General features: G+C 41.7%; 12 protein-coding genes across 19 annotated transcripts; 7 read left to right on the top strand and 5 right to left on the bottom strand.

The window, feature by feature from the left end:
* Window positions 1-2,853: 2,853 nt before the first annotated feature.
* sgip1b (SH3GL interacting endocytic adaptor 1b) lies at window positions 2,854-22,563 on the top strand. Its single transcript, XM_062992903.1, has 24 exons — window positions 2,854-2,921; window positions 4,645-4,875; window positions 6,406-6,469; window positions 7,503-7,527; window positions 8,126-8,182; window positions 8,343-8,400; window positions 9,360-9,532; window positions 9,633-9,644; window positions 10,081-10,092; window positions 10,903-10,927; window positions 12,921-12,996; window positions 13,101-13,177; window positions 13,300-13,380; window positions 13,459-13,533; window positions 16,008-16,616; window positions 17,649-17,791; window positions 18,038-18,176; window positions 18,270-18,381; window positions 18,950-19,105; window positions 19,373-19,505; window positions 19,812-20,014; window positions 21,390-21,454; window positions 21,544-21,708; window positions 22,476-22,563. The coding sequence occupies exons 2-24, from the start codon at window positions 4,866-4,868 to the stop codon at window positions 22,496-22,498; spliced, it is 2,493 nt and encodes an 830-aa protein (XP_062848973.1). The 5' UTR covers window positions 2,854-2,921; window positions 4,645-4,865; the 3' UTR covers window positions 22,499-22,563.
* Window positions 22,564-25,606: 3,043 nt separating this feature from the next.
* dynlt5 (dynein light chain Tctex-type family member 5) lies at window positions 25,607-30,312 on the top strand. Its single transcript, XM_062993780.1, has 5 exons — window positions 25,607-25,680; window positions 26,482-26,616; window positions 26,707-26,798; window positions 29,302-29,426; window positions 29,909-30,312. Exons 2-5 carry the CDS (start codon window positions 26,504-26,506, stop codon window positions 30,110-30,112), a joined length of 534 nt encoding a protein of 177 aa, XP_062849850.1. The 5' UTR covers window positions 25,607-25,680; window positions 26,482-26,503; the 3' UTR covers window positions 30,113-30,312.
* A 9,245-nt stretch (window positions 30,313-39,557) lies between these two features.
* bcl6ab (BCL6A transcription repressor b) lies at window positions 39,558-50,048 on the top strand. Its single transcript, XM_062993778.1, has 7 exons — window positions 39,558-39,595; window positions 43,050-43,221; window positions 44,290-44,511; window positions 44,927-45,493; window positions 46,146-46,252; window positions 46,377-46,645; window positions 47,164-50,048. Exons 2-7 carry the CDS (start codon window positions 43,061-43,063, stop codon window positions 47,263-47,265), a joined length of 1,428 nt encoding a protein of 475 aa, XP_062849848.1. The 5' UTR covers window positions 39,558-39,595; window positions 43,050-43,060; the 3' UTR covers window positions 47,266-50,048.
* Window positions 49,987-54,796, bottom strand: LOC134312098 (UMP-CMP kinase-like). The gene is made up of 6 exons (XM_062993779.1): window positions 54,560-54,796; window positions 53,981-54,127; window positions 53,195-53,347; window positions 51,864-51,940; window positions 51,647-51,743; window positions 49,987-50,611 (listed from the first exon to the last, which is right to left on the bottom strand). The coding sequence occupies exons 1-6, from the start codon at window positions 54,632-54,634 to the stop codon at window positions 50,570-50,572; spliced, it is 591 nt and encodes a 196-aa protein (XP_062849849.1). The 5' UTR covers window positions 54,635-54,796; the 3' UTR covers window positions 49,987-50,569.
* A 3,357-nt stretch (window positions 54,797-58,153) lies between these two features.
* cmpk (cytidylate kinase) lies at window positions 58,154-66,672 on the bottom strand. The gene is made up of 6 exons (XM_062993777.1): window positions 66,421-66,672; window positions 63,109-63,255; window positions 62,086-62,238; window positions 61,147-61,223; window positions 60,427-60,523; window positions 58,154-59,578 (listed from the first exon to the last, which is right to left on the bottom strand). The coding sequence occupies exons 1-6, from the start codon at window positions 66,550-66,552 to the stop codon at window positions 59,537-59,539; spliced, it is 648 nt and encodes a 215-aa protein (XP_062849847.1). The 5' UTR covers window positions 66,553-66,672; the 3' UTR covers window positions 58,154-59,536.
* Window positions 66,673-68,827: 2,155 nt separating this feature from the next.
* fam78ba (family with sequence similarity 78 member Ba) lies at window positions 68,828-73,463 on the top strand. The gene is made up of 3 exons (XM_062992902.1): window positions 68,828-69,149; window positions 71,341-71,755; window positions 72,644-73,463. Exons 2-3 carry the CDS (start codon window positions 71,421-71,423, stop codon window positions 73,164-73,166), a joined length of 858 nt encoding a protein of 285 aa, XP_062848972.1. The 5' UTR covers window positions 68,828-69,149; window positions 71,341-71,420; the 3' UTR covers window positions 73,167-73,463.
* Window positions 73,464-77,776: 4,313 nt separating this feature from the next.
* slc35a3b (solute carrier family 35 member A3b) lies at window positions 77,777-90,249 on the bottom strand. Its single transcript, XM_062992901.1, has 9 exons — window positions 90,129-90,249; window positions 87,039-87,152; window positions 86,688-86,946; window positions 85,299-85,453; window positions 84,680-84,802; window positions 81,850-82,024; window positions 80,350-80,468; window positions 80,105-80,238; window positions 77,777-78,184 (listed from the first exon to the last, which is right to left on the bottom strand). The coding sequence occupies exons 2-9, from the start codon at window positions 87,057-87,059 to the stop codon at window positions 78,082-78,084; spliced, it is 1,089 nt and encodes a 362-aa protein (XP_062848971.1). The 5' UTR covers window positions 87,060-87,152; window positions 90,129-90,249; the 3' UTR covers window positions 77,777-78,081.
* A 2,155-nt stretch (window positions 90,250-92,404) lies between these two features.
* Window positions 92,405-97,274, top strand: imp3 (IMP U3 small nucleolar ribonucleoprotein 3). Of its 3 annotated transcripts, none has more exons than XR_010011497.1 (7): window positions 92,405-92,611; window positions 94,166-94,273; window positions 94,463-94,537; window positions 95,404-95,483; window positions 96,030-96,081; window positions 96,361-96,717; window positions 97,036-97,274. XR_010011497.1 is itself a non-coding variant. In XM_062993775.1 (7 exons), exons 1-7 carry the CDS (start codon window positions 92,475-92,477, stop codon window positions 97,060-97,062), a joined length of 552 nt encoding a protein of 183 aa, XP_062849845.1. In that variant the 5' UTR covers window positions 92,405-92,474; the 3' UTR covers window positions 97,063-97,274. The 3 variants fall into 3 exon arrangements, 1 of the variants encoding a protein (XP_062849845.1); XR_010011496.1 differs by having other exon boundaries at window positions 96,361-96,751; XM_062993775.1 differs by having other exon boundaries at window positions 96,361-96,433.
* A 1,795-nt stretch (window positions 97,275-99,069) lies between these two features.
* zgc:55943 (uncharacterized protein LOC406337 homolog) lies at window positions 99,070-106,603 on the top strand. Of its 3 annotated transcripts, none has more exons than XM_062993774.1 (6): window positions 99,070-99,287; window positions 101,674-101,814; window positions 102,829-102,914; window positions 105,022-105,046; window positions 105,183-105,243; window positions 106,033-106,603. In XM_062993774.1, exons 2-6 carry the CDS (start codon window positions 101,721-101,723, stop codon window positions 106,064-106,066), a joined length of 300 nt encoding a protein of 99 aa, XP_062849844.1. In that variant the 5' UTR covers window positions 99,070-99,287; window positions 101,674-101,720; the 3' UTR covers window positions 106,067-106,603. The 3 variants fall into 3 exon arrangements, with proteins under 3 accessions (XP_062849844.1, XP_062849842.1, XP_062849843.1); XM_062993773.1 differs by having other exon boundaries at window positions 99,075-99,287; window positions 105,022-105,089; XM_062993772.1 differs by lacking the exon at window positions 105,183-105,243 and having other exon boundaries at window positions 99,071-99,287; window positions 106,352-106,603.
* A 1,621-nt stretch (window positions 106,604-108,224) lies between these two features.
* tsen15 (TSEN15 tRNA splicing endonuclease subunit) lies at window positions 108,225-113,058 on the bottom strand. The gene is made up of 4 exons (XM_062992900.1): window positions 112,933-113,058; window positions 110,774-110,855; window positions 110,139-110,274; window positions 108,225-109,721 (listed from the first exon to the last, which is right to left on the bottom strand). The coding sequence occupies exons 1-4, from the start codon at window positions 112,984-112,986 to the stop codon at window positions 109,553-109,555; spliced, it is 441 nt and encodes a 146-aa protein (XP_062848970.1). The 5' UTR covers window positions 112,987-113,058; the 3' UTR covers window positions 108,225-109,552.
* A 193-nt stretch (window positions 113,059-113,251) lies between these two features.
* On the bottom strand, window positions 113,252-119,971 carry acbd5b (acyl-CoA binding domain containing 5b). 4 transcript variants are annotated; one of them, XM_062992895.1, is made up of 12 exons: window positions 119,896-119,969; window positions 119,370-119,442; window positions 119,040-119,160; window positions 118,523-118,595; window positions 118,242-118,371; window positions 117,637-117,750; window positions 116,903-116,997; window positions 115,965-116,160; window positions 114,932-115,116; window positions 114,660-114,710; window positions 114,033-114,139; window positions 113,252-113,900 (listed from the first exon to the last, which is right to left on the bottom strand). In XM_062992895.1, the coding sequence occupies exons 1-12, from the start codon at window positions 119,896-119,898 to the stop codon at window positions 113,888-113,890; spliced, it is 1,161 nt and encodes a 386-aa protein (XP_062848965.1). In that variant the 5' UTR covers window positions 119,899-119,969; the 3' UTR covers window positions 113,252-113,887. The 4 variants fall into 4 exon arrangements, with proteins under 4 accessions (XP_062848965.1, XP_062848967.1, XP_062848968.1 ...); XM_062992897.1 differs by having other exon boundaries at window positions 114,033-114,136; XM_062992898.1 differs by lacking the exon at window positions 119,896-119,969 and adding an exon at window positions 119,540-119,595.
* Window positions 119,972-123,963: 3,992 nt separating this feature from the next.
* abi1b (abl-interactor 1b) lies at window positions 123,964-137,737 on the top strand. Its single transcript, XM_062993771.1, has 10 exons — window positions 123,964-124,095; window positions 126,059-126,226; window positions 126,488-126,664; window positions 128,617-128,723; window positions 128,909-129,049; window positions 132,416-132,513; window positions 134,227-134,439; window positions 134,668-134,754; window positions 136,067-136,252; window positions 137,313-137,737. The coding sequence occupies exons 1-10, from the start codon at window positions 123,979-123,981 to the stop codon at window positions 137,486-137,488; spliced, it is 1,470 nt and encodes a 489-aa protein (XP_062849841.1). The 5' UTR covers window positions 123,964-123,978; the 3' UTR covers window positions 137,489-137,737.
* The last annotated feature ends 3,723 nt before the right edge of the window (window positions 137,738-141,460 follow it).

Raw genomic sequence — 141,460 nt, 5'->3', positions numbered from 1 at the left:
GCAAGAGTTTAGGGAGGGTCCTTTTCAGCATAAACCTCCAGTGTCCTGCATAGAGCCCTGACCTCAGCACCACTCAACAACTTTGGAATGAACAGGAACGTCAACATCAAGGCCCAGCCGTACAAGCAAATGCTGTCATCTTTTGACCAAACGGGCACAAATTCCCACAGACATTCCAAAGTCCTGTGAGAAGCTTCTCAGAGGAGCGGCTGTTCCTCTAGCTAAATAGATCACATAGAAGTCAGGTGTCCATAAACTTTTGACCATATATCTAATTGTATCTAATTCTGCAAAGCCGCCGTCACCTCTTTTTACCGGTAAGTATCAGATTAATTGCTCCACCACTCGACAGGACAGTAAGTGTGTCTGTAAGATGCCCATCTACGCTACCAAAGAGCACGGCATTTATAACTGTACACCATATACAGAGAACCCGTACACGAGGATTGTGGGAAACATATTTCTGGTCAAACGCTCCGACTGCTGATTACCAGAGCGAGGTTTGTTGTTGTGTGTGTCACATACCTTCCATGGTAATCACTTCATCTCGCTCTGCCCGGGCGCCGCCCTCCACATCCACCAGTTTCCAAAATAAACCGCTCTGGTTCTGTAAGATACACAAAACTGATTCATTTGTGAGAGGGCACGGCAGGTAGCGTGGGTGATGCCCGGCACTGGGTTCCTGGGAATCTGGGTTTGATCACCGACTGTGAAAGGAGACCGGCTGTTCCCACGTTCCCAATCTACGTTAAACATTATTATAGAGTTCTTTAAGATTCTCTATGACCGTGTTGCCCAAACCCAACACACCAGGCGACGCACCAGGTGACACACCAAGCAATGGTTTGACATTCAGGCCCTTTTTAGCTTTCTAACACAAGCACAGATCATCAGTTGGATGGCCCACGTATAATTCATCTTCCTCTCAACAGAACTGTTTGATTAATCAGTGCTGTGTTATTCCTCCTGGTATCAGATCCCTTCAGTCATGGTGTGATTCTTGACTTCTGTCGATTAGAAATCCCTCCCCTAATTCCCCCACTGCAGACTATCACGCACCCCTTCCGACAGGCGCGCAGATGCTGGCCACTTCTTTTTACCGGCCAGTGTATCATATACTCCTGCATATAACTCCTGCAGCAATAAAATCCCGTTCAACCCTCCCTCCGTCAGGCATGAGCGACTGTACCAGCCGGATGCCCAGCCAGGCCGATAGCACCACTAAGATTCAGATTTAAAAGCTCAGGCTCTCCAGTATTCTGAAACATTACAACACTCGAGGCCATCGCATGTTGGGCTTTAATGGTGCTTCTATTTTATTTCCTGATTAGGAAACGTTAAGATTTGTTTATACAGTTTCAGAATATAAATCTTTAATGGGTTAAAAATATCAGTCAGATTAATATGAAGATCAGAGCAGATCAGTGAAGGTTAGTGGTCGGTTTAGAAGAGAAACAGCGCAACCTAGTGGCTGCAAAACATACACACACACACACACACACACACACTCGTGCACACTATAGTACTTACATTTACATTTTTGGCATTTAGCAGACGTCTTTTATCCAAAGCGACTTACATTACTGTGACAGGATACAGTCTGAGCAATTGAGGGCCCAACAGCAGCAACCTGGCAGTGGTGGGGCATGAACAAGCGACCTTCTGGTTACTAGTCCAGTACCTTAACAGCTAGGCTACAACTGCCTGGGTTTTCACAGGCCTCATCACATCCATTCTGATTTAAAGTGTTAGTTTAGACATTAGTGTCGTCATATTCTTTTTCACAAAGCCCATCATCCTGATCAGGGTCCCACTGGATCCGGTGCTACTCACAAAGACTGAGCACAAGACTGTTATACTATTTCTAGACAGTGTGACAATTCATCACAGGAAACCTTAGAAGACCGATGATCACCTTTCTTAAGTGCAAGTGGATAAAGTGTCTGCAGAAGACCTGAAATTTAATTGAAAATGTAAAATATTGCCTTCAGATTTCATTGACTAGCTGGGAGGGAAATAAAATAACTTAAAACTATTTTAATATAAGTAATTCCAGATTCAAGAGTTTTATTGTCATGTGCACAGAGGAAACAGCAGTTACACTGCACAATGAAATTCTTACTTTGCTCGTCCTCCAAACGTCAATTTTAAGTATCTATTATACATATGTCATATTATAGTAATTTAATCATGTATGATCATAGAGTATATTTATTCAGCGTCATTACCATTTACATCAGTATGGCAGTACTTTACAAAAAAAAAAGAAATGTACACATTATTTATATGTATTTAAAGTGCATCTTGTACTAGCTGTTGACTAGCTCTAGCAAATCCATGGCCTATCTAGTTTTTTTCTTTAAAAAGTAATTACCGCAACACGTCATTACCAACACATAATGACATTTTGCTGCCACTTCGCAAATAAATATGAAATATTAAAATTCTATATAAACTCAATTGTAGCCATCATTAAGTCTTTGCTCTAGCATTATCTTGACCTAATTAAAACCAAATTATTCCTAATTTTATTTTTCAAAAGTTAATATGCTCAAAAGAGCCCGCAATTGAAGAATCACCCATAAACAATATGAATGTACACATGTTAAAAAAAACCGAAATAAAGATTCTAACTAACTAACTCCCTAGTGCTTCTTAGCCGTAGCCATGGCAACCAACGGGCTTCCACCCCTTGCTAGTCAAACCCAGGTGTTGTTTTCAATACAACAGTGTTTCGTTTCGGGTGTAACTACAACAGAACCTGACAATCAAAACGTTCTTTTTAAATGTCAACCCGAAACCTTCAACCAGATAACAAACAAACGCCTCTTTAAAAAAAAACCCCGACAGATTTAAGCTAACCGTCAGCACCGGGTCGAGTCCCAAAAAAGTATTTTTTTTAATACGTAGTGCACTAAATAGTGAGTATGATTCCGCTGTTTTACATTTAATTGATTGCGCCTATATAGGGATCGTGTGGAATTTGGGATTCAGCCCAAGTGACCGAGTGGAGTGTATAGAGTGGCTGACGTCATCATGAGATTAACCAGATTTAGAAATATGAACACAGTTTTTAGTTCAGGTTATTAAACGTTTATTAATAATATTATATAATTATTAACTTCAATTACTAGCCTAAACGCTTTAATAGCACCACAACTGTTAAACACACACACACACACACACACTTGTTTGTTTATTAGGATTTTAACGTCATGTTTTACACTTTGGTTACATTCATGACAGGAAACAGTAGTTACTCTTCACACAAGATTCATCAGTTCACAAGTTTAAAGTCAAACACACTCATGGACAATTTAGTATCTTCAATTCACCTCACTTGCACGTTTTTGGACTGTGGGAGGAAACCGGAGCTTCCGGAGGAAACCCACACAGACATGGGGAGAACATGCAAACTCCACACAGAAAGGACCCGGACCGCTCCACCTGGGGATCGAACCCAGGACCTTCTTGCTGTGAGGCGACAGTGCTACCCACCGTGCTACCGTGCCGCTCTAAGCAGTGGAACTAATGTAAATATGTAATGTAAAATGTAAATATATACACAAATAAAACACACACACACACACACACACACACACACACACACACACACATTATATATAATAATAGTCCTGCAGCATTGAAAAACCCTTTTCGTTGCCTGGTTGTCACTGTCATATCAAAATTTGAAAATAAAATAATATAATATGGCATTATTATTATAATACGTATTATTATTATTATTATTATTATTATTATTATTATTATTATTATTATTATTATTGTCATTATTGTTATTATAATTAACATTAACAAAAATACACACATTGTTACACTTAACAAACAAACTTGAAACAAAATAATACATAAATATTGATAATAATGTTTTTACTTTATTATTATTGTCGTTATTATTATTATAATTATATTGGAGCTCCCGGAGGAAACCCACGCGGACACGGGGAGAACATGCAAACTCCAAACAGAAAGGACCCAGACCGCCTCAGCTGGGGATCCAACCCAGGACCTTTTTGCTGTGAGATGACAGTGCTACCCACCGAGCCACTGTGCTGCCCTGTTGTTTGTTTTTATTATCGCTATTGTTAATATGTATTATGTTTTTATCTATAATTTTTATTAATGCTGTTATATTATTGTTAATTTTTATTAGTTTCTTTGTATGTTGTTCTTTGTTTGTTTTTATAATTGTTATTGCTCTTAAGATTTATTATTTTTATTTTTATTCAGTTATTTATTATTGTTGTTATTATTACTATTATTATTTTTATTGTTGGTTTTATTATTGTTAATATGTATTATTGTTACTATTACTGTTTTTTGTCATCTATCATTTACTATTATTTATCACATTATATTGTTATAATTATTGTTTTAGTTTTTATTATTATTATTATTATTATTATTATTATACACTAGGAGGCGCTAGTGAAGAAACCGGGTGTGATTTTCGACACAAACACGGGTTGCGTTCTAAACAGCTCCTTCCTCCCTGTATAAACGCCCTACAGAGTGTAGGAATGAATATCATGTGCACCCTCTGTAGTGCACTATCTGTTCCAGACTAATCGGTTTGGGATCAGGTCTGTGTGTCACGTCCTGGCCTCTGTGTTCTCTCAGCAGCATCCCGTCATCATGAGCATCAGCAGCAGCGGTTCTGAGCTCCGAGACATGATGATGGTGATGATGGTGATGAAGGCTCCCGTGTGTGAGTGTGTCCTGATGAACTGATTTATCCAGCACTGCAGGAGGATTAAAGAGAAGAAAGAACCCGGATCCGGTCCCTGTTTTCGGTCTCAGTGCGTCTCGGTGTCGCTCCGGTGGAATGAGAAGCTGCTGCAACCATGATGGAAGGTGAAGCTCTGCCACCTTAACCTTCATACCATCTTCCAGAAGCTCATCCTTCATTAAAATGCTCATTTCTGTCTATAATCTGTTCAGCTGATCTGCAGGCATCAGGTTCTGCACTAATGAGCCCATGAGCTGATGGGTTGGTGCTGGTGTAAACACACTGGTGTGATGCAGGATTAATAAAACCTCATTCATTACCCGGTACCATGCAGTGCAGGACACATTTAAGGTGAAGTTTGGGGATAAAATAGGTTTGCATTATTTACCAGGACATGTTTGGACCACAAGTTGAGCTGGGAGGTAACTGAGAGGTAGTTAACACATACCTGCACCTGATAGCACCTAAAATCGTTTTGGTAAATACATCAGAAGTCAGATGTTTACAGGCACTTCTAAGGGACATAAATATCATACCAAGTTTGGGATAAATTTAGGGAATAGCCTTTTAATTACAAGAGTAATTATGATTACCGGTAACTTCCCCATGCCCATATACATAGGGCTAGTTTAAAAGTAGTGAGCCACAAGCATTGCAATGGAAGATGAACCTGAGATATACCGCTTTGTAATGTTACCGTTCCTTTTCACCACACTTACGAGACGTTTTGGCACCGAGGAGACCAAGTGATTTAGTGTTTCAGCTGTTATTTTGTCTCGTTCTTCTTGCAAACACGTCTTAAGATGTGTTAAGGTTAGGACTGCAGGCAGGCCAGTCCAGTACCCGTACCCTCTTCCTCCGCAGCCACGCCTTTGTAATGTGTGCAGCAGTGAATACGTCCGTCATGATGTTTACTGTCCATAAATCTAGCGATCTTTAAATCTCCATGGATTAGGGCAATTGTAGCCTGTAGCCTAGAGGTTAAGGTGCTGAAGTATTAAGCAGAAAGTCGCTGGTTCAAGCCCTATCGCTGCCAGATTGCCACTGTTGGGCCCTTAAGCCTCAGTTGCTGGATAAAAGCATCTGCTAAATGCAGAAAATGTGAATGGATTTGGAAGCTGCCATACGAATAAAATCCTCTGCATTAAAAGCTGCTTAATAAACCGTAACTGCTTGTTGTTATGGTTTACTGAAAGACATGGATAAAAAACACTACGACTTCCTTTCTGAGGTCCCATACAGACCCTTGTAGACTTACTTCCACTGAACTGCTTTTGTTTATTAGCCCTATTTATATGGGCATGGGGAAGTTACCAATAATCATAATTACTCTAGTAATTAAAAGGCTGTTCTATAAATGTATCCCAAGTTTGGTATGATATTTATGTCCCTTATTAAGAACGTGACTGTAAACATCTGACTTCTGATGTATTCTGTGTTGTGGATCACATGGACAAAATAAAAGCCCCCTGGAGGGGAGTTGTGGTCATATGAAGCAACGGTCGAGTTATCTGGCTACGATGAGCAAAAGTTTTGTATTTTTGCAGTTACAGTGTTAAAAAAGGTGGCTGGGAGCACTGAGAAGCAGTGTGTTGTATGTGTTATATATGATCTGACTGTCTGACTCCTGTTGTTTCTGGATTTTTCCTCTTCAGGACTGAAGAAGCGAACCCGGAAGGCGTTCGGGTTACGCAGGAGAGAGAAGGACACTGATTCCACGTGAGTGACATGATTGTTGGTGCTATAGTTGACTTAATGGGTTTGTTCGAAAACCTAGTGACCCGCCCTGCTCCCTACTGCCTTCCTGATCAGCTGCCTCAGTAGAGAGGATTCTAATAACACATGGAGCTCATTAGGCAGATTATTTAGACGCTCTACTTAGACTACCGCAGTTTTAGCTTACTAAGCTAACACAGTTAGCCTCACAGGACGACCCGCTGGCACGCCGGCTAACGTCTCCCTCCGTGTACCGAAAACGGTTAAACCGTCCCTGACGAGCCTGAATTTACAAATAAACTCCACTTGTATAACTACACCTTTATACAGATTAAACATCAATGAGAGTTTATTTACATGTGATAAGAACTCCGTTGGTTGCTCCGCATTGTATTCCTCCGCCATGTTTGTTGTTCTTTGAGAGAAAAGTCGTGCCGCACTGAATGCTGGGATTGCCCTCAGCGCTGAGGAGGCGTCGGACGCTCCCTCGTCATTCAGTCAGATCATCACTCAGAATTAAGGCGCCTCAGTAGGAGCATTTTAAGGGATCTAAGAATTTAGACACGCCCTCGTCTCGGGAGTGTAGGATGACGTGAGATGCGTCTGTGTAGAGAGAGCGCTCGGTTTTCGGACAGACCCGCCGTCACTGATTTCAGATCTTTAGGAAAAGTTAAACAACACCTATATCACCCTGTGAAAAAGTAATTGTTTTATGTTATATAGCATTATGTTATACACACACACATAGATCTGTGTAAGGTGCACCTATATGGTCTGTACATTCACCGACTGAACTTTGTGGGTATACAGTTACTAACTAGACGACTAGAGGAAAATTAACACTACTAAATAAACCACATTAGGCACAAAGGAGGTACAAATACCCACAGACACACTCCACAAATATTATGAATAGTATTTCCAGCATGCTCATGGTCGCTACAGATTTGGTTATTTTATGTACACGTCCATTTCAAGTGCATGTAAATATTAATTCTACATAAATAATGAAATCAAATGTTATATTTCATTCCAGGGGATCTCCAGATAAAGAGAAATCCGTAAGTACAGTTTGTTTTTCTTAGTATATCGGAAGGAACAGTGGTGGTTTCCCCAGACCGGACAGAAAGACGTTTGCATGTTCTCCCCGTGTCTGTGTGGGTTTCCTCTGGGTGCTCTGTTTTCCTCTTAACTGGAAATACTAGAAAATGCCCTGTAATGGACTGGTAACCTGTATGAGGTGTTTTTTGCCTCTAGCCCAATAAATCAGACCCACCGCGACCCTGACTAGGATAAAGCGGTGGTTAAACAGACAATGAATGAATGTCTAGAGGTCCCTATGTTCCGAGGGTAGTGTGTTCCGAGGCTCCTATGTTCCGATGGCCTTATGTTTTTAGGGTCCTATGTTCCCAGGGACTTGTGTTCCCAGGGTCCTATGTTCAGAGGGTCCTGTGTTCTCAGGGTCCTATGTTCCTAGAGATCCTAGAGTTCTGTGTTCTGAGGGTCCAGTGGACTGTTAACCTTTATAGGGGTGTTTTTTGCCTCTGCCCCAATAAATCAGACCCACCGTGACCCTGACCAGGATAAAGCGGTGGTTAAACAGACAGAAAATGAATGAATGTTTTGCTTTTGCTCATAAGCACTTCGTTTCTTTAACAGAAAAAGGCAAACGGGGCTCCGAACGGCTTCTACGGTGAAATAGACTGGGATCGATATGTAAGTGAATGTCTGTTATTAGACCACCAGTAAGGAAACCAGTGTTGTGCTCAGAACGAAGCGCCTGGTTCTACTACCCTGAAACAGACTTTTGTATATAACGGATGGTTGCATGGGTGAGTGCAGTGTACCGACCTTTTGTTCCTGTTCTGTTTCCCAGAATTCCCCTGATGTGGATGACGAGGGGTACAGCATCAGACCTGGAGAGCAGGCAGGAAATATCCTTTTAACTCTGTTTTTGAAATGGGACGCCGACAAGCTCATGGTCAGGTGTCCAGATACTTTTGGCTATATAGTGTATGTTTCCAGAGCTGTTTGTTCCCAAGATCCTGAAGTTGTACGCTCCTACAGCTCTATGTTCTCATCACTGTATGTTTGGTGCTCTCAGGATCACATGTTCTTAGATTCTTCTTCTACCAGAATCCTGTGTTCCCAAAGCTTTATGTTCCAAGGGTCCTGTGTTCACGGGGTCCTATTTTCCCAGGGTCCTATGTTTCGAGGGTCCTGTGTTCCAAAGGTCCTGTGTTCTGAGGCACCTATGTTCCGAGGGTCCTGTGTTCCCAGGGTCCTATATTCCGAGGGCCTTATGTTCCCAGGGTCCTATGTTTCTATGGTCCTATGTTCCCTGGGTCCTATGTTCCCAGGGTCCTGTGTTCTGAGGGTCCTGTGTTCCCAGGGTCCTGTGTTCTGGGGGTCCTTTGTTCTGAGGGTCCTGTGTTCCCAGGGTCCTGTGTTCTGAGGGTCCTGTGTTCTGAGGGTCCTGTGTTCCCAGGGTCCTTTGTTCTGAGGGTCCTGTGTTCCCAGGGTCCTGTGTTCTGAGGGTCCTGTGTTCCCAGGGTTCTGTGTTCCAAGGGTCCTATGTTCTCCGGGTCCTGTGTTCCAAGGGTCCTATGTTCTGAGGCACCTATGTTCTGAGGGTCCTGTGTTCCCAGGGTCCTGTGTTTCGTGGGCCCTATGTTCCCAGGGCCCTGTGTTCCCAGGGTCCTGTCTTCCGAAAATTTTATGTTCCGAGGGTCCTGTGTTCCAAGGGTCCTATGTTCCCCTGTGTTTTGTGTTCCAAGGGTCCTGAGTTCCCAGGGTCCTGTGTACCCAGGGTCCTGTAAAGCTGAAGGAACACTTGGATTATAAGATACAGTATACGTGCACAGATTTCTGATTTTCCTTAATGGAGCTTCACTTCCAGCCAAAGCCAAAACCTTTTTCTCCTCCAGCGAGTCGGAGGGCGAGGATGAGCCCGGCAAGAAGTTCAAGATTAAAATCAAGCCCCTGGCACCAGATAACGGTACCGTGCCCACCATGGATGAGCTCAAGGCCTCTGTGGGCACGCTGGCCATCTGCACCTCACCTCTGGTAGGAGCGACACATCCAGCTGTGAACATACAGAAACTTTACTGTTAAAATCATCTCACATCTGTTTTTTTCTTTTCCTCCTGATTTTGTCCTGCAACAGATGAAAAGTCCGGTGAGTTTGGTTATAAATCTGCTGTATATTCTACACTACATGGACAAAAGTATTGGGACACCTTCCAGCTTTGCAGCAACAGTTTAGAGAAAGGCCTCTGTGCACAAAGCAAGCTCTATAAAGACCAGCACCACTGAACAGCTTTGGGATGAATCTTTTGTCTGAATGGGCACAAATTCCCACAGACATACTTCTAAGTCCTGTGAGAAGCCTTTTCAGAAGAATGGCTGTTCTTATAGAAGAAAAGATCACACACGCATTTATCTGACAGGCTCATGCTCAAGTGTCCAGATTCTTTTGTCCAGGAGTTCTATAAACTGTGAACAAACTATAAATTCTCACCCAGATCAACAACATAACAGTAATCAATCTAATCCAACCAAGATATTATTCACTTTCTGATCACGTTTTCTTTTGTCCCTTCATGCCATCACAGAGGCGCAGCCCGGTAAGTTACCAGGCTGAGATTTACAAATCTGTTTTCAATATTATTATTATTATTATTTTGTATTATTATGTTATAATATTTTTATTATAAATATTATTATTATTATTATTGTTAACAAAATTTCTATTTTTTATTATTATTTTTATTGTTTTTATTATGTTATAATTTTTTTTTATTATTCTTGTTATTGTTATATTATTGTTTCTTATTATGTTATAATATTTTTACTATTAATATTATTGCTAACACTATTTTTTACTTTCATTATTATTATTATAATTAATATTATTAACATGATTAATACTGTTATTATAATTAATATTATTATGTTCTTATATATGTTATTAATATTATTGTTGTTATTATTGTTATTATTATTATTATTATTTTATCATTATTGTTATTATTATTGTTATTATATTATTACTGTTATTATTATTATTGTTATTATTATTATTGTTATTATTATAATTTTTTTTGTTATTATTATTATTTTTGTTGTTATTGTTAGTATTATTATAATTTTTATTATTATTATTAACTATTATTGTTAACATAATTTTATTATAATTAAAATTATTATCATTAGTTGTATTCCTATTATTATTATGTTCTTATTACACTTTTATTTTAATTATTGGCATTATTATTGTAATTATTATTATATGTTATTATTATTATTGTGATATGTTGCTATTATAATTATTATATATTATAATTAAATTCATTATTATCATTATTATTATTTCTTTCTTTCTTTTTGGTGTGTGTGCATTTGTCTTTACTTTTTGTCCTCTGTTCTGTTAACAGTGCCAGCTGAAACGAACCATCTCGAGTGAGTAAACAGTTTGTCATTGACTAACATGAGTAAATAAGTAAAACAAAGTTTGTAATTCAGCCAACAAGCCAGAATTTAACGGATCAGAAACCAAACGAGTCAAAGACGAGGCGCTGCTTCAGCCGACGAGCTGGAGGGCTGCGTCTCAAACCACATACTACTGACCTAACATTTTAACAGTGGGATCAAAACAGGAAGCTCTCTACTGGTGGAGAGTTCATTTCGAGCACCATGTGGTACATACTATGGTTTTTGGGACACAGCAGCTCCCGTTAGCTCTGTGTGCACGTGCTCAGACTTTCTGTCCTGAGCTGTGAAATCGGCCTGTTATTTTTGTACCATGTACAGTCCTGCTCACCATTATTGGCACCCATGAAGTTTAAGTACATAATGTGGAATATCTCCTGGAAAAAAATGAATCAAGTGTAACAGCTTTTTTCTATAGAGAACTTGTGTTTGATACAAAAGAGCAAATGATAAACAACATTTAAAACTAAAAACAATGGGAGAGAAAAAAATAGAAAAACCTAAAGCTTGCTGTGGCACTGGTATTGGCACCCTTTACAGTAAATCAGTATGGAAACACATTTTGACTCACCTGTGCTAAATCACAAATGAGAATCACCTGTGATAAGTTGTCAGTGCCCATGTGACATTAATTACCCAATGAATGATGACTTCAGTGTTTTAAAAAGCCACATGTTATTCCCTGTTCCTTTGTCACAATGGTGAAGACTAAGGAGCTGTCTGAGGACATCAGAAGTGCTATTATTAGCAAACACAAGACCTCCAAAGGGTATAAGTCCATCTCCAAAGACCTTGGTATCTCTGTTTCAACAGTGTGCAATGTTATTAAGAAGTTTGCCAAGCATGGAACAGTCAAGAACCTCCCTGGATGTGGAGGGAAGAGGAAAATTGATGAGAGATGTCTTCGAAGTTTGGTGCGAATGGTGGAAAAAATACCATGTCAAACATCCAAAGACCTGAAGGCCAACCTGGAACAGTCTGGGGTCATGGTTATAATAAGTACCATACGGCGCACACTAAACCAAGCAGAGCTTTATCGGCGAAGGCCAAGAAAGAAACCATTGCTAAAGAAAAGACATAAAAAGGAATGACTCAACTTTGCCAAAGAGTACCTGGACAAACCACAATCCTTCTGGGAAAATGTTCTGTGGACCGATGAAACAAAAATAGAGCTTTTTGGCAATGCACACCAACAGTTTGTTTACAGACGGCGCAATGAAGCGTATAAGGAAAATAACACCCTACCTACAGTTTAGCATGGTGGATGATCCATAATGCTGTGGGGCTGTTTTGCTGCGTCTGGTACTGGGGGCCTTGACCGTATCACAGGAATCATGAAATTGGAGAATTATCAAGAGATTTTAGAGCGAAATGTCCTACCCAGTGTAAGAAAACTTGGTTTGAGTCGAAGATCATGGGTCCTCCAGCAAGACAAAGACCCAAAGCACACATCCAAAAGCACGCAGGAATGGTTGAACAGGAAGAAATGGACTGTTTTAAAATGGCCAGCAATGAGTCCTGATCTCAATCCCATTGAAAATCTGTGGGGTGAGCTGAAATCTGTCATTGGGGAAAAAGAACACTGCAAACATTCAAGAGCTCGAACAAACTGCAAAGGAAGAGTGGGAGAAAATACCAGCTGAGAAGTGCAAGAAGCTTATAGATGGCTACAAGAAACGTTTGGAGGCTGTCATCACTGCCAAAGGGTGTGCAACCAAATATTAAGGAGGGGTGCCTTTATTACTGCACATGCTGTTTTTTTCTGTTTCTTCTTTAAAATGACAACATGTAAGCTGAAAAACAATGTTCTTCATTATATTACTTTGGACCTCCAATTAAAAAATCCTGATAATATAAAATTGGTACATTTCCATTTATTTCTGAAGATATTGTACAGGTTATGCAAAAAATGAAGGGGGGCCAATAATGGTGAGCAGGACTGTATTTGTGTCTTATTCCACAGGTGAGGAGATCGCCAGGCCGAGACGTTCCACACCCACCCCGACCCTGACCCCAGTGCCCGGGCCTGAAACACCGAGGTTAGCTTCTACCCAGCATTCACACAGTACCATAGCATTAGCATTGTTCTAGCTAGTAGTCCTAGCTAATCGTTCTGTATTGCTCTTCTTTTTTTTTGTTTCAGCAAAAGGTCGTCGGATAACGCCGCCGCTTTCTTCATTCCTCCATTTGAGGTGAACTTCGAGGTGCACAACTCAGAAGGTAATTAAAGTTGTGATGGTTTCCCTTTAACTTTAGAGAATAGCACATTAGCCCAGATTGCTAATTCACAAAAAATGAATAAACTGTTCTGATTGGACGACGTTTTCCCTCTCTGCGTTCAGTCTTCGTAGCGGAGCCGGCGCTGTGGTGTGGGTCAGTTCCCCGGAACACGTCCCCGTCAACCAGATGCTTCCCGACAGGAGGTGTGTGATCCCTCGTCCAGCACCCACGCTCAGATCTTTAATAAATACACATTTTTAATGACGTCTCTGTTCCTACAGACCCACCCCCTCTTCCTCCCAAAAACATCTCTGCTACTCCACCCACGTACAGATCCAGCTCGCTGGAATCCTCGGGTAGGAACCGATACGGAAGCCAAACGAGCTTCAGGGTGCATTCACATGAGAAGCGTCAGATCCAGGGTTACAGCTCCACATGTATCTGTGTTCATCTGGATTTTCCTCCCTGTTTCACTTTTAAACTTGTGTTACAGCTCCAGCTTCTGAGGAATCATGAGAATCAGAATCAGCTTCTCCCAGAGTCTAAAACGCTTCTGGTTCCAAATAAAGCTTAACGTGGTTTAATGTAGTAAAAGAAGGAGACAGGAGCACTAAACTTCTCTTCATTATTACTGCTCATAAGTTCCTCCACTAATCACATTCCTCACTCGCTGTTTTACTACAGTAAGTCACGTTAAACGTCGTTCGTACGACCTGAGTCGATTTTACCGCCTCATATTAAACAGTTCGTCTCATTGGAGGAGCTTTAAAAAGGTCACCGCTGCTTCTCATGTGAATGCACTCTTACAATCTATAATGCTTAAACAATGCACGGTCAGAAGTATGTGGACACCTAACCATGAGCTTGTCGGAGATCCCATTCCAAATCCGTTGGTGTTAATATGGAATTGGCCCCTCTTTTGCGCCTTTGACAGTCTCCACTCTTGTGGGTCTGTTGGAAATTGTGGGCATTCGGTCAGAGGAGCGTTTGCGAAGTAGGGCTGGAGTTGGATGAGAAGTGCTTGCTTAGGATTGACGTTTGGATTTGGGTTCCTCATACGAGAACCTGATCTAGGAGCAGCAACAGCTCAGCATCACCCACAAAGCCGAGTGCTGCATTAAATGCATAAAATTTTTACTCAGGGCGGCACGATGGCTCGGTGGGTAGCACTGTCGCCTCACAGCAAGAAGGTCCTGGGTTCGAATCCCAGGTGGAGCCATCTGGGTTCTTTCTGTGTGGAGTTTGCATGTTCTCCACTGTGTGTGCGCTCCGTTTTTTTCCCACAGTCCAAAGACGTTCAGTCAGGTTAATTGGAGGTACAAAATTGCCCAATAAAGGTGTGTGTATGTGTGTTTGTGTTTGTGTGTGTGTATGTTAGTGTGTTTGTGTGGGTTTTTTTTGTGTGTGTGTATGTTAGTGTGTTTGTGTGGTTTTTTTTTGTGTGTGTGTGTGTGTGGGGGGGGGGGGGTGTTTGTGTGGGTGTGTTTTTGTGCGTGTGTGGTTGTGTTTGTGTGTGGCTGTGTTTGTGGGTGTGTATGTGTGTATGTTTGTGTGTGTTTGTGGGTGTGTATGTGTGTATGTTTGTGTGTGTTTGTGGTTGTGTTTGTGGGTGTGTATGTTTGTGGTTGTGGGTGTGTGTGTGTGTTTGTGCTTGTGCTTGTGTTTGTGTATATTGTGTGTGTGTTTTGTGCGTGTGTGTGTGTGTGTTTGTGTGTGTGTGTGTGTGTTTTGTGTTTGTGTGTGTGTGTGTGTTTGTGGGTATGTGTTTATGGGTTTGTGTGTGTGTGTGTGTTTGTGTGTGTGGGTGTGTGTGTGTGTTTTGTGTTTGTGTGTGGTTGTGTTTGTGTGTGTGTGTTTGTGTGTGGTTGTGTTTGTGTGTGTGTGTGTTTGTGGGTATGTGTTTATGGGTATGTGTGTGTGTTTTGTGTTTGTGTGTGTGTGTGTTTGTGTGTGTAAGTGTGTTTGTGGATATGTGTTCATGGGTTTGTGTGTGTGTGTGTGTTTGTGTGTGTGGGTATGTGTGTGTGTTTGTGTGTGTGTGTGTTTGTGTGTGTGTTTGTGGGTATGTGTTTATGGGTTTGTGTTTGTGTGTGTGTGTGTGTGTTTGTGTGTGTGTGTGTGTGTGTGTGTGTGTTTGTGGGTATGTGTTTATGGGTTTGTGTGTGTGTGTGTGTGTTTGTGTGTGTGGGTATGTGTGTGTGTTTTGTGTTTGTGTGTGGTTGTGTTTGTGTGTGTGTGTGTGTTTGTGTTTGTGTGTGTGTGTTTGTGGGTGTGGGTGTGTGTTTTGTGTTTGTGTGTGGTTGTGTTTGTGTGTGTGTGTGTGTGTGTGTGTGTGTTTGTGGGTATGTGTTTATGGGTTTGTGTGTGTGTGTGTGTGTGTTTGTGTGTGTGGGTATGTGTGTGTGTTTTGTGTTTGTGTGTGTGTGTGTTTGTGTGTGTGTGTGTGTTTGTGTGTGTGTGTTTGTGGGTGTGGGTGTGTTTGCCCTATGATGGAGTGGCGACCTGTCCAGGGTGTTTCCTACCTTTCGTCCAGTGAATTGCACCCACTGTGACCCTGACCGGGATAAAGCAGTCATAATACAGAAAATGAATGAATGTTTTTGCTCACAGAGACCTATCAGACACGTGTGGGATGAATCGGAATGCAGACTGCGAGCCAGGCCTTGTCGTCCAACACTCCAGCCCAAGCTCAGCACTTTTCCTTATTTCTAAAACCTCTGGACAGGAATCCCGACAGTCGTGTTACAGATTTGTGTTCAGGTGTCCGTATACTTTTGGCCGTGCAGCGTGTCGTGCAGGTCTGTGATCTGACTGGCGTGTTTTCGGGCAGGTTATTACAGCGTCGTCCCCAGCGTGAGAGACGACGTCTCGTCCTCCGTCCCTCGGGGCGTCCTGCTGTCGGACCCCACGGCCGGACCCGCTCCCCCGGACCTGGACAACGTCTTCGCCCCTGCGGACACGCCCAAACCAGTATCGGAGGTCGCACAGTCCAGCTGGGTCTGCTTCGGCGATGGATCGCCGGCCAGGCCGCCGCCCCCCGATGAGCCCGCCCCTTCCCCGCCCCTGTCATCCTCGTTCGAGGACGCGTCCCCTACCTCCCTGCCTACCTTATCCCCTCCTCCCTTACATCCTATACCTCCACCCGACTCCCCTCCTCCGCCTCCGCCCCCGGACTCGCCCGCAGACGCCCCGTCTTGTTCCTCTGGGTCCTCCCCCGACATCCCTTTCGCCCCTGCCAGCCCCGGCATGCCCCCTCTGCCCAGCGTTCCACCGCGAGACGAAGCCAGGAGGACGCCGGACTCCGTCGGGCTGAGAGAGGAAATCCAAATGCTCTCCACCTCGCCCAGGGACTTTGGGACGCCGGGTTTGCGTGGCACTCCGCCGCCCCTGCCCCCTCTCACCTACAGGAGCATGGTGGCATCGCCGGGGCCGGGTAGCAGTAAGTGTTTCCATAAATGTTTTACAGTCAGTTCCAAAATGATTGGCACCCTAGATAGAGACACAGTTTTGTTTTGCTTTCATGCACGGTGAGGAGGACGGTTAGAGAGGCAAACATTGTTCCAAATTTGCAAAAGATGAATAAATAAATAAATCTCCAAATCTTCTAACCACAAAGGAAAAATCACTCCGTCTGTGCCACAGTTTTGGTAGCGCTTTGCCAGTTCTGCCAACTAGAGGGGGTCAAAGATCAAAGCAGAGCTGAACCAAGGCGGATGATGAGGGTCAACAGTGAGAGGAGAAGAAAAGCTTCTGATCATTCAGTCACAGAAAACGAACAGATGTAAAAAATACCTTTAAAAAAATTTTAAACTGTTTTTTTTTGTAATTTTATCTTTTTATATATATTTATATTTATACTTTTTATACTTTATTTTATTTATACTTTTTTTATTTCTATTTTTTTATTTTTATTTTTTTATATTTCTTTTATTTTTTATATTTCTTTTACTTTTTATATTTCTATTTTTTTATATATATTTTTTTATATAAAAAAAATTTTTTTTATATATATTTCTATTTTTTTATATTTATATTTTTATTTTTTATATTTCTATTTTTGTTTTTTATATTAGATTTTTATTTGTATATTTTTTATTTTTATATTTCTTTTTAAAATTTTTTCTGTTTCAATTTTTTTTTTTCTATTTGTATTTTTCTATTTTTATTTTTATGTTTCTATTTTTTTTTTTTTTATATTAATATTAAGTCCCACCAACTTTTTAATGCAGTCAGCAAAACATGTTTTTGGTTGAGCTCGTAGCCACTGATGTGCCGCCGCTCTCACATCATCACAACATGAAAAATATGTGCGGAAGTGCGGAAACTTTTTGAAGATCCCTCGTACTTGTATAAACATTTTATATCTTTATACTCTTGAAGCTGCTGTAACGGTGCAAATTTTCCTCCTGTGGGGTAATTAAAGACTCTTATCTTCTGTTATCTTAGTTTATCTTTTTTTGACTCCCCTCAGGACCTTCGTCGCCTGCACGTCCTGCCACGCCCCTGTCATCGGGAAGCCCCGTCCCACCGCTGCCACCCCGGCCATCGTCGCTGCCACCCCGGCCATCGTCACGGCCCAAACTTCCGCCCGGCAAACCCAGCGTGGCGGACCTGGTACGAACCAGTTGTTCACTTTCATTCAGCTCGTTCAAGGCTACGATGGCCAATAGTATCTGGACACCGCTCTTTACCGATTTTTGAACCCTGACTGCAAGCCAGATCTTCTCGCCCAACAGCACTGACGAGCTTATGGTCAGGTGTCCATATACTTTTGGCCACCTAACGTACCTGTAACCCATGGTGGTTTAGTATCATTTCTTTGACACAGAGATGTTAAGCCGGTTGTACTTGTTCTCTCAGGCGTGGTCCTTCAGCCCCCCTGTGCACTCGTGGAGTCCTCCTCCTTTTGCCCCTCTGGCCCGCGCCGAGAGCAGCTCGTCTATTTCCTCCGCCGCGTCCACGCCGACGCTGGCCCGCGAGTTCAACCTCACCGTCTCGGGTACGTTTCCAGACGTCTGGAATAGGACCGTTTGTGCCTAGAAGAGAACGATTTCCTCTGACCTCTTTCTGACCGGCGCTGTGTGTGTTCTAGCCTGTTCGCGAGGGCCCAGTCCCCTCACCATGGGTCCACAGGACACGCTGCCCGTGGCCGCCGCCTTCACCGAGACCATCAACGCGTACTTCAAAGGAGCCGACCCCAGCAGGTACGCACTGCACCGCAGAACATGCCAAACAACAACAAAAAGGTGCTAATATTCGAGCTTACTCGTGCCTCAGCCTCAGCACACGGACAGATGACTTCACATTCTTCTCAAGACGTTTACATTTGTAGCATTTCGCGGACGCTTTTTATCCAAAGTGACTTACAGTACTGTGACAGTATACAGTCTAAGCAATTGAGGGTTAAGGGCCTTGCTCAAGGGCCCAACGGTGGCAATCTGGCTGTAGTGGGGCTTGAACCAGTGACCTTTCGATTACAAGTCCAGTACCTTAACTGCCTTATAAGAAGTTCCTTTTATAACTACAAGTTGTTTAGGTCATGAAGCAGCAAATATTTTAGGACTTTGAGGTTCCTCCTCTCAATAAAACTCTCACTGGGGTTCGGTGGAGTCCTACAGCCTGGAAAATCCAAACTCTTCACAGACTAGGATGTACATGCTTACTTTCAGCTGACTTGTGGGTAACGTTGCATTCTGACCCTCTGGTCCTCGCAGGATTAGGTTCACGACTAGGTTCGTGAGCCAGACTGACCCCCGCCGTGTCTCCCTTTAGGTGTGTGGTGAGGATAACGGGCGAGATGGTTCTGTCCTTCCCAGCTGGCATCACCAGACACTTCTCCAACCAGCCCAGCGCTCCGGTTCTGACCTTCACCATCAGTCACTACGGCCGGCTGGAGCAGGTCCTTCCCAACCCTCAGCTCCTCTGCTGGTAGGATCTCTCACACACACTGCTGCTGTATCACTGTACGGCCAAAAGTATGTGGACGCCGCTTCTAATTATCAGGTTCAATGCGTCTGTGTAAAGAGATGCACTTGTTTTAGGTGTCCACTTATTTCTGGCTGTATAGTGGTGTACACTTTTGTACCCTTGAATGTAAACGTGGATGGACATGTGGACATGTGACCTCCGCCCACCACCGGGCGTCTCCTCAGCGACTCTCAACAGCGAAGGTTCTGTATCTCTGTCTGTGTGCAGCGACACCACGCCCGCCGTCTCCGACTCCAAAGAGTTCTGGGTGAACATGCCAAACCTCATGGCTCATTTGAAGAAAGTGGCGGATCAGCGGCCACAGGCCACCTACTACAACGTGGACATGCTGAAGTACCAGGTACCAAAATTTCTACCACTTGCATGATGGCTGAAAGTATGTGGACACTCAAATATAAGCTGGTTGAGCTTCATGTTCCATCATATTGCATTAATACGCAGCTCTAACAGTCTCCACTCATCAGATTGTGGGGTGTGTCTGTGTCGAAGAATGTTTGAGATGTTTGAGCAATCTAATTCACCCCAGAGGTGTTCAGTACAGGCTACTAGAGCTCTGTTGCCACCCAAAGTCAATAAATAATCAGGGTGTCCACATACTTTTGCCTGAACTGTGTGAACTACGTTCTACATGTGTTTCATCGCTCAGGTTTCCACAAAAGGCATCCAGTCGACTCCGCTGAACCTGGCGCTGAGCTGGCGCGGCGATGCCAGCAGCACCGACCTCAGGATAGATTACAAGTACAACGCCGAGGCCATGAACAACCCGGCGCCTCTCACCAACATCCACTTCCTGGTGCCCGTGGACGGTGGCGTGACCAAACTGCAGGCGATGCTGCCACCCGCAACCTGGTGAGAATCTGAGGTTATAAAGATGTGCACTCTGACTGGTAATAAATTATAGTGGTGGACACCAGGGGGCGCCAGGGTGCCACCCCACCCGCTTTTAAACCCAGAAAAACATGTTATAATACACACCGATCAGCCATAACATTAAAACCACCTCCGTGTTTCTACACTCACTGTCCATGTTATCAGCTCCACTTACCATATAGAAGCACTTTGTAGTTCTACAATCACTGACTGTAGTCCATCTGTTTCTCTGCATGCTTTGTTATCCCCCTTTCATGCTGTTCTTCAATGGTCAGGACCCCCACAGAGCAGGTATTATTTAGGTGGTGGACTGCAGTGACACTGACATGGTGGTGGTGTGTTAGTGTGTGTTGTGCTGGTATGAATGGATCGGACACAGCAGCGCTGCTGGAGTTTTTAAATACCGTGTCCACTCACCGTCCACTCTACCACCTAAATAATACCTGCTCTGTGGGGGTCCTGACCATTGAAGAACAGGGTGAAAGGGGGTAACAAAGTATGTAGAGAAACAGATGGACTACAGTCAGTAATTGTAGAACTACAAAGTGCTTCTATATGGTAAGTGGAGCTGATAAAATGGACAGTGAGTGTAGAAACAAGGAGGTGGTTTTAATGTTATGGCTTCTAGTCAGGCAGCCTAGAAGAGGCGGGTCTTTCTGTAACCTGAGCCAATCACGATTCAGTTATCGTTTTACATCAGCCAATCCGCGCTAAAGTTTTTAAGATTCTGTTTTATCTTTATATTTTATTTATTAGAATTTTAACGTCGTGTTTTACACATTTTAGTTACATTTATGACAGGACAGATAATTACTGCTTACACAAGATTCATCAGTTTAGGTTTTTACTATCAAACTCAGTGGACATGGGGAGAACATGCAAACCTCACACTGAAAGGACACGGACCTTGAAGCCATTGAAATGTTTCTACAGTGTTTTGGAGCGTGTCTGTGGGAATTTGCCTGTTTAGTCAAAAGCATCGATGCGGTCAGGCACTAATGTAGACGGCATGGCTCACAATCAGTGTTCCAATTCATCCTGACCCAAGGTGTTCAGTGGGTTCAAGTCAAGGCTCTGAGCAGGCTGAAACCTCTCTGTGCTGACCACTTCTTTACACCAGGCAGTAGCCACACCCCACAAGCCCCCCTCACTGATAACGTACTTCAGTAGTGATTATTTATGCCCTTTTTTAAATCTGAACTGCAGTGTGTATACATTTTTTGGGCATTAGCCTAATGGAGGGGGTCAGTATTTACCGATGGTGTCCACAAATCATAAAAAACATTTACCATAATGTGTACATTCCATCTCGGAGCACCTTCTCCATGAACCTGTTGCTGTTTCTTTCCTTCAGGAACCCCGAGACGCAGAAGATACTCTGGAAGATCTCCGAACTCTCACAGAAATCAGAGAACGGAGGTAAACCAGCGTTTGAACCTGCTCTGAAACGGGCCGAGCTACTCGTCTGTTCTGATTTATCTGAGCGCGGCGTACTGTGTGTATTTCAGGAGTGGGGGCGCTGCTGGGTCGTTTCCAGCTGGCTGACAGACCCAGTAAACCGTCCCAGTTAGCGGTACAGTTCACCAGTGAGGGGACCACGCTGTCCGGCTGCGACTTCCAGCTCCTGGGGACCGGATACAGACTCTCACTGGTCAAGAAGAGGTTCTCCACAGGTTTGTTTCTCCAGAAATAATACATAATGATGTCAAAAGTATTTGGACGCCTCAATATGAGCTTGTCGGACGTCATATTTGAAAAACAAATGCTATTAAAACAAAGTGACTTCTGTGTGATCATTTCAGCTAGAACAACAGCCTTCTCAGAAGACTTTGAAGTATGTCTGTGGGAACTTGTGTCCATTCAATAGCACAAAAGAGCATTTGTACAGCTGGACGCTTCAGTGTTCCAAAGCTGTTAAGTATGGCACCCGACCGTAAGCATGTCGGACATCATATTTCATCCTATTGCATTAATAGGCAGCTATAACAGTCTCCATTCCTCTGGAAAGTCTTTTGGAGTGCGTCTGTGTCAAAAGATGTTTGAGAGGTCAGGCACTGATGTTGGACGAGAAGCCTTGACTCACAGTCAGCATTCTAATTCACCCCAGATGTGTTCAGTGCAGGCTACCAGGCTTCCAGCAGTGATGCTTCCCCATACTTGGTGTCCACATACCTTTGCCAGAACCTACACAGGTTTCAGCTAAGGGTGAACTGAGGTCGGCCCAGTAGAGCACAGTCATGCTGGATCAGGAAAGGACCTTCCCTAAACTGTTCAGCCTTTATATGACTGATTTATTACACCTGTGAGCAACTGCTGTGTTGAAAACACATGAATTCCGTGTTTAGAACCAGCGTCCCAATACTTTTGCCCATATAATCCATATACAGACTGATCGGAGATGCTTTGTCTGCTCTTATAGACGTTTTTCTTTGCTCTACAGGTAAATATTTGGCGGATAACTGACGCTGCGCCTCTGAACGAGAGCCGCGACGACCCCCGGCACAGTGCGGACGTGTTCTGATTAAACACTAAAAAAAGACGTTTTTAATTCCTAACACAGCTAGCGTCTCTCCAGCGGAGAATATCGTCATCAGTGTGTGTGTGTGTGTGTGTGTGTGTGTAGACAAGCAGATAATTTCAGGACAAATGCAATACAGCGTCTAATTTATGCAAGGAGGCAATTTTACAAATCATGTGACTGACTACACCGATCAGCCATAACATTAAAACCACCTCCTTGTTTCTACAGCTCTACTTACTAAATAGAAGCACTTTGTAGTTCTACAATTACTGACTGTAGTCCATCTGTTCCTCTACATGCTTTGTTAGCTCCCTTTCATGCTGTTCTTCAATGGTCAGGACCCCCACAGGACCACCACAGAGCAGGTATTATTTAGGTGGTGGATCATTCTCAGCACTGCAGTGACACTGACATGGTGGTGGTGTGTTAGTGTGTGTTGTGCGGGTATGAGTGGATCAGACACAGCAGCGCTGCTGGAGTTTTTAAACACCTCACTGTCACTGCTGGACTGAGAATCGTCCACCAACCAAAAACATCCAGCCCACAGCGCCCCGTGGGCATCGTCCTGTGACCACTGATGAAGGTCTAGAAGATGACCGGCTCAAACAGCAGCAATAGATGAGCGATCGTCTCTGACTTTACATCTACAAGGTGGACCGACTAGGTAGGAGTGTCTAATAGAGTGGACAGTGAGTGGACACGGTGTTTAAAAACTCCAGCAGCGCTGCTGTGTCTGATCCACTCATACCAGCACAACACACACTAACACACCAGCACCATGTCAGTGTCACTGCAGTGCTGAGAATCATCCACCACCTAAATAATACCTGCTCTGTGGGGGTCCTGACCATTGAAGAACAGGATGAAACAGATGGACTACAGTCAGTAATTGTAGAACTACAAAGTGATTCTATATGGTAAGTGGAGCTGATTAAATGGACAGTGAGTGTAGCAACAAGGAGGTGGTTTTAATGTTATGGCTGATCGGTGTATCTGGACTCGATGGCGCTCTTGAGCTCCATATGATATTATGGAAAGATTGTGCAGCGATGCGAATCAACGAAGCTCCTTGTCCGTGATTGGTCCAAGCAGGTGTCAATCAAACAAGGACCGTTCTTGTTCTCCTGATTGCAAGCAGCGTTCTAAATAACATCAATAAATACTTTCATGAGGGTGTAGAAACAGAACCCGACAGTAAAGGATTCATTATTTGAACCGATGAACTTTGATGTTGTTGTTTTGTCTGAGGTGAATTTGTTTCGTCTGTGAGAATTAAAAGCAGACGTGATGTTACTGACACTCCGGTACATCTCAAGAAATTTCATTTCTCGTGTAAAGAAAAAAAGCGATGCTGAACGTTTCCTGATTTAAACTGTTATTGATTAATAAGAGACGCGGCGTTCGTGTCCAGGATGCAGCGTTCTGTAGTTTCAACTGTTTACCGTTTCATTTTCCACAGTGTGGAGTTTGAATGTTTTTTCTTTCCTGTAGCAATATTACTGATCGTGTATAAATGTAAGATAAGATCGCTTTATGTAAATCTGATTGATATACGGCGTCTGGGTATTCACAGTAAACACTTTTTAATGCTTAATTAGCATCAAGTTTTTCAAATTCATCTCAGCACTTTATTTATTTATTTATTTATTGATACTTGATTGACTGTTGTTTAACGTCACATTATTATTATTATTATTATTTATAGAAATAATCATTTTGAATATCTGGTCAAAAACAGCGTTTAAATTCTTCTGTACGGGGTGTGTAGGGTACTTTAGCTTTCCGTTAAATGCTAATGGAAGTTTGACTTGCAGCTAAATTTCTTCTCCAGTCAGCAACAAGCAGTATTATAGTAAAGAAAAGTCAAATACATTTTCCTTGGATGGTGGTCACTGTTACAGTGGGTCAGGTGCTACCCAAAAAACCCAGTTCAGGACGTCAATCTGTTACATTTATAAGCTCACGGTGGTGCGAACCAAAGGTTTTGAACCATTCAGGTTTGAACCAGCGTGGAACAACGGCTGCCGATAAGCAGACTTGAGTCTTTTTGCATTGCATTGTTATTAAGCCTTACCAGATTTTGCCATGTATGTACCATTTAATTCACCCCATAGACCTTTAAGAATACTAGTGAACACCATCCGTATTTATCAGTTGCATCTTGTTCATGTCAGAGAAAACAGATTATGCAAAACACTCTGTGTGTAGGATACGACCCTCCCAGGTTACCAGAATATACAGACTGCAAACGATAGGTATATCAAATGTGTAAAATAATGTATTAATATTGAACAAATAAACAATGATCAAAAAATAACATCTGTTTACGTTTTCATTTGTCATTATTACCAAGCTGTAACTTTACAAATCATTTTATTCAGGAAAACGCTGGAGTACGCTCTTGATGGAAGAACAATCTATCGTAGGGCAACACAGAATAGTACACACGTGGCGCAGCGGGATATTCCGCTAGCACACCAGTGCAGAGATTCAGCGCGAACTACTCGGTTCGAAACTCGGCGTTGCCACCAATCAGCTGGGCGCCATCTAGCGGGCTTAACTAACAGTGCCTGCACAAGACACGGTTCTATACCCACCTTGACTGCAATCAGGGATCCTCCAGCAGCGGAAGACAAGAAAATGGGAGGAAATGCGTAAATAAAATAGAAAAAAAAAAGAATGATACACACACATTCACAACCAGAGGCATTTTAGAGCAATAATCTGGCATGTATTTTTCTGGCCGAAGAAAAGTGTAATAGCCACAGTAAGTGACCAGAACTAAGAATTGAACCCACGAGAAATTAAACATATTATAGTAGAACTTTCTCCTAGGTGTGGTGTTTTTAGAAATTGTTCTTGAACCCATCCAGTCCAAAACAGCTTGTAACAGTTTTGTAAACGCACCTAAAATTGAGATTATTTGTTAATATACGGTAAATTGAGGGCAAGTGAACAAGGGCTTTTGGTAAAGTGAATTAGAACAGACCCTAAGTCCCGCCCTCTAGTCTAGTTCCTCCAATGAAAAGCGATATCAGGTTTCCATGACAACAAGCCGCCACAACACGAGTGGAGTTTCTGCATTGCTTCAGATTTTCAGTGACCTGAATTCAATTCATTTAAGGTAAATGCATTTAATTATAATTTTATTCTCTATTTTAATTCATTTGACTTTATTTCACCAGTTTATAAATCTTTATTTATGAGAAAGGCTATTTGGTTTTAGTGGTGGAGAAAGTAACTCAACTCAACATGAATGAAATGAATGTATTTATTTATTAGGATTTTAACGTCATGTTTTACACTCTTGGTTACATTCATGACAGGACAGATAATTACTGGTTACACAAGATTCATCAGTTCACAAGTTTCGTGTCAAATACAGTCATTGACAATTCTGTATCTCCAATGTATCTGACTGCACGTCTTTGGACTGTGGGAGGAAACCGGAGCTCCCGGAGGAAACCCACACAGACACGGGGAGAACATGCAAACTCCACACAGAAAGGAGCCGGACCGCTCCACCTAGGAATTAAACCCAGGACCTTAATTTTTCTTGCTGTGAGGCGACAGTGCTACCCACTGAGTCACTCAACCTTTTCATATTCACATAATCTTAAGCAGTCTCTGCATACATGACAATCTAATCCCTAATTATTGCATAAATTGTTTATATTTTTGATGTAGTGTATCATTTACCATATGATGACAGTCCCTAATGTTTTCTTCAGTTTACTAAAAGCAATGATTGTTATTATAAGGGTCACATTCACATCTTCAATGGTAAGGCAGGGCTATTTCAATAATAATAACTTCATTTGCAGTTAACTTTCAAATTCCAAGACCCAACAGTGTAGTAATTGGACAGAATGACAATTTCTGCAAATATTGCTGTTATTCTAAAGGGTTTTTTTTGTTATTACAGAGTGTTCAGGTGTGTGAGGACCATGTCAGATCTGGCTAAAGAAAAAGCTGCTCGGCTGCTGAAGAAGAGAGAGAGTGTCTCATCGATGAGCAGTCAGGATGTCCGAGCCAAAGACCTGACCGGCAAAACCAAAGAGTAAGTGCCACAATCCATCAAATTCAATTAATAACTAGATTTATTTTCTTTTACCTACAATTTGTGAGTGATACTGTTTTCTTTTCATAGCTCCATCAGCACTGTGTCATATATCGATGAACCAGGTCACCATGATGATAACACTCGACCTGCAGTGCAGATGAAGAACACATACCAGCTTGGTAAGACCCATCTTTAGTTACTTCAACATCAACAAAGTACCTATCTATCTATCTATCTATCTATCTATCTATCTATCTATCTATCTATCTATCTATCTATCTATCTATCTATCTATCTATCTATCTATCTATCTATCTATCTATCTATCTATCTATCTATCTATCTATCCGTCCGTCCATCCGTCCATCCATCAATTCCATCCATCCATCCATCTATAATGAAGCAGGACAAGGGATGTTGTAAAATAATCCACAGTGGGTGGTGTGAAGTGCACCAGACATAGGAGAAATGCAGTTACCCATTTGAAGTCCACTACTTTACTATAAGAACAAACTTGCAGTGATGTTAAACTGAAGTCATGTTTATGTTGGAAGCATTTTACTAATTGCTTTAATAGTGATGGTGAAGATACAAGAGCAGGGGGCGCACAGAATCATAAAATATATAAGGAACGTGAAAAAATGCCACGCTACTATTGTACCAATAGGGAGAAAATGAGTCATGAAACGCAAGAATGACTCAGGGATTCGACTCCGTTCGCTCCGACTCACCGAAACTGGTAAACTGAAGAAGAAAAGCGCTAGGTGGAACTGCGACCCAGGCCAGTGCACTGGCTGATCGGTCCACTAATGCACTGACACTCGATCACAGTCCCAAGGTGTTCCCTCTACCCAAACTAAGAATGAAAACAAGATGAGTCGAATTACTGATCCGAACTCTGAGAGTCGTTTGACCAAAACAGAAAAAGTTCAGATTTAAGTTCAGGTTTATATTAGAGCAACACAAAAAATATATATGATTTTTTTTCCACATAAGTAAATTATAATTATTTATGATTGTAGCACCAAATTCAGCTGTAGCACTGATGAGCACTGAGGCTATCACTGGCTATCAGGGCTCAGTGGTTAAGCTACTGGACTAGTAAACAGAAGGTTGCCGGTTCAAGCCCCGACACCACCAATTGTGTAAGTCGCTTTGGATAAAAGCGTCTGCTAAATGCTGCAAATGTAAATGGTTTCTGGGATTTGAAAGTCCGTTGTGGGCTACAGTGGAGCTATTTGCACTTCCTGCTGCGGGAGGATGTGGACGATGCAACCGCCCCGTTGAAGATTAAAGTCCTCCTGATGGTCAATACACTTGCTAAATGACAAGCAGAACCTTAAAAGCTCTGCAGTAAAGCTACAAAACCTAATTAAACAGCACAAAAGTGTGAGCACAGATGAACTGTTTTAGTGAGGTCAACACAAGGAAGCAAAGACCATTGTGAATATGTCCAAACAGTAAAGTTCTGGAAGAATTTGGTATGTTTTTGCTTGGCACCAGTTTTCAGCTGGTAGCATATAGCATCACTTACCAAAGGACCCCCTTGCGGAACTATTCTGAGACACGGATTTGCGTAGATGGTGCTCCATTGAAACATCCACCAATGTGTAAAATTAAATAGAGTCTCTTATAAAACACATCTAGAAAAAGTATAATGACTGACACTTTGAGGTACGTCAAATCTAGGTCCAACAAATCTGTTCTAGACGGGACATCACTGAACACTGAGCCACTATCAGGATAGACTTATGGAGCATGATTTGGCTCCCTGTTTACGGAGCCTACACTACACTCCTGTTAATATCTACTGCAAAGAACCCCTTACAACAGTTTAGTATATTACATATTACATATCTCATCTGAAATATTTACTGCAATGATCTATCTATCCATCCATTCATCTATTTATATATCCATCCATCCATCCATCCATCCATCTATCTGTTTATCTATCTATCCGTCCGTCCGTCCGTCCGTCCGTCCGTCCGTCCGTCCATCCATCCATCCATCCATCCATCCATCCATCCATCTATCTATCTATCTATCTATCTATCTATCTATCTATCTATCTATCTATCTATCTATCTACCTACCTACCTACCCATTTATCCATCCATCCATCTATCTAATCATCCATCCATCCATTCATTCATCTATCTATCTATGTCATTCGTCCATCTCTCTTTCTCTCTTGGCCAAGCAGCTCACAGAGCTCCAGTCACTGTCTGTGGGATATCTGGCATCTTTTGGCATCTATATCTGGATGTCCTCCCCACTACCCAAAGCGGTGCCGATTAGCTACTCTATATGGATACTAAGTTAAGTGAATGTGTCTTGCACTATGATGGATTGGTGGCCTGTCCAAGCGGCCATCTGTTTTCCTGTTCAGATTGAAGTGGTAGATGTAAATAAATAAATGATTGGCCTGTATAAATAAGACACATTTTGTAACACGTAAGATCTCACTCTTCAAAATTAGAAGCCCATGTGTGATACCAACACATTAGAGAACAGAAAGGGAATTAGCAATGATTAAATCTACAGCATGTTCAGGGGAGAGGTGAAGCTAAATTTGCTTAATGGATTCATGTTGAATTTAGGGATCCACCCTCAAACACCAGACAAATCTCATCAGTTGACCAAAAATTGTGAGTTAAGCTTATCTTATTTATTGTGAAGGCCCCAGAAAACGATTCCCCGTGCACACAGTGAAGGAGATCCTGAAGGACGTGCTGTCCAGCTACCTGCAGGAGGAGAAGTACGAGGCCGAACTGTGCAGACAGATGACCAAAACCATATCGGAGGTCAGTTACACACAGTCCAGCCCTTTTCTATGAGATTTCATCAATCCCAGCTGCAAGACTCCAACACTATATGTGGTCAGAAGTATGTGGACACCCCATCCATAATCCAGAGTTCAAAATCAAGTGAAGTCCATAAATTTCAGACCCTGATCTTAATCCTCATGAACCTTTGGGGTGAACTGGAACTTCACTACCTGACCTTTGAAATGCTTTATTAACTGTATGGGCACAAATTCATACAGACACATTCCAATATTTTGTGAAAAGCCTTCCCAGAAATGTGGGGGCTGTTAAAGTAGCAAATTATGCCCACAGGTTAGAAATGAAAAGTCCAAAGAGCTCAAAGTCAGGTGTCCACATACTTTTGGCTATACCGTGTATGTACAGTAGATGTACATGTATATTCCGTCTGTTGTTTGAATGTTTTAACCAGTCAGTTATCAGGATTTGTGATTTTCTTTCTGCTGTGTACGTGCGTGTAGGTGGTGAAGGCTCGTGTGAAGGACATGATGATTCCTCGCTATAAGATCATCGTGATGATCACCATCGGCCAGCTGGCCGAGCAGAACATGCGCATGGGGAGCCGCTGCCTGTGGGACGCCACCAGTGACACGTTTTCATCTCACACGTTCAAGAACAGCTCACTGTTCGCCGTCGCTAACGTCTACGGCGTCTACTTTGAATAAGGCAGGATGATGATGCAAAGTCAGCAGTTCTCACGTTCTTATGGGAATAACGTCATCAGACTGGACGCAGCAGCTTGTGGCCACTACGTTTTGTGCCTAACAAGCTGTGCACTTTATTTTAACTTACAAATGTTGAGTGAAAAGACGTTTTCTAAGGATAATTTTGGAGAAATGGAACATTAAAAATGGATAGAATTGTTTTTCAGGACTTTTTACTATGAACTGTGGGATATAGGTCAGTATAAATGGATTGATGGAGGGTTGAATGGATGGATGGATGATAGCCAATAGCTTTTTTGTTTACAAGTCTGTTTTACATGTGACTGTTTTGCATCTGATTGGTGTAGATACATGACTGACATGTTATAGGGAGGTTTAGACAATAAGTTTATCAATTATTCTGTTCCATATTATAATCATTATTAAATCTCATTTTAAATGTGTTTATAAATAACATTAAAATGACACTTTATTCAAAAATATTAATTATATTTATTAAAGAGAAACATAAATACACATGTTGCATTCCAGTCAGAATTATTATAGCCGTGTAAAATCAGCATACAGACATTACAAGACATCACAATGTGATGGACAGAGACAGAACGATAATTGAATAATTGGTGTAATGGTTAGGGGGAATGGTGGAATGGATGATGGGCTGGCTGGTGGAACTGTTGTAGGACAGGTTGGCGGGATGGCTAATGGGGTGGATGAGGAACAGGTTGGTGAGACAACTAGTGGACAAATTGGTGAAACGGTTGTGGACAGGTTAATGGGGCAGTTGGTGGACAGATTGATTGACAAGATGCTGGAGAGATTGGTAGGATAGTTGGTGGACAGGTTGGTGGGATGGTTGGAGGACAGGTTAAATAGTGGTTAGAAAATAGGCTGGTGGGAGACTTCATGGACCTACTGATGGGATGGCTGATGGGACAGTTGGTGGACAGCTTGGTGGGACGGTTGTGGACCGGCTGGTAGGACAGTCAGTGGACAGGTTGGTGGGATGGTCGGAGAATAGGTTTGTTGGATGGTTTGAGGACAGGTAGGTGGGACAGTTGGTGGACAATTTGATGGACAAGATGCTGGAGAGATTGGTGGGATAGTAGGTGGACAGCTTGGTGCGATGGTTGGAGGACAGGTTAAATAGTGGTTAGAAAATAGGCTGGTGGGATGCTTCATGGACTGACTGATAGGATGGCTGATTGGACAGTTGGTGGACAGCTTGGTGGGACGGTTGTGGACTGGCTAATAGGACAGTTCGTGGACAGGTTAATGGAAAAGATGTTGGACGTGGACAGGTTGGTGGAATGGTCAGAGAATAGGTTTGTTGGATGGTTTGAGGACAGGTAGGTGGGACAGTTGGTGGACAGATTGGTGAGTGGTTAGGAAATGGGCTGGTGGTATGCTTCATGAAGCTTCATGGCTGGTTGGTGGGATAGTTGGTGGATAAGTTGGTGGGATGATTGGAGACCAGGTTTGTTGGATGGTTTGAGGACAGGTTGGTGGGACAGTTGGTGGACAGGTTGATGAGATGAACGATTATGACGGCTGGTTGACTCTTAGAGTGTCAGCACATAGAACTGAGGTCGTTCCTTCGGCAGCCCACCATGCAGCATAGAGTCGGCAGCACCGTGTCCAAACTCTTTCTGACTATCTGTGTGTCTTCTAGTTCAGCATCTGTGTAAAAACAGCTCAGTTAATCCCTCAATGCTCGAGAAGAACCTTTATTTTAGTAAAGCAAAATAAACTCTGCAGTTAAATCATACTTGGGTGAAAATAAATGTGCTCAGGACTGTATAACCACAAAATAGTGTTAAAACTTTTATTATTACTTGCAAATTGTTTATAATAAATATTGATTTCAACAGTCTTTATGTCAGTAAATTCAAACCAATCTTTCCACAAAGTAGAGAGTCAAAATAATGGATAATGTGGAAATTTATCAAAATAAAAAAATGCATTAATGTAAAAATATAAGTTGAGTGCTGAGTTTGAACCTCAGCTCTGCTACCAGCCAGCCGGGCGCCTACACAGACACACGATTGGCTGAAACAGGGTTCCTTGCTCCTTCCTGCTGACCGGAAGCATGGGGGGAGGATGATCACAGATAGCAGTGCATGGCTCTCCACATACAACACTGCGCTCTGTCAGACCCCACCCCTGGCAGGTGAAAAGAAGTGATCCTTTCATCAGCTCATCATTAGCTACATCGACTCTCCCTGATCGAGGGTGAAGATGGTGAGATAAACAACTGGCCACTTTGTACCTATATAAACAGGGCTATTTGACTGCATGTCAGAATGATATCGGATGCAATACACCAAAACCCAAAAGCTGAGGTCCATGAATTAGATGCTATTGGGACATGTGACTGTCCACAATCAAGTGAGCTTTACATCACCATGGGCTGCTCCTGTTTTTTCTTTTTTTGTCACACTTCATTTGTGTACTTTGTGATGGTTGCAGTCAAACCAGTCCTGTATATATACAAAGGCCATGCGACGAGGGATCTTCAAAAAGTTTCCTCACTTTTATATTGTGGTTATAAGCGGTGAGGGTGCAGTAAGAGGAGGAGTAATCAGTCATGTCTGAGAGACGCTTATACTCCGGATTTAGCTCCATCTGATCTCCACCTGTTTGGACGCTCAGAGAAGCTTTAAGGGGAAGAAGATTTTCATGTGATGATGATGTGAAAGCAGTGCTGCATCAGTGGCTACGAGCTCATTAGCTCATTTGCTGACGGCATTAAAAAGTCAGCACCACTCAGGTGGCGCAGCGGGGTAAAAAAGTACGCTAGCTCACCAGAGTTGGGGTTTCGAATACGTCGTATCGAATCTCAGCTCTGCCTTCCGACTGGGCTGGGCGGCAGTATGAACAACGATTGGCTGTTGTTAAGGGTTAGGGGTAAGAAAGTCGGATCATAGGTCCTCATAACCGGTGTGACTGCGGCCCCTGCTGGCTGACTGATGGCGCCTGCACAGGGCTGAGGTGTAATGCTGATAGGGGTGTGGCCCTACTTAATTCAGGGGAATTAAACATGACTTGATTAAGGGGAGAAAATTAGGGGAAAAAAGTGGGAAAAATTATAAATATAAAAAAAAGTCGGTACAACACTGGAAAAACGCATCGGAAGGCGACTGTGTAGAAAAGTGATGGAGTTTGTTTTTGAAATTCTTAATAAATAGAGTTTTAAAAACTTTCTACACCTCCAAATAAATCATCTTAGTTACTGCATGTGTGAAAATCTTATTACTGACCATGTGTGGAGATCTCGTTCAGGTTCCTCCTCCATCTGGACCCACCGCACGTGTAGATGACGGCCCGCAGGAACTCGCGTCCACACAGTCTGAGAGGAGTCTGTGATGGAGTCATCTCCGCCCGTATCGAGCATGCCAGCAGGGTTGCCAGCAAACAAGCCAAAAACAAAACCCTCATACCTAAAAAGAATGGTCGAACCAGCCGATTCCTGCAAGTGTCCTGCTGCTGCGAGGGTCCAGATGAAATCCCTCTGAATTTGCTTTTATACGGGATGCGTTATGATCCCCACTGTTGACTCACTGGTTGGTTTTCCATGACTCCCTAAATGATCGGTATAAAACGTGCGCTTCCGCTGGAAGAGCCTCCTCCACGCCGTCATTCCGTCTTTTAATTCAGCGTGAAACATATCGCTGAGATGAATTTCTGAAGGATCTGTTTCACTAACGTAATAGTAGCGTGTATGTAATGAGGCCGGTTTATGGTTACGCCGACGGAAAGTGGGTCGTAATGGCCCTTTAAAGATGCCAACCCATAAAACTTCGCGTGCGCTGAAAGCCGTTTAGCGTCGTCCTACCGTAATGGTGCCACTTACGTCAACTGGACCTTGTCAACACCTAAAACGATGATGGCCTCTCAAAATGATTTCATATTTAGACGAGACAATTGGACGCCCACTGTGTCATGAGCCAACGTCCCAACCGTGATGAATCTGAAATGATCCTTTGTGTGGATTTGTGTTGGATGCTATGCTGCTAGCCTGGAACTTTATTTGAAACATTTGCCGTGCAAATGTCAAAGCTGTACAAGATGCTTCAACATCAACAAAAACATCTCTGTATCTGGTAAAGCTATTTAATGTCAAAGCTTTGGAGAAATGCACCATTAACTCCCAAAATCACAGGTTCTCCGCTTAACCGCTAAAACTTGTAGCCCACAATCCATCCAAAAAGCTTCTCCAGAAAACCCTTTTAAGTGTAAATAAACCTCCACTGTGTTTTTACTTTCTTCTTGTCCTTCTTTGCTCATTCGATTACCACCTGTTGAAATCTCAGGGTCCTTCTTTATCTTGCTTGGGATGATGGCCTTCAGGAACCCACGTCCACACAGGAGAGGAGGGGAGTTTGTGATGGACCTGCCAGCACAAAGATCAACAACACACGTACCACACAACCAACCCACTCAATCCAGCACAGTGGTCTGTATTTAAAAGCGGAACAAGGACGCTCAGGTGCGCATCGGTAAAACACGCTAACAAACACAACTAGTGAGTTTGAATCTCAGCTCTGCTACCGGCAGCTCAGGCGCCTATACGGACGATGATTGGCTCTTCCGTTGTGTCAGATGCTGGAGGGGATTTTTCATAACTGATTCAATTACGGCCTCCGCTGGCTGATCGATGGCGCCTGCATCAGAGACGAGGGATAATGGAGATTAGTGTGTGGCTCTATGTGCGCAAGACCATATGAACCATGAGCACCGTATGAACTACTGTTGGAAGGGATTGGGAAGAAACGTATGGAAAATGCAAAAAATGACAAATGTCGTGGAACACATAGGGTGCAGTGTGACTCTCTGAACTGCTCTGTGAGGATCCACTGCTGGCTGGTGTAAAGAAACAGCCGGAGATTGCATACAAATCAGAGAGGGCGGATACTAGCCTGTGGCCCTCGACTGAACTGGGAGATAAAAAAACAAAAAACATGCAAGAAGAAAAGCTGTTTAAAGCTGCATAATGTAAAATCTGTCAGCATATACATTATTTACCCTTTAAACCAGGGCTTCACAATCTCGCAGCTCATAAAACCAATCAAAACGTTTCCACGGCCACAGGATTAAACTCTTCTGATTATTTCTTAATGCTTTTATAAATTTGGCTGACATAATATCCATAATGTGCACATATTCACTCATCAGCCAGTGTTTAAAGATTACCGTATTTACTCTAATATACACTAACCACTTTCTTGAATAGCAACCCGACACAGTAATGAACCATCGCCTCTTATAGACGCTCTCAGACCTCCTCAGGGGTAAAAGGGGATTATAAGGTTGTTTAACGTACCGAATATTCTACGAGTTAGTCTCGTTTTTCTGCGTGTTCTGTCGTCACTTCACCTTTTCTCCACACTGTCGCTGGTAAAATAATTACAGGGTTTACGTGATGTGAAAAGCAGTCATGGTCCATGGCGACTCTCGACCTAAAACCATGCCCTCGTCGCCCTTTTGCATCGACACTATTTGGCCAAAAGTATGTGGACACCTGTCGTTAATACTGATGTGTTTAAAATAAATCATATAACTGAAATTATAGCCTTTTAATAAGAAAAATAGGGCTTTTATTTTACATATTGTGGCAACAGCTTAATCTGATTAAGCAACATGAATACAAACATGGTTTGCTATGAAGGAGCTATGGTGGCCTGCACAGACCCCATGAAACACCTCCAGGATTGGGTACAAATTCCCACAGACACAGCTCATGGACAGGTGTTCGCATACTGTAAGTCCTTTATTGTATTTTCCCATTGTTAACATCTAATATCATCTAAAGGACAGTTTCATTACATCTGTGATCGAATGCTTTGCTCAGGGGTCCAATAGTGGCAACTTGTCAACCATGGGGCGTGAACCACTGATCTTCTGATCAACCGTGCAATCCCTCGACTGCTGTGCTCCATGGCACTATAGTTTTACACTTGTGTTTTTTCCTGGAGAGGTTGGGTGACCCTTTGTTTATTTTTCAGTCGTGTTGTAAATGGGGTGAAGGGTCGGGTAGGGGGCGTGCAGTCACACAACCCGTCACGCCCTGGTTCTAGACTTGTAGACTCCAGACTTGATCATGGCATTGGAATGTGGCACATACCAAGGGTTAGCAAGAGCTGAAAGGTTCGCAGCTAGCCTAGCCCGGACGACTGTATCGCGAGGGCAGTGGATGTGTACAAACCCGCTGAGTAAATGTGTAACATGTTTGACCTTGGCTCAGTGAACTGAAGCTCGAGTTCTCGGGTTGCGTCGCTGCGTGTCACCGAGGTCGGACGTACCGCATGAACCGGGCGAACTGGAAATCCTACATTATCCCGAGGTGAAAATGTTGGCAGCAACAAGCTTTTTAAAAACGGTTCAACACCAGACGTCACCTATAAACATCTGATACGAAAACAGACGGAGCTGAGCAGTCATTCACAAGAGCTTGTGTTCATGATCTAGTTATATTTGGATGTAGATAATTCAGCGTTAGGGTATTTAGATTGTGGACACATTTCTTAAATACTTCAACGTGTGTCCAAAAGATCCAGCCACCCCCCGTCAAACACACACAGGTACACTATAGATAGATAGGTAGACAGACAGACAGACAGTTAGATAGATAGGCAGACAGGCAGGCAGATAGATAGATAGATAGATAGATAGATAGATAGATAGATAGATAGATAGATAGATAGATAGATAGATAGATAGATAGATAGATAGACAGACAGACAGACAGACAGACAGACAGACAGACAGACAGGCAGGCAGGCAGGCAGACAGACAGACAGACAGACAGACAGATAGATAAGTAGACAGACAGACAGACAGACAGACAGACAGATAGATAAGTAGGTAGACAGTTAGGCAGACAGACAGACAGACAGACAGACAGACAGGCAGGTAGGTAGGTAGGTATGTAGACAGACAGACAGATAGATAGACAGATAATTTTTAAATAGATGTGTCATGTTTCAGCTGCAACAGTCACTAACAGGTGTAATAGCTTCTAAATTTGCAGCAACAATTTAGGGAAGGTCCCTGTTTTGTTCCAGCATGACTGTGCCCCTGTGCACAAAGCTGGTACAAAGCTCAGCTCTGGAATGAACTTGAACAGTAATTGTGGCTTTCTTGATGAACATCAGCACCCAGCCATACAAATACTGTCACCTTTTGACTAAATGGGCACAAATTCCAACAGACGTTTCAAAGTCTTCTCAGAAGTGTGGTTGTTGTTCTAGAGAAAAAATCACACAGAGGTTTTTAAATTGGGAATTCCAAGGCCAAGTGCCTGACCTTAAAATTGTTCTTCTGATGAATAGGTACAAATACCCACAGATACATTATAAAACCTTGTGTATCAAGGCTGTTATGGCTGCAAGGAGTCCATGTTTACATCCCTCCTACTAATCACAAAGCAGACACGCCCCCGAGAGGCCTTCCATCTCGTAACCATCAGAGCCATAATTCTGCTCTTTAAGTCCGAGCGTCTGGTCATCAGTCAGACACCATTTGGATTGAGATTTGATGGTGTACATGTTTCAGATCAGCAGAAGGCTCTGGACCTGTGAGATCTTATGTTATTTCCACCAGAATTACAAGACGAGACTGAAAATAGTTCAAGCAAAACTTCTGCTTCCTAGGAATGAGGAAGTGTGACTGCGTCACTCCGTCTGGGACGTCCGAGTTACGCAACCCAGAGAAAGAGAAATCGAATTAGAAAGAAATCATTTAGAAAGTTGTGTCATGAGGCTGCGAGTGAGCTGCACAGTTCCTCAAAACGCTCGCTCGCTTTCTGAACCCCAGTTCCAAAAAGGTTCGAGTTCAGACCTGAGAGCTGCTGGTAGCGGCAAACCCATTCATCATCCGGCTTCTGTCGGAGCAGCTTCATGTCCCTGGTAATAACAGCATTCCAATCGTTCAGAAGATTCCTGAACCTGCGTAATGATGCAACATGCCCAGACAGCGCTGCCAAGGTGGATACGACAGGCACGAGGCAAAAGCAAACACTGAGCAGGGCACGAATCCCTCCTGGTGCACCGCACACTTATTTATTTACCTACAACTAGGGAAACTTTATAGCAGACAGGGAGGGGGAACATGCCAAACGTCTTATAGAGAGTGACCCGAGGCAAGGTTGGAACCTAGTTCCCCCCTCACTAACTTAATGCATGTGTGCTAACTTAATGAATAGAGCACAATCTACTACAAACTAGGTTTTACCTACAACTAGGGTCACTTTATAGCAGACAGGCATGGAGAACATACCAAACGTCTTATATAGAGTGACCGAAAGAAAGGTTTGAGCCCAGTTTTACCCTAACTAATTGCTAACTTAATAGATAGAGCGCAAATGTAATGCAAATTAGGTTTTACCTACAAATAGGGCTATTGCCCTACCTAAGTAGACATAGAGAGAACATGCCAAACTTCTTGCATAGATTAATCAAAGGGAAAGTTTAGAACCTAATTTTTCAGATCTTCCCCACTACCTGCCCCAACACCACACTTTTACCTCGTCAAGTGCAACAAAGGGCAAGTTAAAGTTATAAAAACTCATGTGGACACAGGGAGAACATACTAAACTGCATACAGACAGTGATTGAAGGCAAGGTTTGAGCCTAGTTCTCCCCTCACTAACTTCTAATTTAATGAATAGAGCACAATCTACTACAAACTAGGTTTCACCTACAACTAGGGGTGTTGCCCTAAAAACAGCAAACCTACGTAGACGTAAAGAGAACATGCCAAACTTCTTGCATAGATTAATCAAAGGGAAAGTTTAGAACCTAATTCTCCAGATCTTCCACACTACCTGCCCCAACACCACACTTTTACCTCGTGAAATGCAACAAAGGGCAAGTTAAAGTTATAAAAACCTATGTGGACACAGGGAGAACATGCTAAACTGCTTGAACCCAGCTCTCCAGATCTCCCACTATACCTGCCGGGACACCACGCCGCCCCACTGACAGACACTTGTACTGAAACTTAATAGCGGTGTCGTAATTCGCATACTACCGTACTACGTAGTGTGCAGCGCTATCGACCGTGCGCTGGGCTGCGTACTAATCTTGCATACTAGGTAGAACAGTAGTATACTTCAGCACCAACCGTCAACCCAGCGAGCTCACAAAATGGTTACGCGATGCCTTCGTAGCAGCCGGTCTGAAGAAGCTCAGTACAGAGGGGGAATCGGATCATAACATCCGCAAGACATTTTAATAATCACTAACAAAATTTTTAAATGTATTTTGTTTTGCTCAGATTTGTACAGTTTTACACTAATAGACGATCATGTGTTGTTAAATAAACTAAAAATGATAGTATAGTGAAATGCTCAATATCGGTAACCCCCACTTTGTGAAAGTGGTACAGTCTGATAGAGAAATTCCGAGAAGTGAGAGCTGAAGGTTCAGAGAACTTCTGATTCCAGGAACCGGAGCAGCGCTGCTTTCCAGGAAAAACAATCAGGTGAATTTCTAACAATTCATAATTATTTTATTAATTATTATTTAATATCAAATTCGTGTTTTATCCAAGTCTGTAATTCTGTATTTTAGTCTGATTCCACTGTGTTTAAATCACTTTATAACAAACCCAATTTCAAAGCCAAGTTGGGACTGTGGGTAAAGTGTAAATAATAATCATAATAATCATAATAATCATAATAACAATAATAATAAAGCAGTGATTTGTAAACTGTATTCGTGTTTATTTAAAAACAAACACAAAAAAGAGATATTTAATGTTTTAAAAGTTGATGTCAGACTAAAATGTTTGTGTAATGATCAAAAACCCTTATAACACTTATATAAACACAAAAACAAAGATTCAATCACAGATAAACATGTTAATGTTTATTATGATTGTAATTAAGTACAAAAGAAGCTCTAACAAAATGTTATAAGCAAGCGTATAAACATAAGCATAGCTGAAGAAGTACATATAACGTTCCTGATTTCACCTTCTACAGTCCAAAACATTATTAAAAGATTCAATTCATTTTTTATAGAGCAAGGTCGATGATCCCTCAGACGGCACAAACAACCCAGCATGGTTGTGTAATAAATATAACCCCACGAGCTCTGGAATACTTCAGAAATCTCTCAGAAATCTCATGAGTAAACACAGTTCATCGCGGCTTCAACAAATGTCAGACTAAAATGTTTATGTACTGATCAAAAACACTTTTATAAATACAAAAAAATTTGGTCGCAGGTAAACATGTGAACGTTATTATGATTGTAATTATGTACAAAAGAAGCTTTTACAAAATTCTCTATTGTTTATAAGTATAACGTTCCTGATTTCACCTTCTACAGTCCAAAACATTATTAAAAGATTTAATTCATTTCTTATAGAGCAAGGACAAAAAAACAATATTAAATACCCGTGATCTTTGATCCCTTAGACGGCACAAACAACCCAGCATGGTTGTCAAATAAATATAACCCCGCAAGCTCTGGAATACTTCAGAAATCTGTCGTCAGTTAACACGGTTCATCCCGGCTTCAACAAATGTCAGACTGAAATGTTTGTGTACTGATCAAAAACACTTTTATAAATACAAAAAAAATTCGGTCGCAGGTAAACATGTGAATGTTTATTATGATTGTAATTATGTACAAAAAAAGCTCTAACAAAATGCTCTATCGTGTATGAGCAAGAATAGCTGAAAATGTATAACATTTCTGATTTCACCTTCTACAGTCCATAACATTATTAAAAGATTCAATTCATTTTTTTTAGAGCAGGGCTGAAAAACAATATTAAATGCGTGTTATCTCTGATCCCTCAGACTACTCAAACAACCCAGCATGGTTGTGTAATAAATATAACCCCACAAGCTCTGGACTACTTCAGAAATCTCTCAGAAATCTGTTGTCAGTAAACACAGTTAAAACTGTAAACATCAACAACATCCAGGAATGCCCAAAACTCAAATCACGTCTCGTCTACTCTGATCAACAAGTTGTTTTTGCCCTGGAATTGTTGCTTAATGGATGTTTTTACGTGTTGCACAATTCTGTGTGTAAGCTCTATAGATTTTCGTACATAAAAATCCCAGGAAATGACCCCCGCTGTCACGCTGTTCTGATTACTGATGTGAACCTTATTTGAAGGAGTTGTGCTGCTTTTCCTGTGAGAAGTGAAGTGAGAGTGTTTATTGTGTAAACCCTGAGTACTAAATCTGGACTGATACGACCTTCTGAACTTCAGGTTGGCTTACAAAGGGTTGCATTTCCCACGCGAGCATTTATTTAAATTAGCTACGTGTAACTTAAGATGTTTGGCCAGTGAAAGCTCGGTCCCCAGACAGACGGGCCTGTAGGAGTATTATTATTATAGGAAAACAATTAATGTATAAACAGAATCCTCAGGTTGAAATAATTGCTCTCATTTGCTCACAGCTAGAAAATGTCACAGTGAGGGAACAATGTGCAAATCTCACATCGATCATGATTTTGAAAGGTCTGTTTTTCTGTTTTTAAATGTGTGAGCTATCTAAGCTAATCTGTAGGTTATAAAATGTCAAAATAAGTAAAATTCTTCACTTCTCAACAGAAATGGATTAAAATAATGTAAAACCGGCTGAGACAAAAATAAACCGCCGCTCTAGTCAATGACACATATGGAAAACTCCACTTCTGTGTCGAAATCCCCACTTAGGACTTTGAAGCGCTCGCTTACAATTACAGAACAGCCGCTTCTACTCTGAAACAGTTTCCTACGAAGCGAAAATGCCCATTTGCAAAGATTTTCGTCCTAAAACAGCCACTTTTGTGTCGAAAAGCCAAGTTTTGTTTTAAAATGTTTACTTACAATGTTGAAACACTTAAAAATGACCACATGCAATATTGAAATGCCCGCTTTGTGCTAAAACACCACTTATAATAATGAAACAGAGCAAGAACATGACAAACAATGATAAAATAGCCAATTATGATGACGCAAAAAAGCTTTAGTGGGTCAGTTCATCACTATACACACCTTGTTTCTACACTCACTGTCCATTTTATCAGCTCCAATTACCATATAGAAGCACTTTGTAGTTCTACAATTACTGACTGTAGTTCATCTGTTTCTCTGCATGCTTTGTTACCCCCTTTCACCCTGTTCTTCAATGGTCAGGACCACCACAGGACCACCACAGAGCAGGTATTATTTAGGTGATGGATCGTTCTCAGCACTGCAGTGACACTGACATGGTGGTGGTGTGTTAGTGTGTGTTGTGCTGGTATGAGTGGATCAGACACAGCAGTGCTGCTGGAGTTTTTAAATACCGTGTCCACTCACTGTCCACTCTATTAGACGCTCCTACCTAGTCGGTCCACCTTGTAGATGTAAAGTCAGAGACGATCGCTCATCTATTGCTGCTGTTTGAGTCGCTCATCTTCTAGACCTTCATCAGTGGTCACAGGACGCTGCCCACGGGGCGCTGTTGGCTGGTTATTTTTGGCTGGTGGACTATTCTCAGTCCAGCAGTGACAGTGAGGTGTTTAAAAACTCCAGCAGCGCTGCTGTCTGATCCACTCATACCCGCACAACACACACTAACACACCACCACCATGTCAGTGTCACTGCAGTGGCTAACAAAGCATGCAGAGAAAGAGATGGACTACAGTCAGTAATTGTAGAACTACAAAGTGACAAAGTGCTTCTATATGGTAAGTGGGGCTGATAAAATGGACAGTGAGTGTAGAAACAAGGAGGTGGTTATAATGTTATGGCTGATCGGTGTATATCACTATAAGATCGTCAAGGGCTGCTTTTATAGCATTAGTGAACAGCGCCCTTCGGTGGCCCCGAACTGAACAACAGCAAATGTAAAGCAAAACTCTTATAGCTCTTAGCAGTGCTGGTCAGAGGGCATCGTGTAGCTGAACGCCGTGTTGACTTTGCTGGGTTTTCTTCTCTCTACAGAGTTTGTAAGCATGAGCAGCGCAGTGGACGACTGCATCCAGTTCACTCGCCACGCGGGCGACGTGCTGTTCAACTTCAACCGTCTGCGCAGCCGGAACATCCTCACCGACGTCACCGTGCTGGTCGGTGGCCGAGAGTTTCACGCCCACAAGGCCGTGCTCATGGCCTGCAGGTACGAGTGTTCCTATTCAAAATTCAGTAAAATGAAGAAACAAATTGACTCACTTAGGGAAAGTACATGAACCTGCATTCGTTAGTCTATTTCGCTTCATTCAAAGTGTTTAGTCGTGTAGGGACATTTTATTTTATATTATACACTGATGAACCAAAACATTATGATCACCCCTTAAAAATGGAATAATAAAAGCAACGCACAGAACGTGAAGGACCTGCTGATAACGTTCACAGTTTTTGTTAAGTCCATTCCTCAGGTGGGTCAGAGGAATTAAGTGGGTGGCTCAGGTGGCTCTATCTGAATCACTATCATCCAGTCAACCGTCTACACAGACATGTTTGTCCAAGTTCTGGGGCTGCGATTGGTATTCCTGCCTTGCGTCCAGTGTTTCCAGGTAAATCGCAGTAAAAGCAGTTTAGTTCAAATCTCAGTGTCTGAGGAAGGGAAGGTCGGTTAAGGTTCCTTTTAAGGGCGCTCAGGTGGCGCAGCGGGATATTCCGCTGATGCACCAGCACCGAGTTTCTGAACTCCCGGGTTCGAGGCTCGGTGTTGCCCCCGGTCGGCTTGGCGGCATCTGGCGGGCATGATTGGCAGTGCCTGCAGCAGATACAAATTGGCCACCGTATCTGCAGGGTGGGGACCGGACTATATGGGTCTTCATACACTGTGTAAGGACCCAGATTGGCAGAAGAGACGCCCGTGCAGGAAGCGGAGGAGGGCTGTGCACGTGTAAAGAAGGCGTGGGCAGCGGCGTGCTCCTGTTGGATGCAAAATCTGGTGTCTGTCAGCAGCGAAAGACAAATTGGATGTGCTAAATGAGGAGGAAAAATGGGGAGAAAAATGCATAAAAAATAAAAAAGTTTCCTTTTATTGCTGGAACACATTGGGCACAGCGTGAGAATCCACTGCTGGCTGGTGTAAAGAAGTACCCAGCAATTTTACAGGTGTCTGAGGGGTGGGTGCAAGTCTGTAGCTCTCCTCAGCCAGTGAAGGTCATTAAAAGTGATTCATCTGGTCATTGGTCCATGTTTAAGTCGTAACTCTTCGTTCCTTCTCATTTTTCAGTGGCTTCTTTTACTCCGTCTTCATCAACACAAACAAAACCGACTCGGCGGTCGTCAGCTTGGACCCGAAGGCCGACCCCGACGGTTTCGCCGTCCTGCTGGAGTTCATGTACACTTCCTGTTTGACGTTGAAGGAGCAGTTCATCGTGGGGACGCTCAACACTGCCATCTACCTGCAGATGGAGCACATGGTGGAAACCTGCCGACGGTTTATGGAGTCCAGGTAGCACAAAGTTACACTGTATGGCCAAAAGTATGTGGACACCTTTTCTAATTGAGTTCAGGTGCTTTAGCCACACCCATTGCTAACCTTTTAGGAAAGCTCAGCCCTTCCTGGTTCAGCCCCTGTGCACAATGCGAGATCTGACTAGTTTGGAGTGTAGGAACACCCGGGATGAATTGGAATGTAGATTGGGAGCCAGGCTCAGTCATTCAGCATCAGTGCCTGTCCTCTATCTATCAAATACTGTTTTGAATAAATAAGCACAAAAATACTTGTGGAAAGCCTGTTATGGCTGCAAATGTGGATAATTTTGGATCTTAACCAAGCTCATGTTCACGTGTTCACATACTTTTGACCACAAAGTCTTAGCATTTTAACAGCATGAAGGGACTAACTGTAGTTCTTCTTTCCTCAGGGGCTTGAACATAAAGCTGCCGGGCGAGGAACCGCCAGCGTGCTTCAGGGCCCGTTCTCCTCCAGTGGTGCACTACGCAGTCAGTACCTCCACAAGCAACCCCACCCGCTTCTACACCCGCCCCCCTCCGCCGCCGAGTTCCATCTCCAGCACCAAACCACATTCCTGGAAAATTCCACACAGCGGCGTTTCAAACCCGGGTGTCTGCCCAGGCGGAAATCCGAGTCCCGGTCTGACCAGACATCCCTCGGTTCACATCAGCGATGCGAGCGCGACGTCCATCCCCGGCGCCCGTCCGCCAGTGCTGCACCAGCTGGACCGGACGGACAGGAGGAGCGTAAAGGAGGAGGAGAGCGAGCTGGAGAACTTCGTCCATTCGCACATCGTCGACCCGCGCAGCCCTCTGAAGTCAGACTGCCAGCCGAACTCTCCGGCCGAGTCGAGCGGCTGCGGCGGCGAGGCGGCGGCCTCCCCGAAGGTGCACAACTGGAAGAAGTACAAGTTCATCGTACTCAACGAGAATCCGCACCAGAACGCAGCAGAACTGATCCGGTCCGATGCTAACAGGTGGGTTATAATACATCATCTCATGAACGTGGACAAAAACATGTCCAGTTACGGCTGCAACATTTATCTGAACCCACTCACTGGTTGCTGAACCTTAAATATACACTATATGTCCAAAAGTATATGGACAGTCTTTCTTATTACACATTCACACACGTTTTTGCAGATAATAATTCGCTCCTCTAATATGCGTGCACTCACGGGCCGTTTCTTTTCACCTGCAAGAGACGTATGGACGCCTGTGCAGGCACCTCGACCAGCCAGCAGAGGCCGCAATTGCAGCAGCATTGAGGAACTCGGTCTGCTTCCCACTCAGGCCAGACCACTGCTCCACCCGTTCCAAACGTGTCCTTTAAGACATAGTTTGACTTTTTTGAGGTCTCGGACTGACCTCACAAACTACATTTTGACTGGATGGGCACAAATGTCCACAGACACATTTTGAAATCACTGTAAAAAAAAAAACCTTCCCAGTAGAGAACGGTCAGGCCACGGTTTTAAAATGGGACGTCCAAAGTTTTGGTCACATGGTGTATCATCCAGCTGTCGTGGTAGAACATGCTATGCTGTTCTAGCTCCAAGCTAACGGTGGTACAGATGTTAGACTGTAGAATTATCAGCATGTTGACGCTGTACTTGGTTTTGTCTGCAGATCTGAAGGGAAATGTGATCAAACCCTGAAGGATCAGTCGTCGTTCTCCAGCCCCACTCACACCCCGAGAGACGAGAACATGGGGAGCAGTCCGGAGATGAGAACCGGTCAGTGTGTTTCCTCTTTCCTCCATATTGAGTCATAATAATGAGGCCTGTTGTTTCTATGTACAGAATCTACTATGTCCATATATTAGTCCAGCGCTTTAATGCTAATCTAACGTCGTTACAGGTGAAAAGCCCTACCACTGCACCGTGTGCGGAGCTCAGTTCAACCGGCCGGCGAACCTCAAGACCCACCTGCGCATTCACTCGGGGGAGAAACCCTACAAATGCGACACGTGCGGCTCCGCCTTCGTCCAGGTGGCTCACCTGAGAGCTCACGTGCTGATCCACACCGGAGAGAAACCGTACTCCTGCTCGGTGTGCAGCACCCGCTTCCGGCATCTGCAGACCCTCAAGAGCCACATGCGCATCCACACGGGCGAGAAACCCTACCACGTACGTCATCCGGCACTAACATGACACGAGAAGTCACCAAAAATATGTGGACGCCCGACCGGGAGCTTGTGTGGCTATAACAGCCTCTATTCTTCAAAAATAGGCTTTCCACAAGGTTTTGGAGTGTGTCTGTGGGAATTTGTGCCTATTTGTGATGTCAGGCACTGACGCAGCCTTCCGATTCATCCCAATGGTGATCCATAAAATCAAGATTTAGACCAAGGTAGGCTGTCGTTTGCTTTGTGCACAGAAAAGGGCCTTCCCAAAACTGGAAGCACACACTGTAATATGCAAGTCAGCATCAGTGCCTGAGCTCATTTTGGCTGAATGGGCACAAGTTCTCACATGCACATTCCAAAATCAGCCTAATCTGAGAAACGAATGCTTTTAATGCTGCAGCTCCATAGCAATGTTCTCACAGCATGGTGTCCACATACTTTTGGTCGGTATAATTTCATACTGAACGTTTTTAAGTCACCTGTGTGTGTGATCACGGTCTGTTTTTATTCTCTCGTCAGTGTGAGATGTGTGATCTGCGGTTCCGCCACAAGAGCCAGCTCCGGCTACACCTGAGGCAGAAACACGGCCCCGTCACCAACAACAAATCCCCCCATCACTGAGAGCCGGAGGGACTGTTTGGTCTTTTTGGTGCAGCTTTCAGCCGCGCTAAACGCTTGCAGTTTGTCTTTGTTACTAGTGCGCAAGTCTAAGGCCGTGTTCACGCAGTCGTTCTTCGTCTTCAAGTCTGTCTGAAAGGGCGTACGCGCCGCTCGGGTGGCTCAGTGGTCTGTCGACCCAGCCTGGCTTCCAAAACACACGATAGGGCCTCCGCGCCTGAGGGAGGGATGTCGGCCGAGTTTCTTGTTTGTGCTGCAAATGCGACACGCGACGTCTACAGAATAGCGTAGCGTGTCTCTGTGTACGTGATGAGGTCCTCTGTGAGGTTCCGCCTCTGACAGGTGAAAAGAAGCGGCAGGCAGCTGCAAAAAAATGCATATATGTTTTGTCATCGAGTTGCAGATGAGGATGTTGGCGGAGTTGGCACACAGTGCTGGCAAATTTGCATCTTGAACTACTTATAATAAATAAGTGGTGCACCAGCGTCGAGATTTTGAACTCCTCGGTTCGAAACTCGGCATTGCCACCGGTCGGCTGGGCGCCATCTAGCGGGCATAATTGGCAGTGCCTGCAGCGAGGGATGAACGGAATATGTAGGCAGGGTCTTAAAACGCTGTGTAAGGACCCTAATTGGCGGATAGAGGTGCCTGTATAGAGTGTATGGGTGGAAAAGGGTTCCGTTAAGGGCTGCACGTGGGTCAGAGGAGGCGTGAGCAGCAATGTACCCACCTCGACTGCAAATCAACGGGATCCCCAGCAACGGAAGACAAATTTACTACACTAAAAATGCATAAAATATATATACTGATGGCTGTGTACTAATTTATGGATGTACTACAGAGCGATGTGGATTAGGACACAGCCATAGTTGCTTGGAAGCCACCGGCTTTTCTGTAGACTGGACATGAGAATTATTCGGTATTATTAAGTCCGTAAAAAAATGCAAAAATATACCAATAAAACGCAATAAACACAAACCTGGACCATTTTGGTTGAGAGTTAAAAGCCGCCTTGTTTCTCCTTCATCTCCTCCTGTAACCTGAGTGACTGAAGCTCAGTGTCTGATTGGCTGCTGCATTATGACATCACAGTGTGCCCTGTCAAACGTTCAAACTTGGACAAAACCTGGTCCATGTAAACACAGCCTAAAGACCCAGACACACCATAAGCTTGGCGTTCGTGTTGCTTCATAAAGTGGGCATGGTCACACTCACTGGGACCAGAAATGCTTTGCCGTTGTGCTTTAGTTAGCTATTTAGTAGTATCTGACTTGTCTTTTAGAAATGAATTCTGCTTTTGCAGCTTCATAGATGCAGTTTATCGTCTCTAAATGTGTCCGAGGGACAAGATCAGGTCCAGCGTGAACTCTTAAGTTTTAAGCGACGGGCGTTTGTTAGCAAGCTAAGCTAACTCGGCCCTTACAAACAGTACGAAACAAGCGCAAAATAGATGAACACATTCTGATCTATGCTGGGAAAAGTTCTGCAAAACCTTTTTGGTTAAATATATTTACACTGGAAGTTGTTGCAGATTCACCTACCAAAGTGAATTAAATTGGTTTGAATGTACTGAATTATGCACATAAAAACCTGCAGTGATCAGGACTGCATCATGTAACACGGTTCAATCAATCATTCGGTTCATGCGTCATGTAATACACAGGCAAAAAAGAAGTCCAGCTCAATACGATTTTCTAATATAACCACAATTCAGAAGAAGTTGGGACAGCATGGAAAATGCAAATGATAAAAAACACAGAGTCTCTTACATTTACATTTATTTGACTTTTATTTGATTGCAGACAGGATGAAGCTGAGGTATTTCATGTTTTGTCTGGTCGACTTCATTTCATTTATTAATAAACATCCATTCCTGCATTTCAGGCCTGCAACACATTCCAACAAAAGTTGGGACAGTAAAGCATTTACCACTTTGTAATGTCTCCGTTCCTTTTCACCACACTTAAAAGACGTTTTGGCACCGAGGAGACCAACTGATTTAGTGTTTCAGCTTTTATTTTGTCCCGTTCTTCCTGCAAACACGTCTTAAGATGTGCAGCAGTACGGGGTCGTCGTTGTCTGGATCGAAGATCACAGGCGTTCAGCTTAAACTTGCGCCTTTGGCCTTGCTTTAATGATTTTCTGCACTGTAGAGGGAGAAAATCCCTTCCAATCTTTATTTGAGGTTCATTGTTTTTAAATATTTCAATCATTTTCTCACACATTTGTGGACAAACTGGATCCTCTGATCATCTTTACTCATCAGAGACTCTCAGCCTTTCCTGGATGCTGCTTTTGTACCAAACCATGATCACAATCACCTGTTTGGAATCACATCATTATTTAGTTTTTCACCTCATTACTCGCCCTCAATTGCCCCCGTCCCAACTTTTTTTGGAGGCCTGTTTGTTGCAGGCCTGAAGTGCAGGAATGGATGTTTATTAACAAATGAAATGAAGTTGACCAGATAAAATATCTCAGGTTCATCCTGTTTTATTTTATTTGCATTTCCCATACTGTCCCAACTTTTTCTGATTTGGGGTAGTGGACTCGTATATTTAACATATTTTAATTGTTTCATGCATCCTGGGTGAAGTTAATGTTTCTGTATCTGCTTTACATTCATGAATGTTATTTTGAGGCTGTTTTTATGTGGTACTCATGACGAGGTTCTCTGTAAATCATTTAAACTGTTATTTAAAGCTATTTTATAAAAACGCTGTATAGTATTTTGATACACTGGGGCAGGTGGGGCTGTAATAAAATATTTCATATTTCATATTAAACGTGTTTTTCTTATTTATTTCCTGGTGTTTTTATGGTTTTGCGTGGAAATGGCCTCTCTGCTGGCTAACCTGGTGAACCACAACAGCACAGGAGAGGTTTGTTTACTGTTAGCACTTAGCACAGGAGTCCGTCATGTTTGTGATTGGAGGGATGCAAACCCAACACAGTCCAGCCCAGTTTCAACAGTCCATTAAGGTTCAGATTTTATGTAATTAAAAGGATAAATAAACAGAAAATCCACACATTGTACAAACGCAGTTTGTTCTTGTCATAAAAGATGCTACGAAATATCAAACACAGACATTATTGTAGACATAAAAAGGTGATGAAACAAAACCAGGACTAACAAAGATATAAAGTAGGCATAAAAAAGCCTCAGTCGGGCAGCCAGGGTCCTTTATATGTGGAGTTTGCATGTTCTCCCTGTGTCCGTGTGGCCGCAAGTGTGAGTCTTACAAGGTTGGCAGGTTTTATCATAGTGAAAACATACAGGACATAAAATAATAGAATATACATAAAATCAAGCCTCTCTTTCGAAGATCTCCTTCACATCGGAGAATACCTGTACAAATCAGAAAAAAATCATTAAAAGTGTGACTGTAGCCACTCAGGTGGCACAGCGGTAAAACACGCTAGCACACCAGAACTGACATTTCAAACTTGTCGGTTCAGAACTCAGCTCTGCCATCCAGCGGGGGTGGCTACACGAACAATGATTGGCTTGTTGTTCATACAGGGTGGGGAGCCGGATAGGGAGCTCATAACTGATGCAATTACGACCTCTGCTGGCTGATCGATGGAATAGTGCGTTAATCAGGGTGTAGCTCTCCGTACACAAAGCTGATCCACATATGAACGCGCCTCATGCAGGTGAAAAGATGCAGTCGGGTGCTGCACACGTGTCGTCGGAGGTCTCGCTCTCCTCAATCAGAAGTGGAAATCAGCATCAGTAGAGAGGAAGCGTAATGCAATCAGGTAATTGGATACGACTAAATTGGGAGGAAAATTGGGGGGGAAATGCAAAAAAAAAAAGTGTGACGAGTGCTCCAACAACAATGTGCAGTATAATTGACTAGAAGTTGAGTTTAAATCCCAGGACTGTTGTACATTATGTTGCCGAAATAGCAATATGTGTCCCCAGGTAATTACTGAGCTCAGGAGTTTTAGCTACATTAATGAATGAATTATATTAAATAAAATGTCCAACTTCATTTCGACAGTTTGTTCTGGTGAAACTCCAGCTCCAGTGAACATGTTTGGGGTTCACTGGAACATCGACTGTGAGCCATGGCTTCTTGGCTAACATAAATGGCTAACTAAATCTCTACTAACCAAATGGGTACACGTTACCCCAAAACACTCCAAAATTCTGTACAAAGCTTCCCAGAAAATTGGGGCAACTCCTTATTGATATACCTACATATTTGAAATGGGTTGTCCAACAAGCTCATGGTCAAGTGTTCACATACTTTTGACCATATAGACGCCTGTCCACCTGGTTATGGTTCCCGAGGCTAGTGAATTTTTAAAAGCAGGCGTGTTTCCAAATGTCTGTTAACAACACTGTAATTAAGTTGTACATATAATGTAAATGTACCTGGTTAACAGAGCGTGAGGCGTCAATGGTGTGAACTTTACCCTGCTTCTTGTACTGCTCTATAATGGGAAATGTGGACTGCAGGTACGTCTGGATCCTAAAAACAAAAATCAACCCCATACGATCAGAGTGAAGGTCAGAAGATCATGGTATGATGTTGGTAAAGACCGGAGAACATCTGACAATTAGGAAAGCTATAAATATTCGATGGAAGCACCTTCTTTCCAAGCTCTCTTTGTTGTCATCGTCCCGGCCACTGGTCCTCCCTCTTTCCAGACATCTGTCAATGCAAACCTGCAACATGCAACCAGTGACATGGACTCAAAAAATAATACAACATGATAATTAAACACCACAAAAATGTTTTCAATATATTGTTTAAGAAACGTAATTAAGGATTCAAAAATAATTTAAACTCAATATTTGATTCAATTCTCTCAGAGATTTTTCAGTGCACTGGGGTACTTCTTTGCCTCCATTCTCATCAAACATTTATTCATTCATTGATTGTTTACCATCACTTTTTTCCTATTCAGGGCTGCGGTGGGTATGATTCACTGGGCAAAAGGCGGAACACCTTAAACAGGTCACCAGTCCATCACAGGGCAAACACAGTCATTCAATCCTCCCAATCCATATCCGTACTATTGATTGTTTCTCTACTTTTAAATCCCAACTTAAAACTCACCTCTTCAAGCTAGCCTACTACTAATCTTTCAAACTTGATTGGTACTACTACCCCAGTATTTGTTTAACAGTGGTTACATTTGCCTGTTTAGAGATTGCATTGATTTTATGGATGAGTTTGTACTGATTTTTTGAAATTTATTTTATTGTATTTATCTTTATTGATTTTTCTATTAAATTTGAATGGTTTATTGATGTCTGTTACTTTCTTGCTTTTGTAAGGTGTCCTTGAGTGTTTTGAAAGGCGCCGTAAATAAAATAGATTATTATTATTTTATTATTCATACCTACTCATACATACAATTTTGTATCTCCAGTATACCTGACTGCATGTCTTTGGACTGTGGGAGGAAACCAGAGCTCCCAGAGGAAACCCACACAGACACAGAAGGAACCCTGACCGCTCCACCTAGGTATCAAACCCAGGACCTTTTGGCTGTGAGTGCTACGCACCGAGCCAACATGTGGCCCATTGGTTGTCTGTTATCTGGTGATACTTTCAGTTATGCATGATAATGTGATAGATGATAACGTGCAGGTATTTCAGCCTGACTGCATCATTTGTGCTACCTAGCTGCACACCATTGGCAGTGCACCACTTAGACATACTGTTTAGTGAATTGGCACACAGCTCCACCTTCAGGAAGCATAAATAGAGGCTCATTAAATTTTAAGTGAGTTTGGTCCCGTCCTAGTGAAACAATTACTCTCTAACCCAACTCTCATTAGAGGCCACGGCTGTCCCATTAGGGTAGCTGGTTATAAAGAGACCCTTCAGTAAGAGATGGACGCCAATAAAGCCTGTCTATATATAAAGACTTATTGGTGTAACCAGTCCCAGAAGACCAAGACACGACTTACTTTAGTACTACAGTCGAAAAAGAGGACACATTTGACTTCTGCTTTGCCGTCCATGCTTTTCATCCAGCCTTGCAGGTTGTCCTCATCTGGAGGGAAGCCGTCAATAAGGAAGTGGAAATTCTTCTCATCTGCTTTCATGGTCTCCTCTATAGCCTAGAGATTATATAAAATATAAAAACTGACATCTTGGTACAAACCAAAACCAGACATTTGGGAACATCTTGACAGTATTGGATCTTGCGTATTGTGATGTATTAAATGTCATCACTACTTGCCTCCAACTCTTCACATCAGCAGTTCCAGTTCTTACCCTGACAGTTGGTCTGTGGTAAGGTCTAACGAGCTCATGGTTAGATCAGGTGTCCTAATACTTATGGCCATTAGGAGTATGCAGACAAATATCCAGCAGAACAGATATACAGAAACCACCAAGCAACACCTTAACAGTGGCAGTGGTAGCTCAATGTTCTAGACCAATAATCGGAAGGTCCCTGGTTCAGTCCCGACCATTGGCAGATTACCATTGTTGGACCCTTGAGCAGGGTTCGATTGCTTGGATTGTACACGGTAAATCTTGTATGTTGTTTGTATAAAAGGTGTCTGTTAAATGCTGTATTTGGCCTAATTTCAAGGTGGAATGAGTTTCAGGACTAAGCCTTGGGGGACGCCACATGTCAAGGCTGTTTTAAATCCCAATTGCCACTGGTGACTAAATAGCTCCGACCTTCTTGATATAACACTCATATAACGTACATAATAATATGGCTTTAGCTAAAACATACACACCTTACTTAGTAATGAGACAGTGATCTCCACTGGAGCAAACTGGCCCTGCTTGAAGCATCTGTCGATAACATGGCTAAATTCCGAGTCTGTTCTGCAGCGCTCCTTTCTCAGCAGGTCACCAGCGGACAGGTGGGTGTAGCTGAAGTGCTAAAAGAGACGGACAGGGGTGTTCGGGTTATAATTTACTGTATTTCTTCAATAGTTTAGAAGTTGTCTATTCAGGCTGTGGCTTTGTGAACTCTAACCCAGTGTGGCACAGAAAAAAAACACTTTTATAATTATTATTTTCTTGTTGTTGAGTTGTTTGATAGGCTTTAGCAGGATTAAAAAAATAATATTAATTTTATTTGGTCTAATTATCAAGATAATTTACTCCAGATCCAAGAATGCCAGTTATTCATGGCTATTTAACAAAGTAAAATGACATTTTAGAATCCTCAACACCACTTAAAAGCTGTTTCAAACAAAATCAGACAGAGCAAAACATTTGCAGAAACTGAACCCCAACACTCATGACATTAATGCCCTTTTCCAGGTGTTTGTATACTTTGACTTCACCTGTATGTGTGTTGTTGTTACCTGGATGATTTTGGAGCACTGCGTCCCTTTCCCAGCACCGGGTCCCCCCAACACAAACACAACCTGTGGCTTCATGGAGAGAACAACACCGGGTTCCTTTATTTTACTTTCACTTTCATTTCACATGAAATTAAACCAATTCAAACAGGGGAAACTTTTCATAGTTTCATATGAAAGCAGGGGGGTCAAGTCTCATCCACAAAGGGCTGGTGGAGTAGCTGCAGGTTTTCATGCCACCTGACCACAAGCACTGCGGTCAAGCCAGCCTCCACTTCGAAATGCTCAGTCAAATCAGCCCCCACGTCGTTTCTAAGGATGTGAGTATACTAAACATTACGGTAATAGCGTCTGGTAAAAATGATTTAAAAAAAAAGTCACTGACGACCTGAACGTGACTACATCAGTTATAAATATATAAATATATCAGTTAAAAATATATAAATATATCAGTTAAAAATATATAAATGTATCAGTTAAAAATATAGAAAACAGTTAAAAATATATAGATATATCAGTGAAAATATATAAATATATCAGTTAAAATATATAAATGTATCAATTAAAAAAATATATACATATATCAATTAAAAATGAAAAAATAAATAAACCCATTTCTTCCTGCAAACTGTATTAGGGATACAATTTCAAGCTTTGAAAAAAAGAGTTGGTAATAACCTGACAGCAATTCTGATGTGTCATTTCTAAATAAAGGCCTTTATTTAAAAATGATACATCAGAATGGTTTGATATGAACTGAGTGACATCTACAGATGGTGTACTATCATTATGAAGTGGAATTATTGTGTGGAAACTACAGAATTAATAGAAACTGAAAATAATAGAAATGTGGCAATATAAAGGCCTTTATTTAGAAATGACACATCAGAATTGCTTGACATTAACTGAGTGACATCTACAGATGGTGTACTATCATTATAAAGTGGAATTATTGTGTGGAAACCAGAGAATTCCTTTTAATAACAGTCTAGATTGAAAATAATAGAAATATAACAATATAAAGGCCTTTATTTAGAAATGATACATCAGAATGGTTTGATATTAATTGAGTGATATCTACAGATGGTGTACTATCATTATGAAGTGGAATTATTTTGTGAAAACTAGAGAATTCTTATTAATAACAGTCTAGATTGAAAATAATACAAATATTACAATATAAAAGGCATTTACTTAGAAATGATACATCAGAATGTCTTGATATTAACTAAGTGTAAACTACAGATTGTGTACTATCATTATGAAGTGGAATTGTTCTGTGGAAACAAGAGAATTCCTTTTAATAACAGTCTATATTGAAAATAATAGAAAAATAACAATATAAAAGGCCTTTATTTAGAAATGACACATCAGAATTGCTTGATATTAATTGAGTGATATCTACAGATGGTGTACTATCATTATAAAGTGGAATTGTTCTGTGGAAACTAGAAAATTCTTTTTTATAACAGTCTAGAGTGAAATTAATAGAAATGTGGCAATATAAAAGACTTAATTTAAAAATGACACATCAGAATTACTTGATATTAACTGAGTGACATCTACAGATTGTATACTATCATTATGAAGTGGAATTATTGTGTGGAAACTAGAGAATTTTTTAATAACAGTCTAGAGTTAAAATAATAGAAATGTGGCAATATAAAAGCTATTTATTTAAAAATGATACATCAGAATTGCTTGATATAAACTGAATGTAAACTACAGATGGTGTACTATCATTACAAAGTGAAATTGTTGTGTGGAAACAAGTAGATTCTTTTTAATAACAATAAAAATTAAAGAGCTAAGATTAAATTTTAGTTGACTTTAAATTTAAAGTAAAATAATAATGTCAGGTTATTAGCAACTCTTTTTTTCAAAGCTTGAAATTGTATCCCAAATACAGTTTGCAGGAAGAAATTGGTTTATTTAATTATTAAATTTTTAACTGATATATTTATATATTTTTTAACTGATATATTTACATATTTTTTAACTGATACATTTATATATTTTTAACTGATATATATATTTTAACTAATATATTTATATAATTTTAACTGATATATTTATATATTTTAACTGTTATATTTATATATTTTTAGATGATATATTCATATTTTAACTAATATATTTATATAATTTTAACTGATATATTTATATATTTTTAGATGATATATTCATATTTTAACTAATATATTTATATAATTTTAACTGATATATTTATATATTTTTAACTGATATATTTATATATATTTTTAGATGATATATTCATATTTTTAAGTGATATTTTTATTTATATTTTAACTGATATATTCTCATTTTTAAGTGATATATTTATATATATTTGTAACCGATATATTTTTATCTGATATATTTATATATTTTTAACTTATGAAATTACGTTCACATCGTCAGTGACTTTTTTTTTAATCAGTTTTACCAGACGCTATTACCGTAATGTTTAGTATACACACATCCTTAGAAACAACTTGACCGAAGTCCACAAGCACACCTGAATCCACCTGTTTATTCCATACAAGGTACATTTGATATAAAAACGAAGCAGCTGAACCGGATTTTGCCGATAATATTGAACATCAGACCTCTGATCCAGACAGACAGATCCAAAGAAACACGTACATCCAAACATGTACGAAATCCCAACCTACTAATTAATACTTCCAGACAGGTGTAGCCTATTAAGTCTACAGCAAAAAGAATCGATTCTTAGATTCCAATGTACAATGGCGTTAGCAACATGAACGTTAGCATTTTGGAAATCGTTTATTTTGGTTAAACTATCAAAGTAAACTGCAAAACCAGTCAGAAAGCTATGTTTGTAACGACCGAGGTTCAAACATACTATAATAAAACATTATAAATTATAATAAAACTAACTTTAAACGACATGACTGGAAGCAACACAATAAAGCATATACAGTAGTATAGGGGTACCACACAGAAACAGTAGTTTTACAAGTTCACCCCATCTTAGTGTTTTCCTCCAGGTAGTCCTGGTTAGTTGTGATTGCAATTATACATGTAAACGTGTGTTCCCCTGTACTATAACAGTGCCCTGTACAAATATTATTACTGCATATTATCAGTATTTTCAGGTGTATTTGGATTAACCACAGCTCTGCTTAGAATAAAGCAGTACAATAAATGTATTGTAACAATAAATAAGTAAATACTATTTAAAAAACAAGGGTTTATGGGAGAGAAAGCTTCACTGCATGCGTTTCCTGTGTATTCAATGCTGAACTTTTGACACTGGACTTTTATTGATAGTAATTGTTTACTTTGTGAGTTGAAATTGTTTGTTGGATTAAAAATATCTACTAAACTAAGCCTCCTTTTCAGCATATTAAGATTGTTTGGTTTTAAAATGTTACAGCTAGGAAATAGAAAAATAAGATAAGACAGATAAGAAAGATACTTATGGTATCAGTGCTTTTTGGATCATACTAATATTGCTTTTGAGTGTTTGGACTGCATTAATCAATACAGTAATCATACCAATTTATGCCTGACCTGTATTTACTGCTAGCAATCACTCTGTTAAAGAAGAATAAAAAATAACAAATGTAATGGATTTTATGATCATATTTATTGTCTGAAAATGCACAAAGCTCTTAGATCATGGTCATTGTCAATACAACTAAATGCTAATTACACCTTAATTACAGGCGAGCGCAGCATTATAAAGCTGTTGATACATAATCATCTGTGAGGAACTGTAAAGTTTACTCTTTTTACTTTATAATACTCATTTATGGGGAAGCAAGACTTCTTAAAAACCACAGCAGAGTATGGGAGGGGAAGTCTGGAAGAAGAACCACCTCCTTAATGGTCCAAATGGGACACCTACTGTCTGGTCAAGGTGCCGACACAAGCGGCGGAGAAATACAAAGAGAACAGCAAGTTGTGTGTATGTGTTAAAGCTCTCGATTTTACACGTATTAGAGGAAGCTCGTTCTGACCTGCTGCCCTTCATGGACAACCGGCAGAGTTGGCCTGAGTGCTTAGGTACATTTAATATACATGAAATAAGACAATGCAAAAAAGGAGAAAACAGAGATAGCACCTGCTTCTGTTATAGAGAAATAACTACCCCAGTGCTGTGGTGTTTTTACAGACTGTTCTATAACTAGCCTTGCTTTGATTATGGCAACAGATGATAAACAGAAAACATTCAAGTACAGTTCATGTACAGCCCATAGACGGCGTGTATTTCATTGTTTATTCCATATTCCATCCCTCGTTCGATTGCATCTCAGGCTGTTTCCATGTTGGATGATAGTAAAATAATATTAATAACATATAGATAATAACCTATACATACATACATGGTTACAGATAAAATGTAAAAACACATAACTAAGAGTACTAGGTACCTACCATTCATGAGAAAAATGTTCTTTTAACTGTTATCATGGTTCTATTAGATTATTGTTCCTCTGTGACACCAAGCAGTTTAATGCCAGAGCTTTAAAATAATTGCTATTATTTTTCCTCAACAATGTGTGAGAGAAAGACAAAGACAACTGGGTCAGTGACATCACTGTGTCTGTATTAAGCAGAACCCAACTGTATTCCCTCGATGGCCTTTGTATTAATAAATCATGGGCCGTCTAAGATCAGACCACTACGGTTCTTTTCCTGCATGTTAAACACAGTGAACTCAGGCGTCCAGTGTTTTCTGTCTTTTTCCTGCAAATGTGTTGACAAAAAATAAAGCACCTTTTCTATAAAAAAAACAAAAAAAACAAGCTTTGGCATTAGGAAGCTAAAATTTACCGAATATAACTGTTTCCTTTTAAACCATGGATGTACAAACAAACACACACACACACACTCACATTTACTCCTAAACAAAAGGACAAAATACGTTTCGATAAGTAAAAAGATAAACATGAATGAATGAAGCGCAGCATTATGGACGTCGGTAAGAAGAGCTCGGGTTCTGGAGCGCTAACCCTCTTTGTCGAAGAGTTGCTTCACGTCAGCAAACACCTGCACAAAAAAAGACCAGTTAGTGATGGTGCAGTAATAACAGGCATCATGACTGACCAGTTCAATCCCACCCCTTTCGGACCCAAGCCATTTTTCTAGATTTTTTTTAAATTCAGATGTTTTAGCAGCATCTATTGCTAATAAGTGTATAATAATAAATATATAGTGCCTTGATTTAACAGAGGGACGGGGGAATCACTAATCCGTAAAATGCGATTGTCCGAAACAGCGAGGTCTTTTTCCAGGGGTGTGAAAATATACGAACACACAACAGTGCTAAACATGCACATATGACAAACAATAAAATGAACAACGTAAATAGATACGTAAATATGTCATGTAAAACCTGTAAATGAATATTAAAATTGATGTACTGTACTACTAGGGAGAAATTTATACATAATTCATACCTAACCATATTTCTCACATGTGAGCCACAGAAACGCCGCTTTCCACTTATAACTTTTCAGCAATACCTACATACACCTCTTTCGCTTACCACTTCCCTTGTCTTTCGAAGCCATAACTATATAAAACACCTAGAAAAAGGCGAGAACAAAATGAGCCTCCCGACAAAAAAAAGCCTCTCACTCATGTAAACAGAGAGACGTGTTCCGGCTAGCGGACAATTACTGAACTACTGGTGTTGGTAACAATCGGAGCAGAAATCTGAAATCCGTTAAATTGAGGTCTGTTAAATCGAGGTTCCACTTTATTAAACAAATCCTTTGCTTTCAGATTTGTGGCAACAAAAACAACAGCCTTTTAACACAGCGGTATCGCTATCAGTATCAGAAGTATCACAAAACTGCACTGGTGTGTCCTGATGGTTCTAATAATCGTCTCACCTCATCGACGGAGCGTGACGCATCAATGGTGCGAACCTTTCCCAGCTTCTCATACTGATCTACGATGGGCCGTGTTGACTGCAGGTACGTCTGGATCCTGTAAAAAGATTATTTGTTAAATGCCAGGTAAAAGATAGAGTATGAATCTTGAATTGACTCATCTGTAGAGATTCCTCAAGCTTTTGGACAGTCAGATATGCACTTCGGTAAAGGGGCAGTGTGGCAGGGGGTCAGTAGTGTTGGAGTGAGGGCTCTGTGCAGGCCTCAGAAGTTCCTCCACACCAAACTCAGCAAAGCATGTCTTTAAAGACTTCACTTTGTACACAGGGGTGCTTTGTGTGTATGCTGAAAACAGGCATGGTCCTTTCCCGAGTGTTGCTAAAACACCAGTTGTTACTCAGTAATTAGAAGTTGTGTCCACTGGGGCCCCAGGCCACGCTGGAGAACAGGTTCCATTGGAAATGTGTGACGCCCAACTTGCTACTGGGAAATACAGGTGAAGTTCCAAAATGAACTAGCTTGTAAAAGGGGGGGGTGACCCCAATTAAAGGGGCCCAAATTTTCCTAATCAAGTGTCAAGTGTTTCATTCAAATATTTTAAAGCTGTTCATGAGCTCAACCCCTACTGTCTAAAGGATTAGTCGTGCATGAGGCTACCAATGGATGACAATGCAACAGAGAGAATTGGACATGTCTAAATAACAGAAACATTAGAATGACCTTTTCTGCAAGCTCTCTTTGTTGTCGTCGGTCCGACCGCTGCTCTTTCCTCTCTCTAAACACCGATCGATGCAAACCTGCAACACACGACCAGTCACACAATTTAACACACAACAAGGAAAAAAACAGAAGGTCTGGCTCGCTGGTGACGTTCCAATTCATCCCTAAAGTGTTAATTGAGGGTGAGGTCAGGGCTCCACTGGAGTTCTTCCACACCAAACTGGTGTTTTAGAACCAAATTGATTAAAAATAGAGCAAAATGTTCAATCACATCAGTAATTTTGGGGTTTAATCGGCCTAAAATGAGCTCTGACTTTCCCTTGTTAATTTTTTTTACTTTTGGTCAGCCCCAGTTCTGGACTGCTTTGCTTGGGGGGGGGCAATGCCCGCCCCAGCGCCCCCATAGCGAAAATCTGGGGGGGCAATGCCCACCCCAGCGCCCCCATAGCGCCGGCCCTGCTTGTGTTAGTTTAGTTTCATCCTAAGCCAGATTCGAACCTTGGGTGGAAAAATATGCGTGCTGCGCTCTACCCACTGCGCTACATAAACAGCGGAGTTATAAACAGGTTGTTACGCTGATATGCCTGCGCACACACAGCATTACTAAGACTACAAGTGAACACTACTTAAAATAATAACCAAACGCTTTCTAGTTCCCATGGTTGCGGCAGAAGCCGCTCGCTCCGTTACAAGTTCAGAGATCATTTTTTAAAAATAGACTTTGCTTGCATTGCGCTTGGGGGGCAGTGAGAAAATCCCCCCCCACACACACACACACCCACCCACCCCCGCATTCAGATATCCGAATAGAACACAAAGAGGGAAAAATCCCCAAAAAACCTTTTAGGAACCTTTCCCAAACTTGATAAATGAGAATTGGGGGATCGTTGGCTGAATCCCGAAGACAAAACGTCAAAAGCCGTTATCAGAACTACTCACTTTGTTACTGCAGTCAAAGAACAGGACGAACTTGACGTCGGCTTTGCCGTCCATGACTTTCGCCCAGCCCTGCAGGTTGTCTTCGTTCCGGGGAAACCCGTCGATGAGGAAGCGATATTTCTTCTCGTCCGTCTTCATGGTCTCCTCCATCGCCTGGACGGCAAGAAAACGTTGGTGAAATTCGTATATCGTAGCAATCGTACAGTACCACTGAAAGGTGAATACACCCCTTCTAGCTCAGGTGTTTCATAAAATAAATTGCAAATGCTTTTAGCTTTGTGGAAACAGTTTAGGGAAAACCCTTGATGCTAATCTGACATCTAATTCTGGAGGTAAGCACTGTGCATTACAACATCGCTCATGTTGTCTAGCAATGATTAAAGGCCATAAATAGGTCACAAACACTAGAGATCAAAAGTGTGAAACAAAACAAGACAGAACAAGCCCTCTCTCCCCACCAAAAATCTCTAAAACAGAAAACAAACCAATATGATATATGATACATGAGGCTGTCCTTGAGCCCAAAATCCTTTTACGCCTGCATGCAGTGTTTCTGAAACACCTGAACTCAATAATAAGGAGTGTCCACATACTTATTACAATATAATAATAGTATAATAATACGACAGTGGGAATAAAGGACATTTGTCCCCCACCAAAATACCACAGAACTGACTGAGCACCCCAACGATCCAGTCTATAGACTTGATTTAAGGAGCACAAACCCTGGACCCCTGAGCAAAGGAAAAACGAACATGCCACGCAATTTGCCTACACATCTGCAGATGGAGAGAAACTATTGTTTTACATACCACAGACAAGTATGGCATGTTAATGAGACAATGCATACAATAGATGGTCAAAATTATAAGGACACGGCTTCTAACGCTGATTGTTAGCCAGCCCTTCTCATCCAACATCAATTCACACAGACAGGTTCCTCAGGTTCTCCAGGTTCTGACGTAGCACGTGCTTTGATTCCAGACCAACCGGAACTTCCAGAAAGTGAAGAACCTCACAAACCTTCCTCAGTAAGTTGATGGTGATCTCCACCGGTACGATCTTTCCCTCCTTGATGTAGCTGTCGATGAGCTGGCCGAACTCGGACTCCTTTCGGCTGCGCTCCTCTCTCAGCAGGTCCCCGGCGGAGAGGTGGGTGTAGCTGTAGTGCTAAAAGAGACGGAGAGAAAGCGCTACGTGAGCAATAGAGACCCGCTGAAACACATGCGGCTATCGTTTACGTTTAGAACTGATTTATATCAAAGCAAACTGATTTAAAATACACACACATGTAAGTGTTATGGTTAAAACAGAAAGAATATTAGTAGAGGATTGTAAAAATGTTTGGCAACCTAGCCACTGGGGGTGCATATTAGTGCACTCTTAGTGCAGGTCACAAGCCCGGGTTGTGTCAGACTTACATGCCCAGGTTAACAACAACCGCCTGTAGTGATCTATATGCAGATGGTTGGGGTGATACAGAAGGAAGCTCAGGATGGGGCAAGATGGAGACGAATGATCTGCTGTGGTGACCCCTAACAAGACCAGCCAAAAAAAGAGGGTCTCAGTTGTGCTATTGACCTGTCTGGGCGCTCAACAGATACCACTGGTTGTGTCTGAGGATGGTAGGGTCAAACAGAGCTTATCTTTATTGAAATCCCGCGCTGGACAGCATAAAAATACGACCGCCAACTTGACACATCAGGGAACAGGTGTGCTGGGGCTAGCAAGGGTGCCACGCAAACAGCGGGGGCAAATACACACAATTTGGGACGGTGCATAAAGGAAGGGGTGGAAATGGGGGGGAAATTATGTCATATTGGCACCCTGTTTTCAAATCACCTACAATACGCTGCCAGCCATCAAAACTGGACTGGCGAAAGTGTGGACGGATGGTCTTGCGTAGATTATTTACCCGGGGAAGAGATGCGCCAGGGTGCACTGTAGGACAAACCACCTCACAATGTACAGAAGTTACCACAGAACTCATTCAGATGTCTCATTGCGTCAAAGCTGTTATGATGCCTGTCTGTTAGTTGTACGGTCCTGATGTGATGAAAAGTGACGTATGGCAAATTACCCATGAGACACTTATCAATTTTAGGTCGAAGAGACAAACAGGACACAAACATGACCTGAATCAACTGTTCACCCACATACAGAAACAGTGTGATTGCTTACTGATAATAAAGTTCAGATAAGGAGAGAAAAAACCAGGCACATCAAGTGCAGATCCAGTGAACGAGACTGAGCCTTTATAATCACGTATGTTTACTCTGCCACGTAGACCGACCTGCCAGCAGATGCACTTTAGTTCTCTGCACAATGAACCCTTCAGGATTTACTGACACAATCAAGCTTTGAAACAGTTGACACATTAAAAAATGTGGCCCAAATATTTGGGTGTGTGTGACTCAGGTTTGTCTGTTTAATGTCTGTGATGGCCTCGTGGAAGAACGGCTAAATGGTTTAGGCTGAACATTGAGAAGGCAGTGGCACAAGTGGCAGCGGATAGTGCTGGAAAAAGTGTGTACACGCCCCATGTTAGTGCTGTGTATGTAGCAGAGGTCGCAAATGCAATAGAAGAATTGGATATGTGTAAATAACCTGCTTATTATTTTCCCCCTTTTACAATTCCCTATTGCATTTTCCCTGCCAACCAGCACCCATCCTGTCCACCATATGTGTAATAGGGTACAAACACTATCCAATTCCCTCAGACACACCCGATTGTACTCATTAGGTGCCCGGAGAGGTCGGTAGCACCGGTATGGTTTAAACTCAAGAGTTAAACTCTCGGACCATTCGACCCGAATCTACTAGTTGAACCGTAACTGCTGTAAAAAAAAAGCAGGTAATTATTTAATGACATTAAAATTTAAATCAGCGATCAGTTTTATTATAAATAAACTTTTTAATGCATTTTCTCCCGATTTTTTTTTGCACGTCTAATTTTTACCCAGTTGCGTTATGCTTCCTCTCGACTGGTATTGACCCCCGCCCCGATTGAGGAGAGCGAGAGTGTCACACGCCCCCCCCCGACACGTGTGCAGTAGCCGACTGCATCTTTTCACCTGCAAGAGGCGAGTTCATATACCGATCAGCTTTGTGCACGGAGAGCCACACCCTGATCAGTTTTATTCCTCGACTCTGTAATTCGTTCAGTTATGAGGAGTCCCTATCCGGCTTGTCCTACACTACGAACGACAGCCAATCGTTGTTCATGCAGCCTCCCAGCCCAGCCGGATGGCAGAGCTGAGATTCGATACGAGCGGCCTTATAAATAAACTTTACAGGATTTTAAAAAGGTAAAAATTGTATTACAGTTAATTAGAGGGAAATCTGATTACTGACTGACTGACATAAACTCCCATAATCAGATTTCCCATAATCAGACGACTTAAGTTTACTAAATGTTAACCTGGTACAATCAAAATATGTCAAAAATTTGTTTGCTTTGCACTTATTCGATTTTTTTCTGTGTGTGTAAACACACTCAGCTTCAACTATGTTCCAACAGCATCTGATTCATGGTTTATGGTTTAAATCTGACCGATCTGACAACCCTCTCAGCATAAGCTTGGCAAAAAAAAACACTGTCAAGCTGGATCTTTTCATGTGGGCACAGAGAAGTCACCAGTCCTAGTCAAGGTCATCAGCAGATTTGAAATAAAACCAATAAACTAACAAATGAACTGTTTTAGGGGAGCAAAGTGTGTTTTAATCATTATAGAAAAACCATAAAGAAAAACGTTTGACTCCGAATATTAATGTAGGTGCAAATTATTAAACATGTGATTTTTATATAGCAAACATTTCACATTAAATATAAGAAAATAAACAGACAACAGTAAACGACATGTTCACCAGGAAGTACAGTGGCTGGATCCCAAACTGCTCTACGCGAAACGTGTAGTGCACTAGGTAGGGTGCAAGTGTAGCGTTGTAGATTCCTATGTAGTGTACATGTGTACGGAACATGGAACGATTTAAAACGCATCCATATGGAACGTGTCACTGTTGTAGAAGGGCACGGCTATAACGTGGGTGTGTGTACATATATATGTATGTGCATAAATGTGTGTGTGTGTGTGTGTGTGTGTGTGTGTGTGTGTGAGAGAGAGAGAGTGTATTTTATTTCCTTAATAAGAATAAAAATAATAATAATAAAAATATGTCTAAGTGAATGAGGTGTGTGTGTACACATGTATGAGTGTGTCTGAGTGTATCTGTAAGTGTACATAGATGTGTGTGTGTATGTAAATGATAGAAAGTGTGTGTCTGTATGTGTTATTATATATATATGTGTGTGTGTGTGTGTGTGTGTGTTGTTACCTGGATGATTTTGGAGCACTGGGTCCCTTTTCCAGCACCAGGACCCCCCAACACGAACACAACCTGCGGCTTCATGGCGAGAACAACGCGCGGGGCTTTACTGCACACACTGCGGAGAGCTCCACCGATCATAAACCCGGTAGAGGAGCGGAAAAAGGCCCAGCGGCCGCCGGCTACAGACAATCAAAAAACGGGTAACTGCTGCACTAACTGCCGCTGGAAAAGCGCCGCCCGCCCGGTGCCGATTCTCCTTCCGCTCCGAGTCTGACGCGTAGTGATCCGACCAAGAGGCGTGGTCTAGTGCTGTTAAACCACGCCCACTGACGTAACCTGGCAGAAACACCGGAGTCGACTGTGATTCTGATTCAGATTGCCGGGCATCAATGAATCCGATTCAAAGATTCAATTCCCCACGGTTTCTACAGCAGTGATTAAAAATGTGCAGAAAAACAGAAAAATCCACGAATTATCACCAATTTATTTTATAAAAACAATTATTTAAATGTTAACATTATTATGCAGTATGTGTTAAATATGTAAACATGCAGATTTTTTCTGTTTTATTAATTTTTTTGTGGCTTGTAACTCATTGAGTTCTTCATGTTTTTCAGATGTAAGTGAAACAGTTTTCTGTACTTTGAAACAGTGACAGTGTGCTTTGAGTGTGCATTATTGTTAAATCCCTTCAAATATCCAGTTAAATAGAAATATTAATGCTGGAACCAGAGCTGGGATCCCGAATACATCGTATCGAATCTGAGTTCTGCCTTGCCGGCTAAGGCTGTGCGGCCACATGAACAACGATTGGCCTGTTGTTCAGATATGGGCGGGACTAAGCCGGATGGCGTCTCTCTCTCATGACTGGTGCAATTACGACCTGCTCGTCAAAGTGTAGGTGATACGATGCGTACGGCTGCTGCTCACTTGTCGTAGGGGGCGTGGGTTAGCTTCGTTCTCCTCAATCAGAGCGGGGATCGGCATTGGTGGAGAGGAAGCATGACGCAATTGGACGCGCTATAAGGGAAAAAAAATTATAACAATTAGCAACATGTAATTTTAATCGTAACGGGTAAATCTTTTTTTCTTTAAATTTAAAGAACTAACAAAGAACAACATCATAACTAATAACATTTTAGCACATGGGCTGCATAGATAGATAGATAGATAGATAGATAGATAGATAGATAGATAGATAGATAGATAGATAGATAGATAGATAGATAGATTCTGTGTCTGATTCCCAGTGTTGGGAATCAATTCAATAATTTATGGGCCAAGTGTCGGATATCACAAGAGTAAGCTGAATGATTTATTACAGCTCAATACATTTGAACTCCTTCCTTATTTAAAAGTCCCCTGGTGGTGGAAATCAATGACACCATGAGAAGAGAAGTTTTTTTTAAAGATTTGGTACCACCCAGTACAAGAGTACATTCTGAAGATCTGCATATGTTCATGTTCTCCAGGTTGGCGTAGCCCAAAATCTACAGAAGTGTGTCGGCTGCTCCAAATTTCCTTGTGCACAGTATTTCTGGGTGGTGCAGGACCCATTATGACCCTGACCAAGATGAAGTGGTTCATTAATTAAATGAACGATATATATGAGCTATAACTTGACAAGACTTTGCCCATTTGAGGTAGCATGATGGTGTAGTTGGCATAGTGAATTCAACACTGGTAATAAAAGCCTTGGTTTGATCCTCATCTCTGGTCACGGTCTGTAAAGAGTTTGGTATGTTCTCCTTCATATGCTGTGATGTGTGTGGTGCATTGTGATAAACTGTAGCCTAGCGGTTAAGGTACTGGACTAGTAATCAGAAGGTCGCTGGTTCAAGCCCCACCACTGCCAGGTTGCTGCTGTTGGGCCCTTAACCTACAAATGCTCTTACTGTATACTGTCACACCACTGTAAATCGTTTTGGATAAAGGCGTCTGCTAAATGCCGAAAATGTAAATGTGATCAATTATTGCCCTGTACTGGGTGTATTCCTGCCTGGCAATCAGTGGCGCCGGACGCACCTCGACTCTGACCAGGATGAAAGAGTTCAGTAAAGATGAACAAATGGTCTGACCGCTTGGACTACTTCCCACGGCTATGGAGTCGACTCTCTGTTTGCAATGGACTCCGATGGAGATTCAGTGAACCGACTCTTTCCATGATCCAGCCTGAACTCTAGTGAACGCGCACCGAAGCAGCGATGCGCGCCCCCGGAGCGTCAGCACTGAACAGCGACCGTAACCGGGGAAATTAAACATGTCCAGAAAATAGTCATAAACCGATCTAGCTCAACCGGACCGATTTACCGGGTTAATCAGTGCACTGATGCGAGTCTTTTAAGGAATAAGATGAGTCCGGAGGGTCGGGAGGGTTTGTTTTGGCCGTGTTGTTCCGTGGGTGCGGGTCTCACCCTTGTCTCGGGAAGGATCTCGGTAGGACGGATGCTGCTGCCGCTGTTTAATGCAGCTCGGTATGGACATGACTGAGGACCGAGCAGGGGGACGTGTGAACCGGACACCGAGCGCAGGACACACCGAGGGACGCGGTCAACACCGCGGGGACAAACAGCAAGGGCAGTGCGGCACTCCGAGCGAGGACAGCAAGAGGAGGAGGAGGGGGTCGAGCAACCATCCAGCCCCTGTCTACTTAGATCCGGTTTATTCAGTCATATTTTTACTAAAAGTCCTAAAAGCCAGAATGGTACCGACCCACGCCGACTAGGACAGATGAGGTACAACAAAATAAATCCTGTATTATTTAAATTCTGTTTGCTTTCACACTGCATGGGGTCCAGATCCGAATTTTTACTTACCTATGGGCTATGTTACACAAGATCTCCTTCATGAATCAAACTGCACCGACCCTCATGGCTTTGGACGTCTTGAGGTCCACCATGTAGTCCAAATCAGATTCCCCACCCCTCATGTGTCAATGTGTTTGCGTTTACATTGCACATGGTCCAAATCCGAATTCTCATTCACCTATGGGCGATGTAAGACAAATTCGTCTTGTTAAAATTACATTTATATGACACTGGACGTCCAGGACAAACAGCAGATCTCATTCGGTATCAAACTGCACCGAGCATCGTGGCTTTGGACGCTTGAGGTCCACCATGTGGTCCAAATCAGATTTGTTTCCCTCTCATGTGTCAATGTGAACAGCAAAAATCGTTCTATGTACAGAAAATATCTGTTTAATTTATTTATACATTTACAAAATACCTAAAGAAGTCAAATCTCCTTTCTGGACTGAAAGATCACTGACCCACATCACTCTGTACTGATGCTGTACCCCAAATAACATCATTTATCATTTAAATATGTTTGCGTTTACACTGCATGTAGTACAAATCCGAATTCTTATTTACCTATGGGCGATGTAAGACAATTTCTATGACACTGGACGTCCAGGACAAACAGCAGATCTCATTCGGGATTAAACTGCACCGACCCTCATGGCTTTGGACGCTTGAGGTCCACCATGTAGTCCAAATCAGATTTTTTCCCCCTCATATGTCAATGTGAACAGCAAAAATGATTTAATGGACCGTTTATCTCGAATCTCCTTTCTGGATCGAAGAATTACCGACCCTCATTACTCTGTACTGATGCTGTACCCCAAATAACATCATTTATCATTTAAATATGTTTACGTTTACACTACATGTAGTCCAAATCAGAATTTTTTCCTCACTGTGTGCCACCAATAAATCTGTGTGAATGTAAAATCATACTCATGTGACACTATGAGCCTAAAACAAACAGCGGACCTTGTTTATGTACCAAACTGTTCTTACCCCTGTTGCTTTTTTCTCATTTTCTCATCCGTCAGTGCAAGGTCTTAATCACAATATATACCGGGGAACACACGTCCCCGCCAGTATTCAGATAATGATGCCTGGCGTCCGTCTAAACAGAGAAAAGTCCTAAAAACTCACTCTGTACGAATAACTAATAATAAAGTAAACCGTGTTTGCGCTCACGCTGCATGTAGTCATATCCAGTGCCTCAACTGTAACTTCTTCCAGCGCTGCAGTCCCCCACTCTGATCCAGGAGAGTCGCAGACTATCACGCGCCCCCTCCGAAAATCATGCCAGAGATGGAGTGTTGCGCACTTCTATCCGTAAATCAACCATCCCTCTCGCAGGCGCATCAGCCAGCCAGCAGAGGTCGCAACTGCAGCAGCAGTGAGAAACCCGTTCGATCATTCCTGCAATTAGACACAGCCAGTCGTGTCTGTATAGTGAGACATGTGAGATTTGAGCTTTAGATCTCACTGGTGGTTATTGTGTGACCTAAATTTTCACCTTTTCACTTTCTGCAATGCTCCGATTGGCAGCACATTGGCTAAGTGGGTAGCACTGTCGTCTCACAGCAAGAAGGTCCTGGGTTCGAAGGTCTGTGCGGAGTTTGCATGTTGTCCCCGTGTCTGCGTGGGTTTCCTCCAGGTGCTCCGGTTTTCTCCCACAGTCCAAAAACATGCAGCCAGGCCCATTGGAGACACTGAATTGTCCTATAGGTACCGAGCCGCTAGGATGCATAAACCGGTGCATTGTAGAGCCGGTCCCAAGCCCGGATAAATAGTCAATGATCAATGATGCGGCTCATGATCTGCTGGCGACCCCTAACAGGAGCAGCCGAGGAAATAGAGACTTTCTGCAATGCACCGGTTCCAATATAAACAGCACCAGAGCGCAGTACTTCCACCATCACGCTTTACAGTAGGTAGTATTGTTGAGTTTCTTCTGACCACAAGTCTCTGACCGAAGGCTTTTCCTTGTGCTCGATGTAAAGCTGGCTTGACTATTGATACGTATTCCAATCATTAAGGCACAGAAAAAGAAGAGTAGCAGAAATGTTTACATTATCTACACCAGAAGATAAATGTTTTGTTGTTGTTTTTGTTGTTGTTTGATCAGATGTTAGCTCAGCACCGCCGCCCGACAGCTCCTGCTGAACCTCCACGAGTCTCGGGCCCCCGGGTGACGGCGAGGCTCTGATGAAAGGACTGCTAGGGTCTTTGGCGTTTTTACCGGCGCTGATCGTGCTCGCGCTCCTGGTCGGCGGGGCTATGGGCTGTCTCCAGAGCGTGGCCTGCAAGCCGCGGGTCCGGCGCGAGAACATCGTGGTGTACGAGGTGTCGGCCTCCATCGACCGCACCCCCACCGCCGTGGAGGAGAACTCGCCCATCGTGCTGCGCTACCGCACGCCCTACTTCCGCGCCTCGGCCGGCGTCGTCATGCCGCCTGTGCCCCGGAACGAGACGTGGACGGTGGGCTGGATCCAGGCGTGCACGCAGATGGAGTTCTACAACACGTACGGAGATGTGGGCGTGTAAGTGATGCCAAAAATAAACACACCACCACTTCACACATGGTGTTTTTTTATCTTTTAATCTCAAATTAACCTCAGGTGTAAGAGTAAATGCGTGTGTGTAAGTAAATGCCCCCCTGCTCTGAGAGGATAGGCTCCAGATCACCTTGACCTTGATCATGATGTAGAGTTTATTAACGATGAGTGAATTAGTACATAAAAATAGTAAGAATTGTTATAATAAAGCACTTTTATGTGTATCAAAGTAACTAGCAACTGAGGGCCTTACTTAAGGGCCCAACAATGGCAACCTGGCAATAGTGGGGCTCAAACCAGCAACCTTTTGATTACTAGTCCAGTGCCTTAACCACTAGGCTGTAGCTGCCATGTTAACTGCCTTTATTATTAAATAGTCAAACTGAATGATTTTGATTAAGATACTGAACTAATGATGATTGAAACATTGGGGGTTCAAGCACCACCACTGGCAGGCTGGCACATTTGGGCCCCTAAACAAGGCCCTTACCTAAACCAGGCATTATATTTGGTCACAATTGTAAACTGTAAATGACATTATTCAGTATTATTATGTATATTTACATCTGTAGTTCCACATTGTGCTCAGATTCAGGATTTACGTTGTAATCGGTAAAATAACAGAGCCGTTAGCTGGAACACTTATAAACATATTTGGGGATAAATATTGGTGTAAAAATTTAATTTGTTATTGTAAGATGTGCTCTGTGAAACAATTAAACACACGCCACACATCACACAAGCGTAAATTAAGGATTTTTGGTGCAAAAATTAAGTAATGCCGTCTGTATGTGAACAAAAAATAATAATAAATAAATAAATAAATAATAATAAGCTTCTCTTCCCTTCCCTGAACTCGTCCTCCCGCCGCAGGTCGAGCTGGGAGCTTCCGGAGCTGCGCGAGGGTCGAGTGAAGGCCATCAGCGACTCGGACGGCGTCAGCTACCCCTGGTACGGCAACACCACCGAGACGGTGACCATCACCGGCCCGACGTCCAAGCCGTCGCGCCTCACCGTCAGTATGAACGACAACTTCTACCCCAGCGTCACGTGGGCCGTGCCCGTGGGCGAGAGCGGCGCCCTGGCGCTCACCCGCGTCACTCGGGACCAGAGCTTCATCACGTGGCTGGTGGCGCTGAACACGGTGACGCGCGAGAAGATCCTGCTGCAGACGGTGCGCTGGCGCATGCACGTGGACATCAACGTGGATCCCGCGATGCCGCTGGGCTCCCGGGCCACCCTGGTCGGCCGGTCGCACCAGGAACAGCCGCTCATCCTCGCCAACAACGAGCCCATCCCGCCCAACGCGCTGGCGCGGCCCAACGCCAACGACGCACAAGTGTTAATGTGGAGGCCCAGGAGGGGGCCGCCGCTGGTCGTCATTCCGTCCAAATGACTCTCAGATGAGGAAAAGACTCTCCAGAATGACGAGACGTGCTAAAACACGCCCGCTAGCATCTGTATGCCCTCTGTGGCACAGACCAAGTGCCAGAAGATGTGACTCAAGATGTGAAACTGGTCAAAACCAGTCAACTGACCGTGGTTTGGAGCTTTGGTTGATTGGAAATGTATGAGTAGATGTTCCATCAGCCTGGATCTTCAATAGTGGACAGGCCATCCTTCCATATAGGATTGTTTTGCTCATAAAATTCCTCCATAAATATTAATATGGACTCTTTAGAGCAGCTTTGATCATAGGATATAGGGGCATGGAGACTTGCTTGCAACATCTTGCCAGTTTTTTTCCATACTGGACTAAGAAATCCATTATTTAGAACCAAGGTGAGCACTTGTTTGTGTTTACATGATGGACAGTGGGAAACAAGCATGGAATCTTGTCGTTGAGGTTCTTGAGTTCCCCATCCAGGCTTTTGGAGTTCCTCCGTGCGAGTGGAGGTGTTGCTAGTCATCATCCCAATTGAAAACCTGAAAAATGGTGAAGATGATTTTGTTGGACGTTCCTACATGCCGAACTGCCTTGACAGTGCAGATCTCCAAAACCAAACAAGCACATTAACCGACGGGATGCTTTCAGGTTCCTCAGGGTTCCTCCATGCTGAACTTCTAGAGGAATTCCCTACTTTTTGGAACCGACGGAGTAGCGCTGGTCCTTTCTTTTAATCAAGATGCTCAAAATGGACATCAAAGCACACAAGTTAGCACGAATCCAGAGGCACATCAAGTGAGGGGGAATCGATTCTTGACATTTTTGAGGATCGTGCAGGACTGGCCTGAGACGGACGCTCTTCTACATGGTCAGGGTTACGCTCTGCATGAAGAATTGTAGATTCGTTTGAAGACGCCGTTTCACACTGAAGCTTCACCCTTTCCCTTAGTAAAGAAGCTTAGACGCCACTTGAATGAAGATTGTGCTTTAGGCCGCGTGATGCTAAAGCTGTGATATAAAAATGCATTAGTATTTTTAAAAATACTAGCATCATTGGTCCAGTTTTTAAAGCTCTCGCGATACACAGTTTTATCTGCTATTAAAAAAAGCAGCCAGGGCCGCTCAGGTGGCGCAACCAGAACTGGGATCTCAAGTACATTGTATCGAGTCTCAGCTCTGCCTGCCGGCTGGGCTGAGCAACCACATGAACAACGATTGGCCTGTTGTTCAGATAGGGGCGGGATATTAAGTCGGATAGGGTCTCTCTCTCATAACTAATGCAATTACGACCTCTGCTGGCTGATTGATGGGAAAAGAGTGCTGTCAGGGTGTGTCTCTTTGTACACAGTGCTGATCCGCAATGCACTCATGAAAGTGTAGGTGATAAGATGCATACGGCTGCTGCCCACGTGTCGGAGGGGGCGTGGGTTAGCTTCATTCTCCTCAATCAGAGTGGGGATCAGCACTGGTGGAGAGGATGCTAACAAAACAAAAGGGGAAAACATTACATTTGGCATCTTTTATATCAGAAAGAGCCGTGTAGCACCAGAGCTCGAGAAATCGACTACAATAAAGGTCTTTAACATGCAGTGAGGGCTCATCTCCCAAGATTCAGTGCAGCAGCATAAACTAAGAGTGGCACAGTCGCTAAATTAAAATCAGTAGAACGTTCTGGTCAAAGGTTTGACCTTACACGATCCTCTCTGCTGTTAGAAGACACAACACAAGCACAAACGTCACTAGAACTAAGACTCTAAGATCTGTAGCGTGATTGCAGTGGATCTTCATCCATCAGGTCACACACAGTACCGGTAGGTGTTTTGTTCTCTGCACAGTAGGCGCTCACTCTATCTGCGGCCCCGTGCCTGCCGAATTCCCGTCCTCTACCCATCTGTCCCGCCCCGTCCTCGCTACGGGACGACGTAGGTGCTCACTGTGTTCCATGAACACGCATTCCATTGTTAGTATCTTCTCCACCCATGTAATGAATTAATTATATTTAATTAGCGAATATTAAAATGAATCTGATAATCAAGCGTAATCACACACAATTAAATAAAACACTATAAATGCAGCCAGTCTGGCCAAACCAGTTTGACGAACGGGAGGAATTCGTCTGTCCTACCGAGGCAAAAACATGCGACCGTGTTTAGACGTTCGAGACACAACCGAGCCTCCGAATTCAGGGGTAGGATCTCCAGCGGCCTGCACAGACGCCTGGCATCAACCGCACTGGCACAAAGCGACACAAATTGTGGAACGTTATTGCAAAAATAAATTTAATAAATAAATAAACAGCAAGGGCTCCTCTTAGATTCAAGAAAAATAAGGACATCAGACCCCACAAAAAAGGACATCAGATGCCAAAAAGAAGGACTTCAGACCTCTAAACACAGGGCATCAAACCCCTAAAAGGACATCAGACCCCTAAAATAAGAACATCAGACCCCAAAAAACAAACAGGGCATCAGACCCCAAAAGGAGGACATCAGACCCCTAAAAGGAGGACATCAGACCCCTTAAAGGAGGACATCAGACCCTAAAAAACAAACAGGGCATCAGACCCCAAAAAACATGGCATCAGACCCCAAAAAGGAGGACATCAGGCCCCAGAAAGGCAGACATCAGACCCCAAAAAGAAAAATGAGGACATCAGGCCCCAGAAAGAAGGATATCAGACCCCAAAAAGGGCATCAGACCCCAAAAAGAAGAACATCAGACCACAAAAAACATGGCATTAGACCCCAAAAAGGAGGGCATCAAATTCCAAGACACAGGGCATCAGACCCCAAAAAGGACATCAGACCCCTAAAAAGAGGACATCAGACCCCCCAACAAACAGGGCATTAGACCCCTAAAAAAAAGATATCAGACCCCAAAAAGAAGGATATCAGACCCCAAAAAGAAGGACATCAGACCCCAGAAAAGAGGACATCAGAACCCTAAAAATGAGGGCATCAAACCCAAAAAACAGGGCATCAGACCCCTAAAAGAAGGACATCAGACCCCTAAAAGAAGGACATCAGACCCCAAGATACAGGGCATCAGACCTTAAAAAAGGAGAACATCAGACCCCAAAAGGAGAACATCAGACCCCAAAAGAAGGACATCAAGTGTGAAATGTAAACATGTTTTATTTCAGTAAATTCAGGGGAACTTAAACACAGTGTTATTGCAACATAAATCCAGGATCCAGGATGAGAAGCACCAGCAGAATATTTCACTATTTCTGAAATCATTTTCTTACCAGAATTACGTTTCATTTCACTATCAGTAACAAAAAATAAGATTTAATTTGGTTCTATGGCGAATGTTAGCACGCTAATGCTAATGTAGCATATTATGGGCTGTTCGGTTTAAGGTTTTAGCTTCTCCATATTTTCACATCCATTAGAACCCGAGACTATGCAACGTGCTGGTTTAACCTAAAGAACGAAGCTTTTCCTCAGAGCATGAAGCGTCCTGTAACGTGAGAATGAGCGGCGAGAGCCGAGGGGGTTTTACACTTACGCTAACTTACTTTACCTGCATGTTGTTGTTTTATTTCATTGATGATAACTGTGATGTGATGTTGCTGGTTTTGTTGAACGTCTTGAGTAAAGAGCGATGAGCTTTTTAAATCTGCTTCTAATAAAAAAACTGAATGTATTTTTCTCTGAATTTTTTTCATTTCAGGTTAGCTAACCGCTAATAGACTAGGTTGCATGTCTTACAGGTAGACACCCATGAAAGTCCTGTTGTGGGGGGGGGGGGGGAGCGTCTATCCCTCCATCCTTGGCAATGTACAGCTTGCTTGACTGTGACACCTGTGTGACACCTGTGAACCTCTGTGTGACACCTGTGGACACTTTTGTGACACCTGTGAGCCCCTGTGTGACACCTGTGAACACCTGTGTGACACCTGTGAACCCCTGTGTGACACCTGTGGACACCTGTGGGCACCTGTGAACACCTGTGTGACACCTGTGGGCACCTGTGAACCCCTGTGTGACACCTGTGAACCCCTGTGTGACACCTGTGGGCACCTGTGAACACCTGTGTGACACCTGTGGACGCCTGTGTGACACCTGTGAACCCCTGTGTGACATCTGTGGGCACCTGTGAACCCCTGTGTGACACCTGTGGGCACCTGTGAACACCTGTGGGCACCTGTGAACCCCTGTGTGACACCTGTGGGCACCTGTGAACCCCTGTGTGACACCTGTGGGCACCTGTGAACACCTGTGTGACACCTGTGGACACTTGTGTGACACCTGTGTGACACCTGTGGACGCCTGTGTGACACCTGTGAACCCCTGTGTGACATCTGTGGGCACCTGTGTGACATCTGTGGGCACCTGTGAACCCCTGTGTGACACCTGTGTGACATCTGTGAACCCCTGTGTGACACCTGTGTTTCCCGGCTTGTGAAAATCAACCGTCCACGTTCGGAAATCTGCACCGAGCTTCCTAAACGTTCCCACTGTGTTGATAGATTCATGGGTGCAGCCACATTACCCCAACTCCTATGGGCACAGAGAAGTTCCCAACTGTACTTAATTGGGAGGAATTAGGAGGTCATACCACAGAGCTAAATAACATTAGTTGCTTTTAGTTTAAAGGTCACACAAACGTCTCAATTTCCATAAAATGTTGTTTTTATTTGGCCTGACACAACAACAATAATAATAATAATAATAATAATAATAATAATAATAATAATAATAATAATAATAATAATAATAATAATAATAATTTTCAATGGCCCGAACTCATGATAAAACACACAATTTAATTTAAAATAAAACATAACAAACTCAGTAAACTGCAGCTTCAATACTGTTGGTTTTTTCCTTAAAGCTAACACGCCCTCCCGGGGTTCCTGATGTCCCCGTCTTCCTCGTCCTCCATCTTCTTCATCCTCGAACTACCAACTCCACAGCGTTCATGCCACGCCATTGGTCACCCTAGCGTTCCTGTTGGCTGTGCAGTCGTACCCGTAGATAACAGTGGCTATGATGACCAGCACTGCGCCCATGAAGAACAGACTGCAAAAAAACAACAAACAAACAAACGATTCAGATCTCTCATTTGATACACACGTTAATAATATTACTAGAGTTCCTTTCTATCATTTGCGTAACATTTCTAAAATAAGAAATATACTATCTGTTAATGACGCCGAAAAACTGATCCATGCGTTTATAACTTCTCGGTTAGATTATTGTAATGCTCTTCTAACAGGATGCTCTGGTAGATCCTTAAACAAACTCCAGTTAGTTCAAAATGCAGCAGCTCGAGTGCTAACTAGAACTAAAAAATTTGACCATATTACTCCTGTTCTATCATCTCTACACTGGCTGCCAGTTAAATTTCGCATTGATTACAAAATACTTTTACTAACTTATAAAGCGCTACATGGTCTGGCTCCACAGTATCTGAGTGAGCTTTTTAATCACTACAACCCAGCACGTCCACTTCGCTCACAAGATGCAGGGTTACTTATAGTTCCTAAAATTAAAAAGATCACGGCTGGTGGAAGAGCGTTTTCTTACAAAGCTCCACAACTTTGGAATAATCTTCCTGCCTCTGTTCGGGATTCGGACACAGTCTCAATGTTTAAGTCTAGACTGAAAACATATTTATTTTCTCAGGCTTTTGATTAGTATAGACAAAGGCGCAGAGCTTGGGGGTTCTTGGTCATAGAAACTTGTGGTGATCAGGGATGTTGGGTTGCTGTCGTCCTGCCTCTCTTGTCCGATCACTCAGGTTTGATGACGGTGGGGAGATGGGCGCTGATGTCCTGTGAAAGCCTTCATGACCTTGTTACCTGCTTGCTCTCCCTTTTAGTTATGCTGTAATAATTAGGGCTGCCGGAGTCTAAAACTCTCTGTAAAACTGTTTGTCAACTAGCATTGTACATGATTAACTACATTCTCTGTTGTTTTACCCCGAGGGCATTCTGATGGAAACCTGTTTAACCGCCGAGGTTAAGGATTAAAGTCGAGACTGCCGGGACAACGATGCTGCTCCTGTCAGATGTGACGGGTCTGGAGTAATTGCAACGACAAGAAATCACTACAGACTTTATTGAAGACTAGAGCGGATAACAACTCTATTATTTTTTAATTGTTTATTTATCTATTTATTACCAGTTATGACTTTTAGATCATTTAATTCTGTGTTTGTATGATTTGTGTAAATCGTGTATTTATTTAAAGTATCCTCCAGGCCACCCAAGAAGGATGGGCCCTGCTGAGTCTGGTTCCTCTCAAGGTTTCTTCCTGTAATTTTCAGGGAGTTTTTCCTTGCCACAGTCGCCCTCGGCTTGCTCAACAGGGGTTTTTGTATCTGTTGGTCCTGGATTTTGTAAAGTTGCTTTGAGACAATGTATATTGTAAAAAGCGCTATATAAATAAAGTTGACTTGACTTGACTTGACAAACGCAAGAAATTATGAACGTCTAGGTTTGGGGTTTGACTGGGTTTTGGTTGGGATGGGTCTTGGTCTTGTTGGTAAAGGTTTTGCCTTGATCTTGACCATTAAACCCATTGGCTTGTCTTGGTTTTTGTTGGTATGGGTCTATTTCTGATTTCTGCCCTAGTCTCGGTCGGTACTGGTTTTGTCTTGATCTGGACCATTAAAAATCTTGGTCTTGCCTTAGTCTTGGGTGGGAGGGGTATTGTCTTCATTATTTATTAAGCCTTGGCCTTTGATTGCTTTGTGTCTTTTATCTCATCAATTAACAGCCCTGGTCTTGCCCTAGTCTTGGTTGGTACTGGTTTTGCCCTGATCTTGACCATTGAAAGTCTTGGGTTGCTGGTTTTTGTTGGGATGGGTCTTGTTTTGATTTTAACAGTCACAAGTCTTGATCCTGCCTTAGTCTCGGTTGCTATGGGTCTTTTCTTTAATCTTATCGATTAAAAGTCTTGGTTTTGACTCGTCCTCGACTAAAGTCTCTGGAATACCTGGTGGGATTGAAGTCCTGCAGCCAGAAGTAGGAGATGAAGGTGGAGAAGATGATGGAGAGAGACGTAGCGAAGCCCTTCAGGATGTTATCTGCATATTTTATGACTGCTGCAACGATCAACCCACCCAAAGCCTGAAGAGAGAGAAAACAAAACAAAAAATGACATGTTAAAGGAGAATCTTTATTTATTTATTTGTTTTTCAGTCACGTTTAGTAAAATAAATAAATAAACAAACAGCGTACCTGCAGAATAATGACCACACAGGTCACGCCATTAAAGCCCTGGAATATTCCGCTCTCCTGAACCTTCTCACCATCACACACAAAAACTCCCATGAGTGCAAAAATGAACCCGAACAAACCTGCAGGGTGAGAAGACACCCTGTTAATGTACAGGACTGGCAATCAGAAGGTCGCTGATTCAAGCCCCACATCTACCAGCATGTCAGTGTATACAGCCTCAGCTGTAAAACCTAAACATAGGTGTAGCTAATAAATACTTTTGGAAACGCCAAGAGTGTACAGTGTGACCGGGTCTAAAGAACACAAAACTGGACCCCTGAGCAATGGAGAATTATAATATGCTCACCATGTTTACACAATATAAACAAATATATGTGAACGTCTGATCATGACTCCCAGCACCAACGTCTGTCCGTTCATGTACCAATTATGGACTAAACGAAGGGCTAGACGTTCTAATTTGGGCGGTACGGTGGCTAAGTGGGTGGCACTGTTGCCTCACAGCAAGAAGGTCCTGGGTTCAATCCCCAGTTTGCATGTTCTCCCCATGTCTGCTCCGGTTTCCTCCCACAGTCCAAAAGCATGCAGTCAGGTTAATTGGAGACACTGAATTGCCCTATAGGTGAGTGTGTGTGTGTGTGTGTGTGTGTCTGCCGAGCGATGGACTGGCTCCCCGTCCAGGGTCGTACTGTGTGCCTTGCGCCCATTAAAAAGCTGGGATAGGCTCCAGCACCCCCCGCAACCCTGATTGGATAAGCGGTTAAGAAAGTGAGTGAGTGAGTGAATTGATCTATTCCTAAGATGTTTGGTGAGGATCTTCCCCAAGCTGATGCAACAAAGTCGGAAGCATATAATGTTCTTTATATCACTGATTTTACACAAATGAGCTTAATAATTAGGAGGGGGGCAACATCCAGAGTATCAGGCGGGTTTTACAGATCCAGGCGCACCCTATTGTGCAAACACTCTTTTTTAAATGGGGCTCCAGATTAAAAACAAAGTGAAAATGCTCCTGTGATCACCAGGATGAAGCCAAGCTTCTTGCTTGACCCCATTAATGCTTGAAAGGAGGTTCTGGATTGGAGAACTGAATTAGATCTACACCTCCGTCATTCCTTAAAGAAGTGGAATTATTTTTTTGAATAATGGTCCAACATCCCACCAGGATGCAGATAATGGAAATCCAGGACGTACTAGAGCCGCTCTCCAGTTGTTTGTATGTTTCATTGACACAATCGTTTAACTAACAGCAGTAAATCTGGATCTGACTGTAGGGGAGCAGGGCGTGGTCCTCAAACACACACAGTTAAAACACCTCAGCTAATAAACTCATGACTTATTATTTACCTAAAGGTTCTGCTTTCTCTTTTATACACCACCATGAGCAAAGTAAACGTTCCCACCTCGAGTGAATATTAGCTTTGATACTTCAGCTTTAAGTTTCACCGTAACGACGCGTGATGCATAAATAAAACCACGAGCAATGAAACGTCGGCTGACCCAGCTGGATGTTCCGGATCCAGACGCTCTGCTTGGTCTCCTTGAGGATCTTCTCGAAGTAAACGCCGGCGAAGCCGCTGGAGAAACAGGCCGTTATCACCGCCAGCACGCCGACGAGCTGAGAACCCACAAACTGCTCCGTCCTCTCCGGGTCCGAATGAGTCTTTGAAGGCCACTGGAACGAGAAACAGTGAAATGGTTTCAGTGGTTTTCAAAACTGATTTTGTTTTTGTGTTCAAAAGTTTGGCTTCAGTATTGTGAGATTTTTCAGAATCAGACAGACAGACAGACCAACAAACAGACAAACCGACAGACTGAGCGACAAACAGACAGATAGACTGACTAGCCGAAAGGACAAACTGACAGACAGAGAGACAGACAGACAAACCAACCAACACACAGACAGACAGACCAACCAACCAAGAGACAGATCGACTGACAGACAGACCAACAGACCTACAGACAGAGAAAGAGACAGACAGACTGACAAATAGACAGACCGACCAACTGACAAACAGGCATACACATAGACAGACAGACAGACAGCTGACACCAACTGACTGACAAACCGACAGACCAACCAACCAAGCGACAGATAGACAGACAGGTAGACTGATAGACAGACTGACAAACCGACAGACCAACAGATCGACAGACAGACTGATGGACACCGAGACAGACAAACCAAGCAACCAACAGACAGATAAACAGACCGACCGACAGAGAGCCAGACAGACAGGCAGACATGAAGACAGACAGACAGACAAACAGATAGACAGACTGACTGACCGACTAACACACAAACAGACAGACTAACCCACAGACTAAACGATAGACAGACACATACCGACAAATAGACAGGTAGACAGACCGACCAGCAGACAAACAGGCATACACATAAATAGACAGACAGACAGACAGATGGACAAACAGACAGGTGGTAATCTTGACATGTTTAACATCAGGCAGCATAAAAACAGACAAATGAAACGAAGCTGATGAGCGCAATAAATGATATAAATATAACATATACTGTATATAAAATATAAAATACTCAATGTGCTCAGCAACAGTGAATATAAACATAAAATAAAATATAAACCTGAGATATGGTACGGCTTTATTACACATTTCTGACAGTGGCTTTATAATCAATAAAGTAAGTATATACAGTATGCATACATACACGTACATACACATACATGCACATATACACATATACACACATTTATATACACAGCTACTGTGTATGTATAAACAGGGTTTGTAAATTGCAAGAGAAAAGTTATGATGGAAAATCAACGTTTGCTTGAGAAGAATTGCAGAAGAACCTGAAAGCAGCAGAAGTAACAATCACACAGAGCAGAGTAAACAAACTACTCTGAACATACTCATATACTGCTAATAAGAAGCATGACAATGCTAAAGTGTGTAAACTTAGAACATAAGAAGACTTTTATAATAAAACAAAGATAATAATGAGCTGCTCATGATTGGAGAAAAGAGGGTTGAGTTGAGATTTTAACCTACAGTGATGTTTGGAAGTGGGATCATCATGATATGGTGCTGCTTCACTAATGGAGCATTACACGTCATTTAAGAAAACATGAATGAAGTGGGTGTATTGGGACGTATTTGGGAGAACGTAAAATCAGCTGCACCCTCGTTATCTGCAGAATCAGACTCTAAGGTTTGTACACAGACCTTGTTGGTTTGCCTTGTGTGTTTGCAAAGTTGGGTGTGTGTTTAAAAAAGTTCTACTTCTTGGATCTCCTGTTCCGTGTCTGTAATAAAGCAATAAGCCACGAGAGGCCGTGCATTACTGTGATTTTAGCACGGGGATGACGTTTTTGGCACGACGCGAAGCGGAGTGCCTAAAACTTCTTTCCCCGTGCTAAAATCATAACAGTAATGCACGGAGGATCCAAAACTAAAGGGTTGAACTTTGTAAAATAGCTTTTGGGCAATAATAATAATAACAATAATAAAAATAATAATAAAAATCATAATAATGATGATAATAATAATGATAAAAAATAATAATATCAATAACAATTATGAAAATAATAATAATGATAATAATAATAATATAATAATAATCAAAGTAATAATAAAAATAATAATAATAACAATAATAATAATAATAATATAATAATAATAATATAATAATAATAATCAAAGTAATAATAATAATAATAATAATATAATAAAAATAATAATAATATAATAATAATAATTTTAAAAAAAACCAAAAAAACCACACTGGTTCTAACAGGTTTCAGCAGATTTGTGTTCTTCGACTGTTGTTTACTAAAACTTGAGAAATGAAATGTTTACTATGGAAGCACTTCTGTAAGTCGCTCTGGATAAGAGCGTCTGCTAAATGCAGAAAATGTAAATGTAATAATAATATTAACAATGATAATAATAAAAAAAAAAAAATATTAATAATAATGATAATAATAAAAATGATATAATAATACAATATAATAATAAAAATAATATAATAATAATAATGATAATAATAATAATAATAATAATAATAATAATAACAATAATAATAATAGAAATAGTAAGCACAACATCAAAAGGGCCCAATATTATGGAGTGAATCCTCAGGATCCTCAGATTCTGACCTTTCCACCGGAAACGGATCTACAGGCCCGACAACACATTCGTCAAGTTCAAGAAATTAAAAACTATATATTTTTAACCGTTTGTTGGAGACCAAGACAAACAGACTCGAGACTGCGACGAGATTAAGAGTCTCAAAAACCACTACACCTACAGCGGTAACATAGATATAAGAGCAGTATTAGAATGTAATTACCTGTACGAGAGTGATTCCCATTATGAGGAGGACTAAAGAGAACCACTGGTAGACCCCGAGCCTTTTGCCCAGCATGGCGACAGAGAACATGGCAGTGGTGAGGATCTTCAGCTGATACGTCACCTAGAAAACGCCGGCAAACCATAAGAATATGTCCAGGGTTTTAACAATACAGTAAACTGTGCTAAATGTGTGAGGTTAAATTTTAAGCTCGCTTGACTGTGGACAGTGACGAGCACGTTCCAGCAGTTTCTTCATGGTTTATGAGCTACATCAGACCCTCGTGTTAAATTCTCTCTCATCATACCGTGACAGTTCGGGTTTTTATTCTTTACTAGGTGTAGCCACACTTGCTCTATTTATATGGGCACAGAGACGACACCAGCTGAGTATATTTTTGACCCTGCAGATTTTTCAGAAAGCTCACGATGAACCTGTTCCATTTTTTCAGCCTCAGACAAAGAAGAGTCGCAGAAATCATAAAAAGCGTGACTGCCGGGCACATGTGCCACCTACAAGTGTGTGTAAACATTTGACCTGAATCGCTGCACTTCACCCTGACCAACGTGACGATGGGTTCCTCGCTGAAGGTTCCCTCAGGATCTTCAGGCGTATTTACCTGGTACGTAGCGGCATCCAGGTTGGACAGGGCCAGGTAGAGGAGGTTGTTCTGCAGGGTGTAGATGCCCGACGGGATGGCCAGCTTCATGGTCTCCAGGGGCTTGTTCACGATCTCCTCCTTTAACACCCGATTTAGTGACTGGACGCTGAACCCTGAAACCGGAGGACACAGAGGAATGTGAAAACCCTCCAAAAACAACTGCGTCCCTGACCCTAAAAATCTCCACAAGATACACAACAAGGACAAACGTATCGGTACACCCCTTATCATTTTGAAATTCAAATGATTCAACCACAACAAATTGCTAACAGGTGTAATAAGTCAGATATATAAAGAAAAATTCTACGCTTCCAACTTATATACGTACTTCTGAGCTCTAATTTTCCAAACATTATATGCTTTATGGCCAGAAATATTTGGACACCCCTCCTTATAACTGGGTTAATCCACATTCATTACTGTCAGGTGTATAAAATCAAGATACAGTCATACAGTTCCTGTTCAAATATTAAATTAAATAAACATTTCACGTCAGTCATTAAATTACATTCATAAACTGAATGATAGAAGCTCCCTTAATAGTTGAATCTAAACCCAGAACATCCAGCGACGGTGCGTCATGTTCATGCTCTGTCTCAAATACCAAAATTCTCCTCCTGCAGCCACAGAATCGGGTGTTAGTTTTCCAGACTCAGTTACCCGAATTGTGTTTTTAGCTGTTAAATCGCTAAACACATTTTAATTTCACGGCAAATTGCATATTTCACGGGAAACGGCTCATTTCACAGTCCGTGACACGGTTTTCCCGTACTTTTAACCCTTTGGAACGAATTGGAATGCCGATTGTAAGCCAGGTCTTTTAGTCCGACATCAGTGTCAGAGCTCAACACTCCTACAGAAGTCCTGTACAAAAGAGTGAAGGTTATTTTGGATAGATGATTGTCCTAATGAAGAGTCGTCCACATACTTTTGGCTATAAGATTTTACAAGGGTTCTTCTATTTAACTCTATTTAAAAAACAAACTCCATCACTTTTGTACATTGTCGTCTTCTGATGAATTTTTCCAGTGTCATACCGACTTTTTAATGCCGTCAGCAAAAAACATTTTTGGTTGAGCTCGTAGCCACTGATGCGCCGCTGCTTTCACATCATCATCACATGAAAATCTTCTTCCCCTTAAAGCTTCTTTCAGCGTCCAAAAAGGCAGAAATCAGATGGAGCTAAATCCGGACTATAAGCGTCTCTCAGACACGAGCGATTCCTCCTCCCTCCCACCCTCACCGCTTATAACCACAATGTAAAAGTGCGGAAACTTTTTGAAGATCCCTCATACATAATTTCAAGGATTCCCCACAAACAGCAGGAGAACAGACCCTCGTACTCACGGTTGTTGCTGAAGACGAGCGCGGTGCAGATGAAGATCTTGAGGACCTCGGCGCACAGCACGGCGGAGGAGGCGAGGTACCGCGGACCGTCGGCCTGCAGCGTCCGCGAGTAGCGCATGGTCAGCACCAGAGACGTGGTCTGGAGCACCAGGACCCCCAGAGAGACGTACTTCAGCCTGCCGGTCGCCGACACCCTGGAGACCCCCGACACCTTGGCGACGCCCAGCGAAGCGGCCGTGGTGGAGACGCTCACTTTGGACTGAACCAAAAAAGAAACAAAACACATAGGTGTGGATGTAGCATGCTCCAAGCGACCCCACCGTCGTTTGTTCTATGTTCGGACATACTTACCTGCTCCTGACTGATCAGCATGGTCAGTGTCCAACTCCCGGGTTTCAAACGTCTCCGATTTCCTTAAGACTCAGTCGGCGTGATCAGATTTTCATAGAGAACTCACATCCAGCCCTGAAAACAACAACAAAAGAATCCATGACCGTCGCAGCAAGAAGGGTGTGGGTTTGATTCCCAGGGTTGTTTCTGCATGTTGTTTGCATGTCCCTGTGACCATGTGGTTGCCTTAAAGTCCAAAGACGTACAGTCAGACCAGTTGCAGATACTAGAACATGTCCTGAGTGAGGGTGTGTGTGTGTGTGTGTGTGTGTGTGTGTGTGTGTGTGTGTGTTCCTCACGATGGACTGGCGACCTGTCCGGGGTGTTTCCTGTCCTTCTACCAATAAATCGGACCCACCGTGACCCTGACCAGGATATCACGGTGGTAAAACAGTTGACTGACACTCTATACGCTATACGGCTCTCTGTGAGACTCTGTCACTGGCAGGTAAAAACATGTGGCCAACTGACTCTCCATACGCTATCCGGCTCTCTGTAAGACTCCCTCACTGGCAGGTAAAAAGTTAGAACAATTGGAGATACTAGTAAATGTCCTTTGTGTGTGTGTGTGTGTGTGTGTGTGTGTTTGTGTGTGTGTGTGTGTGTGCGTGTTCCTCACACTGGACTGGCGACCTGTCCGGTGTGTTTCCTGTCTTTCTACCAATGAATCAGACCCACCGTGACCCTGACCAGGTTAACAAGGTGGTAAAACAGACAGTGGACTGACTCTCCATACGCTATACGGCTCTCTGTGAGACTCCATCACTGGCAGGTAAAAAGTCAGACCAATTGGAGATAATAGAAAATGTCCTGAGTTTGTGAATGTTTCTGGCGATGGACTGGCGTCTTGTCCGGGTGTTTCCTGTTTTTCTGCCACTGAATCGAACCCACTGTGACCCTGACCAGGAGTCAGGAGTGTGTCTGAGTGAACTTGTGCCCAGTTGATCCAAAGAGCCAGACACTAATCGACTTTCCAAACCATTCACCAAACTTGTCAAACCTTTGTCCACGGGGCACAGTGATGCTGGAGGTCCTTCCCCAAACTGTTTAAGTCTACAGTATAATTGATTTGATGCCTTTGATTTTATACACCTATCAGCAACGGGTGTAGCTCATTATAAAGCAAATATGTACAGAACATCCAGAGATCATGAAACAAACACATCAAGCTGTGGGTGGCTGGCGACTCTAGAGACCCAGATTTGATCCTTGACTCTGGTTATTGTCTGTTGACTTCTCTGTGCCCAATAAAATAGGCTGTTGCTCGACCGTGGACAGTGTCACCCATGTTCCGTCGGATTCTTATTCATGGCTGATGGTTCTGATGGTTCTTAGATCAAATCTGATCATCCAAACAAATTTCCTCTCAGCATCCAATGCTGACGGTTTGGGGTTTTTTTCTGACCCTGGAAGGAAACCACTGTTCCATCTAATATTTCAGGTACTTTGGTTTCCAAAGCTGCTGTCTGGGGTGTTTCCTGCTTTTCTCCTATAAAATCAGACCCACTGTGACCCTGACCATGATAACGAGGTGGTAAAACAGACAGTGAATGATTGAATGAACTTCACATGATTAAAATAATGATACGGTGTTAAAAGCTGCCTTGGTTCACATCTGATCATCCAAACAAGCATTCAACACTGACAGTTTGGGTTTTCTTTCTGACCTTGGCAAGAATCCCACTGTTCCATGTACTTTTTCAGGTACTTTAGTTTCTAAAAGCATGTAGGAGAAGCACCGGTTCCTCTAAATTGCCCCCTTTGTGTAGGTAAATGAATGAACAAGTGAGACGTAACAGATGTTTGGTGTGTTCTGGACCTGCAGTCAGTGTTTCCTGGTGGGCTCCGGACCCACAGCGACCCTAATTCTTAAATAAAATAGACTACAGTAAAGTTTTTAAACACATTTATCTGTAAATATAAATAAGTGAGAATTATGTGGGATTAAAAGGAAATATGCTTAAAAATGTAATACTAATGTAAGACCAGCTGTAATAAAACACATTGCCCCGCCGCTCACTCACTTTGTTGATAATCATCATCATCATTTTCATTTTTCCCACTACGTCATCCTGGTCAGGGTTGTTTAGGGTCCAGTTTTACTAAAAAAAAAAAAAAAACAGGGCGCCAATCCATCTCTAGGCTTCGGCCACCCCCTAAACTTGTAGACACCCCTCAGCTGATCATGTCTGTGTGGGCGCCAGGCTGGCTGATAGCACCTTGAATGTTTGTTTACAAGAGAAGGAGGAATACAGATCATACAGATCATCCTGGTCAGGGTTGTTTAGGGTCCAGTTTTCCTGAAAAAAACCCAGAACAGGGCGCTGATTCATCTCTAGGCTTCGACCACCCCCTAGAACCCTAGACACCCCTCAGCTGATCATGTCTGTGTAGGGTCCAGGCTGGCTGATAGCACCTCGAATGCTTGTTAACAAGAGAAATACAGATCATACAGATCATCCTGGTCAGGGTTGTTTAGGGTCCGGTATTACTGAAAAAAAACCTGAACAGGGCGTTGATCCATCTCTAGACTTCGGCCACCCCCTAGACTCGAAGACACCTCTCAGCTGATCATGTCTGTGTAGGCGCCTGGCTGGCTGATAGCACCTTGATTGTTTGTTAACAAGAAGAAGAGAAATACAGATCATACAGATCATCCTGGTCAGGGTTGTTTAGGGTCCAGTTTTCCTGAAAAGACCCCCAAACAGGGCGCCAATCCATCTCTAGACTTTGGCCACCCCCTAGACCCATAGACACCCTCCAGCCGATCATGTCTGTGTAGTGTCGAATGTTTGTTAACAAGAGAAAGTGAAATACAGATTTTCGTCTTAAAGGCTCAGTTCAGTCCATCCTGAAAAAGCTGGGAAAATGTGAAGCTACATCCACACTGCATGAGTCAGGCCGGCCCTGTAGACCAACCGTCAACACAAACAGTGTTGGGGTCTGAGAGTGACATTCATGATTCCACTATATTCAAAAGAACCTGAAGCATCTTTAATCCTTCACATCATCCAATAAAATAATAAAGTCAGGTGAGCGTTCACCACTTACCGCGACCGTCATCGTGAAGGGAACGTCAGCGCTCCGTTCCTAAACGCTGCGACACCCTCTGCGCACACAGGGAGGAATCCGCCCGGTCCTTCTGTGAGTCCTGTTCCTGATTAAACTCTGCACACATCTCCTAAAGCTGCACCTTAACAAGTAAAAGACTCTCTGAGAAGCTCTCATTAACCCCGCCCGCTTTAAACCGCCCTCCGTCGAGTCAGGGACGCCTGCGCCGGCCCTCCACTTCCACCACACCTGCGTGTCACAGTGCTGACAGGTACAGTTTCATAAAAGCTCTTTATTTATTCATTCATTCATTCATTCACTCGTTTCCTCGTCCGGCTCACGTGCTCTCACATTCTAACTGTAAAGAAGTGATTTCTGGGTTGAAAAACGGGAGAAGTGAGGCAACAGAGTGGGGGAACCCCGTGAGTGTGTGTGTGTGTGTGTGTGTTGGGGGGGTTAAAGTGGAGTTAAACACACTAGTGGTCCTGTGCTGGTTTTTGGAGGGGGGTTAAGCAGACAATCCCTCCCTCTGTGTGCGCCCACTAAATGTTTAGGAGGAATTTTACCCTCATGCCACATGGACACAGCACACACACGTCAGCTTCGTATAGTCGGGTTCAGTTCCTGATGGAGGAGATCATGAGAAGTAACACGTCGACTTTCCTTGAACGATCTGAAGTTTATTAAACATGCAAACATGCAGGTATATGGTGAACAGAAGAGGGGGTCACGTAAACCTAAACTCATTCACATTATCAACCCCAAATCAGAAAAAGTTGGGACAGAATGGAAAATGAATGCAAATAATACAAAAAACACAGAGTTTCTTACATTTACTATTTGATTGCAGACAGGATGAACCTGAGATATTTCATCTTTTATCTGCTGACAGAGACGATTGTTTAGGTTGTGAGTCTCACTAAGAATAACAAGACGTAGACTGTCTCTCAAAATATGATAGTAAAATATGATAGTTAATAATCATAAACGTGAAATACAGTATAAATGTATTCTAACATTAAACACAAAGACCTGCTGAAGCACTCGCTCACTCAGTAAACATTATCCAGTGTGACCACGCCCGATCATCATGACAAGTGAATGAAAAATGTGCTGTGTCACTTAATTACCAGATTATTAATTTTAATGATGTCAACCAGCGACGTTTTCTACGCTAATGATGGATAAATATATAATTATATATACAAGTGGGTCATGAACACACCTACAGCACACCTAATATGTTAATGTCCCCGCTAGTAGTAAAGTCTGCTTGACTGTGGACAGAGAAATGTGGTGATTTCCAGCAGCTTCTTGCTTTACATCTGAACTCCTGACCTCGGCACAGAGACCACTGTTCCACATACCTCGTACTAACAGGCAGTTTATCTGTACAGATGAATTTGGAGCCTGTACAGATCTGTACAGAGCTTCAGAGACTTTCCCACTGAATTTCAGCCAATCGTTGTCACCAGTGAGGAATTAGGAGGCCATGCAACAACGATAAGTGACAATGTAGAACTTTCAACACCCCCAATTATTCATCTGAGCTGCTTTATGTATATTTGACCAGAAAACTCAAAATAAACTTCTTACATTTGTAAATTTGAATCACGGAATAATACAAGTTAATGAAGTAATATAAAGTGGACAAAATAGGTGAACGTCTGACCATAAGCTTACTGAAGCTTACATAAGCTTGCTGCCTCCCTTGACGCCATAACAGCCTCTAACCTGTCAGCAAGGCTTTCCATAAAGCTTTGAAGCTTTGCCCATGTTGTCAAAAGGTCATGTTGTCATTTGTAAGGTGTGGCACTGATGTCTGGCTGGCTTTTTCTTGGTCAGGGTCGCTGTGGGTCCCGTTTCACACTCCTTGGATTCCTTGGACTGATAGCGCTGTTGGATATGATGGAATTCATTGCAGTGCCACTACTCAGAAACCTGTTTATTAAAGGCTATTGTTTTAAGACATCGAACTTGGTGTAAAGAGCACAAAACATGGACCACTGAACGCGAAAGAAGTAACCGCGACCCTGACCAAGAAGTAGCGGTCAGGAAAAAGAGCGTGCTCTGGTTCTCCGTGTCTATAGATGGCGCTTCTTCATTTTGCCAATGAGGTACCGCTTTCAAGCGTTCGAAGTAGTGTAGGCCGTTTGTTAAATAACTATCTATTTAATCTATAGTGCACTAGTTAGGCAGTAAATTGCAGCCATTTGTTCCCTAGATAGTGCGCTAGTGTAGTAAATATGGAACCTTATTGAAACGTAACGCCGCCTGTGAAAAACGTGAGCATGGTAACAGTATAGTAAGGTTTCTTCAACAGCTTACAGACTTTAAATAGTAAAAATGGTTCGCAAATTAAAGTTTCACGAGCAGAAGCTGTTAAAGAAAGTCGATTTTATTAACTGGGAGGTTGATAATAATCTACATGAAGTGAAAGTGCTGAGAAAATTCCACATTGAGAAGAGAGAGGACTACACCAAGTAAGTACAGTTAGCCAGTAGGCTAACGAGCTACAGAAGCTCATGTGTGTGTGTGTTGAAATTATCTTTATGTTCCATCAGGTTTCTTCCAGACCTTGACAAAGAGACAACTGTTCCATGTACCTTGTATATATGTTCAGATTATTTTGGGACTTGAAGTTGGTTAGAAATGGCTCAGATCTGCTGTGATTCGTCCATTGTAATGTTTGTTGCTTAGTTTAATGGGTGCAGTTCCGTTTGTATGGGCACAGAGGAGTCACCAGTTGTACGTATTAGTAGGACTAAGTAGTCACAAAGCAAAATGATAAACTTTCAACACCATCAACGACTCATATAAGTTCTTATATGTGCAGTGGCACCAAAAAGTATCTGGACACTTAAGTCACACTTAAATGTATGAGATTACAACAGGGTACGAGTGCTGGACTGGCCTGCCTGCAGTCCTGACCTGTCCCCTATAGAGAACGTGTGGAGAATTTTGAAACAACGACGACCCCCCCGTACTGCTGCACATCTTGAGAGGGGTCTCCTCGGTGCCAAAACGACTTTTAAGTGGTGAAAAGGAACGGCAACATTACAAAGTGGTAAATGCTTTACTGTCCCAACTTTTTTGTGCAGTGGCACCAAAAAGTATCTGGACACTTAAGTCACACTTAAATGTATGAGATTACAACATGTGAGACCGAGTGCCCTCCCCCAAAACAACAAAGATTGTTAAACAGAAGGTTAAAATATAAAAAATTAACTATATTCCTTAATAGTATGCAAACGTATGTGGAGACACTAAATTAGAGATTGCAGTGACAGTGTTTGCATATTTACTTTGGCAGAACTCCCAGATCTGACCATTTCTGGACATGAAATCAGTCAGATTTGGGAGTTCTGCCAAAGTAAATATGCAAACATTTGTGGTGCAAGTTTCCCTGCGAACAAAACACAACAGCTTCAACAGTTAGCCTATTCTTTTTCCATTTGCTATTTAGCTCCTTTCTGTGTGGAGTTTGCATGTTCTCCCCGTGTCTGTGTGGGTTTCCTCCAGTAGCTTCGGTTTCCTCCCACAGTCCAAAGACTTGTGAACTGAAGAATCTTGTATAACCAGGAATTACGTGTTCTGTCATGACTGTAACCAAAGTGTGTAAAACAAGACGTTAAAACCCTAATAAATAAATAAATAAATAAATTCTCCACTTGGTACCACAGATGCTCCACAGAGTTTGAAAACTGACTAAGTGTGTTTTAGATCATCAATCTGCTGGAAAATCCATTTTGTTTCTTCACTAATTTATTTGTATTACCTGCAAGTTTTCATCCACAATGTTTTTGTACATTCAGGTTCACTATGACCAACAGCACTAGGAAAATCAGCCCTGGACTCTTGTCCTTTTTCCACTGTGCCGTTTGTTTAATGATCTGAATTCATTAAGCGTAACACACATTCAATAACGGAGGCAAACAGAACGGGAGCGATTACTTTAATGTGCTGTTGAATCCATTTCTGTTTTTATGCAGTGTGTTTGTTTAAAATTCGATCTGATGACCTGTTGTGTTTCTAAGATATAACAAACTGAGCCGGAGCATCAGAGAGCTGGCGCAGAAGATCCGTGACCTGGACGAGAAGGACGGCTTCAGAGCTCAGAGCACCACGCAGCTGCTGGACAAACTGTAAGTCTGATTCTCTTTGTAAAAACATGCAGAGGTTACCACAAGGGAATGAATAAAAAAAAACACACACGACACTGGATTCTATGATTATTAACCTTCCACCTGTAAATACACAGACGAATTAATAAATATTACTCTGGGTGGCAAGAAAGAAGGAGAATCTTCTAACACTGTTTTTCCCTTGAACAGTTACGGCATCGGCTTAATCCCCACCAAACAGAATCTGGCCCTCGCTAATCAAGTCAGCGCCTCGTCCTTCTGCAGGTAAGAACCTGTTTTGGTCACTGGTTCAATCCAGAACTTACTAAAGTCCTCAGACATGATTTGTGGGGTGGCGTCGGGGGTTACGGGTTGGTATAAGTCTTGGTATAAGTAGGTTTTGGTTCGTAATTAACTGGGACTAGCCCCTTATTTGGTATTCGTCTTGCTTGGCATGGCTTTGAGTGTCACTTGTTTAGTAAGTTCTGGAGTGATCCAGAGTGCCAAAAGTCATCAGACACTGGTGTGTTGTCCAGAAGTCAGTCCAGTGTTGGATACAATATAGGATATGGAATAAGCACCAAATGGTGTCCAATCATCATAAGATGACGTGCACCACATGGTATGTAGGGTATGTAACCCTGACTTAAACGCAGTGGTTGCTCAACGTGTAGGTACTGGACCTCGTAGTTGCCAGGTTGCCGATGTTGGGCCCCTAAGCAAGGCCCTTAATTTTCAATCGCTTCAGAGAAAAGCATCCACCAAATCCTGAAAATGTGAACGAGCATGGTGCCCCTAGATTCTACACAAGAGGACCTGGCTCACAATCGGCGTTCCAATTCATCCCAGTCGTTTTCATTGAGGACCCTGTTTTTTATGGACGTCACTTTACCCTCAGGGGTGCAGTCATGCCAGAGTAGAAAAGGGGGCCTTCCCCAAAGTGTTGCCACAAATTTGAAATCGTACTGTATAAAAGCATGGATGGATGGATGGACCATGGTGGTGTATTGTTGATACAAGTGCTTAGAACAGACGTGTGATATTTATTTATTTATTTTTACTTAGAATTTAATCTGAATTTAATTCTGCTTAAAGTGACTCGTAATCCCTGGGTTACTGATCCTCATGTTTTCGCTCGCTTCTTCCTGCAGGAGGCGGCTGCCGTGGATCATGCTGAAGCTGCGCATGGCTCAGAACCTCAAGAACGCCATCATGTTCATCGAACAGGGACGTATCCTTCACACGTGCTGCATTCTAGTGCATTCAAGTCGTTTACTATGAGATATGAAGTAAAACGTGTTCTATTGAGGGTTTGTTCAAAGTGATTCACTGATTGAGCGCCTTACAGTAATGACTCTATATTAAATAGTCAAATGGGTGTAAACGCCCGTCTAATCGAGTTCAGGTGTTCCAGCCACACCTGAACTTATCTGCTCCAGAAAAGACGTTTCGCTTTCAAACTGTTTAGTGTGGAAAAAACCTGTCACCGACCAGGGAACTGAATCCCGTCAAACACCTGACTGAATGAACACACACGTTCCCACAGACACCAAGACTCCAAAAGACTGTTATAGATGCAAGTGACCACGCTTTTTGGACAAGCTCATGAGCAGATGTCCAGATACTTTTGGTGAAACGATTGTTATTTGTAAATACACTTACGTTCAGACAGTGAGGAGGAGGAATCAAACCCAGGTGATACAGAGGGTGAGCTCTGTGTTCCATTTATTTTTGGACAGTTTTGTTTCTCTTCATTTTCCTTTACTTGGTGTCGCAGATATTCGTGTCGGGCCGGAGATCATCACAGATCCTGCATTTCTTGTCACAAGGTCAGTCCTGATGTTCCGAAGGCAATAAATACTAGACGTGTTTTTGGTGTCAACTTGGTGCCTTAGCGATTGTGGGGTCGGGTCGGGGGTTATGGGTTGGTATAAGTTCACTTGACCAGCTCTTATTTGGTATTTGTCTTGCTTGGCATGGCTCTGGGTCTTGACTGGGTCTTGTTTGGCATGGCTTTGGGTCCTAATTAGGTCTTGCTTGGCATGGCTCTGAGTCTGGACTGGTTCTTGCCACTTTTTGGTGTTTTATTGTTTCATATCTGCTGACAGGAACATGGAAGACTTTGTGACCTGGGTGGACTCGTCCAAGATCAAACAGCACGTCATGAATTACAAAGAGGAGGTAGGACACACTTAGCCTAAAGTCCGTAGACACACAAACATCACATATAAAATCCTGGGCATCAATAAGAACATCATTTGCTATATAATACATGATATACCCCCAACATAAAGTGGAGACTGTTATAGCCACAAGGAGGCCAGTGGCTTTGAAACTGGATGTGGTCGATTGTGGACACAGAGAACTGACGCTGATCCACTGAGGAATCCGGCTCTAATTTAGTGCCACGCTGCTTTATTAGTCCCCCCTCCTTCCCAGAGGGTTCAGCTTTCCATACTGGAAGAGTGAGTGGAAATAGTAGCTGAACTTGAGCCTCAGGTGTCGTATAATAGCATTTAAGAACGTTAATTACAGTCATTTGAATTAATAATATAAAATTAAAGCTGTTCGACTGGTTTTGCTGCATTTTTCTATAGTTTGATGTGTATATTTTTAAATGTTTATAATAATAAACTCTGTAGTAAACGTGAAACCGTTTGTAGGTTACAGGCTCAGTCTAATCTCATTCGTTTAGAACCTTAAAATTACAGTTTATTCCTTCAGACTGTTAGAAATGGTGTCGTAATTTGTGTTTTTTTTTCTTTATGTCTTTATTTCCACAGCGTGACGATTTTGATCTCGTGGTTTAAAGCAGTTGATGGATTCATACACTCAGACGAACGAGATATAAGATGAACAAATACGAGATAAACACATTTTTAGATTAATAATAGATAAAACAGCTCCTAACATTAGGAACATTTCTGATAGAGAATGAGTGGATATCCCATGAATTGTTGTATTTATTTGATTATTTTTTTCATGATTGTGTGTTTTTTAATAAAAAAACATTGTTACCACATGATCTGGTTCATTATGAATGTTTCTTCTGAATGTTTCCGGACTGCTGAGTTGTCTGTAACGTTTTCAGTACCAGTCAGTAAACCTGGCAAGGGCCAGTCACTAAAAACGACCCTGATATGTAGTGCAGCCACGCCCACAGTTCTTCTAAAACCTGTCCTCTTTATATGCAAAACATCTTAAACCTAAATTAGAAAGCCAAGATTCAGTTTATTAGGAGGTACTTTGATGCATTTTTTCTTTTGGGTGAAAGCACAATGTTTACTTTGCGATTTCTATTTGGTCACCGCTGCTTGTTTTGCACTCTGTGTGCAATATTTGCTGAAATATATACAAGGGTGGCCCGCTGGCTCGGGTGGGTAGCACTGTCGCCTCACAGCGAGAAGGTTTGATCACCAGGTGGGGCGGTCCGGGTCCTTTCTGTGTGGAGTTTGCATGTTCTCCCCGTGTCTGCGTGGGTTTCCTCCGGGTGCTCTGGTTTCCTCCCACAGTCCAAAGACATGCAAGTGAGGTGAATTGGAGATACTAAATTGTCCATGACTGTGTTTGATTAAAGTTAAAGACTTGAACTGATGAATCTGGTGTAAGCAGTAACTACCGTTCCTGTCATGAATGTAACCAAAGTGTAAAACATCACGTTAATAAATAAATATATAAATATGTACAGTACTGCAGTAAAAAAGTGTAATTGCCCCCTTTTTAATTGCCTTGCTTTTTGCTGGATCCAACCTTTATACCCAATCATGATTCCCTCACCTGTTACTATTATACCTGCTCATTGTGGAAGGTTTTAAAATCATTTGCCTTAAATACTTAATAAACATTTCACTTTTTTTTTTGGCCCATGTGCCACCTTTTTTGAATGGAATCGAATTCAAAATCAATATTTACATTATCCAATCAGGTTTTTGTAGTTTTGGCAGTTTTAAGACTCAAAAGAATTAACAAATCACATTGTTTTTATTGTAAAGAGACATTAACGTGTTACTGTTAGTTTTACTACTATATGGTTTAATCACAAATTACACCTTGACGTCATTCTTTATTTATTCCTTATTTAGTGCCCAACTATGGTGAGCACGAAGAGATTTGAAACACAGCCCTTGATTGGATGCGTTATTAATAATCTTTTTTAAAACTTTTTGTTGCCTTTAAAATGAATTGTGGATTTTATAAATGTAAAAAATATAGTGTTATATATGTAACGTTTACGCACCTATGCAAATAGTAGTAACAACAATAATATTATAATCAATATAAGAATTAATAGTTACGTATGAATTTATTTTTAGTTTTGTTTTAAAAATAGTTCTGGCTCGATTCTAAATTGCATTCTAAAATAAACGTAGTGCCCTATAAAAAGCGTTGACTGCATTATTTCATACCCTATGTAGTGCACATGTAGAATAAATATGGGAAGATTTGGCACACAGCCTGTACGCTAACGTTACAATGCTTTAATTTGTTTTGTATATTATTGGTTGTATATATTGTTCTGTTTTCTTTCAAATAAATTTGTGGGTGTTTTAAATGTAAAAAAAAAAACCTTAAAAACAAAACAACTGTTAGCAAAACAAAGCGAAACAGTTGTGACATATCTGACATATCGTCCAGTTTGTTTTAATAACACTCAAATGCAATGAAATGTAATATATTGGTTAACATAATAATCATTTATTTTATCTGTATATTTGTTTATTTATTTATAAATTTCTATCTCGACTGTGCTTTACAAACCGAACCGGATTTCAGATTTAAACTTGCTAAAGGTGTATTTTTCTGGCTCGATCCCAATTTGTATTTCATTTTATGCGTAGTGCATTAGAACCTGTATTATTGCGTACGCTATGTAGGGCACCTTTATAGGGAGAATGGTAAGATTAGGGACGCGGCCTGTGATTTTTTTTGGTTTTCTCATGTATACTGCTGCTGGGTTCACACGCTGGAGACGGGAGGACAGTTTTTATGCCACTGTGCCCTAAACATTATTGTAAACACCGAGTTTTATACAAAGGTAGGAATAAAATTTAACGTAATAAAGGTTAGATTTGATTTATAATTTCTCCTGTTTGAGCTGCTTAAAGAGAATTGTAGGTGATTTTGAGTGGTTTTCATTGTTGTGTTCGCTGTTGAAGGCTTTCACTGTGATGAACGGTTTTCTAGCACAACACGTAAACACAAGTATTTATTTTATTTCAATTCTTTATTATTAACATGTTGAGGGATTTAATTCCAGTTTAGCTTTGTTTACAAGTTATATAAACTGAGCGTGTTGTGGTTTTGTTTGGGTTTCTGTTCGTGTAGCAGCAGCTAGGCCGTTGATTACCAGGAGCTAATGGACAAACGCCAGCAGAAAATGTTCATGATTTACAGCCTCAGTGTTGAGATTTATGCAAATAATTTGCACAATTGATGTATAAAATCCTAAAATTCAGTCTGTTCCAGCTGTAGGTGAGCTCTGGTATGTTAGCTTAGCTTCTTATTGCTTTTTTACTGAGGGTTCAGTCTTAAATTTACATGCACAAGAGACCTACTGGTCTACATGTCATGGTAGTTTTGACTTTTTAGTTCTGTCTACATATTTGAATGCTCTGATGTTTAATCTTTTGCAGCCAAGGATCTCTGCAAGTGCAAGAAATCCACAGATACACACCCACACTGTTGAACTTTAGAAATACAATTATTTACTTGTATTTTGGTTTGAAGCTGAATCACAGATCTGGCTCATGTTTAGCAGGTTGAAGTTTCTCCACATGAGGGCGCTCTAAACACCCTGTACTTTATTTATCACTTTATTTATTTATTTATCGCCGCCTTACTTTCGCTAAGCCTACCGCAGACGGGGTACAAGCGTTGTGGCCGCCACACTTTCTCAGTCAAAGACGAGCAACTTAATTCTTGAGCTATATCATATAATTAGATTTAGATTTAAATTAGATTAGATTCAGCTTTATTGTCATCGTGCAGAATATAAGAACAGAGCTGATGAAATGCAGTAGCATCTAACCAGAAGTGCAAGATAGAGATTATTTACATATATCACAGTTAAAGTGCAGGAGTGACCAGATAAGTGAAAGGAGGAGTTAGATACTGCTGATCGTACAGTGTATAGAGTAGTGTATAATTACAGAGTGATGAAAGGTGAATAAAGGTAATACATGAGTATAAATATAGTAGAGTATAGAAGTATAGCAGTCAATAGTGCAATAGTGCCATGTGCAAATATTGATGTGCAAATTTGCAAATACATGATGGTACATATAGTATATATACACTTATCAGCCATAACATTAAAACCACCTCCTTGTTTCTACACTCACTGTTTATTTTATCAGCTCCACTTACCATATAGAAGCACTTTGTAGTTCTACAATTACTGACTGTAGTCCATCTGTTTCTCTGCATGCTTTGTTGGCTCCCTTTCACCCTGTTCTTCAATGGTCAGGACCCCCACAGGACCACCACAGAGCAGGTATTATTTGGGTGACGGATCATTCTCAGCACTGCAGTGACACTGACATGGTGGTGGTGTGTCAGTGTGTGTTGTGCTGGTATGCTTGGATCAGACACAGCAGTGCTGCTGGAGTTTTTAAACACCTCACTGTCACTGCTGGACTGAGAATAGTCCACCAACCAAATATATATCCAGCCAACAGCGCCCCGTGGGCAGCGTCCTGTGACCACTGATGATGGTCTAGAAGATGAGCGACTCAAACAGCAGCAATAGATGAGCGATCATCTCTGACTTTACATCTACAAGGTGGACCGACTAGGTAGGAGTGTCTAATAGAGTGGACAGTGAGTGGACACGGTGTTTAAAAACTCCAGCAGCGCTGCTGTGTCTGATCCACTCATACCAGCATAACACACACTAACACACCACCACCATGTCAGTGTCACTGCAGTGCTGAGAATGATCCACCACCTAAATAATACCTGCTCTGTGGGGGTCCTGACCATTGAAGAACAGCATGAAAGGGGGCTAACAAAGCATGCAGAGAAACAGATGGACTACAGTCAGTAATTGTAGAACTACAAAGTGCTTCTATATGGTAAGTGGAGCTGATAACATGGACAGTGAGGTGGTTTTAATGTTATGGCTGGTATATTACACTATACTTTGCATAATATGTACAGAGAAGGATGTAATAATAGCTGAATAATTTATTTCAGCTACTGTGGCACTGTTTATGCAAGTTTCACAGTTCCCTTCAGAGAAGTTTGTAATGGAAGTATGATAACGTAGATTTGTTCGAGTTGTTGGTCATCAGTCATTGTGTTTAAGCAGGAAAGTATTTTGAGAAGTATGACATTCAAATGATATAAATGCATCAGCAAATGCACCAGCCACATTCATTATGTAGGGGTCGGTCAGTAACCTCACTCCTCTGTCTCGTCAGGTGTGGAGGAGTGTACCATGTTGGAGAGAGAAGGGAGCGAGTGAGTGATGGGCTGCGCCTCGGCCAAGCAGTTATCGTCCGTACCTGGTGATGAGGAGGATCGGGAAAAAGCACACAGCAATGGAGACGCCTTCTCCTCAGGTAGGAGCGCCGTCAGCCTTTTTTTGGGAGGGTAGGTGGGGTACAAGGCAGGGGGGGTTCTCCTGAATTAAAAGAAATGTTTAAAATCTTGGAGTCTGGTTGGGTTGCACGTAGGAGAATGCATGCACCGACAAGGCATAACATTATGACCACTGACAGGTGAAGTGAATAACACTGATTATCTCTTCATCACGGCACCTGTTAGTGGGGGGGGGGGGATATATTAGGCAGCAGGTGAACATTTTATCCTCAAAGTTGATGTTAGAAGCAGGAAAAATGGGCGAGCGTGAGGATTTGAGCGAGTTTGACGAGGGCCAAATTGTGATGGCCAGACGACTGGGTCAGAGCATCTCCAAAACTGCAGCTCTTGTGGGGTGTGTCCCGGTCTGCAGTGGTCAGTATCTATCAAAAGTGCTCCAAGGAAGGAACAGTGGTAAACCGGCGACGGGGTCATGGGCGACCAAGGCTCATCGATGCCCGTGTGGTCCGATCCAACAGACGAGCTACTGTAGCTCAAACTGCTGAAGGAGTTCATGCTGGTTCTGATAGAAAGGTGTCAGACTCCAGGCCTCGACGGGTCAGGGCTGTTTTGGTAGCGAAGGTGGTCATAATGTTATGCCTTATCGGTGTAAATCAGAAGTACAGTCACGGTCATACGGTGGTGGTGCAAATGGCAAAATAACCTCAAAAAAGGGATTTGGAAGTGTCACAAAACCAGTGTAGCTACTGGTGCACAAAACTATTGGACGTCTGATCATATCAGGATTGACGGCGAGTTTAATAAAACAGCAGAAGTGAATCTTTGCATTTTAACTATCGAACCTTTTGTCTTCACGCCGATTATAACCGGATCAAAAGCCCGACTGGACTTCTGTCTTTCATGTCTGTGTATAGAGGGGAAGTAATGGAACATCAAAGCGACGTTATTCATTTATTTACACGCGGACCGTCGGGGCTGATCGTTAATCAAACCTCGGGACTCGTGACTGATGCTGCGTCTGTGTGTGTGTTTAGATGAGTACAAAATGAAAGGAGTGGAAAAGGTGAAGTACCTGCATGGAGAGGAGGAGCGAATGAACACCCGCAACCAGGAACATCTGGTACACACACACACACACACACACACACACACACACACACACACACGCGTGCAGGTTAACCTGGGTACTAAGTGGAAAATTTACCAGCTCAGTGCTGTGTGTGTAAGTGGAGCGGTTAAGGTACAGGACTAGTAATCAAAACGTCGCCCCACCTTTGCCAGGTTGTCACTTCTGTAGGGCGGCCACTAATGACTATTTTTCTATCTTTTAATCTATAGACTATTTTATCGATTAATGTAAACGATTAATTTTTCTTCCAAAAATGCAATTCTGAATCTCATTTACACTTCTTTTATTTTAACAACAGACTGTACGGTATGATAATAAAACACAGAACTAAATGTAAACAGGGTTTATGTCCATATGATCACATTCTCAAGAGCTCCATATTAAACAGAGTGCAGCACGTGTTTATGGTGTTCTGTACACAAAGCAACGTGCTTCAACTTATAGCAGAAATAAAACAGTTAGAGGTGGGCACGTCTCATTTTTAGCGCCGACGTCATGGACTAGGTCGACCAATCGCGGCAGCTTTACACTGTTGGACCATTGAGCAGCAGGGCATGTAATATGTGCGAGCATTTGTGCTGCTGTTACAGATGTTGGTTTTTATGTAAAAACATCAATCAAATATCGGTGATAAGAAGACGTGACGTGTTTGTCTCAGTTGTTGTTTTCTTTAGTTCATTGACGTGAGAAGAGTTTTGCGCTTCGCTCTCACCGCGACTCTCGACGTAAATAACCGATTTGCTCAGCGCTCGACTCGAGAGATAAAACATCATTAAAGTTCCACGATACGAACAAACATCTGTGTGAAATAACCATCAAAACCAGTCTAACAGCTCCACATGTATCTGTGTTTAACTGGATTTACTTCACGTCAAACGTTGTTTGTTCTGTCCGGGTCACTTTTACCACGTCATATCACACAGTTCATCTTTTTTTAAGGCACTTTAAAAATATCAGCGGCAAACTGACTCGAAATGTAATAATGTCATGTCATGTAGCTTATGTCAATAATATGCGTCTCGTTACTGCATTAATTATATGTAATATTCTTATCATTAAATGAGATGTTCAGTTTGAAGCCCTAAAAACACTTGCACTGTTAATTTAGATTTTCTTTTTATTTCATTTATCTTGAGTTTAAATTTCAGCTCAGTGAAGCACTTTAAGCTACATTTCTTGTAGAATTGTGCTTCAAATAAGGAACTTTATGTTGACCAGATTGTTAGTTAATCATTTACAAATCAATATTGCCTATATGGACAGCGATAAAAAAAAAAAAAAAAAAAAAAAAAAAAAAAGTGAACCTATAAAACTGAGGTGTTAAATTGGATGCGGTCGAAAATTTGGGTGCACCTAACTTTTGTGCTGGTGCACCTAAGAAGAAAAGGCGCACCAGTGCAACCAGTGCAAAAAGTTAGTCTATAGACCTGCCTTAATTACTTAGACAATAAACTGCCACAGTACTGTAAGTCGCTTTGGATAAAAGCATCTGCCAAATGCCAAAAACGTAAACTGTTCAAGCGCCATCACTGCCAGAGTGCTGCTGTTGGGCCCTTGAGCAAGTCCCTTAAGCCTCAGTTGCTTAAAATGTGCACTGCTTCGGATAAGGGCGTCTATTAAAAGCTGAAAATGTAAATGTGGCTAAAGTATGTAGACACCTGGTCATGAGCCCCACACTTGTGTTTAGTGACCTGCGCAGCAATTCCACCAAACGCCTTTGGGATGAATTGGAACTTGGATCATGTGCCAGGCTACTTCGTCCAACATCAGTGCCTGACTTCACAAATGTCGTTTTGACTGAACGGTCACAGACACACTTCAAAATCTTTTGAAAAATCTTTTCAAAAGAGCAGTTGGGGCAGTTGTAGACTAGCGATTAAGGTACTGGACTAGTAATCGAAAGGTTGCATGTGTAAGCCACTGCCAGTTTGCCAATGTTGGGCCCTTGAGCAAGGCCCTTAACCCTCAATTGCTTAGACAGTATACTGCCACAGTACACTAAATGCCTAAAATGTGAATGTAAAGAGCAGAGCCTGTTGTAGTATCAAAGGAGGGGGCGCTGATGGTCTTGGTAACATGTTCTGTTGTTGTGTTACAGGAGAAGAGCACATTTTTGCACAAAGGTAAACACAAAGACGCTGGTGGCGGAAATGCCAACAAAATAAGGTGTGTGCGCCCACAGAGTCCCGCCCCAGACTCGCCGGTCTTCGATGTTAAAATGACTTACAATATTTGTTATTTTTGTCGTTTGGTTTCTAGTATCCACTCCTCAGAGAGCCAGCAGGAGTTCTTCAGGATGCTGGACGAGAAAATCGAAAAGGTGAGCCGGAGCTAACGAGTTTTAAAGACGTTGAGTTTCGAGGTATTTTTTTCCCATAAGGATGTTTGGGAAACCTGTTAATGCGTCCATGGTCCCGTGGAGCTGCAAATATTTTAGTCTCATGTAAAATAATGAGGTTGTTTTTGACTCTTATACACTGAAAATAACACAAATATAATATAAACACACTGAAATACAATTTCAAACAGTTAAACATCAATAAAAATCAATAAAAGCTGCACTTTAGTTTTACTTCTTTATTGTTTCCTGACGCTTCTTAATGGTGGAGATGCTTGATCTTGGAATACCGTATTCCCTTCAGCACCGCGCATTCACATGAGAAGTGATAAAACCACTTTAGCGCCACTGTGCCGTTATTTCCTATGAAGTGTGCCGGCGGTGCACAAAACCTACCGTGACTTATTGTAGTAAAACAGCGAGTGAGGAATGTGATTAGTGGAGGAACTTATGAGCAGTAATAATGAAGAGAAGTTTAGTGCTCCTGTCTCCTTCTTTTACTACATTAAACCACGTTAAGCTTTATTTTGAACCAGAAGCGTTTTAGATACATGTGGAGCTGTAACCCTGGATCTGAACCTTATTCCACACTAATGCAGATTCAGCTCAGATTCACACTTTAATGAGCGCTGAATAAAGCGGCGGTTGCACACACGTTAATTTGTTTCATGGAGTTTCAAAGATTACGTTGAGTTACAAGGTACCGATGTAATAAGGTAAACTAGTGTGATAGTGTATCCTAAATGAACTTGTCTTTTTTTATTCTTTCAGGGTCGGGACTACTGCTCAGAGGAGGAGGACGTGACATAGCCTGATGCACTAGATCCTGTCCCGCCGTTCCTCTGATCCTTCCCTCCCTCGTCTAGTCGTTTCCCTCCGAGCACTGGCGTGTACATAGAACTCCACCATGACCAGGCCGTTACCCATAATCCCTCCAGTTTACACTGAGAGCAGCTCAACCGGTGGATTCCACCCCTTCGGTGCTCCAGTATTAGGAGACGGGAACGCCGGGACAGATTTAGGCATCGTCGTCATTATCGTCATCATCAGAAAGCCCTTGCCTTACACTAAGCCTTTTTTCCTTTTAAAGACTGGGAACTCTGGGAGAGTCGTGGACACAGAGACGTGACGGACGAGACCTGTCGAACTGTCCGCGTACATTCACCGATCGACCTCGTACTTTTTATCTTTTTTGCACCCGGACTGACCGAGATACGTCGGGAGAGATTCGCTGGCTCACGATGTCTTGCTGGATTCGGAAATTTGGAAATAAGAAGGACCGGTTCCTGAGCGTTCCTCACATTCCAGGCATTGTTTTTTTTATATACATGTTGAAAAGGTATTTTGTTCGTCGTCGAGTCTGTTATATGTCTATATATATATATATATATGTATGTATATGTATGTATATGTATATTTTTCTGTTTATTTGTTGTTTTTCATACTTGTTTTGCTTTTCAATATTTGAGTGGAACCCTTCTCAGGACCGCAGCGCTCCACTTTTCGACTGTTAGGACCTGCGAGCGAGGATTTAAGCACAGCCGGACGACAGATCTCGTCAAGAGGGACCAGTTACGTGTGATTTTAGCTTTTTGTTTCTCATCATGACATTTCAGGTCTGCTCCAGTGATCGCGTTTAGATTTTTTCTCGACGGCATTTTTCCGTCTAGCTGAAGGTTAACGTGACGTAGCGGTTTCTGAAAATTGTGCTCGTATGTACCACCATGCTCACGCTGGCATGTGCAGCTAAGCATCCTATACGGTTAAAGTCAAAAGTTTACAGACACTTGTGAGTAACGTGGACGTCACGGCGGTCGTGGGATTGGGTTCCCTGACAGTTTGCAGTAGCGCCAACTTATCCAATCCGATGGAATCCAAGAACCAGGGACAAACATGTGAAGTAGAAGCTGCTGGACCTCCACCACCACGACCAGAAGTAGCCTCTAAGCCCATGTGATGTAAAGCTTGCTTGACCGTAGGCAGTAATCCGGCAGCTTTTAGTTCATAGCAGACCTGTTTTTGGTGGTTGGCCAGCTGTTCCTGTTTTTAAAGGGTGCAGTCGTACTCGCCCTATTTGCGTGAGCTGAACAATAAGCAAAGAAGTCTTTCTATTATTCAGTCACAGAAGGAACAGTTGCAGAAATGCACTGCTGAGATCTTGAGCTTTCACATTTAATACCAAGTGTTGCTATTGACCTAGCCGGACGTCCAAACGGGTGCAGTTGGCCGAGTCTGAGGGAGGCCGACTGGGCTTCATTTCCACTGTACAATGAAGTGATGTGATAGTCTCAGCTCTCCTCGACCAGCGCACAGTTTGTACAACCGGCAAGAGAATTATTAGAAGGGAATTGGTTATGTCTCAAGTGAATAAACCTTCGACTTTAACTGTATTTCGATCAATGCTGGGAAATTCTGAAAACTATATGAATGATACCCACACAGTCCGAAAATCATGTCTTTTTTTGGTATAAAAAGCACCCACTGCAACCCTGTCGAATAAATATATTACACAAATATAGAAATTTACTCTGCTGGCTCTGATTTCAGTGTAAAGAATTCAGGTAACAAAATGACACCCTCTGCACCCTGTTTGTATACCCTCTGTCTCGGACCGGATTGGTTCAGATGAGTGTGAGCATGTAGACCACACGGCAGGAGTCAATTTTGCAGCAGCACGAAGGTTCTACCCTGGATATTTGAGCATCAGCTGTGGTGTGCTGGTGGATCAGACCGCTGTGCCACCTAAAACCCAGACTGGCCAGTTTTGATGCAGGACAAACACTCGCAGTCGAACTTGAGATGCGCTTGCATGCCCGGCCTTCGCTCGTTGAATGACTATAATGGAAATGAACCAGGATGGGCAAGAGTAGCCTCAGCATCGGTACATCAAACAATGTCCTTATTACTCAGTTATCAGTGATCCAATCCAATAAGAACAACTCCAGACTGAAGCGTTTTCGCTCATTAGACCATTATAATTAGGACCTGGAAATGTGCTGAATTTTACAGACCTTGTTTTTCAAAAGAAAGATTTCACGGCGGTCATTAAAGCACACTCGTAAATTACATGATAAAATAAACGAAGCTACAACACACAGTACAGCTACCTTAGCAGTCCTTCCTGCGTCCACAGAATTGGTTGTTTGTTTATTAGGATTTTAACGTCATGTTTTACACAGAAAATTTGCCTAATTTTATGGATTTTTAAAGAAAAAAAGTCACATTTCGCAACAGTTAAATTAAATCACACCCCTACTAATTAAATGATAGAATAAATAGAAGCTGTAACACAGCACAGCTACCCTAATAGTTGAATGTAAACCTAGAACATCCAGCGACGATTCGAGGCTTAATGTACTTCATGAACCCCCCTTCCCCAGCGAATTTTACAGCGAATTGCATACAACATATTAAAAGCTCATTAGGTACCATTAGGTGGGGCCTTAATTGTAATATTTTCCTGTAGTTTTGCGTGTTGGTTCCTCACGACTCAAAACCACTTCTGCATTCATCGCTGGGTTCTCATGTGGCTGTAAAATCGGTGGCGATGTGCTTCAGGTTTATGAACTCATCGGCCATGGACACACGTCTCCGTTCCGGTTTTATCTGACCTGTAGCGGTTCTGACTTCCTCACAGCGGGAAATGCACCACAGAGATGCTGCCAAACCGGTTGGTTAATGGTTGTGATGCAGACCAATCGCAGTTCTGATAAGGACTCCCTTCATTTACGCTTGAACGTGAGCTTGCAGCTATAACAGTCTGCCCTCATCTGGAGAGGTTTTCCACGAAATGTGGCACTGATGTGGGATCAGAAAGCAACCACCTCTGTTCCAATATTCAGTCCAGAGCTGTTCGATCAGTTGAATGATACAGCTATTAGCAGTGAGTGTGACTAAAAGACCTGAACTAACCTATTAGAAGGGGTGTCCACATACTTTCGGCCATATAGTGCTTTACATTAAGTGTCCATACATCTGTGTTCTTGTTTTGCATTTGATTTTTGACAAGAAGAACAGCAGCACCAAATAAAGGCTTGATCCAGTTCAGTGTTGAATTTAAGGTGGAAATATCTGAAGTGTTGAATTTAAGGTGGAAATATCTGTACTGTGTTAAATTTAAGGTGGAAACATCTGAAGACCGGTGTTGAAATTAAGGTGGAAACATCTGAAGACCGGTGTAGAATTTAAGGGGGAAATATCTAAAGGCCGGTGTTGAATTTAAGGTGGAAATATCTGAACTGCACGATCATCCTGCGTTCCACCTTAACCGCTCGCCACTGTCCCATCTTGCTCACGTTTGCCGTTGCCGTTTGCGGTGCTGTCGGCGTCCCACGTCCTTGATGTCTACAGGCGGGTCAGGGGTCACCAGGCCGTCGCTCAGCCGCTGATACACCAGCGTGGAGTCCGAGGCCACGGCGCAAAGGAGCATGGGACTTCCACGTCCCAGAATGCACCTTAGACTGAGAGAAATAAAGAGAGTTAGATTTTAGATTTGTTATCACGTGTGCACACAGTGCATTATGGGAAAACAAAAATCATATAGTCATATGTAAGCACTTAATTGTGGTCAAAGTCAAGTGAGTCCAGAGTCAGTCCTAGAACTCTCATGTACAGCTGGGGTAATTCAGAGAACCCAATCCACCTACTGGTATACTTCTTAAATGTTCCAGACAGATGTGATGCATGTTTTTATTCCTGTTATCTGTTAGTAAGTGTCTGACTGTCGGGGGAGTTTGGCAGGTTTCACAGTGTGGGGTACCCTCCCCACAAAGGAAGTCATGATCCTGCAGCAGGTGGGTTTGTGCTGCTGGTGATGGATTTCTATCACATGCTTTAAAAACCACACACACACACATTCTAATTCTCAGTCCACTCACTCTCTGTGGCTGACGCTTCGGTGTGCAGGAAGTGGATAAACCACCTGAAGCGCGTCCTCTTCCTTTTCACGGCCCTCCAGCAGAACTGCCCGCACTTCGGGGCAAGATACTCCAACTACGTCCCTCCAACCACGACCTGCAACACAACAATAAGGTCAAACGTTTTACAATCTATTGTAAGAAGTAGCCTAAAGTACGTGAACAAAGTATTGATCCACAGTGATCGCTAAATGACCTGCTGGTAACATCCTGGTCCCAGATACCTCAGGACTCCTTTAGATGTCTTGTGGAGTCCACGTGTCAGGCTGTCTCGACAGCTTATCAGGCAGGTGGTCCTAATGTTTTGGGGCAGGACCTTAGTTTGACTAGTGTGGTAGAAAGGAACTTTAATGGTCTGCACCTCAACCCCACTGAACATCTTTGGCCTTTTAGTCCAACTGAATGAGCACAAATTCCCATATACAAACTTCTATATACAAACAAAGTCAGTTTTAGCCACATTGTCATACAAGCTCATGGTCAAGTGGCCAACATTTTGGCCAAATTGTCCAAATACAAGAGCAGGCCGCACATCAGTGGCTCATCATACTATTAAAGCAAGAAAATCACAAACTGCTCGACTCTCATTTTCTCACCTTCTGTCAAATCCAGATAAACCAGGAACGCCGTGTAAACCTGAGCACTGTCACCTACTCCCAGATCCATCAGCTCCTGATACTGGAAAATAAATAATGAGTAATTATTAAATGTTTATTTTTCATTCCTACAGTTGGGATGAAAGGTTTACATACATTTATAAGACATTTGTGTCTCATAACAGTTTTAGGAATTTAATTTTGTGCTAATTTTCTAACTTTTGTCATAAAATGACAAAAAGGGAGGAATGTGACAGAAAAATGTTAATTTACACAAGAAGTATTAATACATGATTAATTACTACTTAGAAAATGTAGATATGCTTAGGGCATTTCTGCCAGTAGTCATACTCCAAGAATACTGCTACAATAGAATGTTACTGGATGTATACATGTTAAGAAGTGCGTCAATTGCATTGTATGATGTCCAAAGCCCAGTTCTAGCTGATTTAGACCAGTTCCTATATTAACTGTGGAATCTTCCACTGTCCTACAAGGTCACCAACAAGATATATAAGGATGTTTATTATTGTTGTTGTTATCGCATTCACACAGCCTCTGTGTGATCCTTCTCTGCAGACAAGATTTAAACTCTTTTCTACCCACAATCCAGTCTCTGAGCTATTTTATTAAGGGTTTTTCCACCACACTATATTTTGTTCTGTTAAGTATAAAATATCCATATTCATATTGCTCAGAAACAAATTATAATTTATAAAAAATACTCATTTTACATACTACAACTCTTATACTGACTGTTACCTTTTATTAAATTGAAATAACATATTTGTATGAAATAATTTCAATAACTTTTAAACAAGTGGTCATATTGCTCCAAAACAAGTTGTATTATATCAAGTGTAACCCACATTACATACTACAACTCTTATACTGATACTGTCACCCTTTATTACATAGTAAAAACAGATTTGTATTTAATAACTTCAATAGCATTTAAAGTATTCGTCATATTGCTCCAGAACAAGTTGTGTATTATCAAGTGTAACCCACATTACATACTACAACTCTTATACTGACACTGTTACCCTTTATTACATAGTAAAAACAGATTTGTATTTAATAACTTCAATAGCATTTAAAGTATTCGTCATATTGCTCCAGAACAAGTTGTGTATTATCAAGTGTAACCCACATTACATACTACAACTCTTATACTGACACTGTCACCCTTTATTACATAGTAAAAACAGATTTGTATTTAATAACTTCAATAGCATTTAAAGTATTCGTCATATTGCTCCAGAACAAGTTGTGTATTATCAAGTGTAACCCACATTACATACTACAACTCTTATACTGACACTGTTACCCTTTATTACATAGTAAAAACAGATTTGTATTTAATAACTTCAATAGCTTTTAAAGTATTCGTCATATTGCTCCAGAACAAGTTGTATTTTTAAAAAAGTCTGTTTTTATTATGTAATAAAGGGTAAAAGTGTCAGTATAAGAGTTGTAGTATGTAATGTGGGTTACACCTGATAAAATACAACTTGTTTTGGAGCAATTTGATGAATACTTTAAAAGCTATTGAATAAAAAATCTGTTTTTACTATGTAGTACAAGGTGACAGTGTCAGTATAAGAGTATCATAATTCTAAGCGATGAGCTGTTAAAAAGCTATTAAAAGTATTTCCTAAAACAAAAAATAAATGGTTTTAGTGCTTGGACCCCTATGATCTCTATCTGCTGCTGTTTCTGTGTTATGTGAGTGTTTAGACGCTCCCTGAGCTCCTGTAGCGGTTACAGCACACATTGAAAGCAATGTATTGTTTACATTTTAAAAAGAACCTATTACTGTAGTAAACTGAGATGTAGTCGATTGTCTTGATTGCCAACAATGACCAGTTACACAGATTAGCCTTTTTGGACGCATCTTTTAAAAGCTATTGAAGAAAGAAATCCGAATATGAAACCAACCGCAGTATAACACACTTGGCAAAATCGGTTCTATTAACTACTGCATTTCTTGGAAAGACAATCAAAGTACAATCAAAGCTTAATCTTTCAGCATGATGTAGCCATTCCAAAAACAGCTGTGTTATCTACTTATTATCTAAGTGCAGTTAAATAGATAATAAGACGCATTTGGGACACAGCCGATAATTAATAACAGTACATGGAGAAAACAAACTTACCATGGGATGCCGAGTCATCCAGTTTGCGGGTCCAGCTTGATTTTCTTCGTTCATGCTTGTATTTATTTTTACAAATATTGTTTTTATATAATTACAGTTTTAAATTTTAAACACGTTAATACAAATCGGCACAGTGTGTATGCAAGCATGAGTATTTGTTTTTGTGCTGCACTCTAAGCGTTCCGGGAAACGGACTCGAATTCAGTTCAAAGGTTCCGCACGACAATGGCAAAAATGAAATTCAAATATATATTTATCTCAAAATTGTTTTAATGTTTATGTACTATTCAAATGTTTACACATATGAAATAACGCACTGAGTACTTGGTTTGATCTTTTAAACGCTTAATATAAACACAATTAACAGTTATTTCAATAAATACAAGTTGAACCACTTTAATATGCGACAAATTAGTTAAATCATTAACGAGCCGCTTGTGATTTAGTGAGCTACTTTGAATGAAAGGTTGCACGATTCCAAAAATTAGGAGTCGACTCCGAGTCAGTTTTTATTAATTTGATATGAACTCAATGGGTTTGATTCAAAGAGTCGATTCTATTCGGTACATTTCTCGATTCCAAAAACTCAAACGCAGTAAAGAAAAACAAGATCTATAACAATAAACAGTCCCGTAATAATATCATTACTTGTTGTTTATTTACACTGATGAGTCAAAACATTAAAGCAACCCCTTTAAAAATGTGCCTGTTAGCATGAAATATTGGACTGATGGAGGTTTGACGTATTGAATGCAGCACATCTGATCAGCATAAAGACCTGAGTTACATTATAAACCCCAGATGTAAATTAAATGTATGTCTGTTACATTCATAAACAGTTCTATGTGACAGGTTTTGCCAGTTTAGCGTGAACAAAAATGTAAAAATGTTAAAGCCAGTTGAGTAGAATTCACTCCTGAGGTCTTTAACCATGTTCAGTGTCCTCCTCTTTTCCTTATCTTCCACTTCTGAAAATAAGACACGAAGTAAGATTCAATACAGCTCTTTGAAAACAAGTGTTCACTTCACATTGTGTTTGTATTACTTGATTTTAAGATAAAGAAATGTAATACATACTGTATATAATAAAGAAAACAAACCTTTTTCTCTGTAGATAAAGTTGCACCAGCCAATGCACAGCAAAAGGCCAGACGAGCATAAATGCCAGTGAGATTGGTGACACGTCCAACTGGTGCCGGTAAATCTGCTAACAAGTTATACAGAGTAGCAGTTAAAGTTTACAAGGATAGTATTAAATAATCTGTTTAACACTAATAAACAGGCCCATATTTAGATACAACACAAAAGTATAACACATTATAGAAGCAGCTGATATTCAACTGAATTCCAGATTAGTAACAGCCTGTTAGAAGGGTAGTTGTAGCCTAGCGGGTAAAGTACTGGACTAATAATCGAAAAGTTGCTGGTTCAAGCCCCATTACTTCCAGGTTGCCACTGTTGGGCCCTTAAACAAGGCCCTTAACCCTAAATTTCTTGGACAGTGTACCGTCACAGTACTATAAGTCGCTTCGGATAAAAGCGTTCACTAAATGCAGAAAATGTAAAATGTAGAAGGAAACAGTTTAGAATTGGGTTACCTAGTCCTATATAAATGTATATAATGCTCCTGATTTTCCTACATAAAACAAATAAAAAAATTTTAATCACAATGTAAACAAATAATATCTAATATGAGCTAATGCCATATGTCTATTTACTGTTCCTACCTTTCTGGCTGAAACACGCTGAGGATCACGCTGAGGTGCAGATGTTTGAACCTAAAAAAAGTAACACAGTCACCTTTTTAAATGATTAAACTGTACTAAAATTATTACAAACAAAACACTAGGCTTGAACAATCAAATGCAAAGTGCCCAATACTAGCTAGATGGTGTGCAAACATTTTAGGCACATCTGACAGGGGGTGCCAGGGTGCACAGGGGAATTTTTCGCTGGTCATTGAGTTTACCCTCAATTCTCAAAAATATTTCAGACTCACGTGTGACCGTTTCTGATTTTCCAGACTGTTCAGCCTCTCTAAGATGCTCTGCATGTCATTCTGTAGACGTGCCAACAGCTCGGTGATCTGTATGTCCATGTACGTCTTTGTAAACTCAGAACGAACATTTACTGATGTTACGGTACCACTGCAGGGTGGCACAGCGTTCCCTGTTAGCCTGCATCCTGAAAGAGATGACAGAATGAAAATAAATAACCCAACAGCAGTGGATTCTGGGAAATTGTAGTACTAATGTTCAGTTTTGTGGCTAAAATGACAACTCCCAAATGTTGGGAGTCTATTGATAGAAAACAGCTAGGAGAATATAAATCTATTATATAATCTGTCTAGTATATTATGCTATATTATAGTTTTACAGAGTATGGAAAACCGGACTAATGCAGGAGCTGTAGCAGTGATGATGAGGCAAATCCACATCCAGCCTTCCTTCCCTCAGACACAGCCACTTCTGTCTGCCAAGTGACCGTCCAGGCCAGTAGCACAACGAGACTCAAGTGAGTTAGTGTACCAGAATACTGCAGCACCTTGGAGCAGTTGTATCCTTAAATGATCTCAGGGCTAAAACTAACTAAATTCACTTTGATTTAAAGGCTCTTACCTTAATGAATCGTGTAGTACTACTAATTGTATTGCCAATTCAAGTATAGACACACTAGATGGTGCTAGATTCAAACATTTCAGAATAAAGGTCTGCTAATGCTGAATGTAGAATTCAATGCTGTGTTTTCATAACCACAAATAGTCTGAAACTTACTGTGGGATGGGAGTACTAATGTTTAACACATTTTTATTATTTTACTCTTTGATTAAGTAAATACAAGAAATGAAGCATTTTTGAAATGTTGGCTGTTTACTAAGGTCTCGTAAGGTAATGTCGCTCTTGTTTGACACCAGTACCCACCAGTAAATCATTTCTAAACAACCCTGTAACAGTCGGGTACCACTGATCCAGGCCATGGTCCTTACATAGTTTACCAAAGTGATGTAAAATGCAGTTGAAAGTGAATCCCACCTCTTCCTCTTCTAACTGAGCCCCTGTCAAACTGGACCGGTTCATGCATCTCCAAAACAAGTGGGGTTGGTCCTGCTCCCCGTGGGTACCCATCTAGAGTCACACACTGATCCTCTGTGTTTTGCCTCGGCCCCTCCTGATTTCTGGCTCTAGTCGCTGCTGGTTGTGCCAAACGGGCCTCGGCTGCATCTGAACCCTGAGGAAACCATCAAACACAAAACTGCTTAACATCAATCATAAAACCATAAAACAAATCACACGGGCTGAATACACACAGTGATGTGAAAAAGTAACTGCCCCCTTTCGAGTTGGTTCCTATTGCACATCCAGGACACCAAATAACCCATTTTATGTCAACTGCTCTGTTAAGGTCTCACTACTGCATTTCTATAGGGGTCAAATCAGTCAGGACATTTATTAAGTCATTCTGGCAATTTGGATCAGTTACTTCGCATAACTCAACTACATCAGCTTCAGCTCACTGACAGATGATCTCACGTTATCCTCAAGAATTATCTGAAGAGTGGATGACGTGTTCCAAACCATACTAAATAGTAGTACCCTATTTAGTGCACTATCAATGGTGTAGTTACACCATATGTGGCAGATTCTGTGGCTTCAAAGAAAATCTCAGAGCAGGAGGAAAATAATAATAATAATAATGACACGTGTCTCTACTGAAAAACATTTAAAATACAAAGTAAAATGATTAAAAACCACTGTGGTTAAGTGATTAATTTACTCAAATATTTTTAGAGGGTTGAACTGATGTTGTCGGGCCCCTGAGCAAGGCTAATAATCCTTAGTTGCTTAGATCGAATTCTGTCTCTGTAAAAGTGTCTGCCAAATGCACGAGCGTAAGAGCTATTTTATGCTTAGAGAGATACAGAAGTACATCACATAAATAAATGTGAATGTTCAGGTCAGTGTGTTTGTACCTCTTCATCTGAAGACTGTTCCACTGAGCCACTGTACAATAACTCGCTGTTGGAGTCGTCAGACTGCAACTTCTGCCCATTGTCATCACCCCCATCTGTACGAGAAACATCATCAATAAAATATCAATCATCTAATCTTGTGCTACAGAGGTTACACCCCTTTCACTGGGGCTGACAGGTACAGAAGCCACACCTCCTTCATTGGGACTGACAGGTACTGAGGCCACACCTCCTTAATTGGGACTGACAGGTACTGAGGCCACACCTCTTTTACTGAGACTGACAGGTAGAGGCCACACCTCCTTCACAGTGACTGACAGGTACACAGCTCATACCTCCTTCACTGTGACTGACAGGTACAGAGGTCATACCTTTTTTACTGGGACTGACAGGTACAGAGGCCACACCTCCTTATTGTGATTGACATGTACAAAGGACACACCTACTTATTGTGATTTACAGGTACAGAGGCCACACCTTCATTGGAACTGACATATACAGACAGACTGTTTCCTTTTTTACTGGGACTACAGTTATAGGTATTGAGTCCACGCCTCTTTTACTGGGACTGATATCCAGATGACAGGCCTCCTTTAATGGGACTGACAGGTAGAGGACACATCTTCTTCACTGGGACTGCATCTTCTTTTACTGGGACTACAGTAATAGATAAAAAGGCCACGCCTTATTCACTTGCACTGACAGGTACAACAAATGTAAAAACGTAAATGTACCATCAGCAAGGTTCTCCAACTCCAGATCATCTTCTACACCTTCACCAGAGCTTCCGTTCTCCTCATTCTTTACTTCCTCCGGTGCATCATCTTCCGTTCCTTCGTCACTGCTGTCTGTTTGATTAACACTAATATGTCAGCATTGTGTGTATATTACGCTGTGTTTAGGACTGAACAGGGTTCAGTCACTTACATGGTTCAGCAGCCTTACTAACGTCCATAAACAATGCTTTGGTTGGAACGGTGTAAAACACAGTACTATTGGATTCTGAAGCACTTAAATGCATTCTTTTCTGGATGATGATTTAGGTGTTACTGTCTGGCTGCCTGATTAACAAATATGCTAATAGTCATGAGCAATACACCTGTCTGAAAGCTTAGTGTTAACTGGAGGAAGAATAGTGTGGTGGAGGAAGAATAATGGTTTAATACCTAGGTGACCCACAAATATAAGCCATGACCCTCAGAATCCACATAACCTGCTGCACCACCACGCCAACCATATAATCAACTCACAACAAACTCGATCGTAAGATCAGAAACAGAATAAAAGGGACAGATGTGAAACTAATCAGGCATTAAATGAGAAAAATACAGAATGGTACCTGATATCTCAGATCTACTGGTGATGGTCTCATCCTCGCCCTCGGTCTCATCTTCAACCAGTTCGTAAAAAGGTTCAAGCACATCCAGCAGGCCGGCGACCTCCTCTGTCACGGGCAGGATCTCCAAGATCTAATGAATCAGGTGTGCGTTATTATGAAAGAACTGATTCTTAAATCAATTCAGTACAATAATGCAAAGGTGTAGAAGAGTGTTGAATAATGATGGGAGCATTATTCATCATTACACACGCCTATAATATAATGTTCTCAAAATTATTTACCAGCTTAATTTCCTGAACGTACTCCTTCATGGCTTGGGCCTTCGACATGTCGCCTAAAGCTTTCCACCCCTCCCTGGCAACAAACATGAAAATAATGTCACATCATGTATTATAACTGTGCACAGTGCTGTGTGTAAGTAAGTGCCCCCCTCCTTTCCACTGCCACTGTTATTCGATATGTGCCTAACTAACTGATTTAATAAACTGTATTTTTATTTATTTAGGGGATAATCAATGAGTTCACCAAATTTAATTAAATTAATTCAATGAATCAAGCAGCCACTTAAGAGTTTCTATATAAACACTTTGCCATTAGTCACTCAAAAAGGGAGCCAATATGTCCAAACAGAGGAAACTCTGTACAGTACTGTGGTAAATTAACAAATGGCTTAGCAAAAACTCAGAGAACTTCATGACTCTACAGTATTAAAAGGACTTACTCTGAACACTGACTCTTATTAAGGCAAATTAAAGTGCTACCAAATATTAAGAAATAAATAAAACAGATGATACTTACCATTTTGCTTTAGCAGAGGAGTTCCAGCCAGTGGGTTTTCTGGTGTTGCACGGCCCAACCGTGGCTTGTTCGTAGTAGCTGTAAAACCTTATCATCATGTCTTCGGATGGTACGAAGGGACCTGATGAGTGCAAAAAAGTATTTGCATTCATTTTGCATTCTGAACACACATTAAAAAATGCATAAATATTTAAATAAGGAGCTTGTGCCTATTATAGCATTAGAACGCTGTTCCTGCCTTACAGGAATCCTGGTGGGGTCTTTTTCTAGTTAAGTTCATATGAATGAAGGTTTGATCTTCTGTACATTCTGAAGGGCTTTTCTGCTCACCACAGTTGTAAAGAATGGACATTTGCGCCATTCCACCCTGTCCTCTCTCATCAGCACAGCACAACATGTGTTCCTAATAAAGTGGCCAGTGAATATATCAAATAATGTAGTTACAATACAATAATAATAAAATAACAGTAATAAATACCACTCATTACTCTCTCACTCACTTTCTTAACCGCTTATCCAATCAGGGTCGAGCGGGGGTGCTGGAGCCTATCCCAGGTTTTCAATGGGCGCAAGGCACACAGTAACACCCTGGACGGGGCACCAGTCCATCACAGGGCACACACACACACACACACACTCATTCACCTATAGGGCAATTCAGTGTCTCCAATTAACCTGACTGCATGTTTTTGGACTGTGGAAACCCACGCAGACACAGGGAGAACTGACGGACTGCCAACCTGGGAATCGAACCCAGGACCTTCTTCTACCACTAATTATAATAATAAAATGTATAAATGTAATGATAATACAGATAGTAATTATAATAATAAAAATAATAATATGAATGTATTACCATCTTCAGGTAGACTTCTCATCACTTTAACAGCTGCTTCAAATCTTTTCTCGTGAATACATTTGTTGTTCGACATTCCTTAAAATTAAAAATGTGTAGTAATTTTCTAAAAGAAGTATCTTTATAAGGACGTGTAGTTATTTTAAAATATATAATAATAAACGACGTGCTAGATTTATTCTATACATTAAATATGACTAAGAGTGCATAAATACATTAAGATAACATTAAAATAAACACATATTATCCTCTAAAGAAACTACATGATTATTATTTTTTTTAAAATAATGATTAGTTGTAAATATGCGCTTTCATAGAATAACAATCCGTAGAATACAGTACATTCACCACCTGTTAAAGTACAGAAAGCCGACGTGAGGGATTGTGGGAAATGTAGTTTTACAGTGAGCTGAGACGACCGTATAAATAATGAAACAGCCAGGCTTTTTCCTACAAGACCCATAATGCTGTGCGCGAAAAGCAGTTAAGATGACGGCCGAATTACAAGCCGCTTAGTCTTGTATGCGTAGTGCACTAAGTAGGGCTTGTTAATCACAGACCTCACAAAGTGCTTTTACCAATATTTGAACAGCATTGAAAGTGTGGTTATAAATGTTGAAAACATAAAAACACTGAAAAAATAAACATTTAAATGACAAAGTGTTCAGAAGTTAAATTAGCATGCTACATGCTAAATGTGAAAATGCATTGTATGAGTCAAATTCAACCCTTCAGGCCTACAGTTGAGACTGAAATTTAATATATATTCAGTGGTGTATAAAGTACCGGAAGGCCATACTTGAGTAAAAGTACAAGTATCTTACCAGAAATTTACTTTGATAGAAGTAAAAGTCACCTTTTAGAATATTACTTGAGTAAAAGTCTAAAAGTATCTGATGTATAACGTACTTAAGTATCAAAAGTAATTTGATATTAAATGTACTTAAGTATTAAAAGTAGAAGTAAAAGTAAATGCTAGTATAAATGGAAGTGGTCATTTTAAATATAAAGATTGTTTTTTTAAGCCTGTAAACCACCTTAACAATTAACCTGTTTAACCTGTTCCTTTCATCTGAACATGATTTGTGTCAATTCATGATCATAATCAACTGTTGACATCACCTGTTTGAAATCATGACATTATTTGGTTGTTTTTTTAACTTATTACTAGCCCTAAATGTTCCTGTTCCAACGTTTTTAGAATGTGAGTCGATGTAAATGTAAGAAACACTGCATCTATTTTATTTGCATTTTCTATACTGTCCCATTTTTTTATTTGGGTAGTATATTTCAATAACAAAAAATAATTTTGGCATAATTAATTTAAAGCAAAACTCAAGAGAGTTTAACAAAACGTGTGGCACTTTTATCCCTTTAATGATCTGTTCAACCATTAATTTAAATCAAAATATTTGAGTAAAATAAGCTGTATTTAAATCATCTTTTTGGGGCTGTATCTACTCACTGAATGGCATGTGTTAAACTAAAAAAATATTGGTATTCTTACTTTAAGAAAACACCATTTCTAACTTGAAGCCAACAGCTGAAAAATCATGAATAATAAGTTGGATAAGTTGAGTTCTTGTTGAGATCATTACAGGGTTAAAGATGTGCTGCATGTTCCTCAGCACCATGAATCTCTCCTCTACTGCTCTAATACAGAAGTTATCTGAGGAAATATTTGTCCGTAGGTGAGTTTTTAAAAATAATGGACGTGTCTTCATGAGTTTTGCAGTCAATGAATTCCAAACAAATTTAGTGAAACGTTTTATTTGTGGTTGGAATGTAATGGGTAAAAATGGTAGGTAGATATCTGAACAATGTTAATGCTAATAATATTAAAAAACCGCTGATGCTGCAGCTTTACTTTGTTAATCATTGTGAACTTACATCAGTGTGTTGGACGGGGAGCTTCTGAAATCTCCATATTTGCGTGTCTTTGGGTGAACGACGCACTTTTAGAAAACTCCGATAGCTTTTAGAGAACGTTTGCACATGCGCATTAATGTGTTTAACCACCGTGTAACTCACAAGCGCAGGTGCAGTCCGTCACACATCTCACATCATTTAACTTTCATTCTGTAGTAACGAGTAACGAATTTACATACAGCGAATGTAACGGAGTAAAAGTACACCATTTCTTTAGAAAATGTAGTGGAGTAAAAGTGAAAGTTGCTGAAAATTTTTATACTCCAGTAAAGTACAAGTACTTCAAAAAACTACTTAAGTACTGTAACGAAGTATTATTACTTCGTTACTATACACCACTGTATATATTTACATTTACATAATACAATATACAATATACACTTGTAGGTGTAGGGGACATTTATTCAGAGCAATTCTATGATTTCTTCTCCTACTGTGTTTGAATGATAAGCACACATACTGTACATCTTTCATTGTTTTCTGAAACTCTTCTGGGTGAAAAATCCACATTCAACAACTTATATAGATTTGTTTTTGTTTTTTTTATTAGGATTTTAATGTCATGTTTTACACTTTGGATACATTCATGACAGGAACGGTAGTTACTTGTTACACAAGGTTCTTCAGTTCACAAGGTTATATCAAACACAGCCCTGGACAATTTTGAATCTCCAATTAACCTGGGTGCATGTTTTTGGACTGTGGGAGGAAACCGGAGCACCGGAACATACAAACTCCACACAGAAAGGACCCAGACCACCCCACCTGGGGATCGAACCCAGGACCTTCTTGCTGTGAGGCAACATTGCTACCCACCGAGCCACCGTGCCCTGGAAATGCATTTTATGTAAATTCAATGTCAGTGTGATGACAGCATGTGTATTCTGTTATTGTTATGCATTAACTAACTTTACAGTACTGCAAATAATTTGATGGTGTTTAAAGTTCTATACAGTTCTATACAGTAGTACCTCATTATTCACACTTTCAATTAACTACAGTTCAAAAAATATTAAGCAAAATAAATGTTGAACTCTGGTGTTTAGCTAGTGTTCAGATCAAATGTTGCAGTATTGCAGTGTTGTAGTGTTTAAATAACTGTTATTTTCACAATAGTAGTGATGCTGGCAATTCTGGTGAGGCCAAGGACAGTGTGGAAAGTATTCCAATTAAGAGTAAATATAAAATACTTAATTTAATGCATAAAGAAAAAAGTTGTTGTGTACTGTGAGGCAATAATTGGTAGATAGATAGATAGATAGATAGATAGATAGATAGATAGATAGATAGATAGATAGATAGATAGATAGATAGATAGATAGATAGATAGATAGACGGACGGACAGACGGACAGACAGATACTTTATAAGATAGATAGATAGATAGATAGATAGATAGATAGATAGATAGATAGATAGATAGATAGATAGATAGATAGATAGATAGATAGATACTTTATAAGATGGATAGATAGATAGATAGATAGATCAAAGACACACTAAAAAAACTGCACAAACATAGTAAAAGTAACCTGAGTTTTTCATATATTGCATACTTACAGTGCAGTTAATAATGATGAGGAAGGATTTGAGTAAAAAATGAATGAAAGTAAAAGTGCAGGGAGGTGCAGTTCAAATTATTATAAATTAAATATTAAATAGTAAAGTGAATTAATATAGTTATTATAGCCTAGTTCTATTTTATAATTAGGTTCTTAATCTCTTATTGTACTTTATTAACTAACTTAATCATGCACATATATGTACAGGAAAATCATTATTATCGTAATAAATAGATTTGATATCATCATTGATTCGAATGGGGGTGAGTACTGAATGTAATTTAATTTTTAAACACTCTGCTTTCTGCATGGAAAGTAGGAAAATAGAAAGTTGGTAGAATGGAATAGAAATTCTGGATGAAATAATATAAAGTAGGGAGTATAGAGAACAATGACAATATTAGGACGCGGCCGGTGAATCGTGGTGTTTCTAATCAGACGTTGCTGCGCATCGTAAGTCTATTGGAGAATTAGAAGACGTCAGCCAATCAGAGCTGAGAGCGAGGAGCACAGCGATGAGAATCCGCTGTAAGTGTGATCGGGGCTCTGAATGAAAGGGGCGCAGCAGCATCAGTGATGCAGAGTGCAGGAAAATGGCAGAGCTGCAAATGTTACTAGAGGAAGAAATTCCGGCCGGGAAGAGAGCTTTACTCGAGAGCTACCAGAACCTCTCCAGGGTTGCGGAATATTGCGAGAATAATTATGTGCAGGTAAGAAAAATGCAGCGTGTAATGTGGGAGGTTTGATGCTCGATCCGTACTGATGCACGATGCTGCGGGAGATCCTTTATCAGAGCCGGGTTATAAATAATACACAATAATAAACCTCAGTCTTGGGTGGATTTACATTTCCATCACGTTTATACACGGAATAAACTGCGAGGTGGAAATGTGGAGAATTCGGACATGCAGAGGGTGTGTCTGTCATGTAATTCTGGGAAGCTGAGACTGATGAGCACTATATGATGCTTTATAGATTCACCATGTTCATATTTATAATGACACGCAGACACGCATCTCTGTCCTGGTCACATTATTAGGAACACCTTACTAATTATAGGTGGGACCCCCCCTCCATACACACGCACACACACACACACACACACACACACACACATGTGGCATGTATAAATGACCACATGATGTAATTTGTGCAGATTTGCAAGCTACAGCATGAATGGTGTGATATACTGGATTCAGATCTGGTGACTTGGAAGGCAATTAAAGTACACTATCACATGGTGCATTATTATGCTGGTAGCAGAAGTATAAATGAACGGTGTGCTATACTGGATTCAGATCTGGTGACTGGGAAGGCAATTAAACTACACTATCACATGGTGCATTATTATGCAGGTAGCAGAAGCATAAATGAATGGTGTGCTATACTGGATTTAGATCTGGTGACTGGGAAGGCAAGTGAAGTACACTATTACATGACATGGTGCATTATTATGCAGGTAGCAGAAGTATAGATGAACGGTGTGCTATACTGGATTTAGATCTGGTGACTGGGAAGGCAATTGAAGTACACTATGACATGGTGCATTATTATGCAGGTAGCAGAAGTATAAATGAATGGTGTGCTATACTGGATTTAGATCTGGTGACTGGGAAGGCAATTGAAGTACACTATGACATGGTGCATTATTATGCAGGTAGCAGAAGTATAGCGTCACCTTCCTAAAATAATGGCCTAAGTCATTTTTTCAGATTTTTCAGGAAACACAAAAAACTGAACACAATGGAAATAACTTCATGGGCTGGGTAGAGTTTTGTTCTGTTTAGAGCAGCTGCCATTTTAAAAAAGCATCTAAAATTGCCTAAGTCATATTGTCTTTTGACTTAGGCAAAATAAAATTGCCCAAGTCACACTCTTGACATAGGCCATTTTATTACAGGGGTAGAATCACATGATCTGTTAAACTAAGGACATAGGCGATTTTACCAGAGGTGGACAGCATGGTGAGGAGGTGATTTAGGCAAAAATATCATTTTGGTCCAAAAATGACTTAGGCCATTATTTTAGGAAGGTGACGATAGATGAATGGTGTGCTATACTGGATTTAGATCTGGTGACTGGGAAGGCAATTAAAGTACACTATCACATGGTGCATTATTATGCTGGAAGCAGAAGTATAGATGAATGGTGTGCTATACTGGATTCAGATCTGGTGACTGGGAAGGCAATTGAAGTACACTACGACATCGTGCATAATATTAAATTGACTCACTGATGTTTGGGTCTTGCTTTTATTCATAACATTTACTAACCCAAAATTCCTGTGATGGATTGGCGTCCTGTGTTGCGTGTGTTACCACATTGTGCCCAGTAATTCCAGGGAAAGCGGACGTGTCGCCATCCTGACCAGGATAAAGCCACGGTAAAACATGAAAACATCGTTTCCCTTTCATTACTGATAAATAAATACATTTATAGAATACAGTTGATTGTTATAAACTGAACAGAATGTGTATTTTTAAATAAAATTAAGAGTTGTGAGGGAGTAATATACAGTATACAGAACTATGGTGTACCTCAGGGTTCAATCTTAAGTCCAATCATATTCACAAAAATAATCATTTTCTCTGGATTTTGGATCTATAGAGAATCTTATTTGATGCTTAGTGAACCCTGTTAGTCATCCATCTCTCTCTCTGACTGTGTCCTCAGGCTCAGGATAAGAAGAAAGCCTTGGAAGAGACTAAAGCCTACACCACCCAGTCTCTGGCCAGCGTGGCCTACCAGATCAACGCTCTGGCCAACAATGTCCTGCAGCTCCTGGACATCCAGGCGTCTCAGCTGCGCCGCATGGAGTCGTCTGTCAATCACATCTCTCAGGTCAGCCATGCTAGTCTCCTCTTACACGTGTTCTATTGCTGGTCACTGGTCATCCAGTGCTGGTGCAGTCCTAAGGTGGTGATGCCACCTTGACACAGGTTGTGTATGTGGAGCACCCCAAAATGATGGCACAATCCCTCGGCACAATTATAAAGAAAGTAAAAAATAATGCTAATATGACAGCAGTCAGAAATGATTCATATTTATGAGCATAAGATCTCATTACATGTGATATTAAACTTGTGATGTGATTTTATTCAGACAGTGGACATCCACAAAGAGAAGGTCGCGCGGCGAGAGATTGGGATTTTGACCACCAACAAGAACACTTCACGGACGCACAAAATCATCGCTCCCGGGAACATGGAGCGACCGGTGCGCTACATCAGGAAGCCCATCGACTACACGCTGCTGGACGACGTGGGCCATGGAGTGAAGGTGAGCTTATAGGATATCAGACATAAACAGATCGTAGTGTAGAAAAATGACCTCTTACTATTAAAAAAACAGATGAGGGCCGCTCAGGTGGCGCAGCGGTAAAGTACGCTAGCTCACCAGAGTTGGGGTTTCGAATACATCGTATCGAATCTCAGCGCTGCCTTTCCGACTGGTCTGGGCGGCAGCATGAACAACGATTGGCTGTTGTTCAGGGTTAGAGGGTGAGAAAGTCGGATCATAGGTCCTCATAACTGGTGTGACTGCGGCCCCTGCTGGCTGACTGATGGCGCCTGCACAGGGCTGAGGAATAATGCTGATGGGGGTGTGGCCCTGCGTACACAGTGCCCGTCAAGTGTATGAACTCGACTCGTGCAGGTGAAAAATGCCGTCTGTACTGACTGTGTGTACCGGAGGGGGCGTATGTCAGTTGAGAGGCGTCCTCAGTCAGTGGTGAAGGGTCGAATCAGTATAGAGGACGCAATCAGGGTAATTGGACACGACTAGACTGGGGGATAAAAATTGGGGGGGAAAAAAACACCTTTCCTGGATCTCACAGAACAGCAGTTAAAATATGATGTTTTTCTAGGCTGACTGATAAGCAGACTAGTTCCTCTACCTCTATCAGTGTTTCTTCTTTAGTATTTCTGAGAACACACACGGATAGATTCAGGCTTCGAGACGAATTAAAGTACCATTTGAGTGTGTGTGTGTTTATGTGTGTTTATTTTTTCCTGATAAGCTCTGACCTTTAGCTGTGTCCTGCCTCAGAGCTCAGTAGGTGAAGGACACTGATTTATCATGATTTGTTCTTTACTAAAAAGGCTTTTCTGTCACTAACTCTTCCTTATTACATACAACTAACTGCATAACTGTTTTCTTCTCATTCTGACTGCACGCGCTCAGTGGCTAAAAGCAAAAGTAAGTGCACGATCACAATTCATTTTATCCTAAGCAATGCAAGCTGGTGAGGGTTAAGGGCCTTTTTTAGAGGCCCAACAGTGGCAATGTGACTGTGGTTGGGCTTTAACCAGCAACCTTCTGGTGCCTGGTTCAGTACCTTAACCACTAAGCTACCACTGCCTAATGCTTTGAGCATTAAAAGCAGACCTTAGACCGATCATCCATAACATTAAAACCACCTCCTTGTTTCTACACTCACTGTCCATGTTATCAGCTCCACTTACCACATAGAAGCACTTTGTAGTTCAACAATTACTGACTGTTGTCCATCTGTTTCTCTACATGCTTTTTTAGCCCCTTTCATGCTGTTCTTCAATGGTCAGGACCCCCACAGAGCAGGTATTATTTAGGTGGATCATTCTCAGCACTGCAGTGACACTGACATGGTGGTGGTGTGTTAGTGTGTGTTGTGCTGGTATGAGCTGCTGGAGTTTTAAACACCTCGCTGTGACTGCTGGACTGAGAATAGTCCACCAACCAAAAATATCCAGCCAACAGCGCCCCGTGGGCAGCGTCCTGTGACCACTGATGAAGGTCTAGAAGATGACCGACTCAAACAGCAGCAATAGATGAGCGATCGTCTCTGACTTTACATCTACAAGGTGGACCAACTAGGTAGGAGTGTCTAACAGAGTGGACAGTGAGTGGACACGGTATTTAAACATACCAGCACAACACACACTAACACACCACCACCATGTCAGTGTCACTGCAGTGCTGAGAATGATCCACCACCTAAATAATACCTGCTCTGTGGTGGTCCTGTGGGGGTCCTGACCATTGAAGAACAGGGTGAAAGCAGGTTAAAAAAGCATGCAGAGAAACAGATGGACTACAGTCAGTAATTGTAGAACTACAAAGTGCTTCTATATGGTAAGTGGAGCTGATAAAATGGACAGTGAGTGTAGAAACAAGGAGGTGGTTTTAATGTTATGGCCGATCAGTGTCTATTATTAAATATATGAATTATTTTTATTTGTGTTTTCTTACAGCAAGGGAACAGTCAGCCTGCGAGGTCTGGTGGCGGGACTTTATCCAGAACCAATCCGCCAACTCAGAAACCACCAAGCCCACCCATGGCAGGGCGGGGCACATTGGGGTACTTATTCTATATGTTGTTTTAAATCCATCTATTGATAATTATCATAACTATAACTATTAGATGTGACATATTTTTACATACAATCATATATTGTGGGGTCCACTGTACATCTGTATGTTCTTTATATGTCCATTTAATGTGCTTTGTGTGTGTTTGTGTGTGTGTGTGTGATGGTCTACCAGGAGAAACACACCCTATAAGACTCTGGAACCCGTTAAGCCCCCTGTAGTGCCAAATGACTACATGACAAGTCCGGCCCGGCTGGGCGGTCAGAGCAGCCCTGGACGTACAGCATCACTCAACCAGAGACCCAGAACACACAGGTACGTCACACACACCTGGTCAGAGTCACAGTTATTCCACAACCATGGGGTACCCCATGGACAGGGTGCCAATCAGTAACAGGGCGTCTGTACCATGATTCAGCTCGTACCATAGATCGATCGATCGATCGATCGATCGATCGATCGATCGATCTATCTATCTATCTATCTATCTATCTATCTATCTATCTATCTATCTATCTATCTATCTATCTATCTATCTATCTATCTATCTATCTATCTATCTATCTATCTATCTATCTATCTATCTATCTATCTATCTATCTATCTATCTATCTATCTACAGTGGGGGAAATAAGTATTTGATCCCCTGCTGATTTTGTAAGTTTACCCCCTTACAAAGACTTGTGGAAGTAATAATTTTTATGGAAGGTTTATTTTAACAGAGAGACAGAATATCAACAAAAAATCCAGAAAAAAAACATTAAATATAAATTAATTTGTATGTAATTAAGGGAAATAAGTATTTGATCCCCTACCAACCAGCAAGAATTCTGACCCCCACACACCGGTTATGTGCCCATGAGGCACACAAATTAGTCCTGTCCCTGTATAAAAGACTCCTGTCACAGAATCAGTTTCTTCCGTTCAAATCTCTCGACCACCATGGGCAAGACCAAAGAGCTATCAAAGGACATCAGGGACAAGATTGTAGACCTGCACAAGGCTGGAATGGGCTACAAGACCATCAGCAAGAAGCTTGGTGAGAAAGAGACCACTGTTGGTGCGATCATTCGAAAATGGAAGAAATACAAGATCACAGTCAATCACCCTCACTCTGGAGCTCCATGCAAGATCTCACCTGGTGGGGTAAGAATGATTCTGAGAAAGGTGAGGTCAGTCCAGAATTACACGGGAGGAGCTTGTCAATGATCTCAAGGGAGCTGGGAGCAGAGAAATGCTGGATATGACCCCAAGAACACCATCCCCACCGGGCATTTCTCTGCCTCCAAACACGGCGAGTGGAGTTGATGCCAAAGAGCTCAATTTTGGTCTCATCTGACCATATCACATTCTCCCAAGCTTTCTCTGAATCATTCAGGTGTTCATTGGCAAACTTCAGACGGGCCTGTACATGAACCTTCTTGAGCAGAGGGACTTTGCGGGCACTGCAGGATCTCAATCCATTACGGCGAAGTGTGTTACTAATGGTTTTCTTGGTGACTGTGCTCCCAGCTCCCTGGAGATCATTGACAAGCTCCTCCCGTGTAATTCTGGACTGACCTCACCTTTCTCAGAATCATTCTTACCCCACCAGGTGAGATCTTGCATGGAGCTCCAGAGCGAGGGTGATTGACTGTGATCTTGTATTTCTTCCATTTTCGAATGATCGCACCAACAGTGGTCTCTTTCTCACCAAGCTTCTTGCTGATGGTCTTATAGCCCATTCCAGCCTTGTGCAGGTCTACAATCTTGTCCCTGACGTCCTTTGATAGCTCTTTGGTCTTGCCCATGGTGGTCGAGAGATTTGAACGGAAGAAACTGATTCTGTGACAGGAGTCTTTTATACAGGGACAGGACTAATTTGTGTGCCTCATGGGCACATAACCGGTCTGTGGGGGTCAGAATTCTTGCTGGTTGGTAGCAAATACTTATTTCCCTTAATTAAATACAAATTAATTTATAACTTTTATTTAATGTTTTTTTTCTGGATTTTTTGTTGATATTCTGTCTCTCTCTGTTAAAATTAACCTTCCATAAAAATTATAGACTGTTCAAGTCTTTGTAAGGGGGTAAACTTACAAAATCAGCAGGGGATCAAATACTTATTTCCCCCACTGTATCTACTTGTTTTTGTCGTTTATGTGGATTCTGATGCAGAATTATGAATATTACTTTAGTTAAGGGTTTAACACTGGAGAACAATATTTTCAGTATTTTATCTGTAGTTGGAGATATACGAGCATGTTCTGAATAATAATTGAAGTCTTCTGTGGTGCGACGTTCTTTATGATCCTAAACAGATCAGTGAGAATATAATCATAACTGTCAGGAATCTGGAACTCTTCCAGACACCCCACTTCATTATTATTGCTCATGAACCCCATTTTCTCCTCTCATAGGCTCATTGTGCACTCTGAGAAAGGAAGGAGGGGGAGGGGGGGGGGGGGGGGGGCAGCCTGTCCAAAGCAAACTGCAAACATTTCTGGGCTTTTATCACATCCTGCTGAGGCTGGTGTCAAAATCAGCAGCGTTTCATTCCTCACAGCACAGCTTATTTGGAAATAGACACTAGAAATAATAATGTATTTTTAATATCCCATTTTCCTTTCCACTTTTGGGTATATCCAATTCCCTATGTGTGCACCAGCCCCCTGCTGTTGGAACAACACTCAAACTCAAAAGAAGCTTCATTGGCATGACAAATTCGTATTGCCAAAGCTCAGTTACAGAGAAATAATAAAAATAGCAATAAGAACAAAAATATACAAAATATATACAAAATAGTTACAAGTACAGAAAATAAAATAGAATAAAACAATAATAAAACAGTGCAAGGAGCGCAGGCTAGTACACTTCTCAAACAAGTGTAAAACCAAGAGGCAATACCCTGTCTGGCCTTTTTTCCCTTAGATAAAGACTATTGTCAGTTCAGTGCCCTGCCAAACTGGTGGAACCCCCTCGGCTCTCTCCTAGAAGCATCGGGACAGCTGATCATTGGTCCACATATTTGATCTGGCAGAGTTTTTATGTCGGATGCCCCTCCTTATTATCCGGGCTTGGGACCTGCACTAAGGGTGCACTGATATGTGTCCCGCCAATGGCTATGCTCATGTAACACCGTGCACCTTCACGATCCCTGGAACTCAGGGCCAGTCGTATCCAGCAGCGTGGCTCTTACCATTACACCAAACCAGCTGACTAACTTGTTTAAAAGCCGTAATTGTCTACCAACTCACTCCTGGAAAGCAAACGGCTTCACCACAGGTTGTCACAACAGCAAATTTACAAAAATCTGATTACTAGGTGACTTGTATAGATCAGATTACTAAAGTTAATGTATTGTAGCGTCACCGCTAGGGGGGCCGCCACGGGCTTTACCCAGAAGCCCTTGCGGCCATGCTGTCCGTACTTACCGTGGCCGTGTAGCCCAGTGTTGGGGCTGGGGTGGCTACGGTGAGGGCTGGATAGGCAGCCTTTATGTTTGTCTGTTGTATGAATGTCTGTGTGTATGAATGAGTGTCTGTCCTAATCCACTGCCCTTGGCAGTTCACTCGCAGCCCCGACGCTCTCCTTCGCCACAGTATCTTGATGATCAAATTAGTGCCAAAATCTGATTACTTGTGGTATTTGATTATCCTGAACATCTAAATGCACTCACTGATGATCTCCATGTATTTGCAGTGGAAGCAGTGGGGGTAGCGGCGGACGAGAGAACACCGGGAACAACGTGGGAATCCCTCTGGCTGTTCCAACACCCTCCCCTCCTAGCGTGGCACAAGGTTAGCATGCTAACTATATCATGCTATCATGCTAAAAGATAAAAAAATATATATAAAAAATATATATAAAAGATAAAAACCCGAAAATAAAGGCCAGATAAACAGGCGGTGTCGCCATCTTGTGGGAAATGCAGTTATTATTGTCTTACTTAGTTCTTTTGCATGAATAAAAACAATCAACACGCAAAGCTAATAACAATAATAAATCCTAATAAATGCTTTATTAGCTGATAAATCCTAATAAAAAATTCGAATAAATTCTTTATTAGCTTATAAAGTAATGAATCCTCATTAGATGAATTCAGAATACTAGCAATTTGGATGTCATCTAGAAGATAGCTGAAAGATACATTTATTGTGGGTTTTTGGTACAGCACACCTAATATTATATAAATAATATAATAATATAAATGTCTGTTAGTTCTTTTCGTCTCAGTCAGCCAGTTTTGAAAGCTTCTGGTACAACTTCACCTGCAAAAAAAATGTTAGAGTTTAACCAAATACAGTGTTGCCACTCTTCATTTTAAAAATTTCCAAGATCTTGCCACAAAAAACCCAAAATTTTACTATAAATTTCATCTAACTGAAAACGACAAAATTGGGAAGATTTATATAACGGATTTTCACAATTATTCACAAAAACAAAAGTTAACTGACTAAGAAAAGGCGGGATCATTATTAGTATTAATATTTACAAATTGCAATAAAAAAAAATATATATATTTATGTCTTTCAAACCCAAAGAGTGTTCTGTCTAATCTGAATCACTATCACTATTAGACGAATGGTACATCTTGCCGCATACTTATCTTCTGACTCTGGTTTAAGGCAGAGTTTAAACCCATCAATTTGCAGCCATTCGTCGTTGAATGGTTGTTTATACCGTACTTTTGCATTTTTAAGCTGCGGTGTGCGAGATCCATCTTCACGGTGATCACTGTGATCGCAATCATCAAACGATGCCATGAGAAAATCAGATTTTAAACTGTTTAAACTATGACGATTGACGCAGAATTAGCAAAAAAACGGTAGTAAAATGCACGGATGACAACAGACGTGACGTCATGTTCTCACGTCCAAGAAAATGTAAGTAATTAAAGAAGTAAATGTACAGTAGCCGTAGAAATGACCAGCGGCAACCAAATGTTATTATTTAGTAGTAGTACACTTTGTCATTCCTTACTATGACTGTAGACCATAAAATTATATCCAGATTTTAATTGCTTGAGTGCAAATAAAAAATGCCAAGATTACTTTGCAAAATCCCCGAATCTCCCAAATCCCAGGGAGTGGCAACACTGACCAAATATGATGGCTTTCTGGCACAGATTGATTTTTCAGTACAGTCCACCTTTTTCCAGCAGGGTTGCGGTCAGGACTTCAGGCCATTTCAGAAGCTTATTTCAGTGTGATGAAGCCATCCCATAAGTCGTTTTGACATTTGTTTTGGGTTATTGTCTTGTTGGAACAATTACTTTCACCTAGTATTCAAGATTCTCTGTCAACTTTCTGCAATCCACCAGTTGTAAACATATTTTCAGACAATCCACCGTAAATTTATAAAGGAACACTTTCAATTGAAGAACTATGTGTTCTGATAAATCAGTCATAGAAATCCCAAAATCATATTTTAGGTGTATGTAAACATTTAAATTATTGTGTAACTGCAGTGTGTATCATGTTTGTTGTAATCTCTAATTCTTGGTTTAACAGTGGTTCCTCCAGGTCCAGGTCTGGGTCCTGTTCCAATGTCCCAGTTCGGCACTATTTCTCGTCAGATCTCGAGGCACAGCTCTTCTAGCGCCTCCTCTTCTGCCTCCATGGTGTCAGCTACTGGCACTTACCGCCGTGCCCCGTCCAGCTCGTCCCAGTTCTCCGTGCCCCAGTCGCACCTTAATGGAGGTCCCACATTTACACAAAACACTGGTAAGTAGTTTTGGCTTCTACTGACGCTTTTGCTTTATCATAACAAGAACCAATATTCTGCGTAAGAAATGTCCTCTTAAAATTTAACCTCCAGATTTCAGTAGTAGTGTGCGTGTGCTAGTTTACTTTATAGATGCACCACCAGAGTGCCAACAGTTTAAATATGGTTATATTTTACTGTGTTTTTGTTTCACATTTGTATGTGTTTGTTTATGTGTTGACCACTAGTCTCTACCGCCCCACCACCGGCTCCTGTAGGACAGCTCACAGCTCAGATTCCTCTCACCGGCTTTGTTGCTCGTGTTCAGGAGAACAGTAAGAAATCACACTATAAATCCACACACCATCCACCATGCACGTCTGCTCTAATGTCTTCACCAAATATAACGCCACATTAGTATTGTTGTAATTAGTGAAGCAGTAATGTGACATATTAAGCTGCTTGCAAGACCAACAACTCATAATTTGCACTCAAAATTCATGAAGAATCAGGAAGACCATGTGAAATTAAAGACTCTGCTTAAAGTATTGAGTCAAATGAACCACAGTGCTGCAAAAAGTTTATTATTTTTTTCACCCTGGATTCCTTGAAGCTGTATTTTACGACGGTGTATTAGGTCCACTTTAAAGAAAAATATTTTTTAAAGTTTTTATTTTGAGAATAAAGTCGAAATATTATGAGAATAAAGTCGAAATATTATGAGATTAATTTCGAAATAATTACGAGATTAAAGTCGAAATATTATGACCATAGCAACCTCCTTGTGTTAAAATGAGGGAGGTTCATGATTTGTTATACTTTCATATCGGTTTCACAAATAAAGAAATCCTCTATCTTCTGCACATCAGCACCAGTTTGTTATTAGTATAAGGACGCTGAAACGGCTTTGCAATAAACTGGGTTTATTTAGAAGGATGTCCGCCACCGGTGCGCTCGGCGTCTGCATCGTCAGCAGTACTTCAACCGAGCCTTATGGACTCGTACGATAAACTAAAGCCGTACGGCATGGCTATAAATGATTGCACTGACGGGTTTAGTCGTCATGTCATGCGGATGGAAGTGTACAATACAAACAACCACCCAAAAATAATCGTGGGTTATCGGATAACCACAATAACACTCATTATAGGCTGCCCTCAGCGCTTGCATGCCGATCCAGGTACTGAGACCCGTGCTTCTCTGAACTGACAAGCCTACGACGGCAGCACACTCTTTGGCCATAATATTTCCACTTTATTCTCATAATCATTTCGACCTTAATCTCGAAATAATTTCGACTTAATTCTCATAATATTTTGACTTTAATCTTAAAATCGAAATTTATATGACTTTATTCTCAAAATCAAAACTTAAAAATATTTTTACAGTGGCCCTAATACGCCGTCGTAGTATTTGCCAACACCGACAATTCAATAAAGTTCTAATGTGATGTGTTCCTAGCTTCTGAATATTTTCCCCTATTGGTTTTTGTCCCTTAATTAATTTTGATGCTCATCTCACATTGATCAAATTTAAAAGTACAAAGTACAAGACATGTTGTGTGTTCATAAAGTGGATCTATTTGCTGAAATGATATTAAAAAACATAATGTATTTATTGGTTGACTTTTCTTTATCGTATCATCAGTATCAGAGAGCCCCTCTCCTCCTCCGCCTCCGCTTCACGAAGACACGCCCATATTTGAGGAAGCGGTCCCGCCTCCTCCGCCTCCACCCGTGGACTACGAAGAAGAGGATTCGGCGCTAGTGCAGTACAACGACCCGTACGCTGATGGAGACCCTCACTGGGCCCCTAAATCCTACATAGAGAAGGGTAGGTGTCGTCGTACCAGCTCACTTTGGTTTGTACCCATGTAGAATTAGTTGGGGATGAGCTGCGTACCAGACTATTCAGACTGTTGAAAATACCTAAGTGCATTTTACACTGCTTCTTGGTCTGGCATTGTGGTTCAGTAAGAAGTTTAGATTTAATTTAACATTTAACATTAATTTAAATTGTTGGGAAGCTAATAATGTCCTGCATGTGCACATAGTTTATACCTGGGGAGTTGTTTGCATTTATCCTTTTTTCTAGTCACTGTTAGCATGTTATAGTAGTTCAGTCTTCATAAATAATAAAGGAAATGTGCACATTGTAATCTAATTTAGCCTTTAGATTAATTGAGAACCTTGCCATTCGGGTTAGGTAATACATTATTAAATCTGTAATTGTAGCGGAGGGATTATACCCTCCAAAGGACATGCCAGTTGAGGCGGCAATCAATGAAATGTCGTATTCCGTTTAGAGAACACAAGGCAGAGAGAGGTTCCTTATTAAATTGCTCCTTTATTACAGTGTTCAAATGTCTTTGTACAAGCTGTGGCAAGTAGGCTGTGTTACATGGGCTATGCACAGATGCTGTGGTTGAAAGCTGTTGTAATTAAGCTGGGTACATAGGCTGTGTTAAATAAGCCAGGCTTTACAAGCTGTGATTTATATGATGGGTCCACAAGCTGTGCTAAAGATGCTGGGGTTTACAAGCTGGATGGCGAGCTGTGTTTTTAAGTCAAACACGCACAGCAAACATCTGAGTTAATAGCAAACTTTCCGGAGAACTTCCAAAGCACCTGTTTGGTCTCTTTTCATGCTTTAAATATGGCAAAGCCAAGTGACGTCACGGTTGCGTGTGTTCAAATAAAACCAATGAACTTTTGTACAGTAATAAATAGTAAATGCAATTTTTTACCGGAAGTTGATGCTGCAAAATCAAATCACTCATCACCATGAATCCTATTAATTAATGAAGTCTTGTTGGAGATAAAGTCTGACCCCAGTGGACTAAATAGCTGCAGGCTGCACCTTTATAATCAACCAGAATGTGTTTGTCTTTCAGTGGTGGCTATATACGACTACAGCAAGGACAAAGATGACGAGCTTTCCTTCATGGAGGGCGCCATAATCTACATAATCAAGAAAAACGACGACGGCTGGTTCGAAGGCGTGTGCAACGGCGTCACTGGACTGTTTCCTGGCAACTACGTCGAGTCAATCATGCACTACGCCGACTAACTTAGCCTTATCAACAAGGTGCATCGAGATCCGCCTCTTCGATGTGGTCTCATGTGTTTCGGTATCTACGATGTGCAGTGTGTATCGAGGGATGGCAAAATAACAAGTGGTTGTGGACGGGTTTTGTACATACTGTATGAAGCTGTGGGTTCGTGATTACTGTGTTTCGTGCGTGTGTGTCGTCAGGCCAGTGTTTGCAGTTCGCCAGCCAGGATATGGTTTTATTAAAAGTGCTTGTTGTAGTTTTTATTTTTGATGTACTGCCGAACTCTTCCTTGGCGTCCGGGAAGACGTGGTTGAATGTTGTTTATGAAATGTGATTCGTACCTGGACTAAACCAGGAAACGAATGTAATTTTTTTATTCATTTTGCCTGCAGTGTTTGCCTTCTTGTATTTTAATTCGACGTACGATGCCATCGTGAGGCCAAGGCCTTAACATTACAGAACTCTCATTTCTGTAGCTAACTACTTTGTCTACATTCGCCTGTGGATGTCATTTTTTTAATCTACATTGCTGGCTAGCTCAGATAGTAGGACTATACAGATTGGTAAGGAAGCACATTGTACAAATCAGCAATGATGGGCACTTTGATCGTGGGCACTTCCAGGCTATGAGGGGAAATCGACTCATGAATGAAGCAGTATTACTTTAAAACTAAATTTCAAACACGGGTGTAGCCGGATCCCCGACCTGCCAAAAAAATTAATTCTAAAAATGACACCACACTCGTACACAACAGGCTTGAGGTTTGTGCTCTAAACCTGACACCCTATAGCTTAAAGCAGAAGTATAATTGGACAAACAATGGCGAGGCATTCAAACCCAACAACACTGTACCTCCTGTCAGACATGGTGCTGTTAGTATTATGCTCTGATGCTGTTTTGCTGCCAGTGGAAGTCATAAGTGCCATTAGTTACACTCAGGATTTGTACTGCTGGCACATGAGACGACTTTGGAAATACTGTTTACAGGCTCGCTCGCCCCTTTGAGGAAGCTGGTTACACCCCTGACATGTTCCCGTTGTGTAGCAGTTGTATCACACATCGCTAAAACACGACACGCTTCACATACAGTCCCTGACAGAAGTTCTGTCGCTTATCCATGTTGTGGAAACAAAAGCTTATAACCTGACTTTAAATTCATCCATTGGTTTTAGAAATGACTCGTATGAAAGCTGAAACCCTCCCAAATGAGGTTTAATTTACGAAAATAAATTTGCTTCACTGCAGAAATATTGATCATTTAATGAACACAGAAAGGTCAGATTTTGGCAAGCCAAAAGTTTTGTCGCCCACAGAAAGTAATGTGAAAATCAAACAAATAATTTTGTTTAGTGCTGGCTTCTGGGCACTGATTCGACCATGGAGGCCATTTCGAGACAGAATCCTACAAACTGTTCTAGTTGACACAGGGACTTGAGGTGACCAGGCCTGGTGGAGCTTTGCTGCAGTGGAAGAGGGGCTGGCTTTGGATTTTCTAACCAACAAACGTTCCTCCTTAGCAGTTGTCTTGCGGGGTCCGGCTTGTCAAAGACATCTCCAGTCTCTTCAAATCTTTTTTTAATTCTTTGTACTTGACGCTGAGACACATTAAAGGTGCCAGCCACCTCTGCAGTGGATCTGGTCTTCAGCCTCTTGATAATCAAGGCTTTGGTCGCAGGGTGGATTTTTGGCATGTTGTCAGAGGTGAAGTTGCAGTTCAAGTGAAGGTCTGGGGTGCTGGGGTTCTTTTTATACACACCCACTAATTAACCGATCAATTAGTGAGCACAGGTGAGGCTGTAAACTTGGATTGGGTGCATTATATGACAAGGCGACAAAACTTTTGTCTTGCCAAAATCTGACCTTTCTGTGTTCATTAAATGATCAATATTTCTGCAGTGAAGCAAATTTATTTTCGTAAATTAAACCTCATTTGGGAGGGTTTCAGCTTTCATACGAGTCATTTCTAAAACCAATGGATGAATTTAAAGTCAGGTTATAAGCTTTTGTTTCCACAACATGGATAAGCGACAGAACTTCTGTCAGGGACTGTACTGTAGTATATATAGTATATTTTATTTCAGCCTAAATACTGCAGTATTAAAATCAGCTCGTTTTATTGGTTCTGGCAAAAAAAAAGAGCAAATAGGCGACACTAATATTTTACGCATCATGTTGATTTGATTGTTGTTACAGGAGCATAAATGTTACTTGGTCATGTTTCAGTTTCAGCACTTATATCTGACCGGTTACAACCTGATGATCAGCTTGATTCGATTATTTATTGAACTCAATGAAATCCACTGGAGCAGGTCATTCACTCGAGCTGACTGAATCATGACCGCTCGATCTTCCTCACTATCTCTGCAATCATTTTTTTTCTCTCATTGCCTTGTATACAATCTGTTTTTCTCTATGGACGTGCAGTCTTTTTATAATAAATGACTGTCCTGTACGTGTTCTGTCCACTTATTCCAAATGAGGACCATATACACCAATCAGCCATAACATTAAAACCACCTTCTTGTTTCTACACTCACTGTTCATCTTTTCAGCTCCACTTACCATATAGAAGCACTTTGTAGTTCTACAATTACTGACTGTAGTCCATCTGTTTCTCTGCATGCTTTGTTACCCCCCTTTCATGCTGTTCTTCAATGGTCAGGACCCCCACAGAGCAGGTGGTGGTGTGTTAGTGTGTGTTGTGCTGGTATGAGTGGATCAGACACAGCAGCGCTGCTGGAGTTTTTAAACACCTCACTGTCACTGCTGGACTGAGAATCGTCCACCAAACAAAAACATCCAGCCAACAGCACCCCGTGGGCAGCGTCCTGTGACCACTGATGAAGGTCTAGAAGATGACCGACTCAAACAGCAGCAATAGATGAGCGATCGTCTCTGACTTTACATCTACAAGGTGGGTCAACTAGGTAGGAGTGTCTAATAGAGTGGACAGTGAGTGGACACAGTGTTTAAAAACTCCAGCAGCGCTGCTGTGTCTGATCCACTCATACCAGCACCATGTCAGTGTCACTGCAGTGCTGAGAATGATCCACCACCTAAATAATACCTGCTCTGTGGTGGTCCTGTGGGGGTTGCAGGTTGAAAAAAGGCATGCAGAGAAACAGATGAACTATTTTAATTGTAGAACTACAAAGTGCTTCTATATGGTAAGTGAAGCTGTGAGTGTAGAAACAAGGAGGTGGTTTTGATGTTATGGCTGATCAGTGTAAAAGCTATTTACATGTTTAACAGTCTGGACCAATCGTAGCACAGTGGGCGAAATAAGCGCTGCTGTAGAACACAATGATGTCATAATTTCTAGGATGATGACGTCACAAGTACAACCAGCCTATCATTTCGATTTGACAGATCGAGAGACTCGTTGCTGTACGATTGTGCGCTTGTACGTTTATTTAAACAGTTAGATTTTTCGGTACAACCATGACATGGTCAGCAGTTCGAGACCGACTGCGGTCGTTCCTGAGACGCTGCAGTGCTGGGAGAAACAGGAAGATGGAGCTGAAGGCCCAGCTGAGGGCCGAGAAGGAGGAGAGACGGAGGCTGGAAACCATGTGGGAGGACGAGAGGAAAGATCTGCTGGAGATGATCGATAAAAAGAAGAATCTGAGGATGACCAGTGAGATGGAGAAGAACGATATAATAGTGAAGGACTTGTGTCAGGAGCTCACGTTCAACACTCAGACTGAAGAATACCAGGAGTTCCTGAAATCTAAGCAGGAGGAGGTGAAGAACATCAGGAACGACCTGCTGGAGGAACGAAAGCTCAGTCTGATGGAGACAGAGCGACACCAACTGGAAGTGGAGAGTCTGAAAGCTCAGTGGGAGGAGGAGAGAGAAGTGATGAGAGAGGAGAAAGAAGAACTGATGAGAAAGATCAGAGAACTCGAGGAGCTCCGACTGAAGGAGCAAGAGGAGCAGAGACTGTTAGGAGAAAGACTCCAGCTAGTTGTGGAAAGATCTGAGA

Source organism: Trichomycterus rosablanca, chromosome 4 (genome assembly GCF_030014385.1).
Source record: "Trichomycterus rosablanca isolate fTriRos1 chromosome 4, fTriRos1.hap1, whole genome shotgun sequence".
Lineage (NCBI taxonomy): Eukaryota > Metazoa > Chordata > Actinopteri > Siluriformes > Trichomycteridae > Trichomycterus > Trichomycterus rosablanca.
This window is presented reverse-complemented; position numbering and strand designations above follow the sequence as displayed.

Excerpts from the sequence above, each read along its gene's own strand:
- tsen15 (XM_062992900.1), bottom strand. The coding sequence starts at position 112,986 with ATGAACGAAGAAAATCAAGCTGGACCCGCAAACTGGATGACTCGGCAT. Across the intron at positions 110,856-112,932 it reads GGATGACTCGGCATCCCATG|TATCAGGAGCTGATGGATCT; the intron begins GTAAGTTTGTTT and ends TTTATTTTCCAG. Across the intron at positions 110,275-110,773 it reads TTATCTGGATTTGACAGAAG|GTCGTGGTTGGAGGGACGTA; the intron begins GTGAGAAAATGA and ends GTTGTGTTGCAG.
- zgc:55943 (XM_062993772.1), top strand. The coding sequence starts at position 101,721 with ATGGGCTGCGCCTCGGCCAAGCAGTTATCGTCCGTACCTGGTGATGAG. Across the intron at positions 101,815-102,828 it reads TGGAGACGCCTTCTCCTCAG|ATGAGTACAAAATGAAAGGA; the intron begins GTAGGAGCGCCG and ends GTGTGTGTTTAG. Across the intron at positions 105,047-106,351 it reads GAGCACATTTTTGCACAAAG|ACTGGGAACTCTGGGAGAGT; the intron begins GTAAACACAAAG and ends TTCCTTTTAAAG.
- cmpk (XM_062993777.1), bottom strand. The coding sequence starts at position 66,552 with ATGATCGGTGGAGCTCTCCGCAGTGTGTGCAGTAAAGCCCCGCGCGTT. Across the intron at positions 62,239-63,108 it reads CCATCAACTTACTGAGGAAG|GCGATGGAGGAGACCATGAA; the intron begins GTTTGTGAGGTT and ends CTTGCCGTCCAG. Across the intron at positions 61,224-62,085 it reads TCTTTGACTGCAGTAACAAA|GTTTGCATCGATCGGTGTTT; the intron begins GTGAGTAGTTCT and ends CGTGTGTTGCAG.
- imp3 (XM_062993775.1), top strand. The coding sequence starts at position 92,475 with ATGGTTCGCAAATTAAAGTTTCACGAGCAGAAGCTGTTAAAGAAAGTC. Across the intron at positions 94,274-94,462 it reads ACGCAGCTGCTGGACAAACT|TTACGGCATCGGCTTAATCC; the intron begins GTAAGTCTGATT and ends TCCCTTGAACAG. Across the intron at positions 94,538-95,403 it reads AGCGCCTCGTCCTTCTGCAG|GAGGCGGCTGCCGTGGATCA; the intron begins GTAAGAACCTGT and ends TTCTTCCTGCAG.
- dynlt5 (XM_062993780.1), top strand. The coding sequence starts at position 26,504 with ATGTCAGATCTGGCTAAAGAAAAAGCTGCTCGGCTGCTGAAGAAGAGA. Across the intron at positions 26,799-29,301 it reads GAAGAACACATACCAGCTTG|GCCCCAGAAAACGATTCCCC; the intron begins GTAAGACCCATC and ends TTTATTGTGAAG. Across the intron at positions 29,427-29,908 it reads TGACCAAAACCATATCGGAG|GTGGTGAAGGCTCGTGTGAA; the intron begins GTCAGTTACACA and ends ACGTGCGTGTAG.
- slc35a3b (XM_062992901.1), bottom strand. The coding sequence starts at position 87,059 with ATGCTGATCAGTCAGGAGCAG. Across the intron at positions 86,947-87,038 it reads TGCTGATCAGTCAGGAGCAG|TCCAAAGTGAGCGTCTCCAC; the intron begins GTAAGTATGTCC and ends TTTTTGGTTCAG. Across the intron at positions 80,469-81,849 it reads GATCCGGAACATCCAGCTGG|GTTTGTTCGGGTTCATTTTT; the intron begins GTCAGCCGACGT and ends CTCACCCTGCAG.
- fam78ba (XM_062992902.1), top strand. The coding sequence starts at position 71,421 with ATGAAAGGACTGCTAGGGTCTTTGGCGTTTTTACCGGCGCTGATCGTG. Across the intron at positions 71,756-72,643 it reads ACGTACGGAGATGTGGGCGT|GTCGAGCTGGGAGCTTCCGG; the intron begins GTAAGTGATGCC and ends CTCCCGCCGCAG.
- bcl6ab (XM_062993778.1), top strand. The coding sequence starts at position 43,061 with ATGAGCAGCGCAGTGGACGACTGCATCCAGTTCACTCGCCACGCGGGC. Across the intron at positions 44,512-44,926 it reads CGACGGTTTATGGAGTCCAG|GGGCTTGAACATAAAGCTGC; the intron begins GTAGCACAAAGT and ends TTCTTTCCTCAG. Across the intron at positions 46,253-46,376 it reads CAGTCCGGAGATGAGAACCG|GTGAAAAGCCCTACCACTGC; the intron begins GTCAGTGTGTTT and ends ACGTCGTTACAG.
- LOC134312098 (XM_062993779.1), bottom strand. The coding sequence starts at position 54,634 with ATGAAGCCACAGGTTGTGTTTGTGTTGGGGGGACCCGGTGCTGGGAAA. Across the intron at positions 51,744-51,863 it reads AAAGAGAGCTTGGAAAGAAG|GATCCAGACGTACCTGCAGT; the intron begins GTGCTTCCATCG and ends TTTTGTTTTTAG. Across the intron at positions 50,612-51,646 it reads CCTCACGCTCTGTTAACCAG|GTATTCTCCGATGTGAAGGA; the intron begins GTACATTTACAT and ends TGATTTGTACAG.
- sgip1b (XM_062992903.1), top strand. Across the intron at positions 6,470-7,502 it reads GAGAAGGACACTGATTCCAC|GGGATCTCCAGATAAAGAGA; the intron begins GTGAGTGACATG and ends ATTTCATTCCAG. Across the intron at positions 8,183-8,342 it reads AAATAGACTGGGATCGATAT|AATTCCCCTGATGTGGATGA; the intron begins GTAAGTGAATGT and ends TCTGTTTCCCAG.
- acbd5b (XM_062992896.1), bottom strand. The coding sequence starts at position 119,971 with ATGTCGAACAACAAATGTATTCACGAGAAAAGATTTGAAGCAGCTGTT. Across the intron at positions 118,372-118,522 it reads ACGTTCAGGAAATTAAGCTG|ATCTTGGAGATCCTGCCCGT; the intron begins GTAAATAATTTT and ends CTGATTCATTAG. Across the intron at positions 116,161-116,902 it reads AACAGTCTTCAGATGAAGAG|GGTTCAGATGCAGCCGAGGC; the intron begins GTACAAACACAC and ends TGGTTTCCTCAG.
- abi1b (XM_062993771.1), top strand. The coding sequence starts at position 123,979 with ATGGCAGAGCTGCAAATGTTACTAGAGGAAGAAATTCCGGCCGGGAAG. Across the intron at positions 129,050-132,415 it reads CAGAGACCCAGAACACACAG|TGGAAGCAGTGGGGGTAGCG; the intron begins GTACGTCACACA and ends ATGTATTTGCAG. Across the intron at positions 134,440-134,667 it reads CACATTTACACAAAACACTG|TCTCTACCGCCCCACCACCG; the intron begins GTAAGTAGTTTT and ends GTTGACCACTAG.